Raw genomic sequence first — 144,179 nt, 5'->3', positions numbered from 1 at the left:
GACCTTTGGCTTGCTCAAATCCACTGTTTCATGTTCACTAAAGAAAGGAGTTTGTGTGCTGGAAAGTTTGGTCCATTAAGTCGCATTTATTGTTAATGTAACATCGTTCAGCATTCATGTTAGATTAAGCTTTGGATGGGTTACCAAAGATAAAAGGAGCCCACAACCTTGTGTTGCGTGTGCATGGCTTTGTAACAGTCTGTGGAAAGCAGGCCACAGCTCATAGAGAAAAAGAAAAAGGATTAGTCTGCAGCACTCTTCATTAGTATGCTGCTAAAAGCCCCTCTAGGTGGTTGTGTTTTTATGATTTAGATGGTAGAATTAAAACAGTTAAAAATTTATCAAGCCTCACTTAGGCGTTCACTTCAGAAATACAGTGGATTAAAAAGCTATTTTCCTAGGATTGTTTGCTACTGTCTCTTTGCCAGAACTTAAAACAAATGGATGGAAAGGATCCTTCCAATGTTCATCATTACCTTTAGGACAAACCCCCCCACATTAACCTAACCAAGTTGCTGACCTCTCTCTGAGAAGGAGGAAGAGCATGATTCATCCCACTGGGTTGGGCTTAGGAACCGAGCTCTCACTTTGGGCAATAACATCTTAAACCATTGCAGCAATTGCTTCAGTGACCATCAGTCTCTGGTTCCCATCCTGTTTTGATGGAAGTATATGAGGCAAGGCTGAAAGATGTTGTTTACAACCTGTTATTCTGATATTAATTTTGATATATTGGTAAATTATTTTCTAACAACCTTAATTTACTCTCTACATGCAGTAATAGCAAATGAACAAACAATAAAATTCGATTTATTTTGCTTGGAGTAGGAAGGTGTTAGCAGTTCTTAATAATTCCCATATTTTGACAATTTTCCCTCAGAAATTTTTGTAAGAACTTTCCCATTTGTGGGAAACATCAACATTTTGTGATCTGATTTGGGACAGATAGATTTAGAAATGTCAGTAAAGTAGGGTGATTTCCTGCTAGCTCTGCTGAATATGTAGGTTGTATGAAATATAACATGTATTAATTCATTCAAAACTAAAGTTTTGAACTGAAGTCTCAAAATGCTGTGATATAACATTTCTGACTTTTCTTAGTGGAAGTATGTTTAGGTTATTTTCATGAGTCTTATTCTAATAAACCAGAAAGATTTATCTCATGCTTTTAATGTAGCTATATATATAAGAATTAACACTTCCATTGTCCTGTTGGTAGAAAGAGGTATTTTGGGTTTGGTTTTTTTTGGTTATGCTATTCTTTCCCCTTATGTTTCTTGCTCCACTCCTTAAACTTGTTTGAATTAGGTGCAGTTGTTTGTCAGGCCAGATTTCAAACAAAGTATGTATGATATGTAACTAGATCCCTGTTCATAAGATTCAGATATTGATACTTGTGTTTGATGCAATAAGAGAACTTCCCTGTTTTAAGAACTATAAAAGGTAAAACCCCCAAATACAGACCCCCTAAGTAAATCCTTTTTCTATAGCCTCTGAGAATAAACCCTTCCCCTGGCTTTATTCTTTCTGCAATTTCTTCTCCTACCTGTGTCATTTATTCACTGCTGCTGCTCTCTTCATTTTGCATCATGCATGGACCCTGTTTCAAGTGGCTGTAATGCAAGATGCTTAGATTGCCTGGTGACTGTGACACCATATGATGTTCATGTTTTATATCAAATTGTAAAGTGATAGGGAAGTATCATCAGATTGTTTCCAACAATGAAGGTACATTGCTTGGTAGGCTTTTGAATAGGAGACTAATGAGACAGATCTGCTCAGATCTTCTTCTTATAGGGAACTCTCAATGGAAGACCAAATAACTTTTAAGATCAGAAAATCACATTTTTAATTGAAAAAGCTAGAATGTAACTCTTGAAACAAAGAAAAGACAAAACAACAAATTAAGGCAGAACAGAAGTAGAAAGGGTCTGCATAAGACTTACTGTTCACTGCTCTCTTGCCAGCCAAATGATGTTGTTGCTGTAACATCTGCCCCCTGAGATGGCACTTAACCTCGAAGCAGAAGGGCAAAGTCCTCTCCTTTGCTGTGCCTCTAGGGTACTCCGCCTGCCTTAGTCTTCTTGAAAGATAATATCGATCCAAGGCAAGAGCACAATAGATACTCTCTGTCACAAGCAAAATGATCACATGGTTTTCTTGTGTGTTCCCTCTAATTTTGGGGCAGAGAAGGCCTGTGGATGGAGGTGGTTTTTCCACAACAGTAGTAAAAGATCAAGTACTAAGCTCTCATGCAGCAAAGCTGCAAGTGATAATTGGTTTTATACAGATTTCCTTTCATAAGATATGAAGATATACTAGCATTTTAATTCCTACTTTGGTTGCTGACAGATGCATGCAAATAATTAATTAAAATACTCGACTGACTGAAATGATAACTTGGTAAAAAACAAAACAAAAAAAAAAGAAAGAAAGAAAAGAAAAGAAAGAGGCATTATGATCCAAGAACAACAGTGCCTCCTGCTCATAACAAAGAGGAAGTATTTTCAAGGCAGCTGAAATGTCACTCAGGAGTGTTGAAAATAAATGAAGAAAAGTTTTGGCAGAGAGATTTCAATTCTTGCTTTAAACTGCTCAAGAGAGACATTAGTGTACAGGCACCCCAACTGTGAACAAAATTAATGCTCTGCAGCTATGCAAATTTTAAACATCCATAGAAGGATAATCATATGATAACTTAGATACCATGCATTGAGATACTGACAGTGACTGTTGGATCAAAGAAAATGTAAAAATTTGGTTATGTGTATCACGTTATGATAATGAATCTATTAATTAGCACATACTTTTGTGTGCCAACATGTTCATAGATTATGCAGCTCACAGGAGCGACACAAGAGGTCTGGAACACTGATGTATGTTCAGAATTTGGTTTTGAATTACTGAATGAGTGGTTATCCAGAGTGTTAATCTCTATTAAGAAAATTCTATAACATCTGTCACCTAAACAATATCCTAGCAAACTGGATTTGCAGGTCAAGAATGTCTGGTGGACTGAAAGGAGCTTTAGTCTTTATTCCATGCTTGTACAGAAGAATCTACCTGAGGGAGATTGCGTAGCATATGGCTTTTTCTTTCCCCTTCCATGGTTATGGTCAGGAGAACTTCTACAGGGAACATTCTGCAATGTGGAAGAGTGAAGTTGCCACTTGCAAGAATTCAATCCATGAGGGCCTCAAAGAGAAGCGTTATTCTCTCAGCTTCTCACTTGCTTCTCTTGTGGCCTTTGCCTTGCTTCAGAGGAACACAGCAATTTTAGAGGACTCCTGGAGAGGGATGTACCTCTGGAGTAACCATGTCTTTGAAAATCTGCAGTGAAAACAAACTAGAGCCTCCCATAGACAAGCTGAGATAGACTTTGGCATGTCACATGATAACCAAACTATTTCTACATTTTTATTCATTCTTAGATGCATATGCTTTTCATATAAAATGTTTATCACAGTCCTGGATAGAGAAGATAGGTAGCAAGATCACTGCAGCCAGGTTCTCGTCTTTCAGGAGGGGCAGTTTCTAGTGAGCTGGAGATACAAAGGGGCAGTTGTGCCGTTAGTACCAACCCACCACCTTGATTTAGTGATCTGTTAAGTTTCACTCCACTTTGGTAAATCAAGAGGATTTGAGATGTGCATGTAAGATTGTATTCCAGTCAGGGTTTTTAGGTAATCTGTCTTCTGATATATATTACTCCAGGCTTGCCTGGTATCTGCAAGCTGAAGGCTGATTTCAGATGTCTGAATTTAGTTTTCATTACTTTTTGAATGCCTTGCTGAAGAAGTGAGGTTGAAGATTCAACAGTAACTGGAGAAATTTCTGTATCTAGTATTGCTGTGAAAATCAGAGGATGACAAGCCTGAGATTTGAAAGAAGTTTGCCAGCAGTGGACACTGTCATTCCCTAAGCCAAAGTATAGAACATTCTCGTAAATTAGGACCAGAACTTGTTCTCAGCAATATTATGCAATTTCCCATGGAGGGGGAAAAAGCCTGTGTTATTGCAGATAATTCTGCGATGACAGCAGGGAGAGGAGGAGGATTTAAGTGTTTTTTCATCAGACAGATTACCTACACCATATTTAAAGTATTTGCATCTTAAAGCTGTTTTTTTGCAGCAAAAACAGAGAAGAAAGGGTGAACACACAGCTTTGTTTTCTGTGGGTATCAGTCCAACTCTATTACCAGAACTATAGTTGAAATAAATAAAAATCATTTGTTACTCTAAATTAGAAACAAGGAAAAAAAAAAAAAGAAATCTATTGTTCTGATACATTGATGCATTTAGCTCAAGAGGTTACTGCCATCAGCAGACAAAAGCTGACACATGGCATTGTGCTGCACCGCGCATTGTGCTCCAACAGGCATGTGAACACAGTGTTGCTCACATTTGCATCGTACAGCATTGGCATAATAGCAGAGTGCTGAAACGTTCAGTAAGGAGAACTATCTGTATTTGTGTGCCAATAAATGGAACATGAAATTGTGTCACCACCACAGAGCCACTGATTAAAAAAAAACAACGAAAAAAACCCCCAAAAAACACAGCTGGAGCATTACTGGAAGTTTTTATTAAATAAATGTTGATCAAAAGCCAAACAGCTATGGGTTTGGAAAAAGAATCCGCTCTCCAGTAATGTGTGAGAGAGACAAACACAAGGTAGGTCAGGAAATAAGGCTTTAGATGGTGGTCCTGGAGAGCTGAGTGAGAGAGAGCAGTATTGACTGTGGTAAGAATGGTATGCATTGTGTAGATGAGCTCCTCAGCAGGAAATTCATGACCTAAGCTGGTGAGCCATTATATACGTTGGGCCAAGAATATGTCATGATGTTTTCTAAAACTAGCTGAGAACAGCAGCTGGATGCTAAGCTCTTATAGATAGAACAAAGAATATGGCTAGAAGGGACTTTTAAGATTATCTAGTTCATTCCCAGCCTCAGGAACTCTGCCTGAAAGTTTCGTAACAAAAGATTTTTTTCTAGAAGATGCTATAATGTTTCCTAAATAATCCATGCTTTTAACCACCCACACAACCAAAGACATCTAATCTATGCAGTCCAGGATTATTGCTTCTCCTCCTACATCCAGAAGACACAGGGAAATATTTATTAATTTTCTCACTGCAGTGCAGGCTGTAATCTAAATAATCTAAATAAACTAAATATCCTTGTCATTCTGACCCCGTCACCCATGCCACCCCTTATGTTTCCAGTTGTCAAGTCTCCATTAGAAGCTTTCCACTAATACAGTAGTTTCTAAACTGTGTTACTTAGAGCAGAGTATCCTTGTTAGTAAAGGTTTTACTCATGGGTGTTCCTTAGTCGGTCTTGACTACTGATAGTCTTATTAATACCTCAGGTGATGCCATATTGCAAAAGTGAGTTGGTAAAGCCTCTCTGGTCTGTGAGTCATCACATCCCCAGCTCCCTTCCTGCAAAGTTGCTGCATAGATGTTCTCCAAGTTGAACTTCCGTAGCTGATTTTTGCCACAGAAACACAATACTGTGCACAGATTATTTCGTTGACTTGTCAAGATAATTTTAAATGCTCTATCTGCCAAAGTGAGTGCAATCTTTTCCACTTCATACACACATGAACTTATTAAGTACACTGTCTACTCAAGGATTTGGATCATTAATGTGAAAAGCCATTTGATATATTTTTACAGTTTGATGGTGCAACATTAAGAATTACTCTGATTTTTCTAATCAATTCTATGTTTGTTTCACAGTAGCTCCCACCTGGACTGTATTTCTGCAGCACACTTACTCTGTGTGTGTGTGAAAGATCATGATAGACACTCAACACCTCCCTAAAGTAGAAGATACTGCATCTACTGTCTTTTGTCTGTCTACAAAGCTTGCTAAGATTTTTTAGCCTTTGAGGAGATTGCCTTGGAGGGCAATGTATTTTTCCTTACTTGTGGGTTTTAGGTTAGACAAACTGGTGTCAGGAATGCCAGAAAGGAATTGCCTAAGGGAACTGACTGGATGACATCTTGAGGTCTATTTCATTCCAGCTTTCTGTGATGGAAAGGCAGTCCTAGCTAGATGTTTCTTTGGCACTCTGCTAGCTTTATATAAGCCTGATGAATACAGCCTACAGAGAGTTATCACATAAAACTCAATTATATGTGCTCCAGGAAAGAGGTGGAGCAAAGAGATATTCTAGGTTATTAGGAAAAAAATATTTCGGAAGATGGAAAGAGGTTATTCAGTAATATATCTAATCCTTAAGTAAGGATTGATCCCATAGTTAAATATTAGTGGAGCCCCTGCTTTCATATCTTCTTGATAGTTGTATATTTTATGCTCTACCAATATGAATAACTTCCAGTTTGCACTGGACTCCCCTAGCTCCCGTCTGCTCTGCTGTCATTTTCTACTGGCAAAGCCACCAAGTTTCAAGGGCTTTGACAATGAAGTTTTGAAACCAATACACTTTAAAGCAGCCTCCATGGAGTTACAGGACTTACTCGCACATCTTTGGCTCAAACCCAAGTTTGTGTCCACCTCTCTTTTTGCAGAGCTGAGGTGTGATATAATTCTGTGTGTTGTTTCAGAAAGAACAATCAGCTGAAAAGGAAGACCCGTGAGCCATGTTTTGAAGACAAGTGCTTTGAGATGCATTGAAAAGAGATATAATGACTGTTTCTGTTCATCGCTGTCAGGGTAAAGAAATGCTGGGAAAGGAGTATAAAGGGTATAAACAGGTTTTGTTTTCCATTTTACCTGCTTATGATAACCTTCTGTTGATGTCAGAGTTGTCTCCAGCCCCAGCCATGATTTGTATTCATCTAGCCCTATTGTGATTACTATGCTGCCAGTACAACAGCTTAGTACTACTTAATACATGCAGTTTAGAAGCTGGAATTTTCAAAAATTCAGTTTTCCATCAAGCAAGACTTACATAACAATGCTTTTAGTGTTTCTGTTTGTTTGATTGTTTGTTTGTCTGGCCCTGCTATAGCACAGGTAGTGATGGCTAACATCTTATTTCCCTGTTTCCCATTCCACAAACACATTAAACATGCATATAAAACCTACACGACAGTTATCTTAATATTTCCATGAAGCTCAGGCAGTAAGACTGGGTTGCACAGAAGGTGGGCAGAGGCAGAACTGTTGTTCTGGGTGTGCCACTTCTGAAAGCTGAGTATTTTTTTAACCATGTACTTGTCAAACCTGGTTTCTTCTTTCAGTGAATTTGAATGAATACATGATTTGTATCTCTCTTGTAGAAGGAAAATGGCAATTCTTATGTTTTAGTAAATGTGAATTGTAGAATTTGTTACACTATTTTGTAATCAACAAACAAACCAGCCATTTTGTTTTGACTTGGTGAATTTTCTGGCATAATCTTAAGAAGATGGCTTTTTTGGTTGTTTCTAATGTTTCTTTGTTGCCCAAATGGTCTCTTAAGTTTTTCTAACTTCCTCAAGAACTTTTGTCTTAAGAGAAAGGTATTCTGGATTCTGTCTGGAATATTAAAAATAGGCTGAGATTTGATTTGTAAACACTTTGTAAACTCTCATCCATTATTCTGCAGATACAAACAAATGTACTGAAAACATTTGGGCTACAGATGTGAGTGTTCAAACACTTGTAATTAACAACACAAGTACGGGCAAATAAGTAAACTCATTGTGGATAATCTTACACTGATTTTTTATAAAAAGCTGCATTTCTGCCCTTTTCTCCTTTTCCTTCTTTTTTCACCCACTCCTTCCAAATACAAAAAATGTGCAAATCCTTGCTGCATCTAAATGAAAAAGTTTCTTTAATGAGGTAAGGAATAACATGATTTTATTAATAATTTTTAAATAAATACATTAGGGTTTTCACCACTCTCATGCAGACAGTCACTTACCCTGGAGCTATGCAGCTGGCTTGTTTGACTTCTAGGAAGAAATCAGGTCAAGTGACCTCAAAACTGAGTGATGCCTTTCTTGCTACTATTCCCAGGTCTAGGCTGCTGTGCTTCTAGTCTGACCTCTGGCCACAAGGAAGCCAATTTGCAAGAAGAGCCTGAGATACTGTACTAATAAAAATACTTAGGGTTAGACCTTGGCCTGAATTTTTTTTCCACCTATGGCCTTATTCAAATCACAGTATAATAAGAACGCTTAAATACAGCTGACTGAAACTCCTGCTCACTGAAGTATTTCTGCTGTGTTCCGTTTTTGAGCTAGAGACACAGCCTGTTTTCCAGTCTGTTGTTCAATTTAATTAATATGGTGCATCTCTTGGAAGAGTACTAGGGAATGCCACACACCTTTTGTTCACTGAGTTACAGGGTTCTCCGGCAGCAAAAGCCCTTTGTGAAGGCTAGACTCTTCTGTGAGTTCCCAGCTCTGAAAAGACTGCACTATCTGCATGAAACAACACCTTTAACAATAAACAGAACCTGTCCCAGGCCTTTACTTGTTTTCTAAAATATTTGGCAGCCACATTGCAACATTCTTAAAACTGAATGATCATCTTTAGGAATCTTACATGAAGTGAGAACATTTTTCTGTTCTTAACTTGTGTGAAATGAGGTAATGTTATAGAACATGCAGAAATGCTTCTGAGTCAAAGCAACATGGTAGTCTCTTTAGCTTAAAGTTTCATGAATGCAAAATTGCTCAAGGACTACATTAGATCAACTCTAGAAAAAAATGCAAATCTAACAGTGTCAGAGCCAGCTTCAGGTGTCAAATCCCTCTCAAGTCTAGTGCCAATTGGAGTATCTTGTTTAAAAGCGCTGGGGGAGAAAGGTAAAGTGTGTGCAGGTGGAGACATGAATATTCAGAATGTTCAGTCTGGCCCAACATTAAATGCAAATCCTAATCCACTTCCCATAGTCATGTGGTGTGAGATGTGACTATCCCCAGAACCTTACAAGGGCAAGTATGTATTGGGTTTTCCTGTTTGGATGAGGGCTTCCAGTATGATGTATTATGACAAGCTTGACTTTGATGTATAACAGCTGTGTTTTGGGGCTTTTTTAAAAAATAAAAAATATTTTTTTAAGAAAAAGAATCAAGCATAGTACCTATACGTTGTATCAGACACTGTTTTAGTGTTCACCGACTTAAGAAATTTCTCAGAATATCATTAAAGGGCAGTGCCTGTGTAATGATTTGAATCTTCCTGCTAGGATGGCTACCATGCTGTCAATTATGCTAATAGTTCCATTCTATGTTAATATTATGTCACTTATCTATCAACAGGTAATATGAAGATTTCCGTAGCTTCATGTGTGCTTGCATTTAATGCTTTGTATGGTTGAATATGAAGTGACAGGGTGACTAATGTTACAGTAATAAATAATGAAAGCTGAGACCCATACCATTTAAATGCACAGATATCTGAGAAAACAGAATGATGCCTCTTAAAAATGAAATCTTTAATTGTAAAAAATGCACCCAGAAGCTCAGGGAAGTTCTGGAAGCTTGGCAGGATGTGACCTGCCTGCAGAAGGGAGCTTGCTATGTTTTGAATTTCAGCTTTGCTATGTGTTGCAAGTTTTGACTTTTTGCTTCAGGCACAGCCTCGTTATATTGAATGGCAAAGGAATGACAGTTGTAGAGCCCTGTGTTTGTCTATTTGGAAATATTTATTCTTTTCACTGTTATAAGATTAAATTCCAAACCATTTCCTTTTCACCTCAGAAGGGTACCAAAAACTAACTGAGGGGTAAGAGTGTTTCATTTTTATTACTTCACAGTGGTTTAGGGGAATGGTTGACAACAATTACAATTCACATCTTAAATATTTATCTGTCTTGGGGTCTACAACTTGGATGATACTGAGTTTAATCTATTTACAATTTATTTTATTTTTAAAGGCAAATATTTAGGGTCAAACCCAGCCTTACTCATGGAAGTTACTGAACTCCATAGCTTAAATCAACGTGAACTATGAATACTGACTGTATCAAGATGTAATGAATTATTATTTCACGTGTTTAGTCCTTCTCAAGGTTTAGCTCATAATGTGATTAATGACATAGGTAGGACAGGCAGGATTTCAACCATAACATCCTCACTCATATCTAAGTATGTGCAAATAAGGATCTTTGCAGGCTGAAAAGTGGCTTCCTAACCTTCAGTAACTTCTATTCTAGTCAATTTACTGTAGATGGTAAAGAGGGAGTAGACCAGGGGTCCTCACACTGTTTAAGCAGGGGCCGGCGCGGATGCAGTGGCAGGCAGCCATCTGCGGCTGCTTGGTTTCCCCCCCCCAACCCCCGGCGGGGGGGGGGAGGGGGGTCTGTAAATACCGGGGGCCGGATTGAGGACCCTGGGGGGCCGTATCCAGCCCGCGGGCCGTAGTTTGAGGACCTCTGGAGTAGACTGTCTACATACTGGCGTAGCTGAACTCTGCTTTCTGATGTGCTAGGCCTGTATGTTGCTCTAGGAACAAGCCACCAAGTCTCGAGACATAAGCAATGTAATCGCACTGCTTTTGCAGCTTACAGATTGTAAACCATGATGTTACTTGGAGTGGGACGGGACTGGTTCACATATGGAAAGATGCCTGGCTGTGCTAATGTAGCTAAAGGAAAAATGGAAACTACAACGCTCTTAAGCACAATGTAAAAACATCCCCATTTTCACAAATCAAAGGGGAACATAGCTCAGAAGAAAGTATTCCTGTGTGAATAACAGGTGAAGGTCCACGGTTATGGCACATACAGCACACATCTTGTTCTGGCTGTTTATCCAAGAGTTTATCTAAGAGACTTGGTACAGAGAGGAGTGCTGAGAAATCACAGAATAAGGAAGCACAGGAAAGCATAGTTCTTAATAAATTCATTCTTCCCTTTGAGCTTGTCTAGGGCATGCCAGAAAATGCAGAAAATATAAACAGAAAGATAACAAAGTTACCCTTGAGCAGTCAAAGGTGTATACAGAAGAAGAGAAATTTCACCTCATCAGTGTCTGTCTTAATGTCTAGCAAAATTTCTCTTGCTAAATCACTCCACTGAGATGCACATCTCTGCTGTGGCAACTGCTACACTACCATCCTCCGCACATTGTAAATGCCTGCATTTCTAGCCTTTGTTTTGCAGCTCTGTTAACCTGTATCACCAGTGCTTCTTGCAAAGAACTGCACAGATAAAATATCCAGCTGATGCTCCAATTTTTTACATACTTCTGTCAGTTCCTAAAGCTTTATTAAGTAAACATTTTCTTTGGCTTCCTCGTTATTTCTAATGACACATATCTGCCTGTGGTAGTGGCACCCCTGTGACTACACAGCAGAAGTCACGAAAACTATACAGAATAGGAAACAGGAAACACTTTGTCAGGTTGGTGATGATGATAAGGTTCAACTCTTTTAACAACAGGAAGTAAGTGATATCTACAGCTGATAATATATACTGCATGTAGTCAATTTCAGTAACTGCTAATATGTGTATTTGAGCTGGTATTCTTCATCTACTGAAAATTTTAAATGCATTTGCTGTAATTGCTTATATAACAAAGCCCAAGGAAATCTTAACTCATTCTGGTCCAGTGAATTTTGCTTTTCTTACAAACTGTGGCCTAACTTCAGGAGGAAGGCCTGAGGGTGACACCTGTCCCAAAGACCAGCGTGGAGCGGGGTGACCTGGCTTCTCCCTGAGAATTACCTTAAGCAGAGGAGGCATTGAATTCAAGTTCTGGAAAAAAATGTTCCAAGCTGCATTTTCATATCTATTCTTATCAGCTCTATTTGGTTTTGGGTGGTTTGGTTGTTTTGTTTTGTTTTGGTTTTGTTTTTTTTTTCTCCAAAAGAAGACAGGCAACTCCAAACCATGAATCACAAATGACTGGAGGATGATGCTTGATTAAGATAGGAGCCTTGGTGAGCAGTGAGACTTCAGGCATTTTTACACTAATGGTAGGCTTGCTTCCTTCTACAGCTCACCTTGTGACCGTAAGTCCAAGGAACAAAGCTGTGGGACATACCTGATTTGGTGGGACAAGAAGTTTGTGCTTCCTAGCTCAAGGTAATGTGCTCTCAATAGTTTTGCTTATTCAATTTGTATCTATTGCATTAACAGATCTACAACTTTCATGAGGAACAAACAAACAAACAAACAAAAAAAGCAGTTAGAAGGATGGATATAGTCAAATACACATAAACACTTCAAGTTCAACCCTGAGGGTATTACACCAGCAAAGACAGAATCATAGAATCATTTAGGTCAGAACAGACCTTTAAGATCATCAAGCCCAATCGTAAACCTAACACTGCCAAATCCACCACCATTAAACCAAATCCCTAGGTGCCACATCCATGCCTCTTTTCAAAACCTCCAGGAATGGTGACTCAACACTTCCCTAGACAGCCTGTTCCAATGCTTGACAAAGTTTTTGGTGAAGAACTTTTTCCCAATATTTAATGAAAACCTCCCCTGGCACAACTTCCTTTTGTCCTATCACTTGTTACTCAGGACAAGAGACCAACTCCCACCTCTCTACAGCCTCCTCTCAGGTAGTTGTAGTGTGTGATAAGGTCTCCTTTTCTCCGGGCTGAACAGCCCCAGTTCCCTCAGCTGCTTCTCATAAGGCTTGTGCTCCAAACCCTTCACCAGCTTCATTGACCTTCTCTAGACATGTTCCAGCACCTCAATGTCTTTCTTGAAGTGAGAGGCCCAAACCCGAACACATTATTTGAGGTGCGGCCTCACCAGTACCGAGTACAGGGGGCTGAATGATCACTTCCCTTGCCTTGCTGGCTTAGCCATCTTGCTTGAGTTCAACAAAGTTATTTTCACAAAATCCTAAAGCTTTTGCAAATGAATCACAAATAACAGACCTCAAATGAACCACGGATATTTTGTCTTTTCTTTCTTATTAGGGACCAGTCACATGGGAAATATAAGTAGACTCTGAATCACTGGAGCATTGCAGGGCAGGCGTGCCGAGAAATGGTAACAAAAGAGAGCTCAAGACTGCAGCTGTGCTTTGATGCTGTGTTGATACATAGATACATAAGATGAGAGGCTTTTTTATACCCTCTCTTTGTCCACTTGAAAGCAACCAGCAAAATATGATAAGTATTCACAAAGACTACCTTTCATCTGGAAGGTCTCCAGGTGTCTGTTCAGTGGTAATCCACAGGACCTAATCCACAATCATTTTAGCTTCTTCTGCCTTTAAATATCTCCTATACCAAGAAGCATTGTCTTATCTTTGCTGAACACTTAACACATAATCTCACTTTGGCACAGAAATTAGATGTCACTACATCAGTCTTTCATACATCATCAGGCTTTCATACAGCACACATTGTGCAAAATCTAGAGGACTGTACTTTTCATGAAATACAACCACATGAAATATAACCACAGACGTTGCATTCTTTAAAACATAGCTAGAAAAGGAGGTGGAAGTCAAGCTTTGGACTGGTATAGGACAAGTATCAGCATCTTGAACATCAGGAATCCTGGTCTCACTGAATGATGGAGCCTGTAGGCTCCTTTTCTTTTTCTTCCTAAAATACTTTGTTCGATGCTTTGGCAGGAGAGAGATACAAACAGTAAAATATTAGTCTGGCAGAGTTTCCAGAAGGTAGGATATGAGTTTGCATTCCCGAAACTATGATGTAGGAGGGAAGATGCTGCTGGATTGCTTTTATACTGATGTGTGTTAGGAGATGTTTCAGGCTCTGAATTCAAAGGGGAGAAAGGTGCTCACGTCTAATGCTTACTGACCTGGGGAACAGGCCACATATAAAGTACATTTTTACACTTGTGTTTGCCTATTAGCTAGCTAGCTCTTGTGGATGCTGTTTGGAAACCCCTCTTCCCTCTGTGCAGGGAGTCTAGGTACTTGAGGCTGGCTCCACTACCTGGAAGTTAGGTTTTTGCAATGCTCAGCACTGACACCACAGCAGCTTCGCGATGTAGTGTGCTAAATGTGACAGATAAAGAGAGGGTAGAGTGGAGGATATTACTGTACATAGAGGTTTGATCCAGCATCTATTGAAATCAATATCTTTTCACTTACTCTCATAGGCATTTGATCCTACTTCCTACTAAATATTTGATTTTGAGGTGAGGAATTTGGCTTACATACTTGAGAAAACAGAGGACTAAAAAGTAGGCTCGAACACAATTCTCCTAGGGATTTATACAGGGATTGATACTTCTCCTTGCATCAGCTGCAGTCACATAGGGCAGGTAGTAAGACCAAGACTTTCACAAGCCTGCAATGACATTGGAACCACTGCTTTCAGTGCCCAGCCTCATATATTTACAAGGCCTGATACTTGAGACTGACTCAGTAACTTCTGAAGCTCAGGCCTTTTTAAAGTGGCAATTATATCTATAAAGAATTAAGACAGCCAAATTTTAAAGCCATTTTGGGGGGTGGGTGGGGGCTGGGTGGGAAAGAGGTTTAAAAGATACAAAAAGATTATGTTCTTTAGCAAAGCACTTATCAGGAACCAGACCAATGAATTAAGCGAATGAATGTAAGGTATGGTTAGACGTATTACGGGATAACAACCCATACTGTGTCATACAGATCTCAACTCAATTTATTAAGAGATCTAGAAGGATTATCCAGTTCTCTGATGCCTCAGTAATTTTCAATTTCTTTCCCCCAAATTAAAATCAAAGCTTTTGTAACTCATCTACAAAGTATAAATATTATGCAAAGCAGTTTTGAAGTAGAAAGCTGTGTTTCTTGCAATACTGAGTACTGCAAAACCTGTAACTAAAATAGATCCTTTTTTTGCACTTGGCTTAGCCATGTGAGGGAGTACAATAAAACAAAAGGGGTACAAAAAAATGTCCTATATATTTATAGATTGGATATAAATAGTCCAGCTACCAATGTTGAAGCTCAATTTTTTAATTTCTCCTTTATTTTTCTTACATTTACAAGGTTACAAGCATGATTATTTCTGCATAGAATTGCTAATGCTATTCCAACTAGATGAAAGACAGAGAATTCAAAGAAGAAATTAATATACAAAGAGGATTTGGCTCATCCTTCATTAACCAAGTATCTCTACTACAGCAGGACTTCTGTTTTAGTAAGATCAGGATTTCTCAACACTGTTACTCTTTTCCTTTTTCTCTTTCAATAATTCTATATCTTCCCTTTTCATGTAATTGAAATCAATATTGTCAACTAAAACTGCTTCCAAAACCCAGTTTACTGAAGGAGATAGATAGATAGATAGATAGATAGATAGATAGATAGATAGATAGATAGATAGATAGATAGATAGATAGAGTGCAATGGAAAAAGAATAAGATCCTAAAACTTGAAACTTCTTTTTTCTCCCCATGACAAACAAATGTTAGGCATAAGATTCCCTTTAAGAAGGTGAAGAAAAATGTTGTATGAAAAGTACTGAGCAGCTGTCAGTTTAAAAGTGACTTAAGGACCCTACTTCCCACCCCACCCACCTTGTTTGTTTTGTTTTAATTAAATCAGTCTGCAATTTTATATAGTTATGTAAAAAAGTCAATCTATGGCTAGTATAGGCACACAGGGTGGCAGTAAAAGGGAGAAAAAACCCACACAGTACAGAGGAGGAGGGGAAATCCTTCTGTACATCATCTTTGATGAAACTATCACTTTTGATAAAAGACAATTTATGTTTCACTTTAAAATCTAATTGTTCTGATCATCCAGCCAACTCAGTCATGTGAATAGTCTTCCTCTAAAATGAGAGCAAAAAAGCTTTTTCTGGATTTAGCTCCCTGAATGGCTTGCTGATGGAGTCTCTTTCTTTGCCCACTGACCAGTACCTAGCCAACTGAGCAGGGGTATTCCTGCCACATGGCTCACACCTTCACAAGAGGTAAAATAAAGGTATGCTGTATTTTAATGCAAAGTTTATTCATATTCAGCTGTTATTTTCCATTGTTTTATTTATTTTCAGTAGGGCCTTGGTGGAAGAGCAGTAAGATTGTCAGGGCTGCTATGCAATCCTCTTGGTACTTACAAATATAATCTTAAAGTGTGTATGCAGAAAGGAAAAAAACAACCCACTGTTAGAATTAATGGGTTTGAAATGTTTTGATGAAGTGCCTTGCTATTCTGCCTCAGTAAATGAAAAGACTTAGTAAATTTCAGTGGTGTGGCCTTGCCACATAACTGCCTATTTTAATATTTGACAAAGATTATACAAGGGGTGAGGGGTGGGGTGGGGTGGGAATCAATGATTATTTACTGCAAATACAACTTCATTTCAGGGTCCTACTAAACTGCCTTTTGAAAATCCAAGTGTATTAAATGGTTCTCCATTGTTAACACAACTATGTTGAGTTCTTCAAGGAAATACATCAAATTTTCAGATAGGGCCCTTCCTAAAGAGGAAGAAAAACAATCTGCTTCTTTCCCAAAATTGTATTGATTCATGTGTGTATTAGTTTTATCTTTTTTACAGTTCTTACTCAGTTTAGCACTCCTGACATCAGGTTTACTGGTTTGTAGTATCATGTATATTACCAGGAACCTTGGCACCATACTGGCCATTTGCCAGCTGTCTGCTCTTGATGTAGTCTTAAACAAGAGGTTATATATTCTGCAGTTAGTAATTGAGCTATTCCGTGTTGAATCACCAAATTCCAGTACTCCCTTCTTTATTTGTTTGTCCCATATCCTCTTTTACTGAAAAATCAACATAGAATAGGTATTCAAATAATTCATCTGGATCTCTTCTTTGTGGGGGACTTGTTGAAAGATTTAAGATCAGGACTTGAGACTTTGAAGCCTTCATCACATCTGCCACTTGATTATACAGATATTTTCCCTTCTATTAGTCAAATTCTCAAGTTACTTAGTTTTATGGATGCCCAGGACTAAAATCTTGCATGTAATGATCAGCTAATCCCCCAGCCCACGTCTATGTCTGCCCAGAATCTCAAGTATTTCTTCTATATCTCTCACCACTACAGCCAGCTCCAGAAGGCTTTTTTGCAACTGGCTATATAGTTCCTCTCCTTCTCTCACCACCCTTTCCAAAACAGAGGTGCAGCCACCTGTTCCCACAAATTCACTTATCAAATTAGGGACTGTCCCCTAGCATGTGAGAGACCATGCTGTATATCCTGTGTAATAAACTCTTAAATCCCCCTGAGCTGGATTCTCCAATTGCCAGAATATAGGGTAGGGTTTTCTCAATTACTCTCACTGTTGAACAGAATAATTAAATAGCCATTGCAAAGCTCTACAGATTAATGGCTGAGGAAGTCATCTGGGACTTGGAAACCTGGATTCCAGTCCCTGTGCTAATGAGTGTTTAAAGTGTATTCTATTGAGAGTCTCATTTCAGAAAACCTTCTAGGTTAGTGGCTAAAGCATTGAGCTAAGAGATGTACATTAAAGCTCATCAAACAGAGGAAGATATTGACCCTATTTGTTCTCCATCTTGGGCATCTGCTGAGCAAGTGAAACATGGCACAGGCACCACTGCATCCTCTTATTCCTTATTCCATCTCTCCATTTTGCAGGGAGCGGTGACAAATACTGTGCCCCAAGAAACAGTTTGGATCTGGGAGTCTTATGTTGTGTACTGTATGGTAGCATCTTACTTCCACGAAGTGCCATCCTCCCTCAGATGGCAGTTGTCTACTGGCTAGATCAGGTTCATATGTTGCTTCCTAATTCCATAATTAGACGACTAACTCTTCCCATGAACTGTGTAAGGTTTCAAGCTGTAATTGCCAAGTAAATGTTCTGGATTATATTAGTGGCTAGATACCCAAGAACTGTTGCAGTGCTGAGAAATACAGCACTTATTACTACTGCTGATGTGGTGCAGAGCTTTTGAACCTCTAGTTCTTGTCACAGAGGTTAAGTGATGCTCTGTGAAGCTGAGTTGGTATTCAGTAGTGAGGAGTTTCACTGTCTAAATGCTTTAATGTCATTTATGTTCTGGTGTAATAGAGTTCATCATTGTTGTAAAGATATGCTTGCCTGAGAGATAGTTAATATAAACAAACCATGATTAAGAAATCCATCTACTAGGAAATTTTCTGGAATGAAGAACTGAAAATATGCAAGCTACTGAGCAGCTCTTCAAAACAAGTGAATCTTGAAATGAGAGAGGTTGTTCTAGAATACATAATATTTATATACTTTAAATGAACACCTTTCCAAATTAATTTCTAAAATTAAGAAAATACAGTTTCAAAGATAAGGTTGTCAGCTACTGCCAGGATCTTAATCTGGATACTTTTCTAATAATTTCTTCTTTTGCCAATGGCCTTCTGTACTTCACTAACCCTGTATCATTTCCCAAGTACCAGGATTATGAAACATCTTCATCCCGGTTTGGTCATGTACTTAGTGCTCAACTGGATCACTGGAAAAAGCTGTGGCCAAACATTACCCGCTGAAAAGTTCACTCTTGAGATGCTCAGGGAATGCAGGTATTCAGAGAAAATTAAGACAATGCAAAAGGATTTTTTTAAGAGAAGTTACAAAAATGCTGATATTCCCCTTGCCAAAGGAGAAAAATTTTACTTAGTTTACTTAGGAAGAAGTGGATGTTTACATCCATGATGGACTAGAAATGGTGCAGAGTTGTGGTGAAAGAAATGCTAGTGAGCAATTCATGTTTATTCATTATTAGTAACTATTTGGAGTTAAATGCCTATTGTTGTTAAACATCTTAAAATGCATCAGCGACCTTATCCTTTCATTTTTCTTCAGTTAGCCAAAGTAAGAGGGATTCTCTTTAGTAAAATAGATGTAAAAGGATGACTGTTTGCATAGGAAACTTACAGAATTATACAAAATGCTTATCGAGTAATTCTATTTTTGGAGATTCTTAAGAGGCTGTATTATGCCAGGCAACTATATAAACGTAAATTAAGGCTTTGCTTTCTGGTAAAAAGTGGAGACAGTGATCTGCTTTGAATCTTCTTGCCTGTTTCATTCATTCATATATAGATGAATAACATATACAAGAATATGTTCATGAAATATTCATATAGTTCCCTCCTCCCTGAATTAGCATATTTCCAGTAATCTACTTTTACTATGATGTCTATATTTATTTAATACTCTATAGCTTCAAAAGAATGAATGCCTTGATGAAAAATAGCTGTCCTAAATCAAAACTACTGATTAGCCTAATATTTTCTTCTCAGATGGTTCACTAAGCTCATATTCAGTACCCATTTTCTCTATAACCTTATGAAAGACCCTGTATTGTTTATATTATTTTAGAAGAAGTCTTTACATCTAAGGAAATCACCTGTGTTTTCACTGTGCCACTGTTTTCTTTAGGCCTGGAATACTTGCACCCTTCTTGAACTGCCTAGTATTTAAAAGTAAACGCTTGTACTAGAATTAAGAATTAGTACTAAATCTGTTAGTATCATGGCAATTGGCTTAATTTTCAGAATTGGTAAGCACCTGATCTATTTGTCAGTTTTGCAAAATACATCAGCTAAGAAGTTCCAAAAGATCTGCTCAAGATTTTGATATAACTTGCTGGGTGCCTGAGCCACGCTTTTCACAGGTATAGCAGAGACAAATCTGTCCCCTTGACTGCACTGCTCTGTTACATGAACATTTAGAAAAACTTGAACATTTATAAGTTACTGAACAGTAACCTGGGTTAATCTTTGCACACGTCTTAACAGGATAAAGGATGTTAGGGTGGGCTGGTCATTACTACTCGTGCGTTCTTTGCTTGGACTGTGTAGATAAGCTTTCCTTCAACAAATGAGAGCTGGGAACCTTAGGAAACTACTGCTTTAATGTCGCAATAAATGAACAATTTTTAGCCTTCTTTTACAAAGTCACCTGAGGTAGGAATATTACTTGTCACTGCAGGTAGCTCACTGAAAAGCTTCAGTATGCAGTCACAGCCACAGATGCATACACAAGTAATAGGATGCAGAATAACAAGAATAGCTTAATAACTTTGAAGGCAATGTGGTAGCTGCCTTCTCTAAAGTGCTGTACTGGACATTCCCTTTCAAGAAGGGCACCTCTGTGCTAGAGAAGGCTGAGAAAGTGACCATTGCATTGGCAACGCATAGAAAACACCTGTTGAAAAAACGTACTACATGCACTCCTCACTTCCTAGCTTTTTTGAGTGGTCTTCTAAACACCTGTGCTCCAAAAAGTAATAAGAACAGTGTTTTAAATAAAAGGGCCTAAAAGTAATATTCATATTACAGAAAAACAGAACAGGACCTGTGTCTTCGCTCTCTTATCAGAAAAGTTAGCAGCAAGTAAATGAACTACTAGAAACCGGAATATTCAAAATTTATAATAGGATTCTTTTTTCATAAAGTGTGAACCTTTGCAAATTACTGTTCTTGGTAAGAGCTCAGAGAGATTAGAAGGCAGCTGGGGTATCAATTTAGATTTATGTCTAGAATTTCAAATAAGAGTCCTTGGAAGACAGACCCAACCTGCTATCCCATAGCTATCACTGCCAAAACTGCTACAGGGCAAAGCTGAGACCAGACAGGCATGACCACCCTGACAGCCCGCTGAATGATGGAGATGCCCTGGAAAAGGTCTCCTACCAACAGCAGAGCTATGCTTGTCCCTTCCTCCACATGGGCTGATCTTTCCACTCCAGTCACCAGGCTTCTGTCATCCACGTCATTTAAAGTCAACCTGAATGCGCCCCCGTTCTCCTGCCCTTGTAAACACTAGCAACAGGAATGGATTTTCACCATATCTACTTCAAAGTCCTCAGTTGTCTCTGCCTAACAAATCTCTGATGAGCTCCAATCAGGGACAGGATACTCACCTAAACTTGGAGCCTGGACACTGCCTTCTCCCCACAGATTAGAAAGAAGGGCAGTCCTGGTGCCTGTGGGCCTTATCTGCCCTCTACAGCTGAGCATGAAGGGAGGGACATGTCAGCCATCTCCTCCATCTGCTAAGGACCTAGATCAAGTTTGTAAAGATGACAAGAGCTTTTCACTGGTAGAAATGTTCTTAAAAGAGCACGTGTCTTACATCAGCAAGCCAACTTCCATTGTTCAGGACTTAGGTCAAAATGATATTTGTATTCTACACGCACAAAATGTGTTCCCAGAATTTATCACTGGCATTTAATTACTGACATTCTTGCATTTTAAGAAATTCAGTGCTGATGACACATCAAATTTAGACAATTTCTTTTATATGTATATTGTATTTCAGGCCAAAACATCACATCTCACTTTTGTAATTATACTTTCCAATCCCCATGTCTCAGATTATTTTTTTTAAACATCTGCTGTCACATCTATTTTGGAATTGCAGCTTTTTGTTACCCCTCATTATCCTTCTTTCCACCTCACATAGTTCATCTCTACAGTTCCAGTATTCCTTTATAGTGACTGCTGTCTTTTCATTTCTAGCTCTGCTGCCATGAGTTACTTTTATATGACAGATCAGAGACCAATAACCAATACTGATCCACTTGAATGGCTTTCATCCACTTACAAAGGAATTGCTTATGAGCATACCAGGGGGCATTTTCATGCAGGTTCATGCTTTGCCTCATAATAAGCAGAAGTACCACTCTTCCCTCCAGTGTGGGAACTGTGCATCCATTTCCAGTGCTTTAGCACCTAACTTCCCAGTCTGCTTGCAGCCCTGAAGTTGTACAGGTACATCTGTAGATGTAAATGTATTGACAGAGTTTGTGCCTACCATACAGTGGCGACATTTCTGCAGATGTAAGCCATTACATGTCATTAGAAAATGACACCTATAATTGTATGGCTTTTTATTAATGCTTCCTTTATCTCACTTACTGTAGATTTATCATCCTGACCTGGATTCCACAATTACATCTGCCACTATCTTCTAGGACAGTTTTCAAAAGCAAACATTCAGACTATGTCTACAAAATATACATTTACATCTGCAAAGGATACTTTTGTAGAAAGACATGAGCAAACATCCACTGGCACACACATTTGGTCTGTGTAAATACTTGCCTGTAGAAATGAAAGCACTACACTTGAAAAAGAGGTGAACAAAGTTATAAGGAGTAAAACTGGGAATAATTTATCGCTCAGCAGGGTTATTAGGAAGTTTAGATTCACATAAAATGAAATTTAGGGGTTCTTTTTCAACCCTGATGAAACCAGAAACTTTCAACATGTAGCATCATGTAATTAAAAAAAAAAAAGGGGTGGGTGGGGGTGGGTAGTTGTTGCAATAAAAAGAAAATACATGAACACATAATTTGTAATTTCACAGTAGGTGGCATTGGCATTATTTGGCATTATTGTTTCCCTTATTCAGTAGTCCTATTGTCAGACTAAGCCACCCAGGACACTGCAGACTCCCAATCCTCTTCAGTGGCTTTGCCTGGAGGATCCAGCCTCACAGGACAGCACAAGGTGTTCTAATCAGAGACGTTCTTTTGTCACCCTTTTGGTACTTTTCTGTATTGGATAGATAGCTATTCATTGGTGCAGGAGCAGAAATGCTGGTGTTCACCTTCAAGTCTTAGCTGCCAGACTTCAAAGGCATGACGTCATTCTGTGACTTTTTTTGTTTAACATTAAATGTAACACCCTCAGAAGGAGAAATACAAAAACTTCTGTTCTAATCTCCTCATGCACAGAAGGGAACATGAAAAGGGTGTGAACAGGGATCATTGAGTAATAGCTGATTATTTAAAAAAGCAGAGGTAGGCTTTACAGATGTATTTTTACCAACAAAATTTCAGATTAGTTACTTCTGTCACGTAACAGCTTGGGAACAGGCACCCTTTTTTTGTAGAAAATGTTCTATCTGTCGGGGGTGTGTGTGTGTGTGTGTGGAATTACAAATGATCATCCAGCTCTGGGGGAACTTAAGTTTCAACCAGATATGTGAAATGGTGATTTCATTCTAACTTGCATTGCATACGTGTTTAGCAGTATGTCATTTTTATTCTTCACCATAACTACTTCTAGACTTTACGGAATTGTCACAGCACATAGTTTTGCAATCTTGCGTACTTTTCTTGATACTGCTTTTGTTTGCATGGTAGCACTGACTAATTTAATAGGCAAATACAACCGTACTTTCTGCAAAGTCATGCCATTTAATAGTAAATTAGATATTCTGTCCGTGTTCATGGCAGTCAAAAAATAAAACAAAGTAGAACCAAACTCCTATATTCTGTAAAACTGGCCACTAGGTATGGAAGACAGGAGTACTTCAGAGGGACAGTTGTGGTGTTTCCTTTTAGCTACCACTGAATACTGATTTGGTAAGTTTTCTTCAGGAGTTTAAAAAGTAAATTTCTGGTAGATCAGAGTAAAAACAGTCTAGGCTATTTTTATGAATAAACGTAGCCAAACCTTTCATTAATGTTACATTTCACATATTATAAATAAAATTGTAGTTATTTTATGTAAAAGATGAAGTATTTTTTTCTATTTTTTGTTATGCAAAACACGATTATAAAGCATAAATCATAAAAAACTTTGGTGAAGTTGAAAATTAAATTGCCAAAGCTGAGGTGGCTCTCCAGAGCGAGTAAAGAGCACATGCAGACACTTAAAATCACTTTAAACTAGCAGTCATGTAGCAGCTTCACCTCTTGGAATGACAATCCTGTCAGTTACGTACCATATGCATGGGAAGGGCAGCAGGACAAAAATCTACCCAAACTGACAAGTGTATGTTAACTAAATGACATTACCTTGTCTTTTCCCTACATATTTAACAGGAGAGATGAAACACTGAATTTCACACTCAAGAACAGCAATGACTGCAGTTTGGGATATTGTAAAGTGTGATTCTTGAATGTCAGAATGAACACAGATTGTTAGAAATTCCTAGCACACGCCCCTAGAAGCCTCGAGACTTCAGGCTTATTCTGAAAGCAGCTTTAGGATCTGGGGTTCAAGGTGCTGCATGTTCCCCTGAGCATTCAACACTGTTACTGCACTGAAATGGATGTAGAAGCCTGATCATGAGAAAGTCTAGAGGTGGCCAGCCAGCTCCTGCGGCTTCTCCAAAGGGAACAGCGGTAGATGTTGTGGCAGCTTTGTGGGTGTTTGTGTGCTGCTCTTGGAGACGAGTCTGCAAAAGGATGTCTTTTCATGTCTTAAGAGTGGTATTCCTGTTACTACTCCAAAGACAGTGACTGTTTTTTTGCTAGATCCATGTGTCTTGGGTACTCCCATTCTGTCTGACCCCAACGAATCATCTCACATTTCATGAGTACACAACTGTAAGGGGAGGGACTGGTTGTTCCCTCCTTCAGCTATAATACAGCTTGATTCTCAGGACCTGCTCTCTGAGATGGAGTATGTGTGTGAGTCCATTCAGATTGGCAGAAAGGAAACCAATTTTTTCTTCCCCACTGTGTTTTTTGTGGAGAAGAAACACCCAGACCCATCTAGCTTACATTTAACCAACATAAGCCATTTTGTTCTCCTCTTAAAAGACAGTGCTTAGGCTCCTACCCCATCAGGAGAGCATTCTCCAGAACAGCAGAGTCATCGGTTAAGTGTTGGTCTTGAGGTTGAGTCCCTGTCCTCAGTTCATACTCCTGACTAGCTCAAGCTCTGCACACTGTGTTGCTAACCCCTCTAATCCATGTGCTTGAGCTCTGCAATGCAGATCAGGTGCCTAGAAATGAAGTGCATGGAGGTGCAGGTGGATGGTGCACCTACACTCTTCCGAGAACATGGCTGGCTGAATATTATAGTACTCTGGCCTAAAAAAGAAATTGCATTATCTCTCAGCACTGCCTGACATCTGCATTGGTGTCTTCTGAGGCGGTGTGGGAAGATCTCTTACCTAGGTGCCTTGTTAGTTCTGCTGTAATGACTGCAAAGGGGAAATGGATTCCTACCATGCCCTATGGGTGGCTTTTTTCTCTAGTTTTATTCAGACCAGCTTGAACACTGATACATTTTTAATATTGGGAAAATTACTCTGAGAAAGAACTTCTAGGACATACTTCATAATAGTTACAGCAGAGATTTCATAAAGCTGTAAGATCTTTTCCATTTCACACTTGGTTTTGATCTTCTCAAAAGGTCAAGAACCTAAAACGCTGGTCAGGAGTGAAGAAACCTTACAGTCCATATATTTCCCATTTCTGCATCAGACTAATGTGAAATATATTTTGAATGTATGAAGTTGTAGACAGAATAATAATTAAAAAATATACTTTTCCTCTGAGAAATAGCCTGGTTATCCTAACTTTTTAAAGCAGTCTACAGTGTTATATGTATTTTTAAATGTCACTTTGCTAATACAAGAGCTACTAACCTGATATATTGGGCTGCAGAGATGGCTTTTACCCAGCTGGAAGGAATTAATTTTAATTCTATAGAAATGTTTTCTGAAAGGAATACAATTTTATGGGCTATGCGAAAAGGCTTAAGCCCTTTCTCCTTAAACTTAGTTTCAACAATTAAAACAGCCTAGTCCTTCCCTCAAAAACACAGTCAATTTTTGGTTGAGTAGTATGAAAACAAGAGGGATAAAGGAGAGAGGTGAGAGGAATTGTACTTCAGAGAATGAAAATTTTATAAAATTTCCCAACACTTTCTGGAATATCATTTCAAATAGTTGCTCAGTTGCTGAGCTTATCAAGCCAGAGCCAGCTTGAAGCACAGATCACTTGAGAAACTCCCTGCTTTGACAAAAGCTGAGCCACAGAACTCTTCCCTGTCTTCCACCACCTGACCCAGAGGTGCTTTCAGGTACCAGAAGAGTAAGTGTCCTGTCTCCTCTGCAGTAGGGAAGGTTGAGAAGGAGGGGTAATGTGAACAGGAGGCGAGTGGAGAAAAGAAGGTGCTGCTCACAGATCTATCTAGGAAGGAAGAAGTGAGATGCTCTTCTCTCAGTGACTGCCCCATTCCTCTGTCCCAAACTCCTTTCTCAAGTTAGCCATCTCATAAAGTAGAAAAACAAATTCACAAATACAGTTAAGTGTTTATCAAGTAGAAAGTGGGACTGCAGGTAACATAAAACGACATTGGCTTTCATCTTTTCCCTGCTTCAATTTGTTCTGCAAATGTATAAATTTTCAAGATTTGTTACAGATGATTTCTGCAAACAGGTCCACAACATACACTGACATTTGTGTGTGTTATGAATGTACCCAAAAGGCTTTAGGTATGATCATGACAGCAAGAAACAAACAGAATTCCATGACATGGGATTCGAATGTGCTGTGGAAGTTGTAGAGTCTTTCAGGGTATCAGGACTGCAGAAACAAATCAAAAGCCCCAGTAAACTCAACCAACGAAGCAACCTCACAATTTATACATGTTTTGAGTTAGGCAGGCTACCGACTGGGAGAGCCTACAATGCATTTAACATTTGAAAGCCATCATACACACCTCGTATTTGTTACCTGATAAAAGCACAGCCCATCTTTCAAGTTTTACAGCCTAGTAAGGGACCATGTTATTAAGAAACTTAGAATGAATTGTTCAAATACAGAAATGCCAGTGAAAATCTATAGTAACTATGTTCGGATGGTAAAATGGAAGCGCTGATGGTAAAGTACCAGTGGAAAAAAGTACTTATTTTTCAAACACTGGCAAATGGAATTTTATTACTTAGAATCAATTGCTACGTGAATCAGAAATGCCATATTTTATGGAGAGGAAAAGTGCTGCTAACATTTGTTTGTGCACTGCCAACTTTGCAGGTATGATCTTACATTTAGATGTAAACACTATCTCACTGGACTCAGCAGATCAAAATTCTTCACATACTACATTCTACAAAGTTAAAAGTAAGCTGTCACACTTGATAACCCCACACACACTCAAAGTCACTCTGTGCTTTTGCCTAAGCTGAAATAGAAATAAGGCATGATGTTATTGTTTCAGTAGCTGTACTGAGTTACAGTTCTTAACTAAACTGCACCAGTTTGTGAGAACAATTAAAAGCTAGTCTGACTGAACATGATGTAACAGTCACCTGCTGAGCACCCACATTGGCTGGGCAAAATAGTATTAATTCTAAAGCAATTAGCTAGCCAAGAAATTCCTTGTAGGTGGCAGTATCCTTTGATAATGATAAAAAAGTAGTGGCAAGAAAGGAAGTCATTAAGTTTCTGTGATCCCTGATTCATATAAAGATATACATCAAAGATGGAAAAGTGAATTAAAGGAAAAAATTTATTTCCCAGCTGTTTTGTGGACCCCATTCAATATTTTCAACATGCTTCATAGTAATAAAAATGGTCATTAGCAAAAAAATTGAAAAAAACTCCACCCCTTGAGGAAGGCCCATTGACTGGAGGAAAAGCGTGCAGCAATTCTAGGTATTTCTTAAGATGCCACCCCATGTCTCATGACATTCCCAATTTTGAAATCTTTGGTTACTGTTTTAGAGCTGTCAGTCCAGTGTCCTTATCTTTTGTACCCTACATGTCCCAGATAATAGATGAAGTTTTTGAACCGGAGTGAATCTGCATTTTCATTGGTGATATGCTGGAGAAGTAGAAGAAAGTACAGATTAGTGGAACAGTATAAAATCAAACATAGAAACAGTTAAGTATGTCTCCTTTTAATATGTAGCTACACTATCTGCACAGAGTTGTTACCTGGTATTTATTCTTCTTCCCCCACTGCGGCGAATGAAGAGATGGGACGCAGCTTCATGCAAGCAAGTTGTCCCTTTATTAGTGATTTTCTTACAATTATACACGTTTCTATCTTCTACATATTACACACTGATTGGCTAAATCTTAAGCGTAAAAAACACTGATTGGTTGACATTTAAGGCACACCGTTAAAACAATAGGAACTGATTAGTTTACCTTGTCATAGCAACAATATCTATTCTAAGATTAGGGGGTTTCTTCCTACTTGACTTTCTTAATAAATAAAGTTCCTTATCGGCACTATCCGTTCCCTTATCTGGCTACTTGTTCCTCTTTGTCCGTCTGGTTGCCGTCTCAACTGCAACGGCTCAAGAGTCTGCAGTTAGCTTGCTCCTTTGTTCCCAGGGCTTGTGCCCTACAAGTTCTAACATGTCTCTATTCATCAGGCTAACAGTACTTGGACTCTTGTCCTTGAGGCCTTGTCCTGCATCTCCCCCTTCCTGTTGCACAAAAAGAACCCTTGAAATGGAACGAGTTGTTAATTTTCGTAAGCATTGTAAAAGACAAGGTATAAGTAATAGAACAAACAAAAAAGCAACTAAAGCATATATAATCATCTTCACTAAACTTCTTAACCATCCTGAAATAACCCAACCACTAAACAGTTTATCTAACCAATCCCAAGTATCACTTTGTTGAAGATGAGAAACTCCATCCTTCAATCTTTGGATGCTAGCATGAATTGATTCCAAATGATCTGAAAGGTTCAGGCAACACATCCCTTCAAACTCTTCACAACCATGACCTTGTGCCAGAAGCAAAAAATCTATTGCAGCTCTATTTTGTAATGTCGCGTGGTGAACACTATCAACATCTAATAAAAGACCAGACAGGGCACTGCTTGTGGCATTAGTTTGTTTGGCAAGCCAACAGCCAAGCTTATCTAATGTTGCCAGAGCATTTCCTGCAGCAGCTCCAGGCAACAAAAGAGATGCAGTAAAGCGTTGGCCAAAGGACCAAAATTGCATGTTATCATCACAATCGGAGGCAAATGCATGAGTGCCACGCTTTGTCCTTCGAGAGTAGCAATGTTGTAAAATCATAGATGTGTTAGGAATCAGGATGGAAAGTCGCCCTAAACTACATGGACCTCCTTTTATATGAGAAGGAATGACAGGCCATGCTCGATCCCCACAAATAAAAAATACTCCACCAGGTAGTGAGAGCAGAGCATTGCTAGATTTAGACAAGTTGTTAGCAGTGTAATTACACCAGATACTTGCATTTCTAAAAACAGGATGAATAGGGGAAACATCCCATGCCCTAGATTGATTCTTTCCCGTGTAGTTAAATTTTACACAAAAATCCATTTTTACAGAACCAAGGAGTTCAATTTCCTGTGGTTCCAAAGTGGCCAGTGGGAGATGGGGTGTCCATACATCCCAATTGTCTGTCACATTTTTTGATACGTTTTTGGGTGGAAAAAGACTTTGAAGGTCCCTAGGTATAGGCCATTCATCTAATGGTAAGCCCACAAGACATGTGGAAAAAGGCTGATCCGGAGCAGCCGTAGCAAGACACAGAGTATCCTGTCCAGTCAAGCTCGCCAACGTAACCCAAACATTTACCTTTGGTAGAAAAGGGGGATAAGAGCTACCTCCAATAGGCCAAGGTCCAGATGTGAACATCATTATCCATATTAATGACAATGCTTGTTTCTCCTTTTCTTTTTCCATCGTCATTTTACAACCAGCCATTCTTCTGGTCATACTGTCCGTGACCGAGGCACTGCAATTGATTGTCCACACTCTAATCCTATAATAATGTTCTTGTTAATAATATAAATTCTGCTTGCTAATATAATATATTGAAACAATAACCATGCAATAGCCCGTACTTCTAGGCTTTCAATCAATGATAAAAAATTTACAAAAACTAAGTTTGGCAAAATCTCAGAACCTAACCCTATAACTCCCTCTATTTCCAAAAGAGGTTTTCCCATAAAACATTCAGCCCACTGTATCTGATTAAACCTTAATATTTGATTGTTACACCCAGAACACATCCAATGACCCCATCTGTCCCTTAGTCTTACAACTCGCCAGCGATCCTGATCACAGAGTTCACAATGAATCTTGATCCACAGTCGACAGAATGGTCCATGTTCATAGCAACATAACTGTAGAACTGAGACGCTGTCCAACCTGGTTTGTGACAGTATCGTTGAAAGTCGATGTAAGGGAAGATAATATCTGCTAGCGGTGCCGTCAGTGCGCTGGGGATCTGGTCTGGTCCAAACGTATTACCTTTGTTAAGTGGTTTGATCCAGGGTGATAGTGTTCGTTCTAGGCGCTGTAAAAAGCGAAATCTATATTCTATGTCCTGATTTTGGGTATCTGACATTAATGCAAAACAGAAATCCTCACGCAGTTTTTATTTCATTCTGTAGGGTCGGTGTCGGTATCAGTTGTCTGCGGTAAAGGTTCACGGAAAGGTCTTACATTCTTCGCTGGGATCCATCTGGGTCCTTTTTCTGTGGAGACACAAGCATAACCTTTTCCCCATGTAACAAGAGCATATGGTCCCATAAATTTACCTGTTTCTGGATCTCGGACCAATACTGGGGCTTTAACCCGTGCCTCAAAGGAGGTATTTGCAGTAAAATGTCGAACTATCAGTGGGTTGTTATCTATTAAAGAACAATTTAAAAAATTAAAAACATACAATGCTTTCTGTAATCGTTCCTCCGGAATAGCCATTCCCATTCCCCCTTTTTGTTGTTGTAATAGACGTTTTAGAGACTGATGAGACCGTTCAATGAGAGATTGACCGGTGGGGGAATGAGGAATGCCAGCAATATGAGTTATACCCCATAGGGCAAAAAAGGTTTTTATAGTTGTTGAAACATAAGCTGGACCATTATCTGTCTTCATCTTTGAGGGAATACCCAAAGTAGCAAAAGCACACATTAAATGTCTACGAACATCTCGTGCCTTTTCTCCTGTGTGACAAGAGGCAAACAAGGCACCTGAAAAGGTATCAATAGAAGAGTGGATATATTTAAGGTTACCAAATTCAGAATAATGTGTAACATCTGTTTGCCATAATTGTAGGCTTTGTAATCCTCTAGGGTTAACTCCTGCAGCAATTGATGGGAAAGAATGTTTTTGACAATCAGGACAGACAGCAATAATATTTGACGCTTGTTGAGAAGTAAGGTCAAACTGTCGCTTAAGAGCTCCAGCATTTTGATGGAAAAAAGAGTGACTTAGTTTAGCTTGTGCGATACGGTCTGGCAGTACTTGAACTGGTAACGTCAATAGATCAGCTCATCAATTGCCTTCTGCAAGAAAACCAGGTAGTGAGGTGTGAGACCTAATATGCATAACAAAATAAGGCGCAGATCGAGAGTCCAAAAGGAAAATAAGTTCCTGTAACAGGGTAAAAAGTTGTGAATGTGAAACATTCCGCAGCACAGAAGCTTCGGCTCGTGTAACAATACCTGCAACATAAGCGGAATCAGTAACAAGGTTGAGTGGTACATTCCATTTTCGGAAAACGCAAACAACTGCATTCAGTTCTACTATTTGAGGTGAACCAAAGACTGTCTCTATGCCTGAGTCCCATCGTCTCCGTTGATCATCCCACCATAGAAGAACAGATTTATGTGATTTGCCTGATCCATCTGTAAACACAGTAAGTGCCTGTAAGGGTTGTTTGCTTCTTTTGGGTTTTAACATCAGACGAAAGTCAATGTTAAACAGTTTGTGTGAAGGTGGATGGGAAGTTATTTGACCTGTGTAGTTGGCAAGTGCCATAACAAAGGTGTCTGATTGCTGATAAAGCCATTGTACGTATACTGTTGTTATTGGTAGACAAATACAGACAAAATCCTTCCCTGATAAGGTTAACAGGCGTGATCTAGCTTTAACAATCAGAGAGGCAAACATTTCATGTTGTGTCAAAATAGTTTTTGTAGACTGGTCAGGTAAAAAGATCCATTCAATAATTAACAAGGGGTCTGAGTTCTGAAGGTCCCATTGAAATATCAGGCCATGAGGCTGTCGTGCAGGGTTTAAAATAATCAAGTAAAAAGGTAGTTCAGGGGCCCACCGGTGGGCCTGTCGAGAAGCAATAGCTGAGGCAACCTTTTGTAAAGATGTATCTGCTTCAGAGTTAAGATTACGTGGGGAACAAAGATTAGTCTCCCGTTTTAGTAGTTCAAACAGAGGACCCAAGTCTGTATTAGAAATTCCCAATAGTGGTCAAACCCCATTTACTGTTCCCAGTAATTTTTGTGCATCATGCAGGTTTCTTACATTGGTATTGATCTGCAATGGTTGAGGAACAATAGTTTGTGCTTTTATTCGCCAGCCCAGATATTTCCAAGGGGGAAACTTTTGGACCTTTTCTGGTGCTATACAGAGACCTGCCGAATTCACGGCATCTGTGACAAGGGCTACAGCTTTCTCCATGACTTCGTGATGTTGTGCTGCCACTAAAAGGTCATCCATATAATGATACAATAACACAGTAGGCATAGCATTTCGGACAGGACTGAGTATTTTCACAACATACCATTGACACATTGTAGGGCTATTTTTCATACCTTGTGGCAGTACAACCCACTGATATCTCTGCAACGGAGCTTGCATGTTGATGCTTGGAATTGAAAAAGCAAATTTTTGGGCATCATCTGGATGCAACGGGATACTGAAAAAACAATCTTTAAGATCTATGACAGTTAGATGCCAGTGTCGAGGGATCATAGTTGGGGATGGGAGCCCGGGTTGGAGGGCTCCCATATCTTCCACAGCATCATTAATTTTTCTGAGATCATGGTGCAAGCACCACTTGCCAGTTTGTTTTTAATAACAAAACCAGGTGAATTCCATGGGCTAGTAGAAGGTACAATGTGTCCTTTGGACAGTTGTTCTGAGACTAAGTTTTGAAGTGCGTGAAGTTTTTCCAAAGGAAGGGGCCATTGATCCACCCAAATAGGAACACCAGTTTTCCAGGTTATTTTTAGGGTGTCGTGCACTTCAATGGCCCCATCTAAAAATGTGTACGGATAGACATTCCCCATTGTGACAATACATCACGTAACCACAAGACCATAGGGACAGGTAGCACAAAAGGTTTAACAGAAGCCACATGTCCCTCTGGTCCTTGAATTCGAATTAGTTCCAAGCTCTGACGACTGTTACCGGTCCCCCCTATCCCAGCCACTGTCTGAGAGACATTAGTCAGTGGCCATTGCGGAGGCCATTTAGCTTGAGAAATTACTGTGACATCAGCTCCAGTGTCAATGACTCCATTTAGTGCTATTTGTTGGTCATTGTAAATAAGGGTACACTGATACATAGGTCGCTGTGGAGAAATGGATTGTACCCACAAAATATGAGGTAACCCTGTGGATCCAAAACCTCCTCTCCTCTGCGGAGGGTGATCGGTGGTAAGAGAGCTTACCCTTGCCGGAATCAGAATCAATTGCGCTATTCGACTACCCTGAGGTATCGTACAAGGTGGAAATGGAGTCCATGCCATAATTTTGATTTCGTCCACACTGTCAGAGTCAATAACACCTGGTAAAACAAATAGATCAGACAATGTTGTGGAAGATCTACCAACTAATAGAGCTTGTGTATCAGGGGGTAATGGTCCTTTGACATTTGTTGATAATAAATGAACCGAGGAATTGAGCAACGTTACTGTGTGTGAGGTTGCCAGGTCCAATCCGGCGCTGCCTGAGGTTGCTGGACAGGGACTTGAGGTGTCGGTACTTCTCTCCAAGCTTTTTGAAAAATGTCAGTTGTGGCACTTGTGTCTGCGCGCGTCACTGCCCCGCGCTCCGTGGTCGGTTTCCCTGTATCGGTTGTCCCTGGAAGTCATACTTAGATTGACATTGATTAGCATAATGGCGTTCTTTCCGACTTTTCGGACAAACTCCAGGCCCAGGAGGTTGTTGTATATTCCCCGCAGCCCGCGCAAGACAATTTCTCTTTAGATGACCAGGCTTACCACAACCATAGCAATTTCCCACACCACGCATCAATGCAAAAGCAGCGGCCATAGCTTCAAACTTGTGGTCAACCATACCAATTCGGTTACAAGCTTCCACCATTTCCACCAGAGTTGGGTTTGGGTTGGGAAGAGACTTCAATAGCCTTTTACAATCAGCATTAGCATTTTCAACAGCTAGTTTTGTTAGCAATATATCCCAAGCTTCCGCATTATCTACTTGACGTTCCAAAGCCTGTTTTAGTCTATCAATAAACTGCATATAAGGTTCTCGAGACTCCTGAGTGATGTTAGTAAAAGCCTTTTGTGGCTTTTGTAAGTCAGGGACCTGGAAAAAAGCCTTTTTCGCCTCTTCTCTAATTGCCTCGAGAGCCGCACAGGGGCAGTTTTGAGCCTGCACTACAGGATCAGCGTGTGCACCGATGCCCGTAAGACGTTCTATTGTTAGTGCAGCTAATGCAGCATCATTATGATTAACATACATGAGTAGGAGTGCTTGCAGTCCTCCTCTCCAATGTGATTCCCATAACGTGTACTGAGTCGGGGTTAGTAACAATCGTGCTAAAGATTTCAAATCATGAGGAGTCATGATATAAGGATCAAACACAGAAGATAACAGGGTTATAAAATAGGGAGAAGAAATACCATGTTCTGTAACTGTGCGGTGCGGTTCTTTAACAACCGAAAAAGAAAGAGCCTCCCATCGTGCTCCCCCTGCCTGACCCTGAGTATACAAGACCGGAGCAACTATAGTTTTAGCCATTTCCAAATCCCCCTCCTTTAAGGCTTGTTTCTTTATTTTTGTCCAACATCACGTAGATCAGGAGGGTATACAGGAGGGTATAAATCAGGTACTTTTTCAGGGTCTATCAGTCCTGGGTCAAAGGGATCTTCTTCTGGCGGATGCTCCACTGCATTGACACTCAGGGGTCTATAGCACTGTGACTTAGAGGCTGGTAAGGAGAGAGCTATAGGAGCTTGCGATTCCTCCTCCTCTCCTTCCTCTGGCTTTTCTTCCTGTGCTTTCTTAGTCTCAAAAATAACTCTCCATGAAGAGAGCAGACGGTGGGACTCAGTATTGCCTTTTGTCGCAAAATCCCACAATTTCACCCCTGTGTCATCCCAAAGTTCCCGCGTAAAAACTGTAGATGCAGTCACTGCGGGCATATTTACTTGCACACATTTGAGCATTGCTTTAAGGTCTTGCCCAGAAATACTTTTCTTATGTTTATTAAGAAGACCTTTCATAAGCTCATAGATGTCTCTTTCTGGGGACAAAGTCCGATTCCCCATGACGGATTTCCCACAGCTCACCTCTCAGCTCTGGAGGGATTTCAGGCCGGCCGGCTCCCGCTCCCTTTCAGCGCTCCATTCAAAGTTCTGTGGGATTCGCTGCAAGTCGCTCAGATAGGCGATTCGAGATCCCCTCCACGTCAACTCCTTCACCGGATCACGTCGGGGTCACCAATTTGCGGCGAATGAAAAGATGGGATGCAGCTTCATGCAAGCAAGTTGTCCCTTTATTAGTGATTTTCTTACAATTATATACGTTTCTATCTTCTACATATTACACACTGATTGGCTAAATCTTAAGCATAAAAAACACTGATTGGTTGACATTTAAGGCACACCGTTAAAACAATAGGAACTGATTAGTTTACCTTGTCATAGCAACAATTTCTATTCTAAGATTAGGGGGTTTCTTCCTACTTGACTTTCTTAATAAATAAAGTTCCTTATCGGCACTATCCGTTCCCTTATCTGGCTACTTGTTCCTCTTTGTCCGTCTGGTTGCCGTCTCAACTGCAACGGCTCAAGAGTCTGCAGTTAGCTTGCTCCTTTGTTCCCAGGGCTTGTGCCCTACAAGTTCTAACATGTCTCTATTCATCAGGCTAACAGTACTTGGACTCTTGTCCTTGAGGCCTTGTCCTGCACCCCACTACTGTGGAACATTATCAAAAGGTCTTTGAAAAAAGCACAGGTCCAGCAGAGGTGGGATTCCAGTTAGGGCATACAAATACTCGGCAACAGAAGCTGCTGGGGTGAACATCAGACATCTGGTGTGTAAAAGCCCTGCCAGATGGTATGTAAAAGGTGATTTGCACATGTGGCTCATATGGTTAGTTTCCATGCCATCGTCTTGGCAGCTGTACTGCCGTCATTTGGTGTTGTCTCACAAAGTTTTATTGCTGCAAGGATATCCCTGAATGATCTCGTGACACCCTATTGCTGCTGGTGTTACCTCTGTTCTTATTAATGTGACTCTGCTTTCCCTGAATGGCATCCTTCTGTGTATACACTGAGCTGTGTACCTGGTTGCATTTTTTTATTTTTTTTTTAACTGAACAAGGCTGTTTCCTTTAGTGCTTTCTAGAAACTCCTAGGTCTTGTGCAGATTATGCTTTGACTTCAAACTACTGTTACAGAATGGAATTTCCTAGGCTTCCCCCCCATTCCTTTTGTTTCCTTTTTGTTACTATCCTTCTGTATTTTTAGACATTTTTATGAATGCAGGGTTTCCAGCGATTTTAACAGGAGTCTGGCATGAGTAGAGGCAATAGGGTAACAGCCAACAGAGCTTTCTAGTAACTTTTATTGTAACCTGTAGGTTGCATCTCCATTGGAGGTTGTTATGTGATTTTTCCAAATGGCTAGCTATTAGCTGTCACTTCAAATATTTCTTAATGTTTTTTTCCTCTCAGAAATCTAATTTTTCCTGTGTCTGTTGAGCTTCCTGTCCTGCTGTTGGTACAGTTTTGCTCAACAGTATTTATCTTGTTCTTGCAATTCGTGGGTTTAGCAAAAGAAAAATCTGTTTTCCAAACATCTCCAGTAATCATAATTGTCAAATGAGACCTGCAGTAACCAACCGTCTCTCTCTGACTTTCTGCAAAGGTGTGCATGCAAAAGTGTGTACACACACACATGCACACACGTGTATGTGTGTGTCAAAACAGCCTCTTTGGCAAAGCAGCAGCAGGACTTCTGACAATTAGTAAGAGCAGTTCCATCCAGTATATAATGAAAGGGTAGGGGAAAAAAAAAGCTCCTGATCCTAAACAGATGTTTGTTTCATAGGGTTCACTGTTACCAGTTTAGTATGATTTAGCAGTTCTGAGCTGCCGTTGCTAATTATTTGTGATATAAAAGAACATAACAATTCAATTCATGTAAAGAATATATTTTATTTCTGAAAACAAATACACTCATTTTTAAAAGTAAACTTCAAAATTATTATAAAAGGGAAGTCATTAGAATAAATAGCATCTTTTTATTTCAGCTTATTAATCAGTGTCATAGTGAGGAAGGTTGATCTCTTTAGCTGTGTAAACGCAAACTCTCAACATTCTTATTTTAGACCTTGAAACTGTGATGAGATATTCCAGGCTGCACAATGGAACTGAAATAAAACCCTAGCTGATTAGTTTTACAACTTGCTGTGTGATTAGTGTGACCTCTTGTGTTAAACACGGGAATATTCATTTGTTTATTTGCATAATGAAACAATCCAGCAAGTAAATGAAACATCCAAAACAGTAACAGCACTGTCCTTGCCATTTCTACAAATAAACAGGATAGCAGCAGTAAAGGTATTAAAATTGGGACATGTTAATTTTTATATATGAAACAGAAAAATTAACACAATCATTTTCCCATATAGAATACAGCTATGATACATTTTAGTCTACCAAGACTCTAAAAAGATGAATTTTTTCTTCACAATTCTAACAGAACCTTGCCTGACCGAAGTAGATGAAATTACAGGACAGAGCCTTGGTGACTTCTAAATAAAACATGAAGATTTACAAATTTCTTAAAAAGCCTTTCATGGTAAAGTAGGAAATTTATCTTCTGTTAAGGAGAACACTTAAAAAGAAAGTATCTTTAAGCAAACATTAAGGATACAGCATGAGCCGAAAAAGAAAGATGAAACCTAGGCCTATCTAAATCTTTAACTAGTTCACAAAACATTCATTTGGACCGCATGCTTGTGCAGGACATTTATTTACATAGGGATAAAAGCCTGGGTTCCCTCAGGTTTTCATTTTCTAAGATCCATATGATTCACATCTGTTTGAAAACACAGGTAGAATAGGACCAGTGACAAAGAATTATGGTACTGTGCTTTTCAAACAAACAATGGAAGATCTGAAACTGTGTTAAACAGCCTGTTCATTCTTAAAAATAAAAGCAGCTTTTTTTTCTTGGTCTTTGGTGCTTAGGGGAATTGAGTTCAATGGGAAGCATCCAAATACACTTTAGCATAATTTAAAAACACAGAGTGATCTATTTGGAAAGTGCTTTATCTTGCTTCATGCAAGAATGTGTGTATGGATTTTTATTCAAAACTTGGTTGTTAAATTGCGAATTATCACAAGGCATGATGATATGTATCACATATACTCCTATTTACGGGTGCTTTTTCCAAAATAACCTATGCTGTGTAGACATACTCAGGAATTTTTAATTTTTGGTCACTGTCTAAATCTCTCTCTATTGGACAACTATGATGTTTACTGCATTAGTGAGGGTTGTTTGATTGTGCATACACAATCCCAGTTTGCTTTAAAAGGTACACCTCGGTTAGAAATGAAGGCATTGAAATTTCATAGCAGAGGATATTTAAAAACTTCGCTGATGACAGTGCCTCACTCATATATCTAAAATGCAAGCCACGCAAGGGTGTAGACTTTCAAAGGAAACTGAATGTCGTGAGACACAGAAATTATAAGGAGGTGGCTTTTGTCCTAGAAAGGCTTGGTGAATTTTCTCTTTTAACATTAGTGAGAAGCTGAAGATGTAAGGAAACCTCTCAAACACTCTGATTCAGCAGTTGATTTTTCAAGCGGCAAAGACGGTGCTGCCTGACTTGGGGTTGGGGGGGGCATAAAAAAAAAATAAACCTCTCTTATAATCTCACCTAGGTGACAAGAACGGCACAGCTGTAACAAGGTAAAACACTTACCATTTTCACGATTATTCGCTATAAAGAATTTCCCCTTAAATATGCGGCAGAAAAGAGACTTTACCTGGAGCAGGCGTTACTCTGCCAAAGGCAGCGGTGGGAATGAATTATTCAGCGAGAGTTTGGGAGGGAAAGGAAGGGGAAGAGGCCAAATGGTAGCAGGCGACCAGCTGAAGGACTGGGCTGGCGCTGTGTGCCAGGGAGCCGGCGCCGGAGGGGCGCGCAGCTGCTCGGCGACACGGATCCCCTCGCACGGTAACGCTCCCGCCGACCCCCCGGCGAGGGCCTCCAGCCCCGGAACCGCCGCCGCGGGGCGGCCTCCCACCGCGGCGGCCGGCTGACCGCGCTCCCGCCGAGGGAAGCAGCGGCCGACAGAAGCCGTCGTGTGTCCCCCCACCCCCGTTCGCGACAGGCCCGGGATGGGCCGGGGAGGGCCCCCCGCCAACCGGCCGCGGCCTCCGCCGCTCGCCCCCGGCGGCCCGCGGCGGGCAGGGCCCCAGGCGGCGGCGCGGGCCCGCCGGGGCGGCGGAGGGGAGCGGGCGCGACGCTGTGTTTTGCAGGGCGGCGACGGCGGGCGGGAGGCGCTGCTGGACAGCTCCGGAGCGCGGCGCGGCGCCCATGTTCCGGAGACGGCGCAGATGTGAGCGGCGGCGGGGAGCCGGGGGGCGGGGGAGCCGGGGATTCCCGCCGCGGAGGCCCCTTCCCGGCGGGGGCGATCCCGGCAGCGGGGGCGATCCCGGCAGCGGGCGCGCTCCCCGCCCCCGGGAAGCCCCGGGTTTCCGCGGCGCGGGGCTCCCCGCGGCGGGCGGGGCGGGCGCGGGGGCGCAGGGCGAGGGCAGCCCTTACCTGCGGGCGCGGCGCGGCACGGGCGGGAGGCGGGATCCCCGGGCGGGGCCGGGGCGGGGCGGGGCGGCGGGGGGACCCTGCGCCTCACGCCGCGGCCGGTCCGCCCCCCTCAGGTGACGTGATGCCCGTTGTTTTGGTCCGCCCGACCAATCGGACGCGGCGGCTGGATTCTACGGGAGCCGGGATGGGCCCTTCGTGGCGGCAGCAGGACTCTCCCCTGCCGACCATAACGCATTGCGCAGGGTGCACCACCGCCCGGTCCTCCTGCGGCTTTAACGGCCCCGGCATGGACGCGCCGCGGCAGTTCCCGGCGGGCTTCGGCCCCGAGCAGCAGCAACAGCAGCAGCGGCCGCCGCCGCACTGCCAGCAGCAGCAGCACGGCCAAGACAAGCAGAGCCTCCAGCAGCAGCAGCAGAGCCCATGCCTCCAGTGCAACAACTGCGCCTACTACGGGGCTGCTGCGGCAGCCGCGGGGGATAACCTGCCCCTGCTGCTCCGCGCCTCCTCGCCCCTCTCGGGCGCCTTCCGGACTCACTCCTCCCCACTTTCCTCCGCCGCCTCCTCCCGGCAGGGCAGCCAGCTGAACGTCAGCGAGCTCACCCCCTCCAGCCATGCCGGCGCGTCCAGGCAGCCTCACCAGTACCCTCAGTACCACCAGTGCCACAGCCTGCAGCAGCAGCAGGCAGCGAGCCCCAGCAGCAGTGTCAGCAGCGGCAGCACCCACCACCACCACCACCACCATCACCACCACCACCATCACCAGCAGCAGCAGCAGCGCCGGGAGAGCAACCCCTTCACCGAAATAGCCATGAGCAGCTGCAGGTACAACGGCGGCGTCATGCGGCCGCTCAGCAACCTGAGCTCGTCCCGCAGGAACCTGCACGAGCTGGAGCCCGAGTCGCAGCCGCTCCAGCCGCCGCTCGCCAGCCCCGCCGCCGCCGGCACCCCCGCCGCCCCGGAGATCGTGGTCTCCAAGCCCGAGCACAACAACTCCAACAACCTGGCGCTCTATGGCCCCGCCGGCACCGGCACCGGCCCCGGCCCGGGCAGCGCCAACAACGGCGGGGGCAAGTCCACCAAGAAGAAGAACCAGAACATCGGCTACAAGCTGGGGCACCGCCGGGCGCTCTTCGAGAAGCGCAAGCGCCTCAGCGACTACGCGCTCATCTTCGGCATGTTCGGCATCGTCGTCATGGTCATCGAGACCGAGCTCTCCTGGGGCGCCTACACCAAGGTACCCGCCGCCTCTCGCCTGGCCCGGCCCGGCAGCCGGTCTGATCGTCCCGCGGCCCCGCGGAGCGGCGGTCCCGGCCCCTCGGAGAGCCCAGCGCGGCGGGGCTGCTTGTCCGTCCCGTCGCGTCCCGTCGCGCCCGCGTCCCGAGGAGCGCGTTCCCGCCACGACCTGCGGCGGGGTGCCGCCGGCCCCGAGATGCCGCCGGCCCGTGCCCGGACGGGGCCCTGCCCGGGGCCGGGGCGGTGGGGCGGGAGCGGCCCCTGCGCGCCGGTCCCTGAGCGGCGCCGGTGTCTTTCTCTTGCAGGAGTCGCTGTATTCCCTCGCTCTGAAATGCCTTATTAGCCTCTCCACTATCATCCTGCTCGGGCTCATCATCGTGTACCATGCAAGGGAGATCCAGGTAACGCTTCCTGCTGCGGGTCGGTGAGGGTTGCAGGCACAGCTGGGGGGCGAGGTGCGGGGCGGTCTGCCCCGGGGCGCGGCGCCGGTGAGTGCTTGGCGCTTCCCCTGGTCGGGAAGCAGAAGCGCTGCCTGCATGCCTGCTGAAGTTGGTGAACGGACCGCAGCCCCGGAGAGAAACACGGTGCGCATCGACGTGCCGGGAAGCGCTGCCTGCTAGGGAGTGTTGCCTGCGGTTATTACGCTATAGGATGGCTTAGCCCTGAGGTTGGAACGTGCGTTCCTGGTGACATGCCTGCTGTCTTCTGTAGCAGATGTCCTGCAACTGTCTTTTATTTCCCAATGACTAAATTTCATGCTGTGCACTTTTTCTTAATGGCAAGGTTAATTGTCTTCACTGTGCCAGTGTCTCAGATATGAGTGTACTCTGGGAGAATGCTTAAGAGGAGGGGTAAGACTCATCTTCTGCTGACTTGTTTTATTTAATGCTGCACAGCCATTGGTAATATAACAGAGGAAAACTGTCAAGAAAGGTAGGGCTAAAGGTAGGAGGACTGTAGTGATCAAAGCTGTAGAGTAAGTCTCACAAATACTGTCACAGGTTCTGTTCGAGGGACTTAGTTCTAATTTCAGTTGTATTTTTTTTGACCAAGAAATTAAAATTTCAGCTCAGCTGAAATCTACAAAAGGTAGAATTCAAAGTTTTGAAAAGAAAAATACGTTACTCTTAGGTACATTGGTGCTTTTGCTTTTTCAAATTAATTAGAGATACCTTGAGCTAAAAGCTGAAAAGTCTGCTTTCAAGGGCAAAGAAGGCTTTTCCAGTCTTCCAGAAGAGTAGTACCAACCATCAGAAAAAATAAATGTAAGAATCGTGTAGTACCCTGCTTCTGTGCCAATGAGTGCTGTAGTTCCAATGTGAAATGGTACCATAGTCTCCTACTTAGAGTAATGTTAGAGAAGTATTATGTTACTGAAGACTCTTTGCCAAATTGGATCCTGTTGTGCAAGTCCCTGCACATGCAAAACTCCTATTCCTGGCTCAGAACCCAGTTTCTCTGCATTAATATCAAAGATATTGAAAGCTATTTAGTGATATTGTACTCAATAAACAAGTGTTCTGGTGAAAGAGCATCTCTGTAAGCTACTGGAGTACTGATGAAGAGGTTTCTTGATCTGTACAAAAATAGATAAGTGGCACTGCAGCAATGTGGGAGCCTTCTTCGCTGGTGTATCTTCCCACAAGTTGTGCTTTGGGCATGAAGAGGAAAGCTGGAAAAAAAATCTCTGTAGAAATTGGAAATTACTCTGTGCATTTTCTAGAAACTTTAAATGGAAAATTTTATTCAAGGTAACCAAATAATTGTATGTCCCTGTATGCATCAGCTTATACTTAGTAGTTACTCCAAGATTCGGCTGGGTTTTTTTCATGCAAAGAGTTACAAATTTTCATTCCTATAGAAGTGTGTTATAAGAAAAAACAATCTTAAAAACCTACAGGTTTAAGTCATTTTGGTTGGGTTTTTATTGATTGTTTTAAACAACTTCCTCATGCATGCAACTACATATGCATACTAATAGGAAGGGTTATGCAATCATGTGACTTAATCAAGGTTAATGTAGTTTTCAGTGCTGCTTGACAGTACAGACAGACACAGGTATACCTGCCTGTAAAACAGCAATACCCTATGCTATAGTCTGGGAGACGCTGAAAACTGCAGTAGTCATGGCAGGGCCTGGAGTGAGCTGCAGCTTCAAGGGGCTCTGTCATTCATCTTGCAAATTAAAAGGAAGTTCTCTTTTTCAAGGAGCTTGTTAGAAGGAAAGGGGCATAGTACCACCCTTAGCTATTAGATATCTGATAGCTTTTTAATTTAGGCATAGTCTGTTTCTGTACAGACACTTGACTTTTAAAAAAATAAGAACACGCAGAGCAAAAATGGTGTCCATCTATGATCATAAATTTATGTTAGATGGCATCTGACAACAAGAAGTACCTTTAAAATACTTTGGTTTAGGAATGTACGGGATCTTCTCCCAGCAAAAGAAAATACTGCATAACCCTGTTAATGTAATGATTTTCCTATAGTCTTTAAAGCTGAGTGTTTTCTGGAGGCACATGCGCCTTTAATTCAAGCAAATAATCTGCTATGTGCAGTAGAATGAATCACATTCTGTAAAATCGTGCCCACAGATGGGTGGTTGTGTGCTGGAGGACTGTTTGCACCAGCTATTTGTCAGTCCTCTTCAAGTTTGAACGTTCCTTTCTGATTCTTATCTGAAGCATACTTAGATTTGAACAGTGGGTATAGTGTAGCAGGTTTCATTGAGAGAAGAAACGCTTTTCTATAGAACAGAACAAGGTTAATGTATTCTGCTTGTTGTGTGGTATCTTTCTTATTCTGGTGGAAGCAAAACAGCCTAAACCTCAACAGATTCTTCTACAAAGCATGAGAGAAAACATGTTGGGAAATACAAAAGCTGACAGTTTAGTAATTGTTGCTGATGGCAGACTTAATAGTTAGAAACTCCTGGTGACTTAGAATACTGGCAAATGGTAATCAGCTTCTTGGTTCTTTTCGGTAGCTGTGACCTTGGTTTATTGGTAGGAATTCCAAACAGCTGTGCTGCTAGCAAGTCTATGGGGCAGTGCCTAGCAGCATAGCAGGTGACTCTGGTCTTTCCATTAAAATGACCTTGCCCGTATGTTTTGCTTTGAGAACAGTCAGGCGGTCAGTAAAACCAAACTCTGTAGAGTTTCCCAACCCCAGACCTGCTGAACTTTGTCAGGGAGTTGGAAGGGAAGTTTTTAAAGACTTGTAGGGATTCTTCCCAAGAGCAGGGAGTCAATATGTCGACGTGAGACAAAGGAGTTTTCTTCTTTTGCCTTTTGGCCCGGGTCAGGCCGTGGCCGATGCGGGCTGGAGGAGGTGGCGCACGCTCGGGGCCGGGGGGGGCGGTGGCGCCTCCGCCGCGCCTGTTCAGCACCGCAGACAGCTCCGCACGTTGCGCCCTGCGGGGCGGCCCGGCGGCACGCGCACCCCGCTGGGCACGTGCTCAGCCGCGCGTTCAAAACCTGGTAGCAACTGTGAATTTGTGTGTGAATTCCCTGGAACTTGCCCAGAGCTCCCTGCATCTGACGGGCCAAAGTCTCCGGATGGGTGTAGCAGCAGTGTGTAGACAAGAATAACAGAATGGATCTGCGTAGTCTTGTGAAATGCTGGAAATGTTAAAATATTTTCATCCAATAGGTTTTCGGTGATTGCACTGTCTTAATTATTCTGTATAACTCTTAAGCGTGAGCTGTTACTAAACTTAATAAATGTGAGTTAGTGTTAAGACTATAATAAAAGTCACGTGAAACCAGCTGGGTTTAGATGATAATTCATAGCTTACCATATCATTTCAAGAAAAAGAGGATAAAAATTACACCTAAGTTTCTTTCACATCCCTCCTCCTTCTAGGAAAAAAAAATATGTTAATGAACAATGGTAACAATGTTGGAGTTGAGGATAGTGACAACCCCAAACCTGTGTGTTCTCTTTCTGTCCATTGTTGTGATGCCTATAATGCTGTTAAAATCATCACACTTGGGAGATAATGAAATATGTGTTGCTCTCATCCTGAGGCTGTGTGGTTGTTGATTCAGTTATTCAGAGCAATTGCCGTGTGTTTGGAAGATCGATGGGGAAAATATAATTCATTGTTACCCCAGCCCAGAACAGGTACTTCTCTGACTGTTACTTAGCTAAGCATTTGAAGAGGTGGCAGAGGGAAGAGCTAAGAACATAGCATGATCCAATTATGATAATTATTTTTGATATATAAATTATCCACTTAATGCATGAAGAGTTTGTTACTGTTTGTTACACAGTCAAAATTGCAGTTCCTAGATAACTTACTGTTCCATTCCACATTTCTCTAGTGGAATTTGCTGTTAGTTCAATAAATAAAGTGGAATTTAAGAAAGTTTGGTGGCAGTTCACATGATAAAGCTGCAGTTTTTCTGCTTCTATTGAAAAATAGACCTCTCTATCTCTCTTTAGTACTGCTGGAGATAGAAATGCTTTTTAAGTATGCACTCCTGAAGTTCTACTGGAACTTCCTTCTATTACTGAGAGCAAAGGATTAAAATAAAAATTCTCTGAGGTTGCCAGTAGGAGGTCTTCAATGTTTCTTTTTGGGTGTTCCACCATAGCCTGGTATTTCTTGAGAGATGGTGGTCATTGGAGGAATATATCGACTAGGACACTCCTCCTTTGATGTTGGACTGCTTAGTGTATTCATTCTGTAAATAAACATGGTCCTTATATTGCTTGTCCCGAGTAATAGTAACCTGAGTAATACTAACCTGTGCTCTTGTGGACAGAATCTGAACCTCTTTTCCTTCTCCCCAATACAGATGATCTCACTCCTGCAGAAACATGAAAGGTATTTGATAGAAGTGAATAGAAGTCTTTTTTTTTCTTGTTTGTGTTTTTTGCTGTGTTTTTTTTTTCAATGTGAGTTGAGATTTCTAACCACTTCCAAACTGTATTGCTAGTTCATACTTAGGTTAAACACCTGTGGAAAGTCTTGCAAACTCCAAGGTTAAGGTTAAGCCATTACTTTCACAGCAAAGCCTCCCAGGGCTCCAGGGAGAAAGCACCTTCAATCCCTGGTGTTTCTGAAGTGGTGGGAAAACAATATGCTACTGATGGATTTGGAGTTAAACTCATTCCGTTTTCATTAACTTCATTGGAAGTTATCACAGTTGGGAGCCCCCATACCTTGCTGAAGATTCAAGAAACTTTTATTTTCCCTGTTCCTGAAAACTTGAAGAAATGGAACAGGCAGTTTCAGGAAACTGCTAAGAATGGCAATAAATACATATCTTGACCTGTTTATTGTGTAAAGAAATTCCATAATGCATGCTAGTAATAAACAGTATTCACAGAAGTTTCATTATCTTATTGGCATCAGTTGAAAGTTCCGCAGTAAAAATGTTGCACTAATAACAAATAGGAAGTTGAACTCCCTTACAGTTTTCTGTCCTAAGAAACAGGTAAAATAGGTATTCTGCAGGCCAAATTATTTATTTGTTTTTATCTATGTTACTGTTTTGCCTTCACTGGGGTGGTAGGTGTACATCTTACTGGGTGTCTTGGCAATCTGTGACTGTGTTGAGTCTAACTCGCCCTTGCTTAGGTATATTGAAATACCAGTGATTGCCCACACAGACTTAAAACTCCTGCAGAAAAAAAAAACCCTAGTTAGATTAAGAGCACAGAGAGCAAATCTGTTGAATAACAAGTGAAAATCTAGAAATAAATGTTGAGTGATAATTTTATTCTGATCTAAAGCCTGTTGAGAATTCATCATTTTTTTTCCTATTTATTTCAACAGGCCTTGGATCAGCCAACAGCAAACTCATTGTATAGCAGTTTTCATCAGGATAAAGTAACTCTCGTTTTTTTATCCTGATTATAAATTAATAATTTACTCCCTTCTACCAGTCAAGTTTAATACACATTCCATGTGTATTGAACAACAGAAAATCATGTAAGGATCCAAGGACACCATATCTATCAAATGAACACCCTATCTGTTGAAGTAACTCTTTAGAGTATTGTGAAATTATTTAGGTTTAATCCATTCAGTACATTTTTTAATAGATTATATCAGTAGAACCTGTTGCCCTGGGAAAAGTTACAGGTGCCCAGAGTCTCTGAAATACAGTGCTGTTATACATAGGGCATGGAAGGCAGGTTAGAAAATCCTTTAATATTGTATAGCATCCAAAAGGATCTGAGGCCTTTTACATTGAAGTTACACATAGAAGATGCCTTTTTTCCAACAGGCTCCATTAGAACATAGGAGGAGGTTGTACCTGATGGTCAGGGCACTGATGGCTGGCGTGGCCATACCTAGGATTATCTATTCATATGCACCATTGTTCTGAAGCATTTTTTAATGAGGCTATTAGAAGTTTATCAAGACAGAGTAGTGAATAATGAAGTGTGAGAAGGTATGGTTTTGTCCCTGTTGGAGGAGAACATTTGTAACCAGGGTTAGATTCTGGGTTTCTGTACGTTGTGTAGTTCAGCTGAAATCAACAGAGGTGCTGTTGTCTATGATCTTAGAGGCATTCTGTAGGCACGTCTTAATGTGAAATTATTTTACATGTCAGATCCTTCAGCTGTGGGGCCTTCAGAAAATTCTGTCGGGTACTTGACTACAGCTCTGGTTTGCCTGAGGTTAAGTGAAAGACTGACAAGTGTAGATTAACACTCTTGTGACTCTGGTTCTGGTTTGTATGTGATCTACTAAATGTAGTATTCTGCACTTAGAATTTGATTTGAGACATATTTGTGGTCCATTTTGAGTAAAGATCAGAACAGGAACAGCTGCTGCTTACAACTTGGGAGAACTTTAATTTATAATTAAATAAAAGCTTCATGGAAGCTTCTGTGCAACTTCAATCAGCTGTCTTCACCCTTGATTTTTATGATGGAAGATGTTGTCACACTCCCTTACTAGAGGTAGTATTACTGCTCTGAGCTGTGGAACTCCTTTTAAGACATAAATTACCGCTAAGAGAAGAGGCTGTAATTGATTTTGTAATTAGCTTTCCGGTAAGCTGGATATGTTGGTCATTGTACAGCTTCTTTTTTTTAACTGAAAATAAACTGTAAAGTATGCAGAAAACCAAGTAATTTCATGAGGAAGTTTCCGCAGCTCTATCCTCTGGAAGAGAGAAAAGTCACACATGATGACAACACACAAAAAAAATAGAATTTAAAATAATTTTTCATTCTTTTTATTCATTTTAATAATGTAAACTATATTACACTGGAAAATGTGAGTAGAAAAGCTTCCATTCAAGAATGTGATACGTGAAATACCTGTGTATCAGTGTATTTTTAATGAAGTTTTATAAATTGCTTTGTTCCATTATTATAATAAAAGATAAAATAATTAAATTCTTCTTATAGCTGTCAGAAGATCAGAAGAGATTGTCATCAGAACATGTTTTACAGCTTAGAAAAAGTTCTTAAGTAAAGGGAGTGGTAAAATATGAACATTTTTTGCTGTAAGCTAGTGTTTATGAACCCAGGCCTTTGCAACCAAAAATGTTTAGTTAATATCATACGTAAGTATTTTATATAATACTTTTTTAATGTAGTTGCTGGGTATCACACATTTGTGACTTACTGATTCATTCATCTTTTCCCTCTTGAACAGTCCTTGCAATTGCACTTCTTCATCTATGTGAAAACAGTTCTTAATAAACATAGTCTTACACTGACATTTTAAACGCAAAAGGATATGTGTTAGATATTCCATGAAGGAGTGGAGAAGGATGAATTCTGAAGAGGGGTATGTCTATCTTCTAAGGTACTTCCTTAGTTCATTCATTTTGGTGGAGACCAACAGACCTTTCTGAATTAAATTCCTTTTAAGGAAATACTAAAACTTTTCATTACAGGTAGAATACCCCTGTGAATTCCATATAAAGTAAAACCAAAGGGTTGACCTTAAATATCTTTGTGTTTTAGAATTGCTACTCTTAGTCTTTTTAAGAGTAATTTGCTCTGGGTTGGTTTTTTTCTGTAAAGAGACATACTTATTAAAAGAAAAACTGCTCTGTCAAAGTGACACTTTCTGAACTTTTATGCATACGAATACTGTAGAGCTAGCCTGATGAATAGGGAAGAGCTGCGTTCTGTGTTTGGTGATTGACCAACAGAATCGTTTCTTGAATTCTAATTGAACACATATCACGGAATTACTGAAGACGGCAGGAGCCATGAGGGTCAAAAATAGAGCGTTAAAAGGCTGTACTGGTGTTAACTCTGAAGTATAGTTTGTCTTGCAAAACCACCACTGCTGGTAAGGATACATCTGTGCTAAGGGACCTAGCTTGATACTGGGTGTGGGTATTCAGAAGAAGATAGAGGAGGCAAAGGAAAAGTTTTTGCTTGTACAAAATATATTTTTGGAATATATTTTATTTGAAATAAAAAATAATTGAGAAATAAATATATGTGGGCTCATATCCACAGACTTTGTCACCTGGGTGAAGAGCTTTCTGGGCTTTCTTACCTGTAGTCTGCAGTAAATACTGCTGCGTCTAGTATTTTAGAGTGTAGCTGTGTCTTCCATAAACAGTTATACATCAGTTCTGTAGTTTGATGAATACGTGTAAGATAAGAAGGAAATGCATGTAAAATAAGCATTTATATGGTAGTTTTCGTTGTCAAAGGGAATCACCTGAATGAATCCTCAGTTTTTTCTGTCATTTAGATGACTTTTTTACAGAAGGGAACACTGACATCAGGAATTCAAGTGCTGTGGAAGTAATCTGAGGAAGGCTTCATAACTACATTTAAAGCTCAAGCTTGTCTACCTTGTAGTCTTATGCTCAGATCTGTCATTTGTCATGTAAACAAGACGTTGTTGCCATTCAGCTATGCCTATAATTTTCAAGAATTATTTGCATGCTTTAGCGGATATCCCAAACACGGCAATGTAAAATGAATGCAGTACTCCACGGTATGTTCTAATGGGAATCTGTTGGGAATCTTTATGAAGCATTTTATTCCTATTACAATTTACAGTTTATTCCAGCTTCCATAGCACTGCAGCTTCTGTAGCATTACTACAGGTGTATGCAGACATACATAGCTGGCCTACCCCTGACCTCTGACAGTGGTGTCTTCCACTAATATAATGCATTATGAAGCATTCTTAATTAAATAAAGACTCATCCCAGCTGGTGAGTGGTGTTTCTTGTTTTGTGTTAAGAATAAGATCTGTTGTAGCCAGTGAATAAGCCATGTCTGTAATTAAAAATAAAAATTGCATAGTAGCTTTGATTCAGTCTGTACCATTGCATCCATAAAATTCACATACATAGAACTCTTTCAGTCCGGGAAACTAGAGAAAAACTAAATGTTCAGGTGTGGCTACACAGCACAAAATAAATCATTTCCTACCTGAAACAAATAATAAATACAACTAGCAAAAACGATCACTGAGCACTCACTGATAGCACCTAGGTTTAATGGAGTTTTCTTCAACAGTATTCTTGCTGCATTTCTGATAAAACATTAGTTACCATTTTTACACCAGTCATACACATTAGAGGTGTATTTTAACTCCAGAGGGGAATCAGTATTTCTGAGTATCTAAATTATGGGATCTTTAGAGCCTTTCAAGTTAGAGCATCCTCATTATATGCTAAGGATTTTATCCTTAACACCTTTGTCATTATTAAAATATCTTTTCAAGAAAACTTGAAAACTCTAGAACAGATTTTGATTCATGAATGAACTAAAGATGCTTTTTACCCACTTTTCCTTTGCCCACAGAGCTGCTGTCTACAACAGTTGTAAAATTCAGTTTTAGACATGCAGCTACTATACCCATATTGTAGTGTTTTCCTTTGGTTATAGATTCCTTTGCAGGGTACTGCCCAAGAGTTGTTCATGGGCTCTGCATAAGTAATGGTCTATGCAACAGAAATTCTTGCCCATCCAGATTCTAGTATAGCTGAAAAGGCACCCCGTGACCACTGGTACTGAGCACAGCCATCATCTGAGTGGTGTCATGAGTAAAGTGACTTCACACTAAGCCCACCTTCTCCTTTTGGTCTCGTTTAGGTTTGGGCTTGTCTCATGGTGAAAGCCAATAATTTGCATTCTGTTGTGATTTCTGCAGTCTGAGAGTTTAAAATAACTAAATCTTTATGTGGTAGGATAGACCAGTGCTGGGCCTGATGTATTGCCAGATTAGCTTCCACATGGTTTTAAGGTAGTTTAATGGCAAAATATGTTTAAGGAAAAAAAAATAATAAAGACTACCCATGGCCGGTCTGCTTTCCAAATTTGGTTGTCAGATAGGAAAATGTTTGGTTTTCCATCTTTATGTGCAGCCATGCATGAGCAGACGTTTGCCTACCTTCCAGCAACAGAACGGGATGCAGCAGAGCCAGATGAGAAGTTTACCAGTGTGGCTGTACACTAGCAGATGATTCTTTTCCCCTGCCATTTGGCACTGGAAGGGAAAATAAAAAAAGGTGAACAGGTTTTTTATATATCCAGGCTGTGATCAGAGATGCCAGCTCATCCAAAATTAATAATTCTTGCATTTCACCTGTGACTTTTTATGTATGTTGGGGATGGTATCATCCTGTGTTAACTACTACACATCAGAATTTTTTCTGCCAGGGACTGTCCCACTGAACATAATGGTTTTGAAAATAAAGCTTTCTAAAACATTTTGAATAGCAGTTTTAAGTTTAAACTGTGGAAGATAAGGGGATTGGCAGCACTCAGTGCAAACTTGTTTCTTGTATTTGGTGTGCTTCTTAAAAAAACCACAAAAAACAACTTTGAGGACAGATCATCTTTTAATTGAGAGAGCTGCTATGAACTAGACAGATTTCATGAAGATATAGCATTCAAGTAATTAGTGGGGCAGCCACAAGAACTGTGCTAAGAGGTGTTTGACAGAATGTGCTGGGATTTGGTTTTGGGGGAGGTTTTGTATTAGTTTTTTGGGTTTTTTTTTCTGATGAAGCAGCTGAAGTCATAATCGGTAGTGATAAAGTAAAACAGTATTTTACCTATAAAGAAATACAGTTAAATACCTGTAAAGAAACTGGTGTGTATGTTTAACCTGATGTTGAAAGTTGACCTTCTTAAAAATATTTTAGCTTAATCTTTGAGGCAATTTGAAGACTTTAAATGCCATGTGGTTTAGACAGAAGCCCAGTTTAGGCCTTCAGGAGTAACAGGTGCTAACTAAATAGCTGCTTGATTGCTGCTGCCTCCTAGATTTACTTGCCAGGGTGATTTACAGAGGCGGTTCTTGCAGGAATGCCTCTGTACACTTAGGATTAGTGCATGACTGTTTATTAGAATTCGTAAGTACACAAGTACGTCTAACTCCACTCTGCTTCTTCTGCGGTCCAATTCTTAGTTTCCCCTACTGAAGTGGTCTTGCTTCAGGACAATGCTTCAGTACTTAGATTTTGCATTTCTGTATTTGGAGTTATATTAAACATATCCTTAAATGAAGTTCCCAGTTCAACTGTGTTTCTGAGACAGTAAAAACACTACAGGGACTTCTTATAATTCCTGTGGTGCTGATGTGTATTCACACATTGTCAGTTAAATAAAAATTCAGCCAGTTTAAAAACAAACATGCAAACTTTCTCGTACTTGAAGAATTTGTGTCATAAGTAAACACTAAAGGAGGAACTTGGAAGATCGATTCTTGTGCATATGATGTGTTGGTACCAAATATCCCTTAAAAGTTCCTAAGTTTAGAGTCACTGGTGTACTCCTTTGGCAGAATGAATGAATGAGCTCATTTTATCTAGCTTCGGGTTTGGTATTTCTTCCCTTAACTTCTGTTTCTCCTATTCACTTGCAAAAATATTGGCAATTTCTAAAGAAAATTCAGTTTTCCTAGGAGTAATGAAGCTGATCATCTCTGAAGAGAGTGAGGCTTCTCTCACATGGGGAGCAGAGGCAGACGGCAGCCATTGTGGGAGATGGCATTTCTTTGTGCAGTGATCTGTAGAACAAATTATTTTTAGTACTGAAATTTTGAAGAAAAGCAAATCCTAAATGAAGAATTGTAAAATAATAGTTTAGAATTAAAAACGTAAAAAATATTGAAATGTAGGTAGGTCTCCCCAGTGAGTTTTGCTTCTGCAAGAAGAGTGTAAAATCATAGTTACTTTATTTCTGAAGTACTTTAATTGTGGGAAAATATAACCCAGACCACTAGGTTTCTTAAAAAATGCATTCTAAAAATTAGTTCCTTAAAACATCAGTTAGTTTGTGGGAAGATGTGCTGCGTTCTTCTTAGATGAAGTTTTGGAACTGCTGCTTCAGTACAAAACTAAATTCATCCCTGACTTTGAAATGAGTGTTTCCATCCCTGTGCTGACAAGATCAGTGTAGTAGTTGTAGCAGACCTAAAAGACCAGAGGTTTTTAAATATTATTGTTATTGTTGTTTTGGGATTATTTAATTTGCATAGTGATTTATTCAGTGTGGTTGTTTGTTTATATTTGTGAAAGTGCAAAAGGAACCTGAGCAATTAATTCAGTATTTCTTTGCAGCTTTCCCTTTTAGATGTAATAAAGCTGGCATAGCTTGTGTCCTGCTGTACTCTCTTAGCAAGCAGAGTGAGCCAGAACAGGCCAGCAGAAGCAAGGGGTGGTGTGGAGTGGTGGCTCATGGAAGCTGAGTTCTGAGTAAGTTGTGATGTGGTTAGGTTAGGTTAGGTTAAGTGCTGAAATGTTTCCCAAGGGCTGGCTACGTCCAGATAACCTTGCTCAGTCCTTGGCTTCTTGGAGAGAAAAGCTCTGGTTGAAACCTATGTGTTTTTTCCATTCCATCTCTGTCAACTGCATGAAGCCACTCTTCTGGATTGCCCTGGGTCACCCAGTATATTGTCTAGTAAATTCATGTTAGGCAGTAATATGCTTATTCTTTTTATTTTCTTTGTTATTTCTTTCCTGCTTTTTAAATAACAAAATTAAAAATTGTATAAAAGAAGACTAATGCTGTTTCAGTGAACTGGTCCCATTTTCCAATTTTGCACGCAGGAGACCTATCTCAACTGTTCCTTCTCTGTTACTCTTCTTTCCCTTAAGCAATATTCAGAGCTTTATTAAGTCACGCTCCTTCTGTATCTGCCTGGAGAACATTTTTGACTGTGAACCCCAGTCACAGGAGCTTTTGGGAGCTGCTGGTGCTGGATTAAGCTGCTTACATGTGGTAACTTAAGGAACTTACTGTGTTTTAAGCAGCTGGAGAGGGGGAAAAATGTAAACTGAAACTCTGGTATAATGAAATAGCTGCTAAAATATGAAGACTGTTAAAATGAAGAAATACCTGTCAACACACATCGACTTCATAAAAACTCCTGATTCAGTCAGTTTAATTTAGTGACTTACTGGTGGATCTACTGAGTATCTCAAATGAATGTAGTAACCCTGAGTGATGGACTTTTATTTCTGGACCTCTGATTTGGTTCAAAGGCTCATAAAAAATTATATAACTAAATATCTCCTGGTTGATAACAGATCTGAGGAAGCTCAGCTATGATTGTTCCCGCAAGAGTCCAAACTAGATTTAATAGGACATTGTCTTGTGATACATCTTTTTAGTAATGAAAGTGAAAAATCTTTTGTCCTGATATTAATATTTTAATCAGCTCTTTCTACTAATAATAATAAGTTAATTGCCTAATTCTTTGGGGTTTGTTTTAGTTTTACAAGCTTGTGATGATTTCTTAGTTTGACGCTTTCCTGAGGTGGTCCTTCTCCATAGCATTGAGAAAGAAAACCTGATTATCTTGGAATGTACTTTTTTTTTTTTTTTTCTTTGTTGTCCTTGAATTTCAGTTCTTAGCAATCGTACCTGCATAGAAAGCTACTGGGTAAAAAGAATGCCATTTTGGGGAGCATCTCACCTTCTTTGTGCCCCTGGAGCACATACATTTATATGGATAACCCTATATGAAAAGAAATTACGTATATCCTAGCAATTGCTGAGTACTATAATGGATTTTTGTTGTTTTAGGCTGTCAGGGGGTTAAGCTATTTCACAGTTGTTTGAGATGAATGATGAAGCTGAAAGTTTGACCAGTAGCATTACAAAATTTTGAATGAGACCTTTGAATATCTTTGCAGAAAGCTAAAAAGAATACTGTCAGTATGTGATTTAAAACAGAAGGGAAATATGGATGGGCAGAATTTAACTGTGTGCTTAGGCAGAATTTAACTCTGTTAGTTTCTGTGATCATAAATGTCCTTTCTGTGTAAAAAATCTCATCGAGTATTTGGGGTAGGTTTTTTGTAATGATCTGAGAGACAGAAGTCACAAAAATACATAGACAAATCTGATAAAAGCATTGTTTAACACATCTGTTTTTTTGAAATGGTTGTGGTTATGTGTGGCCTGTCAGAGTAACTAAGATGTATTTTAATGTGAACTTACTGATGCTGCACTTCTGAAAATATGGTTCACAAAGACTGTAAATGGTCTGAGCCTCTTCTGCACATCCCTTCCTAAGATGCTAAGATATAAATGCAGTCTTTGAGAGAAGAGTTTTGAGCTTGCTTAGCCACCAGCATACACTAAGCTTTATTTACATGTATTGACATGCACAATGTTTATAGCAAAACATCAATAACTATGAAAAACTCATTTTGCATGGAGATGCAAAATTTAAATATAATATACTATGCAAATAATCAATTTTGTGCTGAAGCTGAGTACCAGACTTTTGAAGTCATCTGTTTAAATTACCATTTTTGTAACTGAGTGTGTGTGTATGCATGTATACATGTACGAGTGATAGAGCAGTCTAGCTTCCCCATTTGGATGAGCTAAGCATGTTTCATTCAGTAGATAGCTATATCCACAACACCTTGTGGATAAATTTCTAAGGACTTACTAGGAACTCTGGATGTGGGAAACATTCTGGATAATGTAAGATAGTCAATCCTTCATGTAGTTTTGTGAAAAACATATTCTTTGCCTTCTGTGCTTTGCATGCAGAAGGTATTTGATGCCTCATGACTTTACTTACAACTTAAACTCACTAAAGTCTCTGCTTTGTGGCGTTGTATTTAGGATGAGGAGTACAGCAGCCCACAGGAACTCCTGCAGGCTCTCCAAGGTCAAGGACAGGGCCTTACATAACTCACAGACCATTTTATTACATGCCTTCTGATGATGGAAAAAAGTCTTTTTCATTCCCCAGTTAGGGGAAACTATGTTAAAAGCTTGAGATATCTATCTCTTACCACCGCGTGGTTTAAAATCATTTGTACTTAATGGGGTGCTGTGGGACAACAACTTGGCTGTCTGGAGTACTGTGACAAAAACAGTATAGTCTTCCTCTCTGAGTACCATAATGGTCTTTTTGGTTGTATAAATTATATTCTGGGGACTACAAACTACAGAAAATTGTCTGATGAAAAATTTTAGTAAATCAGCAGCCCCAAAGGTTATATTTTGCTGCTCTGAATCATAGTACCATCCGTTCAGTGTAAGGTTTAAGTGACTCCAGTATTTAACAATTTTAAACTTGGATTTTTAAATTAAGCAATTGCACAATATGTTTGTGAGTACAGCTGATTCCCCCTCTGCAAGGAATGCTTCCAGGAGTACAGCTGATGCTACTTTATCACTGTTTATTTTTTCCTTTTTACTCCTGTATTAATGTATCCCCACAGTATCACAGCAAGGTAGTGTGATACAGTTTTCAGATTTATTCTTTTATCTGGATTGTATTTTTAGAAAATAGCTAGTTTTCTTGTTCTTTGTGTTCACCAACATCCACTGACAGCCTGATATGAACCTGTTTTGATATACTGATGATATACAAAATTAACTTCTCTACTTTTGTTTTAAGTAGTTTCAGGGAGACTCTGATCTGATTTGTCATTGTGTGCAATCTTCTACTTTGAATCTGTTTCTCTTTTTCTCATCTGGTGTTATATAAATTTAACAAAGCATTATGTAAATATACACATACCTATAAATATCTATGGTATATTTATTTTTATGTCTTCAACTGTGTAGCATTACAAATATTATTTGAAGTTAAAGATTTATTTATGTCTTACATTTACATACAATATGCTGGAAATATATTACATAATTGCAGGTGAAAATAACTTCCAAATTTTTCTGAGAGTGCAGACTTAGTAAAGGTATATGAGAGGACTGTATTTGAAGAATGTTGCAGAACACTGATAAAGTACTTGCATTAGATTTCAACGCTGAATAATTATAAGAAATTTGAAAGCTAAGAACAGGCATAACATCTTTGACCTTGGCTGGAATTTGGCTTTCTTTGCAGGACTCAATTCTACATGAAGAGTTTGAACACTGTTTTGTTATGTTCCCTTTTTGTTAGCATCATTCTCCTTTCAAACAGGGAGTAGTATCTTGAAATCAATGCATCAATATTATAATGGGATTGACTGAAAGCAGCAAAGAGGATTATGTGTACCCTTTAAATTATGCTGTTCAGCTGTTCTTTCTGTTCTTCATTCATTTACCTTCCTCACTTTCCAAATAGGAAATGTATCTAGCCAAGCATGCAGGCACACACAAATACCTGTGTATTTTCCAAATTAAAATAGAAAATTGCATTTAGTAGGTTGCATAATTGCAGGTATATAAAATGTACATGAAATCCTGTACTACTTTCTGTGTCATTTCAGTATGTGCCAATTTAATTGGTATTCACAGCCTGTTTTAGAGGCCCATATTTGTTCCAGAGTGTTTGATACCCATCGGTTTGAATTTAGAGACTCAGATTGTAAGGAAGTCTTCCTCATAAATATGATTTTGAAATGTTAATGTTTTTATGAAATAGAAATTTTGTACTGGATCTGTGGTCATTTGTGGCTTCTGGTGTTTTCTACCTTCTGTGTTTTCACCTCCTAAATCTTATTATATGACAGTTGAAGATCTTATTACTTTAAAATATTATTTTCCTTAAAAGAAACTGGCACAGCTGAGGTCAAGGAGAGTTGGTAGGGATCTGTGTCTGCAAACGTAACTATTCCACTGAGCACTACTGAGAAACTTCTTTCTTTTGTAGCATATTAGGATTCCTTCTGCTGACAAATATGTTATCAAGTATGTATTCCATAATGACATCTTAAAGTTTTTTAAAAACTCAGTTATTAAAAAAAAAGCCTTCTATGAAAATCAAAAGATCAAATTTTAATGACTAAGTTTAACATTATTCTATTCTCATCTTTTAAATTTAATCAGTACTTAAGGTATCATTTTTCTTGAATTGCCTTTCTGCATGTAGAATTTTAGAAATCTGTGAAGATGGTAGGTAAAAAGGTAGGACAAAAGACCAGTGTTTTTTTCAGCAGAGTTTGAAACTTTAAAAGGCATTTTAAACTGCTGCCAGTTTGACACCTATTTGCTACTTATCTGAGAACTGAAATATTTAATTATGTTGTTAATTAATTCTTTTCTTCGGAAACCCACACAGCATTTGAGAGATTTGATATTATCTATCTCTTTTTCAGTTAAGCTGGTTACTATCCATCTGTATTCTGAGTGTTCTGAATACCTCTTCATAACTGTTGTAGCACTTCTGTGATCTGACCAACAGCATTTACAGGCTAGTCACAAGAAGCGAATGCCCTTGAGCCTTACTCTACTTTGAAAGTTTGGCCCTTCATACTGAATAGCATTTGCTAAGTGGAAACCAGCACTTTTTGGTAATACATACATGGGTACATTCATACATAAATTGGCCTTCTAGTATCAATTCACATATTTAACATAAAAAGTTTGCAGAGTGACCACAGGTAAGAGAAAGTTTATGTGCTTATGTTGCATTCACATTGAATTTACTGAGTGTTTTTAGCTTAATTCAGCACTGGGTTTCTTTGGCTTTAATGGTGTTGCAGCAGAGGTAAAAGCTACATGCAAGTGTAGTGGTGGCTTGACCTTGACCAGCAGCCAGACCCCCCACCCAGCTGCTCTCTCACTCTCCCTCCTCAACAGGACAAGGAAAGAAAATAAGATAAAAAAGTTCATGAGTTTGAGATAAAGATGGGCAGATCCCTTACAATTACAAATGGCAAAACAGGCCTAGCTTGGGGAAAATTAATTTAAATCTATTGCCAGCTAAAACTAGAGTAAGATGGTGAGAAACAAAGACAAAAACTAGAACCCCTTGCCCTACTGACCTCTTCCCAGGTTCAACATCTCTCCTTCATTCCTAGCTGCTCTGTCTTCTCCCCTGCGAGTGGCGCGGGGGGTATGGTGGAGGGGAACCTGTCCACAGCGGCTCCTCTCTGCTGCTCCTTCCCCTGCCCGCCTTTCCCCTGTGCCAGTGTGGGCCCTCTCCATGGTCTGCAGCCCTTAGGCTAAAACTGCTCCGGCATGAATTCTCCGTGGGCATTAGTTCTTGTAAGGAGAATCTGCTCGAGTGTGGGCTGTCTGTAGGTGGCAGTTTCTTCAGGAAATATCCACCTTGCTCTGCTGTGAGGTCCTCCCTGGGCTGTAGTGTAGATATCTGCTCCAGTGTGGTCCTCTCCACGGGCTTAAGGGAAATGCCTCCTTCACCATGGTCCTCTCCATGGGCTGCAGCAAAACCTCTGTTCCAATGCCTGGAGCACCTCCTCCCTGTTCTCTGACCTTAGCATTTCCTGGGTTGTTTCTCACACTTTTTTTCTCTCACTCTTCACTGCTTGGGCAGCATTTTGCCCTTTCTTAAATATGCTTTCACAGAAGCACCGCCATCTTCACTGAAGACCTCAGGTATGCCTTGCAGCGGGTCGATTGCAGAGCAGCCCATGACCTCTTGCAGACACCACCTGTACAGCCCCTCCAGTACCAAAACCTTGTCACAGTCACCCAATACACTAAGATGGAGGGAAGCAACATAAAGGGTTGGAAAACAGTTCTACAAATACAGAAAATTGTCTTGTTTTGTTGTGTTTCTTACTATGGTTAATTTCTCTATTTCTTTTAGCATCAGTTCAGCTACAATAAAGTTTATTTGTGGTTATCACTTTTCTAAACAAAAGACTGGAGCAATGTTCTGAAGAGACAAACAGTGTATTGGGAGGAGGTCTTCAATCTCTAAGAAACATATGCGGAGAAATCGGGCTTCTATTTCTAAATTCTTGAAAGACAGAGAGAGGCAAAGAGCAGTGCACATCAGTAATTGGGTTTTTTGGCTGTGTATATGGTGTGTAGTGTATATGGTGTGTAGTGTGCTGAAAATACTTTTTTTACATGAAAGAGTGCATTCTCTGTGCACATTTCCTTTTCAGCCTTTTTTTTGAATAATCTAATTTTAAAAATCCTGCAAAAGTATTTTTATTTCCTCTTTACATATATACTGAACAGCCTTGTTTAGCTTTGGACTATAGTTGAGTTGATGAGGAGGTCTTCTGTCCGATGTTGTATCTTCATTGTCATTACAGGTTATGTTCCTTTTAGAAGAGTTGCCTGTTTGCAACTACTGTCTACTAGTGACAAATACTGGTTAATTAAGGTTTTATTTAGTAAAACACCAGGATCAACATTTACTATGAAATGTTTCAGTTCTTTGGTGGCAAACTGAAGGCCTTGCTTGTAAAAGAACCAACGCCTGCATTTAATTTTCAGCTACTAGTAGACATCACCTGTCTGTCTGGGCTACTCTGATATTTGCCAGCCTTTGCTTTTCAGTGTTTCACCATGAGAGATCTTGCTGAGTCTTTGTGCAATTTCTCATGTAGTTTTTCATCCTATATTGATCTGTATTGGTGCCTGAAGCTTGAAGAAAGCTTAGATAGTTCTACAGAAGCTGTAATAGCACCCTGGGTGAAGCATCGATATGCTCTAGGGCAGGCTTACATTGCATCTTAGTATTTATAAGTTGTAATTTAGATATCCATTCTGACCACACTTTCTTAGATTTTTCTCAATTTTGTTAACTTAGTGTAAGCAATTGATTTTGAAGGGACAAGGCTTAATTGGTCTGGCATTTTGTTTTATCAGTAATGACAATTAAAGGATATATGAGAAATTCTTAGTAAATAATACACAAAAATTCAGTTCAATGTAAAGTTTTAAAAATAGTGCATGAAAAAATTCTTTTTTTTTGCCTTAACCAGAGATATGTTTCACTTCATAGTGATGTAGTAATGTCATTTTCTGAAATGGCATATTTATTTTCTTTTTGGTGGTCAATGGCAGCTCTGAAAAATATAGCATTTTTAAATGAACTTATAACAAAGTTTGCTAATGACATACTAAAGTTAACCTTATATTTTATTATTTCAGTTGTTCATGGTGGACAATGGAGCAGATGACTGGAGAATAGCCATGACTTATGAGCGTATTTTCTTTATCTGCTTGGAAATACTGGTGTGTGCTATCCATCCCATACCTGGGAACTATACGTTCACATGGACAGCCCGGCTCGCCTTTTCTTATGCTCCATCCACAACAACAGCTGATGTGGATATTATTTTATCTATACCAATGTTCTTAAGACTATATCTTATTGCCAGAGTTATGCTTTTGCATAGCAAACTTTTCACTGATGCCTCATCTAGAAGCATTGGAGCATTAAATAAGATAAACTTCAATACTCGTTTTGTTATGAAGACTCTAATGACAATATGTCCAGGAACTGTACTGTTGGTTTTTAGTATCTCATTATGGATAATTGCTGCATGGACTGTCCGAGCTTGTGAAAGGTAAGGTTGTTTGCTTGTTTAGTTCTTTCTGTCTTTCTATTTTTCTCTCTTGTTTTGCCTCTTAAATTTTGGATTTAGGGGACCTAAATATTTAATGGAATGGGGTTTCCAGTTCCTTGATATTTTGAGTGTTGGTTGGATTGTATTCTGTGCTACAGATTGTCAGAAATGCTTTGCCTTTTATTCTGAAGGAGTTCTGCAGAGGTTTATGCCATGCTGTTTACTGTGGCATTGTGATTTGATTTCAGTGTCTCGATATAAATTTAGGTATTTTTGCTAAAACACAGTGGACAGATACCATAAAATATCTTTAAGAGTAGTTGTTGATATTCTGCATTGATATCGGCTCTCATTGTTGTAAATTAAATTTATTGAGGATAAGATAGATAAAATAGCCATGTAAAATTCCATTGGAAAATGTTTGGAGTTTTCTTAATTTGAGTTTTATTATGCTGTAAAAGAAAAGGGAGTACAAAGTATTGTTAGGGAGTTGACAAAATCAAAAAGGAGGAACAAGCAGAAAAATTACAGTAATGTAACTTTTCTTTCTTCCCCTAAAAATCAGAAAAAGTACATTTTAGAGGCAGACTTTCATTCATTTCAGCTCGCTTTCCAACCTCCCCCTCCCACAGACTTCAGTGTAGGTGCAGAATAAATGGCTATCAGTGCTGACAGCTTGAAATTCTCTCAAACACAGCTTTAACAGAAAATAACTTAGCTTCTTATTGGATAGGATTGCTTAGGAATATGAGATAGGTTAACTCCTGAGGAGACAATGAGGATGATTCTCTATGAAAGCTTTAATGCCTAGGACAGCTCTTTGATCCTGGAAGGAATTTCTCCTTACTTAAACTGGAAGACCTTCAACACAATTAAGGCACTTCTGCTGCAGGTTATTGACCCTTTTATTTTTCCTCTTCCTTTCCATGTCTGCCCATTTTAGAAGGAGTTTAGTGGAGTTATTTGTGACAGCTAGCCGATTTAAATCAGCAGTTAAATTGCACATCAACTGTTATGGTTATGTTACTTTTGGAAGTTAACTCCCTGCATCACTTCTCAATTTGTTACAAAATAAAATAGCTGATCTTATAAAATGAGTGTAGAGATCATGTTGATGTTGTAGGTTTTATTGATAAAATTGCCAGAATCTTAGAATGTAGTTTGTTACAGTAGATGCTTTGTGTCAGTTGTTTCCTCGTGTTACGGCAAAACTAATCATTAAGTGTTCTGAAAATGCCATGTTAACAGTGACATATTATAGTTTCAATATATTCCCCATAGGTGAAGCAGACAGAGCATCCTAGATTCTGACTCGATCTATAATAGTTGTATTTTAATAAGCATGTTCTTGTTTCAGATTTAACTGACTTGTGCAAAGCCTCTGTGTGTCACATTCTTCACCTGTGTTCCCACCAGGTTTTTTTTCCAACAGAATTACTGCTCAGGAATTCCTGAGTGTCTGCATCAGGCATTTCCCAAATTGTCACCTGTGAAGTGGCTCCAAATAACGTCATCATCCATTGTTGTCACTCCATTACATATCACTAGTTAATAATGATATTTTTATGATGTTGTTGTTGTTGTTGTTATTATTATAAAGTAGAATTAGTCATTGTTTTATTAACTTTTTAATAGATGCACATTCAAAATAAGCTTATAAAACTTGTGCCTCAGTAAAAATTACTGAAAAATATTAACTACTGTCTGATACACATGTTTGTAAAACATGTATTTGGGTTTTTTATTATTTATAAAAGTTTATTTGTTAGTGTAAAGAAGGCAGGACAAGAGGCTGTAGTGTAGAAGTAATACTAAAGTAAAAGAAACAGACTTCACCTTTTTTCCAATCAGGGAGAGTGAAGACAACACTATCATAAGATTTTTATTTTGTGAGTTTGTTTATTTCTACTTAGAAATGGAGGCACTTCTGCTGTGATCCTGGGGGGAAGCTTTTTTGTTTGGTCAGGTACACTGAACTCAGGATTGCAAAAAAGCACTGAATTTTCTTCAGCTTGCTGCTAAACTAGTCATGGATTTTCCACATTTTAATTTGCAGTTGCTGTCCTTGAAGTGATTGTAATGGTTTGGACAGTAACATGGATAGCCGCTAGGGCCTTCTAAAACCGAAACCAAACACAACTAAAAGCAAGTTAAATATAAGAGTGAACGTTAGATTAATATGTCTCTAGCATAATGACCTTCTGTCAGTGGAGTCCAGTCCAAGATTATGTTCCTTCACATTTAACAAAATTGTTAATTTTATAGGTGTTCAAAACAGGGACATATGAAAGAGATATATGGGTGGCAGAGCGCTGGCACAGGCTGCCCGGAGAGGTTGTGGCATCTCCTTCTCTGGAGATGTTAAAAACCCACCTGGACATGACTCTGTGCAACCTGCTGTAGGTGAACCTGCTTTAGCAGTGGGTTGGATTAGGTGATCTCCAGAGGTCATTTCCAACCACGACCGTTCTGTGATTCTGTGATTTTGGCTTTGGGAATTAGATATTTATGTCATCCATGCTAGTTGCACAGCCAGTTTTGTGTGTTTTGCCTCAGATTTTCCCTTGAGGGAATATGTAAGTATTTTGCCAAAGGAATGATACTTTAGCTTTGGATTCCAGTTACTAATTAGTCCACCAAAAACCTATAGATCCATAGCCCATAGAGTACAATTTTTTTAAAAAGCTCCTAAAAGAAAATGCCAAACCCCCACACATCAGAATGCTCTGAACACTGCTATCTGAAGCTAGGTATCCCTTTTTGTATAGCTGGAGGCAGATGCAATAACCACTGGTCATGGGAAGGGACAGGTGTGGTGGCTGAATCCATTCTGTGCTGTGTAGTAGTCATAGTCCTCAAAAGATGTCTCCTGAGGTGTTAATGGCTTTGATTTGCTCAGTAGTTAAAAGTTTAGTTAACGCAAATAAAATACATTTCGTTCATCTGCTCTTAAGTTGATTTTTTCCCCCCTCAGTTTTAACTAGAGGGAAACTATTTGTTGGAATAGAGTATTTTATGTACACAAAACAATCCTGAAAATGTGTTTTATCTTTAGAAGCATTTTATTCCACCTGATGCTATACATGAAACCCTAATTTAGCAGGAATCAGGATTTAAGGCAGCAGTCAAGTGGGTTTGTTTTGATGAGGGGGGGGTTACATGAATAACATTTGAGGTGTTAAATGGTTCGCAGCATCACTCCAACACCAAGCTCTTTAATTTTTGTTATGTTGTAGTTTTACATAAAACTTCGTACTAGCGGTTTTAGAATTTCTTCAGTGTCTTATTAACTCAGCTGGCCATCCAAATTAGAACAAGATGATGGTGATAAGATTTAATAGATTAAAACATTAAAATTTTGGAATGGAGATGAAACATTCTTATGCTATTCCATGTCCTCAGTGAGGGGGAAAGACACAGGAGACAGCATCCTTACTGTGAAGCTGTGTGTGCTCACCAAAAGCTGTTGCTGGTGAATCACAGCCTGATTTGGAGACTGTTGTTCTGTGTGAAGTCAGATTTTTCTCATTGAAGGCTGGCCTGGGGATGGGAAGAGAGATTTGGAAGCACTGCATTTCATAGCAAGGAAGGTAACATGAAAGAGCATCGTTATCCACATAAGGAAAACCCTATAGAGATAAGTTATGGATTGAAGCAGGTGAGTTGACTGTCTGAATAAAGACTTCACTGCTTTAATGGTCATCTGACTGATCACTTGATATAAACTGAACTAAGGCAGGACATGTGGCTTTCTCAGTGCCTTAATGGCTGTATTGTTAGCTCTTAGAATGCTAATTATAGCAAGTGACACTTCGCATTGGTGAGCAAGGTATTTTCCAGGATTGCAGTTTAAGGTCGTCCATAAGGGCAGAATGTGGTACAGATAATGATGGTGGGCAGCCAGCTGAGTATAAATGGGTTTCTAGGGCTGCAGAGTAATCTGACTGGGGGAGTTTGAGAGCAAAAGATGGGGAAAGTACGAAGTGTTGCTACATACACGATGCCGGAAATTCTTGCTTTTTTATTGCTCAGGTTTTTACATCTGTTTTGAGAGGGAAATTACATTACATAGGTTTTAATATCTGCCTTTTCATTGCCAGCATCAGTGTATTGCTATCTGTCATATGTGGGCTTCATAATGAAAATCTAAATTTTTTATTATGTCTAAGTCAATAGATGTTTGTGTTTATAACGTCTCTGAGGCACACATCTGGAACACTTATGAATACATTATTTTGTATATGAATTATGAGCCCTGTGAGCAGATTACTTTTCTCAGTCTCCCATATTGATCTTGTTACTGAAATAGCTCTCTGCGTGGTCGTCAGTTGCTTATAGCAGTTAAAATAGAAATATTTGGTTTCTCAAAACAAAGTTGGTATGTGTAGTGCTGTGTCATTGAAAAGTCTGACAAACTTGCTTTGCTCTTCTGGAGAAGACCTGCCTCTGCAGTGAGAAGTGTGCTGCTTTTCTGGGTTATGTAGAAGGTAATTACTCCTGGTGATCTTCAGTTTTTTCTGTGCAAAGGGAGAACCTTGTCTTCTGAATGCACACATGGCTATAACGTGCCTGTGTATCAGGGCAACATGAGCCACATGTGCCCATGTTACACTGTTGTACGTCCAGAACAGCTCATATCACATGCCTGGAGTTACTGTGGATTTACAACAGCGGAACTAAGAACAGAAGTGGATTTTCTGATTCCCCAGAGAACACATTTTTGGCACCATTTTTGGTTCTGTTTGTACCTCTCTAGCTTCTGGCAATGAAGACAGTTCAGACTGAGTGTTTAGTCATCGTTTCTTCCTCCCATCAGCTTCTGCTCTATATACTTTCCTTGCTTTAACAAAAAAACCCCAAACAAACAAAAAACACCAAAAAACCCCACCTCATATGTGAAGGTGAAACCCTTTTCAGCTCTCTGTTCATTCTTGTTTTCTACAGATGAATACCTATCTGTCTTCTTGGAAATACCATGCCATCACAAGGCTTCCAGTAAGCAGCTCATACATGACACTGCTAGACAAATGTGAAGGGGTCATATGATACAAGCAGGTGGATGCACAGAGACTTTCAGTTGTAATTCATGCAGGAAAAAGATGTTTCTTAGCTATCTAATTTCCTCGCAGTATGTGACTTCTTTGATTGGCTTGAGGACCTTATCTGAGGTTGTACAGTGCATGGGTAATCCCAAGGCCATACTCCACTGGAAACTGCCTTTAGCAGTGTCCACAGTGCCAGTGTAAAGATTCTTGCTAGTAGTTTAACAGTGATCAAAGATGACATGTCATCATCTTGACTTGAGTCTGTGCTATGAATGAATGATTCTCTTGCCTTCTAGTCTTCATTTCTGGTTTTGCCAACTGAATGCAGATGAACTGCAAACGTTAGGTTACTCTTTTGTAATATTTACATCTCAAAGCAACTAACTCATAACTAAAACCATACGTAACTGGCTGCATTTTTGTTGCAAATGTTTCCAACAGACACCAGGTCTATTGTTTTATCAAACAGTGAAGGCAACAAGGGAGTCCATCACAGAAGTACACCCGTGAATGTCTGATATACATAATTGAGATCCAAAAAAGAGCACGTTATGCAAATAAAAAAATTGGTTTGCTAGGTGTATCCAGAAGGATTAACGGCTAAATGACGTATTCTTTAGCTTCTTGAAAACAAAACTGTTTATGTACATTTAATGGAGGATGCAGAGGCATATTTCTAATGCCTACAGAGTTTGATCACTGTTCTTTTAAATCCATATTTTCCTTCCCTCTGGAACAATGCTGTTTGTGTATTCTCAGCAAAAGAATTTTGAGACTACAAGTAAGAACATATTTATCAGTTTGTTTGGATTTACAGAATTAGCCTTATAGCTATGGAAAGTAACAATAATTGGTGCAGTAACTGAGTGTGTATATTCATTCTTTCACAAAAATGTAGCAAGCCAAGATAGATCAGTGTTTCTCTAGGCCAAAAATAGCAGACCCAACTTGGGGGAATGGAGTGCAAAAGACGAAAAGTTAAATAACAAGCACCAAAAAAATCTCCTTGCTAACTTAAAAAAGGTCTTACATCTCTTTTTTAAGGTCATCTAACTAGAGCAGGAAAACTTTTTTTTTTTAGGTTAAATTCCCTTTTATTGACAAAGGATTTATATGTACAACATGGTATGAGAACAGAATGAAGTGGAAAAGCTCATGTATAGTTCCAAGGTCTCATAAGAATGGTGAGCCAAGAAAACTGTTTCTATAAATGCAAAAGTCTGAAGAGAATGAGAATACTTACAAAGGAGTACTTACCTGCTTCCAAGGACAAATTGTCTTTTCTTTTTTTCCCCCACATTAATCTTGAATGTGTAAAACTAATTCAGGGAATGATCTTTCTCCTGTTCAGCAAGGATGGTTATACGCACTCCAAATTCTTTCAGATAAGAGGGCACTTTATGGGATTATTTTTTTTTCATTATTTCATCACTGGATCCAAAGATGCATCCTGTGGTTCTTGCATTTTTAAATGTGGTCATTCATTTTTTTCCTTCCCATTTTAACTAACACCTTAAACTATTCAGAATATTTTACTTCAAAGGGAGTCAAGCCTATTTGTCATAATACCTTAAAAGCAGTCCTTAGAAATTACAATCATAACTGAAGCAGAAATCAATTTCTTATAATTTCAGAATATAATGTTTTGCTCCAATAGCTTAATGTATTTGAAAAATACACCCTGAAATTGGGATTTAGCCTTTACTACTGTTTTATTTTGCTCCTTGAGCTGGATATCAGGCCACAGTGCGGAGTTTGCATCATGATTGTCACTTCAGTGCTAATAAATGCATGATAGGCTGACTATACTCTGACATTAGACATTAAAGAGTTCCTTTTATTTATTTTTTACAATTGAGTCCTAAAATTATAAGTCTAGAAGGTCAATTACAGGAAACAGTTATTGTGTGGGGAATTGCACAGTTTAAAGAAATTAGTGGTTATATGGATGGAAACATCAGAAGGTGCTTTTAAAACATTGTGTGTTCCTTGTTTTCTTTTTCTGTGCTCCTCCCTCTTTTAAATTGTTTTCTCAATACATTTTTTTGCTTGGGTAGTTTTTTGTCTTGAAAAGTTCAAAATCAACTATAGTTTTTGCTACAGCTGTTCTGTAGCTGAGATGGTAAGTGATTTGCAGCAAATCACTCATACATATTGCACAGATATCATGCTAGTGTCCAGCCTATGCTTAGAACTTCTGCTGTGCTGTATCCCCATATAGTTAACATATATATGGGGAGTACAGCTCCCCAGGCAAATCTTTACTGCTGGTAGGTCTCATAGCTTTGCATAATTTACAGGTAATTCGGTACTGTTTTGTTTTCAGAGGAGCTGAAAAAGCCTTACATTAAAATGACTTATTCAAAGGATCCCCAACAGTGTACAGCTCTGTGATGTACACAAGCCCCTAATTCCTATGGAAACATTGGATATTTAAACCCTCAACAAAGTTGAACAGCACTTAAAGAGAACCCTAATACTGTGTCATGCTGCAAACCAGTGCCCAGTGAGTGGAAAGGTCCCATCAGCAGCCCTTCTGGAATATTATTGAAATACTACATCAGTCTTAAGTTCAGAAACAGCAGCTTCCTTCTCTTAGCAGGAGTCTGACTTGATCTGTATTGCTGACTGCAGGAAATAAGTGCTGCAGGAAACACACCAAACTGGAGTGATGCTTACAGCGGGGACTAGGGAGATACACCTTGATACGACACCCCTTGGCTCAATCTGTGAGATGGGTGCACTTGTCACACGCAGTTCTCCCCAAAGAGTCAGACCGAAGGCTGCATGTGTTCACCTGCCTTCTGTTCTGAGCAACTCGCCCTTAGTATTACTTCTTGAAATGATTTTATGTATTAAAAAAAAAAAAAAGTTAGTCGAAGAAAAAGTAACAGAGTTCTAAAGGGAATGAAATTTTGCCTTCTAAATTCATTGCAAGTGACAAGGCTTTTCCCCATTGTGGCCCCAAACACAGGAATTCTCAAATCCTGATGCTAGTTTTCTGTAAAGCTTCCATGGTATTTCTGGACTGAAATACAGACACCTTTTTCACTTTTATTTATATTGATTTATTTAATATATTTTCCTAAAAATACCCTACATTCTAACATTTGTAGTATGTTGTAGACATTTGTATTTGGGTGACTGAATCAGAGGGAATACATCATGATTTTTTTAAAAAAGAAGCTTGTTCTCCTTTTTCCTCCATCGTTGCTGGGGTGTGTTCCTGGGATCTCGGTCTTCTCAGATGTGCAGTGCTCACGAACAATGCATTTGGAGTCAGGGCCATGATACATGACTGACTTTGTTAATTTTTTAACTGTGCAAGTGTTGGTGTATGTTATCATCTACACTCATGCTTCCAAAAACGGTGATGTTATACTTGTTCAGAGCTTGTAGGCTGATCAATCAAGAACATTCCTGAATTAGAAAATAGAACATGAATCTACTTGCAGTTATTTTTCTCTAAACCAGAGTGATATGCAATATTTTTTTTTAAGCCTTGTTCCGTGTTAAGTGAAATCCATTGGCAAAATTCCTATGGGTTTTCAGAAGACTGGTTCACTGAATTTAAATATGTTAATGGCAAAGTGAAGCTATTAATGCAATGTGAATTGGACAAGTATCTCAGATTATTTAAGCTGCAAGCTTCTGGATCGGGGTTGACTTTGTTCTGTGTTTGTACACTGCTTAGCACAGCCATGTCTGAGAATAACACTTACATACATGATGTTGCAGTACTAATAAAAGCAATTATTTCCAGGTAGAAGAAAAGGGAGCTAAACACTTCTGAAAACCGGTGATGTTCAGATGAAGGTGAATGCTTTCACGTGTTGATACAGCAGTTTAAGACAAACTGTTCAGTTGTGATTGATGCCACCTGTGCTGACAGCTTGCGTGGGGAACGCTGCCTAGGCAGGAGTAACACCCTGCTAGCTGGCTTGTTTTCCCTGCAGAGACTGGCTTCCCAAAGAGGAGAAGGCTGAGGAGAGAGTCTCTGTAGCCTCACTTGAAGAGGGCAAGCTATGTTCATGCCAGTCCTGCAGTGGGACCTTAAAAGCTAGTCAGGTTGGTCAACTGTACTCCTATTACGTGGGTGCAAGCACTGTGTGTAGCAGTGTGCTGCAAACATACGTCAGGTTGTTTTGTAATGGCCCGGCACTAAACCGGGCTATACTTTCATTTATGGCATCTGTGGCACAGTGCTTAACTGTATCTTCTGGTGCCAAGCTTAACAGCAAAAGACACCAGTCCCTGATTGCTGAGAAGGTGCAATGAAGGTAGAAAATACTCCACATGTCCTAGAGTAGCAGCTACCTGAATAGGATAAGAGCAGAAACAGTATCATCACCTCGGAATATCTGTCTCAGTGCATGTTTGTGTGAGACAGAAATGGAAAGGGAGAAGGACATCTAGCAATAACTATGAATAAAACAGTTGTTTGGGTTTTTTTGTTGTTGTTGTTTCTAAAAGATTTATTTATTCCATTCATTTATTAAATACTTACAAATAACACTGACTTGCAGAAGAGTCAAAAACATATATGTCAAAAATAGCAGTAAAAACCTGTGTATGCTGTCTTTGAAAGAATAAAAACATTGTAATAAAATGTATTATAATACATATACAAGATATATACATATACATTATAATACAAGAAATGACAGAATGAGTAAAGATGTGGCTGCAGGGCAGAAGATTTTTATTAATATTAATGTTAATGTAGTTTTCTGTGGTAATCTTGATCACCTAGAAGTGTAAACAAATGATTCACTTAATATAAACTAATAAAATTCACATTGTGGGTATGCCAGGACTGCAAGGTCCTGTTCCAGTTTTGAGTGCAATGGTGTATTGTTCACCAGTTTTATTTTGTTATGATGGCATAAAAAAGCAGAATGGGATAATGTTAAAGAGTATTGTCAATATTTGTACACTGGCGTAGATACCAGTGTGGTTACATAGCAGTTGTTAGGTCTCGTTGGACAGACTGTGTTAAAAACACTTCGAGTTGTAGGCAACTTTGGAGTACAAAGCAGAAAGGTTTTAAAAACCTAGGAGTTGAGAGTTGTGTGGGCTGAACAAATGAACATATTCTGTCAAAGATCAGGATTTTGTATAAGATTAGTATACTAAAAACTAGCTTTTCTGGAGCCATCTCTGCAGTCCAGGTGTTTTCGCTTACTACAGCTGTGCTTTCATTTCCTTGCCTATAATGCTGTGACCCTTCTTTTGGGACATATTTGGGCATCTTCAGCAGGTGCAGAGAGCCTCTGCTAGCAGGGTATGCACAGCTGGAAAGTGCAAGGCAATTATTACTTCCTAAGGCACCCAAAAGCTAGCTGGAATTTCATGAGCTACTAGACTAAACATTAGGACACTCACCAGCACAGTAAGACACCAAAAGACCCTTTCCTGGCCTGGCAGTTGTGAGAGAGGTGGTGAAGGTCTGGCCTCCACAGCTCCCAGAGACAGTCATTTGTGCTGCTGCATTACCACCTCTTGCCAAGCTGCTCGCATTGATGGATGGATGATCCTCCCTGGCTCCAACCAGACCAACCAGTCTGACTTGCCTTCTGTTTTTTTGTTTTAGGACTTTATACCTTTCCATGTTGGGGTTTTGCCTCTTAATCCTTGAGCTACCAACTGTCCTTGTCAAGCAGAGGAGGTGTTGTTTTTTCAAATTAGAGGAAAAATCAGTGATTATGTCCTAAGGCTTATGTATATCCACTTTGGAACACATTCTTCATTTGTAGAAAAACATTTGCATCCTGCTGCTGGAGCAGAGTAGCTGAACTTCAATTTTATTTCTTGTATCTTTGGTTGGGTGTTTCTTTCTTAGGATCAATAGCAGACCCAACAAAGTTATAAAGGACACAGTTTCAAAATAATGTTCTTCTGGTCATTGCACAGTAGAGCAAACAGTTAAGTAGAGATGTGACTAAAAATCTTTAAAAGTTTCGGACTGAGCTGTCAAAGCCTATGCAGATTCAATCTGTAATCTGGTGATCTCATGCTCTCATAAACTAAGTCAGCTTAAGCCATGAAAATCTGTGTTCAGGAACAGGTACTGATTAAATAACTCGTTCTAAGTTATCTAGGAGTTAACAGTTCTGTAATATGGAAGTGTCATTTTTTTTATAAGACTTAAAGCAGTCCCTAATTATTATCTTTAAAGTCCATGATCTTTTTCACAAACATGAGAGACAGTAATATAAAAAAACCTAGTAGAAGCACCTTGTCTTTTTTTGCAAAAACAACTACAAGCCAGTAATGCTTTTCTGCTGTTAGTTTACTGCCTATTAGCTGTCTCATGTTGTCTGGATGTTTCTGAAATGAAACAAAGAAAGAAGGAGTCAAAAGACACTGTTGCCCTAGCTGTTGTTTAAATTTTAAATGGAAGAATTTAATGTAAAAGGAAGAAAAAATATTTTAGTCTCATTACAGCTTGATGCTGTTTGAAGGGAGAGGAGAATTTTGGCTGTGTATTTTTGTTTTTGCCTTGTTTTCTACTGCTGCCACCTCTGGTAGGTATGGGATATATACAGGACATGAGATCTAAAGGGGAAAAGCTGCTCCCTTGATCCAGCTCTAGAGGAGAATATGGAAGACCATGGAAGGTATTTTGGTTAATAATCAGTCATGTCAGAAGGGTCAATGGCTTTGTTTTGGATTAAGTATTTGGCTATGGTACATCTGAGAGGGAAAATTAAACACAGGTTTATAAAACATTGCACACCAGCTGCTGGGTTTGCAGTGGCGTGGTGGTAGGAGGATGCTGAGGTTACTCTGAGGCGGGTGCTATTTGGCAAGTGCACCATCAATTCATTGCTTCAGGCTTGCTTTTGGTAGTTGCAGAGGGATGCAGTTAATCTTTGTCACATCTCCTTCAGCCACCGAGTTCATTGTTGTTACTGAATAGCCTAGATTTATCAGTTGTGTAGACACTTAATTTAATTGGTTTGACCTGAGAATTGTCCAGAATGTTTTCCTTTATGACCTTAGTGTCAATCCAGCGAATGGACTGCACATTTCCAGGCATGCAATAGCGTATGTGGAAAACAACTTTGCAAATGGTAATAGTCTTCTAATAAAAATTATTTATCTCTTCATTGAGTTTCAGACAGAATATACTTGATGTTCTAATTCCTTGAGTTAAAGGTGGTCTATTATTTTATACTTTAAAGAATGCGATAGATGCAACCTGAAAACCTTCCCACAATCTGAAATCACAGAGATGCAACATTGCCTGAAATGGAACAGTGAGATTTCAGAACCAGTATTCATGCCCAAATGTCTTTTCCTTTGACTTTGTTTTTAATCATTCATCTTTTCAGAGGATCGTCATACACCTTCAGAGTAATGAGCTTCTAAAATTGAAACCGCAACTGTTTAAACTTTGGTGTTAAATTGCAGTCTTTCACAGTATTTCCAAGGTATTCAAAAGCAAATTATATGTTAATTTAATTATGTTATTTAGTTAATGTAACACCAAAGATGTTTGTCAGCTCTCAGTGATACTTGCAGCACTAATTTTCTTTCTTTTCCAAGCCTACCAGCATTTAATAGAAGTTGTGTGTGATAGTTCTTACTAATACGGCTTTTAGAGTGGCATTTGCTCAAACAGTTGAATCTCCTTGCAAGCAGATCACATCAGTTGCCTTCCTTGCTCTTTGTGTGCTGGGAGGCAGAAAACCAGCTGACGCAATCAGTGTGCCACAGCAGGACACTGTTGTGCTTCAGTGGTTATATTTCTGATGGCAAGCAGTATGATTTCTCTTGATTTTTGGAAAATGAGATCTTAGATCTAGCACAGATAATCAGCCAAGAAGCAGATGCTATGGCCTGATGTTCTGCTGGAAGTGCAACAATATGCACCAGGAGCTACACATTCTATCAGTTAATTTTCTCTTTCTTTCAAAGGAAAATAAAAATTTAGACTAAAATAATGTTAGCATGGTTTTAATAGGATCAGCCCTAAGGCTTTGCTGTTATTCAGGTAACCGGCAGTAGTGTTGTTGGTAGTATAGAACCTTGAAGGAAGGGTTTCAGTATACCAACAAAAATACGCTAAATGTATACAAATAATCTATAAATTCACAAAAGTCTTTAAAAGTGGACAATTTTAGTAAAAAATGCTATTGTTTAATGATACAGAAGATGTTCTGTTTGTTAAAGCACGAAATAGAGAATCCATCCTGCAGCTCTGGTGTGACCTTGAACAAAGTCAGTTAAGCTCATTGTGTCTATTCCATGCAGAGAATTATGTTTACTGTTATTGTTTGGTGTGGTGTCCTTATACTGAATAACAAAATGGTTTGAACTTACTCAGCAAGAAGTCCTATTAAACTGTGATTGCAGTGCTAATGCTTTTACATTTTTTAAAATTACTGTACAGGTAGAGATGCAGTCTAGCTATACCCATTCTGAGGAGCAAGGAGGGGGTGTGTGTGTGTGTGTGTGAAAGCAGAGGAAATGCTGTTAATTCTGTATGCTTACATTTTGCTTTCTCATGCTTTGAGGAAAGAGATGGAGAAAACATATGCTACCCCCAGCAGAATGCTCTGTGTCTGTACTGCAGCTCCACACCTACTTCTATTCAGTCACAACTCCTGAACCTAAAGGAGAGATTGACTGAAGCTAAGTGGCACAGAGAAGCAGGACTGTAGATCTCATGTATTTTCTAGGGATTTTTAATCCATATAGTTGGACATCTTTGTCCTCTGCCTCTTGGAAGGATTCATGACTAAATTTCTTGAACTCAAAAGTTGCAATCCAGAGAAACCCAAGATTTTTTTTATCTTCTAAAGATTGAAGTTTTACATTTGGTCACATCTTTTCTTGAGTTCTATAAAAGGTAACGCTCAAATGTAGTTAACTCTTATAGGAAAAGTTTTCAGTCTATGTTAAATATGCGTTGTTTATAAATTTTTACAATTAATGTTTTTTAACTGCAGAAATATAGCTTAGATATAAAGTGGTCCCAGCTCTAGCAGAATGACACATGCTTCTTCAGTTCAGCGTATAGTCCTCTTCTTCTTCTACCAAACCAAACATCTTCTGTTGAGTATCTGTGACTTGTTTATTCCTTAATGTCATGGACTTTTGCTAATAGAATATGGTGTCTTTGACCTGTAAGCTGATGGTCATTACTCAATCAAAATGAGGGGCAACACACACCCTCCCCAAAAGAAAAAAAAAAAAAGTCTTTTTTGATTGTCCTTTATGGTGCTTTCAAATTAAAATCTCAGATACTTTTCATGAAGCAGGACAGCTGAAACAGTTAAGATACCAGAAAAATTGTAGCTCTGCAGTCAAGTTTGGAGCTCTACAATACCTGCAACTTTTTAATTTTTTTCAATTGGATTCAGTTTCTGTTGTATATGTAAAATCTTGCAAAGGGTCAGTTCTGCCAAGCAAGTGAAAAGAGAAGGATTAATATCTCCCTAGGGGCAGTATTCTTCTTGCAAGAACTAGAGCTGCTCATGCGTATACACTTCCCTGTGTTTGTCCCATTTATAGGATCAAGAAAGCACGGCAAATTAGATTTCAAGTCTGTTTAACATTTCATCTTCCTGCTTGTACCCTTTGTTGCAATTTAATATGTATTATCTTGACAGCCTTTATGAACCATTCCAGAGTCTGAAAAAGGGAAAATTAAATCTAGTTTTTGTATCAAGCCAGTAGTGACTTGATACTGACAGCATGGCCAAATTCACATGTTCCCATCCTGTATGTACATCCTTAGGTAAGCATTTTGTGCTTGCCTGCCTAAATCCTGACCAAAGAGTTTAGTATGAAAGTCACATAGATACTCCACACAGCTACTGTATGATTTGCACAGAAGTTACCAACAGAGCAATCAATAGGCGTTAGATATTTTCTGTTTTATTAAAGGATTTTTCCATGTTCAACATCAAAACTGCAAGGCAAATGCTTTATGCATATATAGTGCAAAAAGTAAGCTCATTTGCTACTCCATCCAGACTTCTCCCCTCCAGCACAACACAGAATGACAATATGTGACTGCTCTTTCTTGCTGAAAAAGTCACGGGCTGAAGTTCCTCCAGAGCATAGAATTTCATTCCTTTCTTCAGTTCTTCACTGAAATCAACACAAATGAAAAGTCTTGAATGAAGGTCAAGACATCAGGCAACAACATGGTCTTGTTAAAAAGAATTTGGCAGCATAAAAAACTGTCATGTGCATGGTTTTTACAGAAAGTACTGCAAGGTCTTTTTTTTTCTTCTTCTTTTCTTTTTTTGGTAAATGTTTGTCATTAAAATGAGGATGGATCCCTTCAGAAGTTGATTCTGTCCTGAAAGCAAACAACACATGAACTTGAAAGTGCAAAATTAGCTGAACAAAAAAGCCTTTTTTTTTTTTTTTTTTTTTTTTAATAACAAAGTAGGGAAGACGGTAGAAGGATCAGACTTCTTATAATCTCACACCTCCAGTATAACAGAATTTAGCAGCAACATGCCAAGGCGTAAAACAGAGCGAAGACAACCATAACTGCATCTGGCATTTTTAACATACTATGGTGAAGGTCTGTTAGGCATTTTTTTGTTGGGTGCAATTGCTGAGCAATACTTCTGTCTTCAAATCTGGCACTGCAGAGGTCTGTATAAGCAAATGAGGATGGTGTTCCTTTATTATCATCACCAGAATTAAACACTGTGTACAGCTGTATTACATATCTGATAGCCTGACTGAAACAATGGTATTCTCTCAACGTGCATTTGCCTTGAGAGGCTTGTGGCAGAAATCCATCCCAAAGCTGATCCACACATGCACTCACTCCACTCACTCCATATGGCACCAGACAGACACAAAAATTTGTCTTCTGTGTAGATACCCTTTCTTGATTCCTAGTAAATGAACGTCTCTAATGACAAAAATTTGCCCTGAAGTATTTTCATAGCTTCTGATCAGTTTGCTGAAAAGAACAGAATTAAAAAAGGCAGACCACTTTTTTTAAAAATATTGATGACCTCATGCTGAAGTTTCATACTTAAAAATATAAGTGGGAAATATTTAGGTTACAAGTGCTTTCCTTGTTTTGTTTGCATATAGCAATATATAGTTATGTTTTTATACTCCTTTATGTTTCATAACATTAAAAGTACTAAATGTCCCCAGTACATCACTAACGAACTGCTAGTGAAGTCTGGCACAGCTTTCAGATGACTCTCAAAAGTACACAGACTTTGGGTTTGGAATTGTCTTTATAAATACTCGGTAAAATCTGTGCAGTTTCAAGCAGTGTGACTTACAGGAGCTAAACTCAATATAGCCTTCCCTTTTCATAAAGAAAATTAAAATATATTCAAGGAGTAAGTCAATTTTTGCTTGATTTACGTTAAGCGTATGGGTCCACTAGTGTTCGTGATACAGGGTGTGAACCTAGTCCCAAATCTGAGACAGTCAATGAAATTTTTTGCACTGACCACAGGCTTCCACACTGATCCAAAGTTAGTTGAAAAAAACTTCTGCCTTGATTTTGTAACATGGTTACTTGTCAGGTGCTGTGCTATTTAAAACAGTTTTATTCTCCAGTTTATCTGGAACATATATTTTGATGAATCTGTAAGTTATTTTGTTTCTTACTTCTAAGGAAAATGAAATTGGCTTCCCCGCCCCCCCCCCCCTTTTTTTTTTTTTAACTTTCCAGTGTTCATTACATTAGAGAAAAAGCAGGTTTTGGTAAAATTGTTGATATTCTCATGAAGTTTGGACCAAAACAAAACAGACCTTATGACTGTGAACTTGTACTTCCTTTTTATGGAAGGCAATGCATTCAGCTTCTGCTGTAGAAAACCAAGCCTTTAAAAACCAGTCATTTCCATGATGATAAATTTATTCCATGAGAGAAAAATACCTTCAGAGTGTTTAGTTTATCAGAAGGTCTTCCCTGACAATTCAGCATCGTCTTTGCTGTGTAATTTCCCCTCCTCCTCTTTTCTCCCTCCTGTTCCCACATGCAGCAGCAAAGAATGGCTAACTTTTATCTAGTTCTGCTGGTTTATGTCAGGAAAAAATGGTGGGCTTAACCTTAAGAGCATAATGATTAATTCCATTTCTAATTTCTAAAACCTCTGTTTCTGAAGTTTTTCTTCAGCAAATTACTTCAGATTCTTTAGACATCAGTTGACTCTGATGAACTCAAAATAAGAATAAAATACCAACCTTTCCTCCTTCTGAGGGGGGCTTGTGCGCAAAATGGTAGCAGCGTGTCTCCAGAGAAAATGCAAAACACAAGATAAAGGAAAATTTTAGAAGGAAATTGGTTGCTAGTGCATATAATGAGTTATTCACAGTAGAGCTCATTAAGAAACTCTTGATTTTGAATGATTCGTATTTCTAACACAGCTTTAACCAATGCTGTTTTACAGACTTTGAAGATTCAGTCTTACTATATTGTAAATTTCAAACATTATGCTGTGTAAAAAAAATGGCCGTGGACAGTAAATACACATGCGCATATATATTTTAAAACAAGGTATAATAATAAAATATTTTTCCCCTCAAACTTGCTTATGTCACTTCAGTGTGTTTCTATTGTATTAACATGTTATAATATTTTTAAACTGTGCATTTATAGTAGCTTCTTTTACTAATCTTCATTTGGTAAAGGTGATCCACAGAACTGCAGAAAGAGCAGCTCTTGGGATGTTTTGGGGTTTATTTTTATTAGTCAATGTGTTTGTGGTCTCAGTACTTTCCAGATTACTTGTTGAATTTTGCTTTGAAAGCAGAGCTATTTTTTACTCAAAAGAGTGATTTCTTGGGGATTGGAATGGACATGTTCCCTTCTCCAGCTCCTGTCCTAAACCTTGTAGGCAATACTTGTCTCCACTAGATTAAAGAACCATGCTTTCTCCATCCTGAATTCAATTTAAAGTTGAAATAGCTTCAAAAAGATATTCTGAGATACTTTCACAGTCTCTGTCCTAACAGATAGGGCAGTGAGGTGCAGATGTTGATGTGAATCAGGCCTGTGCTTGAGAAGAGACTTAATGCAAGTTTGCTCCCCATCATGAATGGTCTCATCATTAAGCTGCTAAAGTAAAAAAAGGGTATCAACATCTCTTTTTTCATGTGCCTTGTGGTAAGCTGATCAGTTACTTGTTCCCTAAGAATTTTTTAATCTCTGTTGCTTCATGTATGAATACTGAAGCATTGATTTAAAAGGCTATTTTCCTTCTTTGGGACGTGCCACTCATTTTTGGTAGTGAAGACTTCTAGTCTTATGCAACTTTTGGGTGGCTAATTTAAGAGGTTTATTTTTATATATATGTGCCATTATAGAGGACTTAGAGTTCATTGGGTTTTAGTCAGAGCTTTGACTGTCTGGGCTAATCAAACTGTGAAGTATGGAGCTGAAAGCTCAGGAGGTGAAGACCACCAAAATGATGGTAATATGTAACAAAGATGGCTAACTTCCTGCAGGGAGCCTGTCAGAGAGCTATGAAAAATGAAAACTTGATTTTTTGTTCCCCAAAAATGAGGCAGAAAATTGTATGATAATGAAGTATTTTGTGGTATGGTTGTCCATCCCTGGAGCAGAGCTGTGCTTTGCATTGAAAACTGTACTAGTGTGTTTTTGTGAAAACTAAAAAGTAGCGTATGATTATGAAATTAGGGAGCACATTGTAATACATGCATCAGGGTTCATGAATAAAGATTGTTCCAGACATTACTCTTTCAGTGCCAATTGTTACTCTGGATCCAGCGGCTAACAGCTGTTAGAGCCTGAGTTTGCCTCAGTGCCTGAGTGATATGAGGCATGCTTAGTTTCTCTGCATGGTCTGGGCATGTATATAGGAGTCGGAAAAGGCTAGAGAGCTGAATTTTTAAAATCTGAAGGCAGCCTTGTGAAACTTGAAATCTGTTTTTTGTTGGAGACAGATTAACATCAAATGTAAACAAATTTGAATAGAGCTGGGAAAAGCTGAATCCCTGAGCCTGCTCTACAGCATGAAGAAGCTGAATCTATCCAAAAGATTTTCTAATATAGTAAAATGTATTAGTCCAAATAGTTAACATTGAGCAAAATTTTGCACAAAGGCTAATTAATAAAAATTTTCTGAAACAGGAAGAATCAGGTAACCTTCATGACAGCAGCTGCTGTTAGTCCCAGCTTTCACCTCTGAGAGACAGAAGGGTATTCCTACTGGCCTTAACTTGCTTTTCTATTTCTGTTGTGCATCTTTTTTATTAAAATAAGCCATGTTTAGCCACAATGAGCCTGAATGTTTTTCAAAGCAGTCAGGATATATGTTTAAAAACCCCAGCTGCAGGCAGAGCTCATTCAGGTCTCTATGACTTTGGGTGCAGCTTTCCAAGGTTTTCAGTGTTATTTGTTATTCTACTGAGTCACGGCAACCATGTTGGAAGTAAACATATGCTATGGGTAAATTTAAATCCCCTAAAAAGCATGTAATTTCATTATTATGCTTCTAAATTTTGATGAGGTGAAACATAAATTTTTACATTTTTTTAGTTTAATTAACTTAGCAGTTTTATTAGGCTGTTTCTTGATATAAATAATGATACTCATAGCAACAAAGCTTTATTGGCATCTGAAGTGTGAGTTGAAGACAAAGGCAAAGTAAGAGTTCTGAAATGGAGAAGCATGGAAACACTAAAAGAAGTAATTTTAATGAATGATCAGTGGAAACTAGCAAAAAAAAAAAAAAGAAATACTGGTCCCACTGAAGTCAATGGGATCTTTGCCACTGACCTCGGTGAAGATAAGGTTTTACTTCATTTATGCCACTGCAGGAACAAAATAGCTTGAAACTGCTGAAAAGAACAGTGGGAGTAAGAATATGATTATATTGGGGGATAAACCCCTATAGTGGGGTTTGGGAGTGGGTGGGTGTGTTTCTTAATGGAGGCAAGAAAAATTTTACCTTGAACGAATGCTCTAAAAACTTTTATAAGACACATTAGTGTTTTTATATAGTCTAAGACCTTCTAAAGCCGTAGTTACCACTTTATTCACAGCATTACTTTTTTGTACACTGATACTGAGCACTCCTATCTTTGCCGCTGTTCCTCTTAGTGGATTGCAGTCTGTCACAAATGTAAAGGTTTCCTAATTCCACAGTATTTGCAGAATCAATTCAACAGATTCTCCTTAACACTCCTACAAAATTACTGAATGCAGGTTAAAAAAACAAAACAAAACAACAACCAACCCCCCCCAAAAAGCCTCAAACAACAACAACAACAACAACAACAAAAAACCACAACCAAGGCAGGTAATACTTTCAAGCAGCTTCAGCAACTTTGATACCTTCAGATTATGCTTGTAGCTGAATGTCTTCTCTTGGAAAGTTGGAAAATCCATCTACCATGGCTGCAGACAGGTGTACCGATTTAGCAGATCAGCTCTTCACAGCACAAGGAAAAAAAGACAAGACCTTCACTGGTGGAGGTCAAATAAAAGTTTGGTACCCTTTGAAAAAATGGCAATTCGTTCTTATTTCTCTACTAGCAGGTTACCCGTTGTCCAGGCATTCAAAGGTAGATACCTGACAGCAGCTAGGTGTTGAAATAATTTTATGTCTTCATACTGTTTAACTATGTTATGTTTAAACTGCAATTTATATTCAATGATAATGACAAAATTTCTTAAAACATGTCACCTCACCCTTCTGTTTTTGTGTTGATTTCCCTATCTCCTCTGTCCTCTTGTTTTCTGTTAGGTTATTTTTTCTATCCATCTTAGGTAACATATGCTACTTATGTAATGGTATTTAGCATTTCTCTGTTGAATTTATTAGTTTCCCATAAATAGTCCACACATATTCTTAATAGAAAAATCATGAATGTTTTGATCCCCGTAGAAGCAATCCAGTCTCTACCCCATAGACAGCTTACTGGCATCTATTACTTTTGGTTGAGTTCTGAACTGCTGCTGGTGTGAGACTGTCTATATGAAATCCAGGTGTTTGCTGTGGTGTTTTGCACTTTCATGAAGCAGTTTTTGTGACAGCATTTTTGCTGCTGTTCATAAATACTTGGGGGATGTGAACAGACATGTTAGAAAACAGACAAGGAGTGACATGCACTTTTCGAGGTGCCTTTCTAATCCTGAACCCATCAAAGCAGGCAAAATTTCTTCTGTTGACTTCACAAGACTAGGAACCAGCCCCACCATTCCTTCCAAGTGCTGTTGTGGTTTTCCTTTTTTTCTTCTTTTAAACAGGAGGAAGTGAGAAGGACTAAAAAGACCTGTCTGTTACAGTCACTGTATTAACACATTTAAAGCTGCCAGTAGCTACCATCTAACTAGAGCAAAAAGGCACTTGGCAGCAGAATGGTCTGATACTGTGGGAGAGCTTTAATAGCTGATTAGATCAATCAGTGTCTCAAGCAGAATCTTGATGAGTTTCTGATTTAATAGGCTGAGGCATTTTCCAGCTGTTATTAGTCTAAAAGTTTTTAAGATTTGACAAGACTAAACTCAGCCTGGATTACCATTGTACTGCAGGCCAGGAATTTCTCGGTGGTTATAGTAAAAGCAGTCCATTTTCTTCCCTACAAAAGGGTCATGTTTGCAACCGTTTTTTAGTTATTTCATTGACTTGCTCAAGAAAGTAAAACCAAAGATGGCAAAGTTATCAGAGGCTGTCCATGGACGCAAGGTAAACTGAAATGAAGCTGCTAAGTGTAAGTTAATCTGCCAGTGGTCAGACTTAATGTTATACTTTATTTCTTCTTATTCATGACTTTTTAAGATGAATGTGCTTTAGGTGTTAAGATGTCAATGTGTGATAACCTTGTGCAGCTAAAAAGCAGATGTTTTGCCAATTAAATGAAATGTCATCAAATATGAACATAGTTCTGAAGGAAAGAAGTACTGAAAATCACAATATCAGTGCTGAAACCAGAAGAAAAGGAGTGCTGTTTGATAAAGAATCCAGAATATTACTTTGACAATGCAAGCCACTGTATTATTATCAGCTGAGGAATATATTTATGTCTTCCCGAGATGAATGATAAAACTTTCACTCAGTTTGGCTTGGGAAGGAATTGAGCCATGCTATTTTTGCACAAATCTAATTGTTCAGCTTTTTTTGTTTTAAATTATATTCTCAGGATGTATATGTGCTGGTTGGTGAGAACTGGAGAGTGGTATTTCGTGGCATGAGGATTGCCTTGTGGGTAGCATGTTCCAGCTGCAGCACTGCCTGCCTGCTAGCACGTTCCTTATTAGAGGAGAGGAAAAGTGATAAATAATACTTATGCCTGTGTGACTTCAGCCAAGGACTTTCCTACCTCATTGGAATACACAGCTATTCTAAATGACCCTTTATTCTGCTGCCGTGTGGGTCTGGATGTGATTCAGAAAATCAGCCTGTTTATAGCTGCAGTTTTAATACAATTAGATACTAGCTCTTCAAGTGGCTCACTGTGGTTTTAGGGCAAGTTTTTATTGACTAACAATAGTGGGCTTTAAACATTCAAATAAATATTTGTGTAGGGATTAAAATTTTAAAAATAAAAATATTTATAAAAATAAAAAGCTTTATCAAGCTAAAGATTAATGAAAAAGAGCTTGTGTTTTTTAATTTGGTTTGTAATGACTGGATTTTGCTTTGTGTGGAACTTACTGCTGAAAGGAGATCTATGTTTCTTTTTCTTCCTGAGCTTTTGGGTTTCTGAGCTGTTCATGGTACAATATTATACCATGTATAGATATGGTACATATGTGAAATTCAGATTTCAGACCTCTCAGATACAGAATGAAAGGACAGTTTAGGAAAACTGCAGTTGAATTCTGGAGTGTGTTACATCCAAGCCGTCTCTCACAGTCCAGCGGGAATGAGGAGATGTTTGTAGTGGCTGGTGATGACTGACAATGTGGGAGACAGCTTTGCTCCAGCTGTTGGTGTGGATGACTTCTCCTCACTATAATGTCCGTTTCAATTGAGTCTGCTGGAGATAATCTCAATAGCGATGTGAAAAATGATGGAAATGGCTTTTCTCATGTTTTCTAGTGACTTCAGTGCAACACGTTAGAGGTGTGCTGATGGAAAAACATGGAAAGTTTAACTTCTGCTGTGTTCGTTTTACTGTTCCCTGCATAAATGGTGAAGTTCAGTCTTTAGGGCTGTGGTAACTCTGAAAGCAAATCAAAAAGGCAATGAGTAGATTTCTTTCCCCCTCCTCAAAACAAAGCAATTTAAATGCCTCCAGTGCTCGTTTGCAGCATTCCCATGGCTGTACAAATAAGATGTTGCAATTCCTACTTTTTTAAGAAATTGCTTTTCCTGTTTTGATAGAGATGTAGTAATTTGCTACCTGCTTGTGGGCACAGGGTAGCCAGAGACTCCTCTGGCTTTGCTTGTGCAGGCATGAATTCCAAATCATGGTGGTGCTTAATGGCATAGCAGAGCACTTGGAAGCGTATGCTGGCGCAACTCTAATCTCATGAAAATCAGAACGGTGTAGGCATGTACTGGACTTACTAACCACAGAGATTCAAAAATCATGAGTGATGTTGCAAAAAAACAAGACAAAACCAATCTACCTTCCTATAAACCTGGCACAGAAATGATGGGATTACCAAGACAGTGACCCCTGCTTTGAGATTGTCTGTGTTTTACTTAACAGATTCTTAATTTGAGAAGTCAATCCTGCAACTTTCCTTGTACAGTTGCGAGAGAAAGAATTTTTTGGTTTTGTCGAAAGATGAAATTAGCTTGTAATTTGTGTGCTTTGCCATGCTTGAGCAGCTGAGCCCATAGAGAGGGTACAAAGTGTCCTTTGTTTCTCACAGTAAAGTCGTAAGTATTGATGATGATTTTTAAATTAAGTGTGCACCATTTGGTTGCTGAACTATAACCTTAAAATCACAACCAAGTGAAATATTAAGAGCAGGAAGTCCAAGAGGGCTGAGCTAACAAGTTAAAAACACTTGAACAGGTCCTTGAAGTGTGCTACTAAATATGGATGCAAATGGCTTTAATGAATATTTCATCTAGGGGACCTTACTAATTAAAATCCACGTCTCCAATGAAAGCTGAAAACCTACTGTTGTGGGTTTTAAAGTTTAACTCTATGTCACCTTTATTAAATGATCAATGGGTGGATTGTTTTTTGTGTTTCCTGGAATGGGTGAAGGAGGATAAATGGATAAAGGCAGCATTAACATTTCCCTGTATCACTCAAGGTTTAAGAGAGAGGTTTTGACATTCTTTATGTGAAACTGGTGTTTCAGGGACTTACTGGGTTGTATTTGAATGTTCTGTTTTCAGTCATATCAAGATTTCTATAATTATCACCATGTAGGGCTGAAATTTTGTAAGGATGTAACCATTTGGATAAAATGTAGAAAAAACCCAAAAACATTGCATTGCATTTTCGTCTTCATTGGAAAACTTTTTTCTGTGTGAAGTAGAGAAATGGCCAGGTTCAAAACCCAAAGAGAGGCATTAAAGAAATGTATTATAAAGATGTATGTGAACATTTACTGGTATTTAACTAAGTTGCTGGCCTTAGAATATGTGTTGGGGCTTTAGCACACTTCTGTGAACCTCATTCAAAGGTTATGAGTCATATCACTTACATATACTGTGTAGGGACTTGCGTGATCACGTAGGCTTTCTTCTTACCTCCTGAATGGGATGAATATGTCTCTCCCTGCATCCATATATTTCACAGCTGTTACTTGCAAAGTTTGGTAAGTGGAGACTAAAATCCATCATATTTACGGCAGACTGGCAAAAAAGCAATGTCAGATCTCTTTTTTTGTTGTGCAGAGCTCTGTGGTCTTGAGTTAAATCAAGTTTGCTGTTTACTTTTTTTACTGCTGTTGTTGCTGTTCTGGTTATTTTTTGTGTCACTGTCATCCTTAGGACCTCCAAATGTGGGCTTTTACTGCATTGTGCTAGGTGCAGAACAAAAAACCTTCAAAAGCTTGTATGAAGTATGTGAGAAAGACAATGCTGACAACAGGAGAGAGTACAGGTGGAATGTGGAACAGACATGTTTGGAGTGGTTGCTGTAGTCTCTGGCTGTCAGAGAGTTTTTAGGTTGTTGTAACCATCAGGGCATAGGTGGGACTTTGAAGAAGACATTTTGCAATTATTTATAGTGGATATCTTGCAAGTGAGAAAATAGGGAATTTTCCAAGAGTGCCTTTGTGCTCACTCTGCATTCCTGCTTTGTCATGGAGACTGCGGTCCACAATGGAAGAAACTAAAGCAATTAATTTCAGTTGTGGAAAGCAGGCAGCTTACAGATTTGTAAACTAATTTCCTAATGGCCCTCTGTGACCCACTGTGAGACATGGATTTAGGCACTGTCTAAAATAATACCCTTGAGGATCCAGCAGCATAGATAGCTCACCTGAGGCTTCACAGCAGCTGCAGGGGTTATTGCAACCTTGAGGCTGCAGTGGCTGCTACAGAGAGTAGAGTGTTGCAGAATTACGCTGTTTGAGGAGCAGAATTCCAACTATGTTAGACTATTAGGAATTTTGCCCCTCCAAAGTGAGTTGTGACAACAGGTCGTAGTCCTAAAAGGTGTTTTTATGGCTTCCCAGTTGATTAGGTATGTATGTCATGTGAAAATGGGATTATTCACCTCAACTTGTTTGATTTGAAGGAGAAAATGAACATATTCTACTAGAATATTAAAACTAAGACAACAAATTTAAGGTAAAGATGTTTTGATAGAAAGAAATACAATGTAATACTTTTCTATTTATCTTGAATATGTAGAAGGAGAGATGTTAGGTTGTCCAGGTCAGCATTTACATGGTAGTTCACGCTTAATTTTCTGATCACGGACTTGCCTGTAGGCCAAGGAGATGGAGATGTGCTCTGCTGTCTGCTTGCCCTTTCCTGACTTTTGTATTTGCCTCAGACAACAGCAACTGTAGTGAACTAGTGCCTTATTCCACTGCAGAGGATTGGCAGGACTTGTACTCCTGATGACGAGAATCTATTAAAAAACAAAAGGTTTCTGCTATTTTAATAGTAATAACAGAATACTGAGTTATAAACCATCCTGAGTATCTCTACTACTGGTGCTATTGTTGTATCTTCTGTTTCTTTACTGCTGATGTATTTGAGTTTTATTTAATTCCTTATAGCTACTTTTAAAAAGGAAGTAACTGTAGAGTACAAGAATGGTTGTATGACTAGTGAATGTGATTTCTTTCTGACAGCACAAAAGTCTAACAAAAGTTTTAATGATAAAGAAATTGTTTTCTTTTTCTTTTCAGGTACCATGATCAACAGGATGTTACTAGCAACTTCCTCGGAGCAATGTGGTTGATTTCAATAACCTTTCTATCCATTGGGTATGGTGACATGGTACCTAATACATACTGTGGGAAAGGAGTCTGTTTACTCACTGGAATCATGGTGAGTGTTTCTGAATTTATTCATTGGGTAGGAGATTCCGTTTGCTGCAGTTAATCCCAAAACCTGTGGCAGTCATAAAGAGATATTTATTTGCTGGCTTGCATAGTGTATATATATTTACTTGCGCCATCCCTATGGCCTTTCAGTCCTGGTGATGGAATGGAGGGTTTTCTTCTTCTTTAGGTAAAATCAACAGCAGTGTGATGAAATACAGAGAAGCAAATCCCAATCTGACATAATCTCAATACAGTCTTTCATTACATGTTAAGGTATCATATAATCTTTATTATCTTCAGACATATGTAATTGGAGCAGTACTAATAACGAATCTTGAGTTCTGACTTTGTTTCTTATATTTAAGTTACTCACAATGAAATGTGATGGTGGCTAACCTTCTAAAACATTTTGCTTGAACATAGTTTTCTACTCTTATTTTTTTATAAGTCTACCCATAGCATTCCATGGCTTTAATTGAATTTAGGTAGTGCAGTTTTCACTGTTAACAGTTTTTGTTACTGTTGATACAATGCAGCAATTGTTAGTCCATGCATATTCAGTATATATTTATTAACTGTACTTATGTCTGGTTTTCATTTTTCTGTGTTGCACCATTTGGTCAAAGTTAGGCAGGGAGTAAGGCAATGTATGGGAAATTTACACGTATCTACAGTAAATTAGAAGTAAAAGCTTTCCAGACTCTGCCACCTTTACTTGTATCAACTCCTATGTAGAAGTCTCTGTGAATGAGAAAGGTAGAATGAGCATTATATATATATAGTATATAACAGTAAGATACATACTTGCTTCTGAATTTTTGCCATTGATTATAAGTAATGCAGCTCCAATATCTTCCTCTGTTAAAACAGGTATATTGGAATTATGGCTGAAACCAAATGGTATCAAATGGTTGCCCCTTTTGAACAGGTGTTTTGGTAAAATTTTCCATTATAAGGGTGCATTTTATGTTCAAAGAGTAAAATAGATCAGTCCATTTTTGTAATGTTTAAGAATTTTTGCAAAATGCTTAAAACAAAACAAAAAAACCCCAAAACAAAACAAAACAACAAAAAAAAAAGGAAACCATCTGAATGGGTTGAGGTCGTTGATCTCCAGATTAACTGGAAGAAAGACTTCCAGCACATTTTGCTGGTGATGGCAAATGCATGTCTCCTTAAAAGCAGAGTTTGCGATGTAGTTGGAAGGTACAGGCTGAAAGCAGAGGAATGCCTCAGAAGGCTTTTTTAAAGGCTGTTGGCTAAGCTCAAATCTGCCATCTTCTGGGGTATTTGCCTTTGCGCCTCTTTCTGAGCTGGATTTTGATGCCAGAGAGAATAAAATGTGGTCATAAATTCATTAGGGGAAAAGGAGGGCAAGCAGTAGATATTGCCATGTGGATATGCAGAATAGGGACAGAACCCTGTTATAACACTTTTATTCTTCCCAGGCACTGTTTATAAATAAGAAGCAAATACTTGAAGATGCAGGTATCAGATCATTTTGTTCACTCAAATTCTTCAACACTTTTCAGCATTTCATTACAAAAAAACTTATTCTAACAGAAATCTAAGAACTTAAAAGCCCTGCAGAAGTGCAGTGAGAATACTAGTATCAATACTAATAATCTACGGACTTCACACTGATGTTGCATTTATGCTAGTGCAAAGGATAGTAGCATCTATCCTTGGTGGCTACTCTCCTAAAGCATTTTGCTTGAGCAGGATTTTCTACTCTATTTTTTATAAGTCTAATAGCATAGCTGTATAAAGGAAACAATTTCTTCATCATGAAAACTTTTGTTAGATTTTTGTGCTGTCAGAAAGAAATCACATTCACTAATAACATGGACTTATTTTGAATAGCTGTGGGTAGGCTTATGATTTTGTTATGATTAAAAAAAGGTAAAAATAATATCAGAAAAACGGAGTCCAGATTATTGCAAATGTTATTCTATACAGCTGTGAATGAACCACACAGAAGCTGAAATTATGAGACATTTGTCATTTTGCTTATGAAAGCACTGTTTGGATTAAGATGTAAAATTATTTATTGCAATTTTTTCCATTGCTTTGGTGAAAAACTAAAGTACTTTATGATATAAATATATAAATTATATAAAATATATATCATTTGCACACATAGCATTTTTTTTTTCACAACTAGGACAAGATTACATTGAAAATTAGACTTATGAAATGTATGGATGATACTCACCTTCATGTCTTTGATTGTTTTTTTATGATTAAAAATTCTGCAGCTGCTTTGGAAGCACAAAGGCTTCAATCAGAATCTCATGGTAATAAGTTTGGCATAAATACCTCCAGAGACAGAAAGCATTCTTAACCAAAAAACAAGCCAGGTGGCTAGTGTGTGGTGACAGGTAAAACAATACTTAAAGTCTGACTTCCAGTTACATTTTTAAGGACATCATCAATATGACTTTGACAAATGTTAACTTTTAGAAAAAAATTAGATAGCAATGGGAGAAAGTCAAATGTTGAAATTACTCTTTTATTTCTTTTCTTTTTTTTTTTTTTAATGAAGGGCCTGAAAGATACAAAGTATGAAATACTGAACATAATAATGACCTATCTTCCAGCCTGACCTGCAATACCAAAAAACTATAGGTCTTGAATAAAAATCTTTAAAACCAGCTACTCTTCTGAAACTTTTACAGTAACTAATTAGTGTTTGTTGTGCTAAAGATAAGATTGAGATCCTAAAAGAACAGACTTACTGATTTTTATTTCAATAGAGGTGATGGTCTAATTAGAAGATACACCAGGATAATTTTTGATTGAGTGTAACAAATGAAATGAAACCATGTATGTGACTTTAAAAGGGAAAATGTAATTACTTAGCATCTGAAGTAGCAAATACATTGTTGGATTAGTGTGACCAATACCAAATACCACTGAGGTTTTGCTTTTGAATAAGGTCCCTGTTAAAAGGAGTGGAAGGGAGAATAAACAGAAATACTTGTGAATACAAGAGTAGTTACACAGACCACGGAAGAGTTGGTATTGGCTTTGCATAACTGGCAGCCTGTGGAGGGCTCCTTTGGTGTCTTGACCCCAATGAAGGGAGAGCACAGGTGCCCTGGCTGTCCTCCCACTTCTTCTTCAGGAATTGGTTTTTGTGCGGTGGAAATTGGACAGCTCAGGCTGAAGCCTGTGCTGTGCTCCAGCCTGGGAAGTAAACTTCGTGCAGTCTACTGGTGGCACCGAGTTATGCTGGCTGTTGAAACTGCACATTTGAGGTACTGGCTCAAGCAACGTCTTTTAAATTGTGCATATTCACACTGCTGGAAAATAGGAATATTTTTACATTTATTCACGTTATACCAAAAAGGAAAAATGCCTTGAGAATCGTTAAGAGTAAGCCAGCAAGGAAATCTGATTCATGTATTAAAAAATAAAGTAAGAAACAAAGTGAACAAAGAAGGAAAATAGTGAAAAAATGTGTACTGTCATATTGAAAAATTTACTTTTTGATCCTGGAAAGCACTTAAATATGTGCAACTTTAATGAAAATACTGACACAGCATGGTATAGTTCATGCCAAGTAAGTGAATCTGAACCTGGTATCTCAATTACCTATCAATCTTTTTCCGATGAGAGTTCACTGGGCAGCAGCAGCAGACTATGGGCCAGGTGGATATGTATGTGTGTGTGTGTGTGTGTATCGGTGTGTGTATATATATATATATATGAATTTGATAGCAAGTGTGTCCTCTGCCCTCGGTATACATCAGGTAGGTCTGCAAGAGCACGATGGGTGGATAGAAATATGAGTGCTGTCACTGTTATCAGAAGAGGATATAGAGGAGATGGGGAGGCCTGTGGTATCTTCACCATGCCACGCGGTTTGTCTGCCCACTGAAGGTGCCATCCATGGTTTTCAGTGCACACCCCCGCAGATCTCTCAGATCCTGGTCAGCAGGCTGAGCCCAGCTGCAGGTGGAGCACTTTTGTTTCTGTGGTGCTAACTGGAACTGCATACACAGGCAGCAATTTCACCTCCTTAATGGCTTTTTGGAGTTAGGGCCTTGGAGTCATTTGCCAAATTTTCCTTGCTTTATGAGGAGTATAATAAAGTTAGCAATAATTTAAAGAAGAGAAGTAGAAATTAGTGGAAGTAGAAGGAGGGGACAGGTGTGAGGAAGATACGGAAGATGCATAATTACTGACTGTGGGGTAGATAACTTTTACAGATCTTTATAAGCTTGTGTACCTATGCAAGACAAAATAATGGCAATCCATTCTTCCAATTCCAAATGCAAGGTTCTGTTGCAAGGTTTGAGGAGTCTTTTCCTTTTACATCCAGCATTATGTGATGAACTAGTGCATTTATTATATGATGCAAAGCTGAGGATGCAGAATCTTCTGCAGAACCAACTGCCAACAGTTAGAAGCAGACATGCAGAACTAGCAGGTCAAACCTATGTTGCTACAATAAAATGGATGATTGTAGTTGTCCTGTCATGTGATGCACAGGATGGTTGCCTATAGCTTGTATGAAAATTGCTTTAAATTAAATAGCTGTTATTTCAGTGTCTGCCTCTAATGCTGAAAGTGCTGCTTAAATGCTTCTGTTATTGAAATGAACTCCAAAGAGATCATTAAGCCGATGGAAGAACCAAATAAATTAGGGAAGTTTTCTTAAATTTACATCATAAAGGTGGACAAGATTAGATGTTGCTCTTGGAAATGTTTTAAGTAGCACCTTTTAACTACAGGATTTGAACACCACTCATGTAGCTGAATTTTTGGCGTGGTCACGATGCAGTCAATGGGTACAATATGGCCTTAGGGATAGTAGTTTTCTTAGTTCTAAATCATGAATCAAAAATGAATCAGATCTGATTTTAAAGCTTGTCATGCTGCCGCTTTTAATGTCCTTGTGGAAGTCTGCACATAGTTACTACATTGTAAGAAAAAGTAAAGAGTTGCAGAAACATGTAATTGTTTATGAAACACAGAAATGTATTTTGAATTACACTCAAAGAGCTGAAAAGGTGTGTTTAATAGGCTGCTTTGTGGGCAGATAGGTATGGTTGACTGGCAGAAGCAACTCATTTTTTTGTAATAACAGTAAAAGAATAATAGATTGTATTCCTGTTTAAAGGTTTACCTAGAACATTTTGCATATTGATCAAGAATCTATAATATTTCTATCATTTCTAATATCTGGCGGTAAAAGGTCAGAGCAATGTGGTAAATAGTTTTCTGAATAAGAAGCTTACCAGAGGAATTTCACAAATCTAGAACACAGCGCAATTTTTACTTCCCTGAGGGTACAGGAAAATCTGAAAAGCTTTTCATGCAAATTGGCAGCATTTGGGTCCATGTCTCAGATATATGGTAGAATTTAATTCAGCTGGTTCTGAGAATTCAATAATAAGTGGCATCAGGATTCATAACAGATTGTGTTTATTCCTTCTACCACAATACAATGTAACTGGACAGTGTATCAAGCAGAGATGTAGTATGAAGAAGGCAGTTAATGATGCTTGAATTATTAAGAGTTGAAACTGTTAGAAGCTGGGCTTCTCAGAAATTCTTCAGCTCCTCTACTATTGTTGTTCCAGCACACCAGATTGCCAAAATGGAAACTTTCAGAAGGAGCACATTTTGGGATTATTTTATGGCGGTCGCTTGTTGGGGTGAAATTTCTAATGTAAAGACAAATAAATTATCAAAATCAAGTTGGGAAGCTCCAGAGAATGGTCCATGAAGTAGTGGTGCTTAGGGCAGCGATCTGAAATGTGAGAGAATGGCAGAGGCTCTACCTCAATTTGAGTAACTGGAATCTCCTGGCAGGTGTAACCCTCTTTTTAGCATTAGAAAAATTAAGAAAAAAGCCTCCCTTGGGAAGGTCTTCAGTTCATACCAGTAGAGCAGGGAAGTTTTTGAAGCATCAGAGGACAGGGGAACTGTTTCCCACTTAGGTCTAGCTGGGAGTTACAGATGCATTTCAGCAAGTTGAAGGGCAGTTACTGGCTGGAATGAACAGCAATAGTCGTGTGATAACTTTTTTGACAGAGATATGACCATTACTGACAACTGTTACAGCAAAACTTCTGCTTTTTTAAAAAAACCAAAAAAACCCAAAAAACCCACATGTAATAACTTTAGATTGAATACAGCAATTTTAATACACTTTTACACATATTCTCATGGAACTTTTGTATTTACAACACAAGTGTTGGACAAGAACATCATCGGTAGCTCTCATCTTGAATTACTAAAGTAACATTTCCCCTCAGCCTTGTAGGCTTGGACCTCCTTGGTTAGTGAAATCAGATCTCACCTCCTCGCACAGCAAAAGGTTTTTTGCACATTGGCAGAAACTGTTGATCTCCAGGGGGGTTCTAGCTGTTACAACCACTGATAGTTTTCCAGAAGCCCAGCCACCAAGGTGCATTAAATTCTTGGGCTTCTCTGAGTTAACACTACTATCATTTATAGGTTCCCCTGTAGAAGAGAGATTGTCTTCATTTGTAAATCATTTTCTGTGCTCTCCCAGAAGCCTTCCCTAGTACCCAGCTTGCATTACTCAAGAATTAAGTTTACTTCACCTCCACTACAACTACCTATTACTGTGCCTGAGAGTATATAACCAATTTCATATTTGTATATTACATTCAGTGCTCTTAGTAATTTTCATTTGTGCAACATTGCTAAAAACCTTATGGACTTATTAGAAGTAAAGGAATCTTCTCATCTGCTGTTGTATAGATTAGAAGCAATATAGATAGATAGATAGATAGATAGATTAGAAGCAATATATATACATATATATATATATATGCAATAAAATTCTAACTGTGGTACAGACACAGTACTCCACTGAAGACTCCACTGAACTCCACTGAAGACAACCGTAGCCAAGCATATATTGAATATATGAAAGTATAAATAATGCAAAACTATTTTAGGGTAGCTTTTTGCCTGAGATGGCATAGTTGTTGTCCTGTTACTCACCCTGTTTTGTTTCAGTGTTGCGAGGTTACACATCTCTCCCAGTAAGCAATGACAAATGCAAAGCCACATTGACACACCACCATTTCCCCAGCCTCTGTTTGTCTCGTGGATGGATTCCTCCCTCAACTTTTGCATTGCTTGTTTTGGTGAGGGTTTTTTTTACTTCAAGCAAGATTTTTTTTTTTTCCTCCCCCTCCCCTGGTGGTCCTGTAAGTCCACCTTCTAGAGAGCCTAATGAACAAAATACCTGTTTAAATTCTTACAGGATTTTCATTTTATGCAGAGCAGCAGGAGGAATGCTGTGCCCTTCTGGTGCAGAGCTAAATTTCCCACCAGAACCATATGTCTGCAAAGCGGACCTTCTCTCTCCCTCAGTGGATCCCAAGGGAAGTGAGCAAGAAATGTGGCAACAGCCTTCTTTCAGCTACAGGCAAGTATAGCAGGACATTTTTGTGACAACTACAGCACTAAAGACTGCATTTCACTTCCAGTCCAGTAAACCAAAGCTGCCAGGCGACTTTCAGCTGAGACACTGATACACAGTGTTGCTTCCTTTGTCACCAGTAGTACCCCCCCAGGTACATGTATGACCTCCAGGCAGGTGCAGAAATAGCTTAATTCATTGTTGACCTTTAAAGGTGTTTTGGAACCTTGCCAAAGAAAGAACAAAGTGGAAATGCCAGAGCTGTTTACTTAGAGGAGTACAGGACTTCTCTGCGGACCTAGTGCTGATTACAGTGCAGCGTATCAGCCAGGGCTAACCATTCTTTGCCTTAGATAACTTTAGTTAAAGAGTTGCAAGCACCTCTATTTGATTATCATTGAAACTGGACCTTTACCAGAATGATGGAGCTAAATGCCAGGCTTCACTGAAGCCTGACCCTGCAGTTTTGCAGTCAGTGTGTGTTGCACCAGTGGGAACCCTCAGCCTTAGCATTTAGTAGGAAAGGCATGGTCTTGATTCAAACTTCATAGCCTCACCCTCATCAGATACGCTGGGCAACACCAGCTTTCTTATCTAGCTACCATGGCTATATCTGCTGTGGTTTACCATTATGTAAAATTCTCTGTGGTAGCTTTATGTTAGTCGGATTTCTTCTGGTGATTCTGGTGATAACAGCAGAAGGCTCAGGGTGGGCTGCATTGGTGAAGAGGACAGAGGGCTGGGATTAGACTGTTAAAGGCATCTCAGCGGGTATTAGTATGTAGTAAGTATATTGATGCGTAGCCACAGGAAGGGTTGAAGGAGAAAAAAGGCAGAGTCGGGTCTAGTACTGTGATCTGCACAGTATCATTGGTTAGTACAGACCTACCATCTATATTTATTGTTACTTATATTCCTGTAGCACTTCAGGACTCTTAACACCTGATCCTATTGATACTAGTGCTGTATAAAGAGAGTAGAAATATATAGTGTGACATTCCTGAAGAGTTGGCCATCTACATATAGCTCAGAGAGTGGGGAACAAGGAGGCATTAGGTAGGATCAAAACAAGTGATCTTGGCACACCAGAATCTTAAGTACCTTCACTGGTTTTGCTATGCTTTGTAGTAAGTAATATCCTAAAGGGGAGGAATTTGAAAGAAAACTATAAATTAGTTTAGTACATGTTTCCAGAGAGCTTTTCCTCAGTCAAGAGAAGATGCAAAGGAATCACCATCCCTGGAGGTGTTTAAAAAACATGTAGATGTGGCACTTAGGGACATGGTTTAGTGATGGACTTGTCAGTCCAGGCTTAATGGTTGGACTTGATCTTAAAGGTCTTATCCAACCTAAATGCTTCTGTGATTCTGTAGTTCTATGATACTTTTTTGGCATAGAAGAGCTTGAACCCATGAGATGGAAGAGCCTGAAGTCGTAAAATACTGCAACTGAGAGAAAATATTCTATATGTAATGCCACAAAGAAGGGAATAGATGGATGCAAAGCAGAGTGACATAGTAAAAATGACAGGCAAAGAAAATCACCTTTGCACCAATCTCTGATACCGCTAAAAGCTTTCATTGCTTTGTTAAAGTCGATGAAAGGAAGCTTGCAACAGTGCAGAACTAAGTGCCAAGAAGAGACACTGTGCAGACAGGTAGGGAAAGTTGCAGTTTATGGTGCCTAAGGGTAAAGGGAAAGATAACACCAAGTAATAGTTATTTTGTTCTGGAGTGTATGTTTAAACATTTTGTTTGGTTGCTAACTTTAAAGTATAACTTAAAATACAATGAATTTAACCTTTCTTCTCTGGCTGTTTTTAAATAGTGTGGCTTTGATGTCAAAAAGCCATTTTATCTTTTCACTCAACTTAGTCCATTCTTCCATTCATTTTTCTAATATCGGTCATTGTTTAGGCTTGTATAACAGAGAAAATAATTAGCCTACTAGTGTTTAACAAGTACCCACATACATGTGTGATTCAAATACCCACATACACTTATATCTACCAGGGAAACTCAGAGACTACATCAAAGAGGGTACCGAAGGAAGGCTTCCATGGACTATTGCTTACATGCGTGAGCATTTGCACTTAAGGTGTGATTCTTTGTCCTGAACAGGAGCAGCATGTTTAGAATTAAAGATATGAGGAATGTCCTAAAGTTGTTTGCAGATCCATCAGAGTGTTTTCATACAGGACAGCAGCTAAACAGTTAAGGGAAGTTCTGTCCAGTGTAAATGGCTGTAAACCTTACACTTCAAGACTGTACTGCTCACAAATGCAAGTTTTACCTCACCATCAGAGATCTGATGCCACTGTACAGTCCAGTGTTTGTTGCTTTGCCCATTTAAAAGACTGAGGATGTGTCATATGTTTGTTTGCAGACTTTTTACTTTTACTGCAGACTAATACACACATCATATCAAGCAAGAAATACTGTGCATTCAGGATAAGATTTATGTGCTTCATCTTCACGTCTTTGCAAATAGGAAATAGGCATTGCTGAGCTACTCAGCAGAGTCCTTGTCTTGTTTTAGAGAAGCCTATTTTTAAATCTCTGATCTTTAAGGGCTTCTCCCGGTTTAGTAGGTAAGTTTGTTCAGCCTGTACATGCTTTCTGGAAAACAGAAAAATTGAAGCAGGTCAGCTTTTTTGCGTCTGAACTGTCCGCAGACCTTATAACTGTTTAATGCTTCATTTCATGTGAACACACCAAACTTTTCTGGATAGAAAAAGAATTATGTAACCTTGAGAAACTGTGAAAGCAGAATTGTCTGTTTTCCCAGTTTACCTGAAATCAACTGAAAATCTGAATAGTCAGCATAAATTAATTAAATTCATTAGCCACTTTTCCCCTTTCTTGTGAAACCTTTAGGTTCTGATGTACATAGTTATGAACATTTGCTAACTAGCACAAACTGGTAATTTTTTAATTCATTGAAATATGACATTTGCTTTTCCATCTTTGACTGTATCCACACCTTGAATGGACTATTCAATAGGGTGGAGGTTGGTGGCTTTCATACCTGTCTTTCTCTCTCTCTAGCTAAAGCTGCAGTGGACTGATGAGGGAACGTTGTGAATACTCTTTCATTCTCTTTTTTTCCTCAAATTTTGACATACTGGAAGTCACAAGTGCCTTTAAAATCAGGCTGCTTTCCAAGCCAAAATACACTACAATAACTCTGTAATGCAAGAGGTGGACAGGGGGCTGACCGAGGAGTGCAAATTCCAAATAGAATTGATTACTGCCTTGATACTTGAAAACATATACATTCCTGCCTTTTTCATTTTCTTTGCATTATATTGTCGTGTTTTAACCCCAGCTGGCAACTAAGTACCACACAACTACTTGCTCATTTCCCGCTCCACCCTCCAGTGGCATGGGGAGGAGAACTGGAAGAAGTTAAAAGCTGTGGGTTGAGATAAGAACAGTTTAATAATTGAAATAACAATAATAATTGTAATGAAGAGTGGAGGGAGAGAGAGAGATAAAACCCAAGGTAAAAAGAAAAAAAATGTGGTGCACAATACAATTGCTCACCACGCACTGACAGATGCCCAGCCTGCCCCTGAGCAGTGATTAGCAGCTTCTGGCCAACTCCCCCCAGTTTATATACTGAACATGACATTCTATGGTATGGAATATCCCCTTGGCTAGTTCAGGCAGCTGTCCTGGCTCTGCTCCCTCCTGGCTTCTTGTGCACCTGCTCACTGGCAGAGCACGGGAAACTGAAAAGTCCTTGATTTAGAGTAAGCACAACTTAGCAACAACTCAAACATCAGTGTGTTACCAACATTATTCTCATACCAAGTCCAAAACACAGCACTGTACCAGCTACTAAAAAGAAAATTAACTCTATCCCAGCCAAAACCAGGATGTAGATATCATTACCCTGGCAGTTAAGCAAGAACTTGAAGTAGTGATTTAGTTTATTATTTACTTCAAAATAGGATAAAAAGAATAATGCTGGAAATTATAAAATGCAGTAATGAAATACAAGAGGGTTTAGAATTTCATTCTCAAAAGGGCCCATCATGCAGTTGAAATAATTATGGTGCTTTTGCTTAGTGTAAGTCTTTTTAATAAAGAAGTGGCTGCTGCATTATGCAGTATTGATATAAGAAAAAAACCTGAGCTACTGATTTTCATGTGAATCAGGATATGCATGGCATAATATGATGCTTACAATGCTACCATTTTAAAGTAACTGTATTGCCTCTATTTCATTTCTGCAGTTTGCATAATTCTCACTTCGTTAGTATTCTTATGGATGCTGAGATCTTTAGGGGAGCCATATAATAGTGCAGAGCACTGTAACATAAAATATTAATTATCATCATGTACTTCAAGTGGAATTTCAGTCTCATTTCTGTAAGCTGTTAGTTGTTTAAGGAATGAGCATAATTTGTTTTCCTTCAAGGTACTGTGAAATGTAAACATGCAGATAGTATAATACTTCCTTCTTTTGCAGAAACGCTAAAAGACCTCATTTTTTGTATCTGGAGATCCCATCAGATCCCACAACTGGAGATCCCATCAGATCCCACAAAGCCAACAGGGATAACCTGAATCTAGAACACATTGCTGTTGCAGTAAGCTGGCCTGGAGATAAGGAAGACAGGAGTGCATATACACCATAGAGGTGGTTGTCATAGCTTGCCAGTGACAGTCCTCTGCTGCTGCAGGCAGCGTCTGTTGTGTGAGATAAAAGCTACTGGTTTTGACAGCGTTTGGCCCTCATAACTGCTGTGCCACTCTGAAAAAAAGCATGGAAGTTAATTGCAAAGACTGGAATAATTTCAGCTCAAACCAACTCCTTTTGTCTGTCAGCATTTATTTAGCCTTTTCTGTGAGGGCGTGGAAGGGGATCTATATTTCTCCCCCCTGGTAACTTGGCTTATGTATCAGTTTTGCGCCACTGTGCCAGTGGTGTCTGTATTAATAATCTCATTACGTTTTAGCGTTCTTGCTGTAAGCGGGCAGAACTCAAGGTATGTCATTAAATCAATGTCTGACCCCAGCTATGCTGACATACTGAGCCAAAAGCTGTCTGCTTTTCTCTTCGTGTTCTTGTTATTGTATGGGGTCATCATTTCTTTGTTTATTTGCCCGCAGAGAAGTCTTCTGCCTATTAGCACTTCCCTCCTTCGCAGGAAGGAGACCAAAGGAAAGCTGTCTGTTTTCAGGGGAGGTAGGGCATATGGTAGAGCATCTCCTTCGTAGCAGTCCTCAGAAGGCTTGGAGGATATCTGAAGTGCTTAGCCTTAGGCTGCATTGGCTGTCTTCTTCCCTTTTAACTCTCAGCAGGATCTGGAGAAGCAAAGGAACTTGTAGCCCCATTTTGATTCATGTTATGGAGAGTGCAAGGCTTTAAGTAAATTTCCACAAACTTCTATCAACACAGGGCTGGAGAGCAGAGGGAGAAAGAACAGCAAAACTGGAAAGCTTTAGTATTGAGGACAGGAGAGAAGAGGGAAGTGCAGCAAAATTACAGTGGACTCATGCAAAGGAATGTTGAGGGCTGTTGGGGATAGGACCTTTGATAGGTGAGAACTAACTGTAGAGAATTAGATGTTTTGTGAGGGACCAGGTGTATTTTTTTGAACAATATCCCAGGGAAATGGAGAATTAATTTATGTGAGACACTTCCAAAATTCATTGGGTCTCTCAGTAGGTAAGCAGAGAGAGCAGATTCATCTTTTTGAGAACACTATGTGAATAAGAGTTTTCAATGAGTTAATTTATTTTGCAGTCTTTATGTGTTTATTGATGGAATTTGTATTTTGGAAGCTAGATTCAGAGATTTGTTCTGGATTTTTCTGAAGAGAGTAAGGCAATTGAAGGTGGGGGGTGGAGAGAGAATTAATTAATGGGAGAAATACAGAAAGAGTGGAAGAAAGCCTTGCAAATGTAAATTAAATGTAAGCTTCAGTGTGCAACAGGAGATTGCTTTATACTGGAGGGTAACTGACAGGTGCAATTTGGGTGAAATTGCAAGAAACACAGCCTCATATAATGTTTTTAATGTTACTTTTTATTTAATGGGGTTTTTTTAGATTTTATGTTATTTTTATTATTTAATGGTTTTTTTTAGAAAGGACTTGTAAAGATTTGGGCTTTTTTTTGAAAAAGACTAAGGTAACATAATTTATAAATAGTGTAAACTAAGCTATACCTCTAGATGTGCATAATAGACACTCCTGCTCATTACGTGGTTTTCTTTCCTCCCCGCCACTAAGAGTCTCAATTTGTGATGCTGATAAAGGCAGTGTTGTTTCAGAGGGACAGGCACATACTGGCTTTGGCCTGATGTGAACACACGTGTCTGTATATGTACATGCATATGCATACATACACACAGCACAGATGAGAAAATTGGTATTTTCTCCATCCACGTTTTGAAGAAATGTTCTTGTGTATGTGTGCTGTTTTAAAAGGTAGTAAGACAAGAAGAAATACTATAGGAAAAGATCATTGAAGGACTTGGAGAACAACAGGGAAGTATACTAAAGTGATTAAATACTAAACTTATTATTATTTTTAGGCCCTACAGAAAATCCTAAGATTTTTTTTCTTTTTTTTCTGTATGCTAAATACTAATCTAATCTTATTTCCTCTTTAGCACTTGCTGTAACCTTGAGACACTAGTTAAGAACAGGTACTCTGCATTTATTTGCTAATATTCTGGAGTTTAAAAGTTGTTTTGATCACCCCCTTTGTTTATGCACTAGAAATGGGATGTGTTCAAATTTTCAGCCCCTGCAGAAAAAAAGCAGAACTTTTAAATGTTGCTGCTCACTAATTATTTTGACGCCCTGACAGTTTACCAGCCTGTAATTACTAACTTTTCCTATTACTCTGAACTGAAATAGCTGTAACGTGTTCACTCTATTTACCAGGGATGAATCACCTGATGCCTGTCAGACTTCTACAGCAAAGGAGAAACTTCCACTAAAAACTCTGCAAAGTGCAGCAGTAACATCTTGAGGGTTTATTTTATTGTTTTCAGGGTGCTGGGTGCACTGCACTGGTGGTAGCTGTGGTGGCAAGGAAGTTAGAACTTACCAAAGCTGAAAAACATGTGCATAATTTCATGATGGACACCCAGCTAACTAAAAGAGTAAGTCACACTTTATATTTGCAACTGAAAAGGAAATGTGTGTTAATTTATTTCTGTATTTGTTTTAAATAGTCTCTTGCTCTGATCTACTGAACATTTTCCACGGGTGTGATTTTGCAAGGAGAAGGAGTCGAATGCCTTGAGCTTTTCTCTGAATTGAGGCAACCATGAATTCTCAACAGATTTGGAGGATTGGAATATTCTTCTATGAGGGGCCCTTACAGCTGGAAGATAATTGATATAACCAACAGCTAAATGCTGTGAAACTAAAGACTATTATATTAAACTACAAAAACTTTCATGCAGCACGTGAGAAGAACATATGACATTTTTGTACCTAAATTGTTGAAATGCCTGTTATACACAAGAATTTAAAGCTATGAAGGACATTCTTAAGAAAAAGACTTTCATAGTTTCTGAGTGAGACAGGTTTTTTAATTGCTTTGTGTACTCAACACGAGGATCACTTAGTGGCACACAGTACTGAAGTGCCTTGGAAGATCTATGTAGATAATATTTTTAGAAGAGATTATTTCAAAACCTTTTTATAAATCATTGGAATTCATAAAATGTATTTTTTAAAAGTCCATATGAAATATAATTTAAATTGTAATAACATTTTGGAAAATGAAATAATGCAGCAAACAAGGCAATAAAAATCCTTTATTGAAATAAACAGGTCAGTGTTGAGGGAACAAGCAAATGAGTAGGAGCTACGCAATCCTCTCAACTTCTTCACTCTTCGATATTGAGAAGAGCCAGTATGGGGGGGAAGGTCCTTACACAGGACCTCAGCAGAGCCTGTCCTTGCTGACACGAGGAGAGGGATGTTGATGCCTGAGCTGGAAGCCATGGTTCTGCTCCAGAAGGAAGGAGGTTGGCTGCCTCGGTACAGCTCTGCGCAGTGGTGTGCTGCCACAGGTCCTCTGCTGTGGAAAGCCATGTCACGTCTCTATGCGCTGGTGTCCAGGACACATCAGTACACCGCTATGGTTGTGCTGGCTCCCTCGTCTCTGTGCTGGTCACCACTAACAGGTTGTACCTCCCCTAAGCAGTCAGAGTGGGGAAAGACTAAGGATGAGTGGGAAGGCAGTTCTTATAAAGCTATAAAAGGTGACTTGAGATGTCTATCTAAGCTTGTATATCTACACTCCTATTATAGTCAGTTAAGGTCTTGTTGACAGTAGACCGTAGACAACAATTTGTTCCTTCCTAACACAGGCACTTTTCTAGTTTAATCTGACAGCTGAGCTCAGAATGTCTTTCAGGATGGAAAAAAGTTTTGTAAACATTGGCCAGGTTTTGAGTCTAGTGTACATTTGTGTCTTTTAAAGGTTACTTTATTTAGTTATCCTTCATCTAAATCTAAATATCAGTCTAATACTGTATCCAAGTGCTGCTTTGGTAGGTTCAAAGCCATGAAACTCAAATCACATGAAGAGCAAACAAGCAAACAAATCTGAGATGCATGTTAGGTCACAAATTAGTTACACAGATACTAGAGAGGTTTCCCACAGCTTGATGATAGCCATACCTTGCGGAAATGCAAGCACTGGGTAGAGATTGTGTGGAGGTCTCTAAAATGCGATTGTGCTTCCACTGAAGTCAGAACCAACGTTCTCCAACAATTCTACAGGTACAAGGTGGGGACCGCTTTCTGGGAAGAGCTACTGCATGACATTCCTGCGATGCCTTTACCTAGACATTGACTTAGCTCCGACACTACAGTGACTGGCATGATATAAAGTCAAAGAGAGAGAAAATAAAGACGAATAATAAGGACAGTTTTCCTTTGCAAGTAACCTAGTTGTTCTGTCATTAATCAACCTTGCATTGAAATTCTTTGTCAGTTGTTTTCAAGCATTCTTGAAAATTTTAGAGGGCCTAAGAAGGAACTGTAGGTACTCTAACCTTTAACAATGTAGGGAAAACCTCATTTCAAAAAAAAAATTCAAAGCAGTTACGAAATAGAACACAGGCCACATTAATTGACAATTTTTTTTTTATCTTCTCAGAGAACGGTAAAAAATAAACAAGAATAAAAATTCAAAGAAAAATGAAAGTATGTTCGAACAGCTCTGGAAATTTAAAGTCTGTTAAATGGCTAAGAGAAGAGGTACCAATCATCAAACAAGAATGAAAGAAATGTTATGATCCTATTAAATACATATAATTAATTATCATACAGATAATGCACTGGTGTTTCCTAACTGTAATTTATATTGCCATAAACACCAAATGGTGCTAACTGTTTAAAGAGGGACAAATTATTCCCCAATGCAAAGAGAGCTGGTCCCAGTGTCACATTTATAAGTAACACAGAAATTGCTCAGCAGTCCCCTTGGTCCATTTATTGCTTTCTGCCCTCAGTGCCGCAGGTTCCTGATGTACCCAATTCCCACAGTTACGCAAGGCTGTTAAGTGCTTCAGCAAGAGTTTATACCAGAAAAGAGAAAACATGGCACAATGGTACTTTTGTCAGCCTGGTGTTTTTCTTTCATTAAACAGGTGAAAAATGCAGCGGCCAATGTACTCAGGGAAACATGGTTAATTTATAAAAACACAAAGCTGGTTAAAAAGATAGACCATGCGAAAGTAAGGAAACATCAACGCAAATTCTTGCAAGCTATTCATCAGTAAGTACTATTTTGCTGTGGTTTTCCTCTCCAGGTGTTTTCTCTCTCTTAGTTTCCCTCTCCCGCATAGTTACTCTTAGTCCTTGTGTTGCATCCTGCCCTCTCCCTTGTCCCCCCACCTCCCCTGCTTCATAGAACATTGCTCTGGAGGTTGATTTTTCTCTAAGGCAAAGCTGTAGTTTTACTCTGTTACCTGTTTGTGGAAAAATTAAGAAGTGTACTGGCTGTGTATGTCCAGTATGGGGTAGATAAAACTTTTTTTGTCTTTTTTTTTAGAAGTTTCCCACACTTCTTGAATTATGTAAGACTATTCTTGTCTTTTGCCACTGAGACTGTCCTTTGTTGTTACAGGTAGTAAGATACAAGCTACAACAGACAGAAGAAAATGAAAAAGTTTCATTTGTAGTAGTTGTTTTAATAAATTAATTTATACATTTTTATATAATTTGTATAAGCATTAATAGATTTATTTTAATAATTTAAATTAATTAAATAAAATAATTATGTGATATAAGAGAGCCTATGAGTATGTATGTAGTGTTTAATGAAAAGAATATGCATCAAGTGTGATTGTACAGGCCAACAGCCATTGGTTGCCTCTCTCTACCACATATTCTCAGTGCATAAAATTGAATGTTGGTATGTCAGTTATGACCCCTGGCATCCATCCTAGAAAATGAGAGTATATGCCAACAGTCTGTGTGTGACCTTTGAGCACCTCTAGCGTGATTGAGATGGGTTCTTCCCATCTACTGAAACCTTAAGGAATTGAAAACAAGCCAGATAACTGTAACCAGTGTTAGGATTAAGTTGAATTACAGTACTGCCAGACAATAAGTATTTATCTAAAATTCATAATACATATTTGCCATAAAGTACATCAAAACCAGCAGAGTTGCACAATGATTCAGTTACCCTTCTTTAGACTACATGGAGAAAAAAAGAGACTTCTGTTCCCAGGAACCACACATTCTTCTTGAAGAATAGTCAGGACCCATGCCACTATTTGTCTGCTATATTCGATGTCCCCATCCAGCCTGAGGCAGCTGTTTGTGCAGTCTATGAAATTAGTTCCCACGAGATACTGGGGAGATGTAGATAAACTGAGTAAGTTTAATTTCAAACTGATGTCTTGATAGCTTTTGAGTGTGGGTCTGTGTCTGATCCAACCTGTGGGAGATGCAAGGGAAGCATCCATCATGAAAAAAGAAACCTATGTGTCATCTTGAAGGAAAAATGGGAAGGAAAGGTCAGGTTATCATGTTTCCTATTAATAAATCTAGGCTAACAGTCATTGTTTCTCTGTTTCATAGCAATGTTTTAAAGCAATGGGCAGCTAAGCTTAAGATATGAAGTAGTCTATAAACCTTTATCACTATATTGTATTTAGCAAAATTGCAGGATTAAATGTTACTGTGATATTGCAGAAATACTTGAAGGAATATAAAGATGACAAAAGTTAAGGCATTTTTATGTGATTATATGAAGTATGTTTTCCCAGTTTGGTCATCCTGCTTAGATTAAAACATTGGGAGGCAGAGAGGAGTGGCAGGGGTTCTGGGATAGAGGATGGCACGTCCTGTGCATCCTTTGCTGGACTTGAATCCTTGATTGCAAAGGTTATTCCTTAATATTTTAACTTTGCTATTTATTTTGTGTGTCTGTGTGTGTTTGTGTGCGTGCACATGTTCAGAGAAGAATCTAAAAAGCACAGCAGGCTCGATCTGCAGCTTTATATATCAGTCAAGACCAGAAGAGCTTCACGGGATAGGAAGTGTTACTCTGCACCTGCCTTAAAAATTCACTAATGAGCAGGGGTGAAGAAGGTGGCAGCAGTAATTTTTTCCTAGCTGTGCCAGCCAAAATTTGAACAGCTATGTTAATAATGCATTTCCCTCTGTTCTTTAGCACTTTGCATCCCATTCCCAAAACTTTTGTGTGTAATAAAAAGAAGAAAAGAAAAAAAAAAGGATAATTTTCTCAATATGCTGAAGAATGTGCCATGGATGAAAACATTGCTCTAGCAGTTTGCTTTCTCTTGGCTGTAGTGGAGTAGATGAGTGCAAATGATTTTTTTCTCCCTTTACATCTTCGAACTTTACTCAAGTGACTCATGGTAGTATACGGCTCATTTCTATCCTTCTGGATTCTTAGATTTTTATTGTTTCCCCTCCTTTCGCCTTTCCAACTATTTCACTAAAGACCGAAATAAAAAGAGTGAAGTTTCAGGGACAGTTTCATACAAGAAGCCAGAGCAGATCATGGTAGCAGTCTCAAACTCACGGTCACAGCTCTAAACTGCCTTCAGCTGGTCTGGGTCTTTTTTGTTTCTCATGCACACCAAGTAAGATGAAGGTGAAATCATCACTCTGAATGATACTATTAAAAGGCCTTTTGTGTATTGTATGAATAAGAAAATCTACAGATAATAGTTAATGGAAAGGTTTGCAGCTATTACAGGTTTCTTCATCATGAATGCGAGTTAGACTCCACCTCAAAGAAGTAGCAATTCCCTAGGACTTTCCACTTGCTGAATCGAGCCCACTGTGCTCATTTGGTTGTTTTAGTATATTTTACAGTTTCTTTTCTTTTGTTTTGTCTTTTTATTTCAACAAAATGAAAATAGAGCTCGGAAGTAAGTTGTATAAGCTGTTCCTTTCTAAATTTGCAGAATTTACCACTGTCTGCATGCAATAAATAGTCTATATTTGTGAACTTCAGTGGTCTGATTGCTGCCATGGAAACACAATCCAGAATCATGATCTTTTGCTGTGATAAGTGAAGTTCATAAAATCAAGATGTTTCATATTTTCTCTTAATGAATTTAGGAATGAAAGTCTGACAGCTTTTGTTAAATCTGGCTGCTGCAGCTAAAGACTTGCCATTACCTAGAGATACATTTTTACAGTCTGTGATAGGTATTGGGTTGATTAACATGGGGCATTATCATGTTGATGTCACTGGTACTTGTGTTGCTACAATAACAATGGATTTCTTGAAATTTTAAAATTCAAAAACTAACTGGCAAACAGATGAGTCAGTGAATCTTCAGAAAAGCAGAAAACACATATTCTGCAAATTACTTGAGAGTTGCGCACCAAAACACTAGAGTTATCATTCCTCAGTCAAATTATTTCATGCTTACCTTTGAGTAATTATTCTGTTCTGAGACTGTAATGATATAGCTCCATACCTGGGAGACACCTGCCCCTGAAAGCACCATTCTTACAGTCCGCATTTATGTTGTGGTTTGAAGGAAGTCTCTAGGGGAAGAAGAGCATATGACGCTCCAGTAACAAGCCACCAGCATGTCATTTTTATGTGAACAATTGATTTCTACCTTAACAGAGTTAATTCCATGTGTGTTAAAAGCTATTTCACTCTTCACAATTTACTTTCTCATGGTGGTTAGACTAGATACAAAAGGAAATGCTTGGTATCTAAAGACAGGAACAAAAACTTCCTGATTTTGGAATATCTTCAAGAAGACTTTCTTTAAACTAGTTTTCTAAGTAACACCTTCCCTGAAAAACAGGCAGTGTATGCATTCGCAATCCACCTGCCACAAAATGCTGCCAAACATATTTTCATTTGACAGCTAACCAAATGGTTGGTTTGGTTGGCCCTACATGCTAGTAGGCTGCATGGCATCTCATCACACATAGCTTAAAACTGATATGTTGGTTTTGAAAAATGCTATTTCCTGCTTAGAACAGCCACAGGAAAAGTCATTGGAATTCCAAGTATTCCTCTGTTGGGAAATGTTGAACAAATAACTTGCACTTAAGGGAGAAATCGCTTGTTTGTGAACATTGCATCTACAAACCACCCCTTTAGTAGTTAACCTGAAAAACATGGGCTTTGTTTCAGGGAACATGTAAGAAGGGTCATGTATATATCTTTCAAAGAATGCACATAACTAATAATGATGCAGACAGATAGGCTTGAAAGAGAAAAACATACCCTTGTTGCTGCTTCATAGTTTTTCAATGTTATAATTTAAATCATGCATTGAAAAGGAATGTCTAATGTAAGTTTAAAATGTAATCATATTTAGATTCACGATTATGTAAGAAAATCAAATGTATTGGCAAGTAAGTTGGTTATTTAGCTGCTGGTCAGATGGAAGTTCTATTTAAAGTAATGAGAAACTCACTTATCACTGTATTTCCATCAGGTTCAAACACCTGCTAACCCAGTCCATTTCCGACAGAACAGGGCTAATACCTGTATCTAGTCATGTAGGCATGGGAAGATTCTTGATTGATACAACATTAATGACAAAAATCAGTTGTTCTATGTTTCTTCCTATATCTACTTGTCACGATACTGAGGCTTTGAGGAATGTTTTGGCTTTCTTTCATATAGCCTGGATAAATTGTTACCTCCCTTTTTGAATTCAACTTTGACCACGGCAAGTGGTATTCTCAAGGACATCACATTTCCTTGCTCTTTCTTTATTGCGGTGTTGAAGAAGCATGCTTCTCATTGTAGCAGGCACATAACCAATTCTGACTTTACACAAAGTACTCAAGGCATTGTCCATGCAGTATTTGCTCTTATAAGTTTTGTGCATGCTTTTTAGAAATGCTAAGATGACACATACACCAAAAAAATCTGACTTAAAATTGCACTTTTTAGATTAAGAAGTGTAAAAATGGAACAAAGGAAACTGAACGATCAAGCCAACACTTTGGTGGACCTGGCAAAGGTTAGTAGAAAATTACTGTTACTTTTAACATGCATCCTTTCAAAATGAAGAGTTTGTAAGTGAAGTTGTTATGCATTATACATGCAAATATTGTTAACGAGTTTTTTATTTGTAGAAAATGAAAAGATGTGTGTGTTTTGTGGTAAAACCTACTAAATAAACCATCTTGTTTATGGCTCTGGCCAGAATTTGAATGCACTGTATTTTGGGGGTTTGTTTGGTGGGGTTTTTTTGTACAACTGAAGAATTCAGAGGCTGATTCTGAGAGCTCCTGAAGTGACTGCAGTGGTGTTGGTAAATGCTGAACTGCGAGTGGGCTGTAGTAGTGTAGTGCTGCATAGTGAAGAGATTTCCCGTCCGGCGTCAGTGACTGTGCCATGAGGGACCATAGTACACAGGCTCTCATGCAGACTGGAATTAGAGGTTCTGGTTTTCTATTCCTGTTGTCTTATGTAGCAGTGACTTTGAACAAGTAGGTTTAGGTCTGCATTTGTTTAAATTTTTTAAATGAACAATAGCTGCCTACTTTGCCAGTACATAATAAGACTTTATGGATCTTTTTTAAGACAATTGAGATGAGGTAAGAGGCTGTTCAGTTGCAAACGGCTTGTCTGTTGTTGCTGGGATTTTTTATTAATATAAAAGAGTAACTAGAGAGTTAGAGGGCTGAGCTGATAGCATTCCAGGTTTCACATTAGACCTCAGTATATGACAGTTACTTTGATTAGCATTCTTACTACATTAGAGGCATTAATGGACTTTTCCTAAGGGTTTCTTGTACACCTCTTCATGTACCTAAAACCCCTCCTCAATTAAAAGTGTATCAAGGCAAAGATTAAATTATTCAGTGTTCATTCCCCTTTTGCTTTAAAGAACCACCTGACAACCACAGTTGCTGAAAATACATTTCAGTCTAATGCTCCTGGCAACTGGTAAGGACTTTTCAGATACTATTAAATGTAGACTGCTTTGCTATCAAGGGCTATGCTAGCATCTTGAAACAGTGGGCAGAGAAATGGGTTATCGACACTCATCTGATGCTGAAGTGCTTGACACTGCAGGCAGTCAGTCATTCAATTAATTTTCATTGCCTTTGGATAGTTTATAAACTTCAACCAGTTATTCTACTGATTTACATCCAGTTTTAATTTGTTTGTCTAATCTGAAGTCTCAGTCTATCAGAGGAAGAAATTGAGTCATTATTTGTAACCAGTTTCAAGTCGCAACGGAATAACACGTTTCGGATTACATTTTTACTGACCACTATGGCATTTTAAAGTACACCCTATATACTTGCTGTAGCCAAATACTGTTTTATGGAGGGCAGACAGATTGGGGAATGCAGAAGCAGAGAAGCACACAACTGAGCTTTTACTCTTTGCACTACATTTCAAAAACAATCCACCCAACTACTCTTAATACAGCCAGTTTAAGAAAACCTAGTCAGTTTAAGGAGAAAGCAAATGAACATTTGTGTTCTGCTTAGAAGAATGAAGGTATTTAAAACCAGAGGAAATACAGGGGAGTCAAGGCTGTCATGGCTTTGGAGGCTTTGGTCTGCTGGTGGCTTACACAACTGACTGTTCACAAAGTGCATTTCTAAGCACCTTGACTTCTAGAAGAGGTCTTGTCTTTTGTCTAATCCATTTAGACCTTGACAGCTAAGGTGCTACTCAAAATATATTACATTTCTGCTCAACAAATTTAGTAGAAAGTTTATTCTGAGTCTACAATGAAAACTAGTTCACAAGACTAGATATTGTTATAATATTCATATTCTTGGGGATTTTTGCGAAGCACAAAACCATTTACAAACCTTTGTAGAGTTATGCTGCTTGTTACAGTATTTGTAAGATCTCTCTAAACCTTTGTTTACATCCTTCTACTTTCAGACTCAAAACATCATGTATGACATGATTTCTGACTTAAATGAAAGAAGCGAAGATTTTGAGAAGAGAATTGTCACTCTAGAAACTAAACTGGAAACGTTAATCGGTAGCATTCAAGCTCTCCCTGGACTGATTAGCCAGACAATCAGCCAGCAACAGAGGGATTTCCTTGAGGCTCAGATACAAAATTATGATAAGCATGTTGCCTACAGTGCTGAACGATCACGATCTTTGTCAAGAAGAAGGAGATCATCCTCCACAGCACCACCAACTTCATCAGAGAGTAGCTAGAAGAGAATAAGTTAACCACAAAATAAAAACTTTTTGCCATCATATGGTCAATATTTTAGCTTTTATTGTAAAGCCCTATCGTTCTAACCAGTGTTATCTGGGTTCTGATGTCAGAATCCTGGAAACCTGATCACATTTTAGGCCAAAATGGTGAAAAAGTTCTTTTTTTCCCCCTCCTCCTCTCAGATGCACAGTGAATGCACCTATTATTGCTACATTAGATTGTTCCTCCTGTAATTTCACTAACTTTTTATTCATGCACTTCAAACTAACTTTACTACTGCAGTATATAATATAATAAAAAGGTTAATTTCTGCACATAGTTGCTCGGTTACTTGGACTTAACTAAAAAAAAAAGCTCACAATCAAAAGGCCTAATTATAAACTTTTAGGAAACAAAATTGAAGCTTAATTATTTCTCACTATGAAAACTAATTCTCTAAACTTTGCTTGCAGTGGAGGGGGAAAAAAATCAATGTTCATCTAACAGTGTGCTGTATATGTATAGTCATTTTAAAAGGTCACTGACAGCTTCAATTTCTAAAGTGAATAATTAAAAATATAGTTTATCCTAGAAAACAAGTTATAAAGTATGATACGGGTTTTTTAAATCTTCTTGGGGCTTTTGTTTAACATGTGTTTGTATACACATACATAGATAACATATATACATATATACCTATGTATATAAAATTATTTATGCAGTGCCCATGGCAAAGATCTTTTAAACTGACTATTTGTAAAGCTACTGGCATGCCCAAAGCACAGGTAAAGTCCCGTTCATTTATTCAGAGTCTCAAAGTTACGCCAGGTAAGGATGTCCAGATGGAAGCATCACTTTCAAGCTGGAAGTCTCCCATTAATGATGATTGGGTTTTGAAAGTCTTGGGTTGCTACTCTTTCTCCAGTCCCTTTTTGGTGTTTCGTGTTTCTGGAGTGAATGACTGGCACACAGGGTTGTGGTGTACACAATTGTGTGATGGCAGCAGTGTTCTGTATATACTACGTTTGGGTATTCCCCATGATTTCTGCTATGCAGTCAAGCGTAGCAAGACACTTTTAGCAATATTTCCCAAAACTGTTGTAAAAAAACCTGCTGTAGATTACAATTATGGCAGTGGGGTATCTGTGGTACTTTCATGCACAAATAATGTCTCCTGCTTTCTTAAAAAAAAAAAAAAAACCCACAAAGCATAGTGTACACATTTGTGAAAAAGTTCTGGCTGACTTTTCTCCTGGTTTATATTCCAGAGTAGCAAAACTAAGTAAGCTTCAATGCTCAGCACACACAACTTGCATTCACAATTCCTAATTATAAACAGGAAATTATTTGACTTTATGAAATATCTTACAGTACTTGCTATTTATGAAACATACCAGTCACCCCCTCCAATTTCCAGACAAGGGTGAAACTTTAGCTAAGTTTAACAAGCTGACTGTTTTGGAGGAATACTAATATGTACTAAATACATATTGAAAGAAATGTCAATTGCTCCATGAGACACTGTGAGTTCTGATCAGTAGTGGCAGGCAGGGAAGATACTAGTCCTAGTATCTAATACTATGTAATACTAAAGTCAGGGATGAGCCACGCTGGACAAAACAGAAGAGCTGTTCTCCCCAGCACCCAAAATTCCCCAAACCAAAAACCAAATACATAATCTGAAAAACAGCAGACACTTCAGGTCTACTTAAAATAAAGCATCTGCCTTTTTTGGGGATACAAAATGTGTAACTGATTAATATCAGTTACATTTAGAGGCATTGCTTGTTTATGAAAAGGTCAGGAGTGTCTCTTAACACTTTTCACCTCCTTGAGACAGGTGGTGAGTTTGCAGTATTTTTCCCCCTAGGTGAGCAGGAGAGTTGCATGCCTTTGGAGTGCCTTGTTTACAGACTGTGGTATTTTGTGACTGGAAATAATGAGCACTATGTATATGCGGTTCTGCTTTTGTTTTTGTGAATTTCATTTTGTAAGGAAAGCATGGATATTGTACAATGCTAATACTGTGCTGGTCCAGTCCTAAGCTAGACGAGATTTTGAGTGGTCATGAGGACACGCACTTTACATTATTTGCAGGATTAGAAGTAGTGATTAATAATATTGGAATTTAATAGTCAACTTTCAGAATTCTTTTTTTGAAGCTTTTTTTTTGTTCATTCTCCCATTTTTTGTGTTGAATTTAGAATATTTTTCTTATCATTGTGTGTGAAATACACTTGCTGTAGCATGAATACATTCCTTTTTGTCCCGTCAGCTTGAACAAGCACTTTCACGCTTTACAATACCTTTTTTTTTATTTGTAAGAGCCTTTTTTTAGCTCCACATTGAAAATCCTTGCCAGTCTGTCTGTTTGGATTAAGATCTGTCTGGTTTGAATTCTGATGTGAAAGAGCAACTGTCATCCTTAACCTCTCAATTTCTTGTATACAGTAGGACTCAGGAGCCTGAAACTGCTGAATTCTTGCAGCAGCTTTGTGCAAGCAGGGTTGTGAGCACTATCCCTGTCAGTAGGGTTCTGTCACAAGCTGGTAAATTCTTCTGAATTCCTTTCTTTGATTTTAAAGCAAACAACCAATAATGACACCATGGAATACTCCAGTTCAATTTCTTAATTCACTTTAAAGCTCACTACAAATATTTATCTGCATTTTTTGTAGTAATGATCCTTTTCTTCTAATACCTGGTTTTGAAAAGCAGTTAAGCACAACACATGAATCCAGTCGAAGACAAATACAAACTTATATTCAGGAGAGCACAAAGCAACATGGCTTTGATTTTCTTACTCCTGATGCAAAATTCCTTTTAATCTTTCCTTGTTTGAGTTTTGTAGTACCACAAATTCCATTACTGATTTTTTATTTCCAAAACTTAAACTTCTTCACTGTTCTCAGCATATGTGCTCACCAAAAGGAAAAAGTAGCATTATAGCAAATCTCTGAAACTGCTTGTGTAGTTGAACGTAGATTTTTCTTTGAAAGATTGTTTACAAATGAAAAGGAATCTTTCTGATAGCATACAGTATAGTTCCCATGTTACAGTTTAAAAGCTTCATGTGCTTCTTGCTTTAGTCTCACTGATAGGAAAATTCAGCTTTCAGTTGCTATTGAATTTCTCCTTTTCACTGCATTCCAGACGCCGATTCTGTTTATCAGTTACTTTGGAGTCTTGTTGCTAATCCCTGCATTTTTAATGACATTTAGCAAAGATCCCCTGCCTGAAATGTAAGATCACAAATAGGCCTATTCACTATGCTTAAAACTAAGTACATTGATTTAAATAGTAATTTTTAGTTGCATTTAAGTTTTTGCAGGATCAGAATAATACATTCACAGATATTGTACTTGCAAACGCTCTAGCTCCGCAAATCATTATCTGCTGTAAGCCTGCAGATCTACCCAGACAGACTTCTGCAACTCAGCCTTTCTTTACCTCCTGCTGCTGCATAAGGATGGATCTGATATGGAAAGAGCTTCACTATCTGAAAGTTAAGCATCCGGCTTAGGAGCTCTAAATGCCTTTTGGAAATCCATACCTTTCCTTCTGAGCTATTTAAAAAACATGGCTCCCCAGACTGAGTCTGAATCACTGTCGTCATTACAAGTCAAAGATAAGTAATAGGCATACAGTTTTCCTGCCACTTAGTTTGTAAGACTCCTTCCATGTCAGATCATATGTGGACAGTCAAATTGATAGACTGCACACTTAAAAGCGTATCTAAGCATAAAAGAATAAATGGTTTAAATATGAATGTCTAATATTCAGAATAAAACCTATTACCCATATCAGTACTACAAATGGATATTGTCTGAAAGCTCTTTTCCCCTAACCGAAAGTAATGAAAAATTCTTAGTTTTATCTGTGGAAGAAAAATTTTCTGATTAGTAAGTCTGTTCTCTTGTGAGCTCTATCTACGGAAGGAAGATTTTCTGATTAGTACGTCTCTTCTCTTCATCTGCCAAATTTTTTTGTGGCTCATACTGTTTCTTTAAAAGGAAGTCCTTAAAGTCCTTTTGCCTTTTTGGTCCACGCCTCTCAAAATTATTAATTGGTGAGAAGCAGTCAAATAAAGAGGGGAAGGGAGGAAAGAGCTAACAGCGCTGTCTCACTTTCAGCAGCTTACCCCTGCATCAGCATGTTTTATGTGCTCTGATAGGAACTGTCACAAATTTCCTCCAACATCACTCCTGGCTACCTAGGTACAAGCCAGCTGTAGCCCAGGAAGAGCACTGCCCTATCAGTACAGTCCCGAGGTGGATCTTACCCACACTCAGAGCCAACCATTTATGATGTGGAACTTTATGTATGCATAATAAAACTAACCTACCTCTGTCAATCAGGGTTTATGTTTCTGATCCTATACCTGTTAGCACAGGTGCAGAGAAGACTGAGCTGTAACATCTGTTTGCCTTTCTTCTCCAAACCGTGTATCTATAAGGATCTTTGCCCCCTCCATGACTGAGAGAATAAAGAAAAAGAGATGCTTAGGAGACACTGTGGTCCGGTGTGCACACGTGTAGCTCTGACCCACCTGAGTGCCTCACCATCTGCATGTCAACCCTGGCCCAGAAACCACAAGTGTCACTCACTATAGAGTGAGTTTGCACAGCACTGAGCAAATAAGCCATGTCTCTCAGGAACATCCTGATGCACAGGATGATTGCAATAAACAGGAGAGTTCTGTTAATTTATGCAACTGCTCAAGACTTGTGGCTTAGTGTAGCACTGAGCCTAATGCAGACACTTGACTCCCCGCCAAGAATGGCTTGCAGCTGGGCAGTGCAACACAGAGATGGAGCAGGTGCAGCATAGTCTGGGCTAGGGTGTGTAGACATGCCTTGAGAAAGCTAAAATGGAGGCAGTTGCCAGAATTAGCATGACCATATTGCTGTATGTTAGACTTTATTATAGTGTTACAGTTGAAGGTCCATAAGGTCAATAATTTTCAGGGTTTTATTTGAAGCAGATTCTGCTGCAGAGGACTGCAAAGCCTTTCTGCATAATGGAGGATATGGAACACACCTGCAGTGCAAGAAAATCTCTGATCCACAAACACGAACATGTTGCAATCTAGTGTGGCAAGTGACCAAATCTGATGGAGAAGTGAAGCACAACATATTTTATGCTGACTTTCCTTGTACTCAGATTCACTTAAACCCATTAATATCTTCAAATATTTAGGACCGTCTAGACGATTTTCAGTTATACATGAAACAAGCAACAAGCTTTTAGTTAGAATAAAACATTCTAGTTTAATGTGATGCCTATTCTAACCTCTTGTTGCCTTCCAAACCTGCATTTCCAAGTATCTTGAGTCTAAAGAGGAGCCACATGTTCTGCAGTGTGGTGACAATAAAGCAGGTCTGTGAGTGGAAAAGCATCTGCAGTCCAGATAAATGGTCAAGCATCATGTGACACCAGGAATAATAATGAAGCTAAAACTTTCAAGTAGGTGAACTGACCAGCTACTGGCCTCAGAGCTTAGAAAAATTTTAAGTGAAGCCTCACTCCATGTGTGAAAGTCATGGGTACCAGTGAACTGTAAGAGACAGTGCAATTACATTTCCTGACAATGAACAGTAGGGACACACTATTACAGAGTACGAGGGTGGCTTATCACACAGAAATAAAAGAAGATATCTTTTATTAAAGAACTCCAAACTCTGTAACAGAAAGGAGAAAACCTGAAAGAGCTTGTGCTAGATTATTGTCTCAAAAGACAGGCATCTAGCCTCCAGAAAATTTGCGAGAGATGAGGTTTCAACCTCAGAAGCAGTTTTGCACACTCAGAATTGCCCTTAAAAAAAATTAAAAACAATTACAATGTGCTGAGTAGCCCAAATCTGTGCAAAATGAGGTGTGGGAGTGCTCTGCCTCTCCAAAGTGACTGAGTCTAGATTCCTGTTGGAGAGGTTAGAAATGTCCAGTGTTCAGCACATGAACCTGACATGCGTGTAGGAGAACAAGAAATCTATCTTAAGACTCACTTCTAAACTTAACCTCCAGGTTCAAATAGTTGTGGCAAATTCATTAACATTGCAGTAATGATCAGAGCTCCAATATTTTATTTTTGCAAACATCACTTACAGCGCACATGCACATGCGCGCTTTGGTTAAAAGGTGTCTCAACAGTCTGTGCCACCCGCACTCTGTCCATCACTCCTGCCCACCTCAGCCCTTTGCTCTATGTGTTTTCCTCCAGCATCTGCTGAGCACTGGGGGCCATAGCTGCTGCTGTCAGCACCCCTGGAATGGAGCCACCAGTACTGATCTGGAAGGCAAGGTGGCCCCGAGGCACTTCAGAGGCCACTGGCCCAGGGCAGGTCACTGGAGAGAGCAGACAGCAAGACCAGCCTAAAGGCAGTCACAGCCCCTCATCAGGGCATGCAGCTGCTGTTCTCCCTACCACATCACTGCATTCTTCTATTTCTTAAATGGTCTTATGGACCGAAAAATGTTTTTCCTGTCACATCTCAGGTGTGATAAGATCTCGCTCATTTTGACAGGCTGTACTGCTGCTGTGAGGAAGGCACAAGGTCACTGCTCCACTGTGAGCAGCTCTCCATGGTGGAGATGGAAACAGGCAGCACTCCACCAGCACCAGCTACCAAGAGCCAAGGGGAACAAACCTCAGGAAGATGTTCTGTCTGGGCATTGAGATTCAGGAGCTTAGCTTCTAAGTGGTTAAAGTCTACTTCCAAAAAAAATGAGGGGGGGGGGGGGGGGGGGGGGTGAATGGTGCAAGGAGAGATGTCAGTTAGCCTTTCTTGATGTCTGCGTTGGCTGGAATTCAGTCTCACTTGTGCTGTGTGACAGTGTGACAAAAGACCTGCAGATTCACTCCTGAGCGTGCTAGTTCAGAAAACAGTCCCAAGGCTGAAATGTGGTAGCAAGACACCTAGCTTCGTTAACTCCCTTTGAAACAGAGCCTTCAGTCCATTTGGCTGGTAACAGTTGATCAGACACATTGCATTATCTGTGGTTTCAACACGCTTCGAAAGTGCCTCCTGCTGCTAGTCCTCAGGACCCTCTGAGGAGTGTATTGACTTCAAGCAGCGCAGCTGGAACCACTGCTGGGCCATTTCCACAGGCATGCTGGGAAGTGTCTATGCCCACTGAATTCACCTGGTCAGCAGGTGCTGTAGCACCTTTTACTGGCTGCTCAGCACATCACCCGTGATTAGGTCTGGAGAGAAGAAGCTTTCCCATAATTTCCCAAGGTACTTCGGAAGATAATGCAGGAATAGCTGGAAGGGTTTCTGTTTTTTGAGGCTTTTTAGTTACAATCTACATACAGAGGAAGCTAATCAGGGACCAAAAGTGCAGCGGTAGGAAATTAGGCCATACTTATTTCAGTTATCAAGTGCATGAAAAGAAACATAAAAATGGTACATAAGAAATAGACTGCTTTTCCAGAACTCCCATATTCAGGGTTGCATTTCCAGCCTTGCTACCCTGTTTTCTTCAGCCTGTAAAATGTATTTAGTGGTCCAGCTATATTTATTTGCAATTTGAAGCAACTGCTGTAATACCGCAGTTGACATATGTGCATTTCCGGAATTACAGACACTCTTTTCAGCAGAAGGGAAACAGAATAGAGATGGGTAAGTAGCAGGTAAGGTTTCCAAATAAGTGTTGCAAAAAATTTCAGAGAGGTAGAAATGGGACAGAGAAAGGGTTTGATCTCCAGCTGGCACAGCCTGCAGCCTCTGTTGGTGGTCAATGAATAGTTCTGAATTGTGCTTTGGAGGCTGTGTCCACATCTGCCATGGAGAAGATAATGGGTGATCTCTACAGACAACGTAGACATGGTCTAGTGCCTGGTGGCAGCACAAAAGCATCTGTAGCCCATATGAACGTCTACTTCCCCTGCCAGCTTTCTGCTCAAAGATGTCCAAAGGCAGCATACAATATTCAAACAGGACTAGCCACAAAACAAAACAAAACAAAAAACCCCCAGGCAGCTAGACTGCTACCACAGAAAATACTTGCTTTTAACTGTTTAACATTTGCTTTCTTTTTCTTCTGCATTAAAAAGATTAAAAAGGAAGAAATGTGAAGAACAGTATTGGTTTTATTCGGTCGAAACAGCTTGTTTCCATGACATTTATACATTAAGCTTTTTCTAAATGACAAGCAGATTGGCAAAGTCTCCCTCCTTTTTATTTTAAAAGTTGTCTTCCCCCTCCCCCCCTTTCATCTTTGGTTAATGGATATTAAAAAGACATTGTCAGGTGCCGAGGCCTTTTGTAATCTTCTAAATTGGGGGAAAAAATGTCTCTTACGTGTGTATGAAATAGCCAGACATTAGCTGGTGGCACTTGTTTGCACGATTCAGGGTATGAAGTTCCACCTGCGCTGACTGACACTGCTCTGCAAGGGGCTGCAGCATAGCACACCTCACACCACTTCACAAGATGTTTCACAATTGTTTGAACAGTTCTGGCTCAGTTCAGCTGAGTGCATGATAAATTGGCTGTGCACCAAGGCTAGGTGCAAGGCAAGTGCGCAAAGGAGCCCAGCAGAGGATATGGCAATTTCTGTTTTGTGAATGAAGAAGCACTGTCCTACTGCTCTGCTTAGTTCACTTAAATAGACCCACAAGCTTCCCTGAAGCTGCATGTGTATTATTGCTCCAAGCAATCTGCAAGATGACTGTGAGAAAATCTTGATGGCAAATAAATTAATTTCTGTTGCAAGACCTGACATTTCCACTGGATAACTTTCCCATGGAAGGGAAGTCACTGAGAAAAACAAAGTTATCTATCCAAAGTGATGTATAGGAAATAGCACTCCTTTCCCTGAGACTTGATTTCTAACCGCTCAGGGATGGATGTACATCACCCAGACCTGTAAATATTCTTGGAGTTCAGTGCTTCTGAAAAAAAAAAAAAAAAAAAAAAGATTTCCTTTGCTTTTATTTCTTTTTTTTTTAATTTTTTTTAGGAAAATCATTTAAGTTAATCCAAAGGCAGAGTAGAAATGACACTCATAGGCAAAAAAATATTTTTCATTTCTGCAAAGTGCATTTTCTGAACCACAGGTTTCAGCTGTCTAATTTTCTGTACATGCTCAGATGACTTAAATGTAACGATACTTATTAGAGCAAGAATTGGCACTCAGATTTCTTCTTCTGCTCCTTCCCAGGTGCATGCTGTGATGACTATCCATCAGCTTCATTCTCCCTGTGACAGGATATTCTCCCCTAGAAAGCTGGAAGGATGGGCTCAGATTACCATAGCAAGTACAAAGTACTTATTTTCTTTTTCTTGTCGTGTTGGCTGGGAGGAAGCCCTGGCTTTGCTCCTTCCTCTTTGGAATCAGAGGCAATCTGAAGTTTTACATCAGGCAACACTGTGCAAGTGTAATATGAAAAATAATGAAGCTGTTTCTGGTATGATTTGGAAGCAAAACAGACAGGTAGCAGCTCAATGATGCAAATGCCAGAAACACTCTGAGAACTAATGCTGTGGTTAAATGCCTTTTGTGAAGTTAGCCCTAGGCTTTTTCTATTCCCAACTCGGTTTTGTGAGGAAGATTTTAAAAAAACGGACCAAAAAAAACCCACCAACCTACAGCATTTTTAAAAACCAAAGCAGAAAGATAATTCCTTTAAAAGTTCTTCTAAAACAGAATGAATGAACACTTTTTTTTTTTTTAATTTTTATTTTTTTCCCAGAAATAAATGATTCTGCACTTTGGAGACTAATCCCATAGGGAGCCAGCAGTGACGACAGGCAGATTCACAGGTTGCCCTATCAAATTCAGTGCTTTTGCTTTCTAATAGCTGCATTACCCTGTTAGCATTCAGAAACACTTATAGCACCTCCAGCGCAGTAGGTTATCAATACTTTTGGCTTTATGAGGAAAATAGGAGCCAACACCCAGTTAGATTGCTGTTTACCTGTCCAAGCACTATATTTGAGCACAGCAATATCGCGCAAATGAACGCTAACAAATGTAACTCACCAGCCAGGCGATCATCGGAGCAGAAACTTCTGCCTGGCTGGCGTTTGTATGACGCTTGGACACACAATGCTGCTCCCTAACTGTAGCTGGCAGTACCTGGCCAGCCTGCTGCCCTGCCTGCTTGCGCTTCCTATAGCATTCTTGCAGCCCTGAGAGGCACCAGGCATGTCCTATCTTAGAATCAGGCTCATCAGCCATTTTTCTATTACAGTCTTAGATAATGAGTGAAGATTGTGTTAACACAAGCAGACGCCTAAACTCCAGATTTCTGTACTGTAATCATAAACTTTTTTTATGAAACACTCCCACAGTAAAGAAATACAGGTATTTATATGAATCAGCAAGGAGAATGTGCCATGCGGTACATTTTGCTGCTTTAGGAAAACAGATTATATTAAAAGGTCCCAGAGCTGCTTAAAATTCTACTAAAGAGTGTTGACTTTAATAATAAAGGATATGTTTATATTATTATTGAATGTTGTTCCATATATGGCAATAAGTGAACGGGAAGACAATGTTAAAAGTTTTTTACTATTCTATTGATGCCACGTGGGCCAAACCTAGCAAGCTGGTTAAAGTAAGACCATATGCTATTTGAGTCATGGTTATAGAAAAGCTTAGTCTGATCAAGGTTAAAATTGCTTAGACATGAAAATGTACAGAGCAGTACAACAACTGAGTTATTAAACTCAGAGATTAAGGGCATTAATTACCATTTTAGTGCTGATTTCTTATAGAAGGATTTGAGTACCTGTTGTCCTATAAGTGTTTTCTCTTCAGCTATGATTTAAGAGAGCAGCTGAATGTAACAAGAGAAAGCTTAACTCCAAGAGTTGAGTGATACACCCAATTAAGGAGAAGTACTTCCTGGAAAATGTCTACATTCTTTCCCCTCACCCCAATTCCCCTCACTCCAATTCACCTGCTCATCTTAGTGTATCACGACATTTTAATTCTAACCATCTTTCCTAGGTAACCCCCAGAACAAGCTGACCCACTACATCTTTTTACGATGACTTAGTTCTCCCTGTTATATTCCAAGATGCTTTGGATGCCAAATCCAGGTCTGAGTATTCCACTAGACAGCTTGACTGTCTTGGGAGGAGGTATGTGAAATACAAGTTGAGCAGCACCCAAACTCTTTTGAAAGCCCTGGTTATAAAATATTATTTAAAATATTTTTTAAATCTTATTTCCCCTTAGTTAAATGGGATCTCTCTAAATTCCTAGAGTATAACATAGAGGCATAATATAGGAATTTCTGTAGTAGACACACAAACAATAGTGCTAGAATACTTGGTTATGCATTAAATGAAAGGGGAAAGCTAAACCAGCAGTGTTATTGCTGATATTTCTCACTTAAAACATTGCAAGAATTTAATGCTTTGTAAAATGCTCTAAGTGATTTCTTTTACAAGAGGTTCAATGGTTTCAGAGGTAATTTGTAACATGCAACAATTTGGATGTTAACAAGTCACTGAAAAACAATCACATCAGGTTTTGCTGATGAAATATTTATGCAGCATCCCTGTTTTCAACTATGCTAGACTATAAAAGAAGTACATGGGATAAATTGACATGTTCAAGGGCTTTTCCCTTCTTTCAGTTTTGCATTATTTCAGTATTCCTTGAATTACTGACAAGAGATGAGTGCTGTGGTTTGAAGAAAAAAGCCCATGCTGCGTTTTAAGGTTTCTTTTAAAACATGGGTGCTCTTTTCAAACCTTATGCAAAAAATGGCTGTTGCTTCATTGTTGATGACCTGCTTTCCTTTGGACTTCCACACACTTTTCGTTTGTCTTTTCTTTAATGACAAACACACAGAAGTCTAGCATGGGTACCTGTGGCACACCAACTGACCTGGAGTCATGTTTTTGTTACTCAACACCTCACTCCTCCTCCCAGGCAACAAAGTTCAAAATTCATTGGACTACAGAAAATTTACATTCATCTAACTTCAGCCAGTTCCTATCAGTTCTATAACAAAGACAACCAGAGGAAAAATATCCATTATGCTAATAACAGGGAATGGATAGGGCAAAAAAAAAAAAAAACCATAGAAGTATTTTGGAAACACAGTCAGTCTAGATTAATGATGGCCTTTTAAACAGGTTTCAACAGGCTTTAGACAAAGCCTTTAGTGGTTTAATAGGATCAGAAAGAATAAATACTACATCTCACCTCTTGGTCAGATGCTGAGACCCAGTGCTGTTCTACCCGTAGCAGCTTCAGCCTTTCAACTCTGAATATATTTTCTAGGTTCTGTGAAATAGTCTGTTCAATTCTTAATGAACAACAGCATCTGCTCTCAGTTCTGCTGGGAGTTCTGTTCACACAACTATTGTCAGCGCTCTACAACTGAAGTCCTCCTTCGCTCCTCTTTCGAAGGGACTCTCTTGTTTCCACAAGTTGTAAAGGGTTAACTTTAGCAGCAGCTGCCACTTGCTAGTTAGAAATCCTCCCGATGGATTCTCAACTGGTTGTAACTAACTTCTGAGGAAGCGAGGTAATGCCAGGAGAAAACTAGAACATCAAATAACTGGCACCCTATATAACTGTGGTTAATTGTGAGCTTTATCATATTACAGGCAAAGAGAATGTAACCATTCCCTGACACTAGTGGAGAGAAAACAAGTTAAAATTAATGGAGTATGGCGCACCCAAACCTCAATTTTTATATAATTTTATATACACACACACACACACACACACACACACTGTCATATATAAATCAGTCAAGAATTAATATGTCAAGGAATAAATAATTCTAATTTAAGATTTAACTTTCTCAGGCACCTGTAATTGACGTAAGATTAATACACCTCCATTACTACATAAATTCATCTTCTTGGCTAGCATTAACAATTTCTTCCTGTAAAAATTTTACGTATTTGCACAGTAGAGCTTCATGACCTGTTAAATCTTCCAAAAGAAAGAAGGTATTTTGCTGCAGTTTGTTTCCCATGAGTACAGAAGGAAGTCCACTACTATGGCAGCTTCTAGCAAGCAACAGCCATCAAGGAAAAGCAATTCAAAGCAGTGGCTGTTGTGTGGTTCCCCAGCAGCAGGGGATGGCTCAGAGCCCCTTCCACCTTGCTGCTGCAGTCCCTGGGAGCTGTGAAGCCATCTAACTGCAGAGGTCTTGAGGACAGTGAAAAATAGTTCAGCACCACGTCAGCTTTTAACACTTGGGTTTGTTCTGTATGGGAACCAAGACAAAACAAAAAATGAATGAAGCCTTTCAAAAGTATTCATGGTAAATAAAATGGTTCTACAGTACACTGGATACACAGGATTGGGGTATTCCTGGAGATGATGGCTGAGTCCCTGCTTTGCAGCACTCATAAGACTAACATTTTCCTGCACATCAAATAATGGTAGTTTATACTTTCATTGGACATGTCAGCCACATACTCATTTGCAGTTCAGCAAAAGGCTCCCTCAATTTATTTAAGTCATGAATGAGAACAACACTTCTGCATTAAATAATTCACCCTCAATGAAAAAACTAATTTCTCTGAAAACACATTTGACCAGCTTCCCCCTAGAGAGCATGTGCCTCTTCCCACACCAGTTTGGTCAACAGAATCTGTGTGGAGCAATATTTACTTCTAGGTAGGCTAAATTAGAAAGGTAGGACACTATAGACTCCTAGCATTTGTAGATAAAGTCAGACCCATCATACAAACTTCCAAGTATGATTAATTTGCTCCTAGCTATAGATTAGTTGTGACACTCATTAAACTCGGTTTTTTGTTTTTTGGGTTTTTTTGAGAAAAGGAAGTAAATGGCAGTACTAATCATACCAGCAGGTTTTGTTAGTGAGGAGATGGGAATATAGTTCATAGGGCAAAAAGGTGCTCAGCATTTTTTTCCTCACCCCCCTAGAAAAGTTACCACCTTACTCTGTCAGTTATGTTGTTTAAAAGCCCAGAGCCTTTCAATCTAATAATGCATCTTTTTACAGTTAAGTACAGCTTAGAGTATTTTTTCCCTTAAGGTATAATTCTTTTTTCACTTAATGGAGGTGCCTATACATTATTCATTTGTTTTCCTTCACTTCAGCAACAGGAGAGTACTTCCTTGGCTTTTATTCGAGGTCCACATAATTGTATTTGTTTATACAAATCTGTTCATCTTCACAGTTAACTTACTTTTCTCCAGGCTGTTGGACATCTACCAGAGCACTAAACAGAAAGCAGCGTAGTAAAGCAACAGGTTCCTGAAATGGATAGGTGTAATCATCAGATACAATCCAACCTCACGTCCTTGAAAGTATGTGCTACCTTCTGTTTCATTTTTTTTAAATACTAGGATTTTGGATTATTTATATTGACAATAGGGCAGGGTAAGTTTGTTCTGGTTAGCAGCAAGTGGATTTGTTTTGTGTTTTCGGTGTCACTTTAGGCAGTGAGGTTACCCCTACCCTCTCCCAAAGGCATCTAAATCTATTCAGGTTTAAAAGCATGAGGGAAACTCATCCACCAAGTTTGCCCTGTGAAACCATGACAGAATTTGGAGGTTTCAATCAAGACTGGACCCCTAAGCTCATAAGGCCATCTGCTGCTCTACCAGCGTTTCCACCAGCAAGCTGTTGGCAGCTCTCTGGAATTTGCATATCATGTTTCAAAAGACATAACCTTTCAGATACACAGCCTGCAAATCCTTGACACCTAACTTTGGCAGTCAGGGTCACACAGGATAAACAAGGAAACGCACAGCTCTCACAAGACAGAGGCTTTCATTATGCCAGATCCTGATATTTTTTTAAAGGGCTGATATTGTCAGTGTATCCATTTGCTTAGTACCACTTTTACCCTATATTGAGGTGGCCCAAGGTATCTTTTGTCCGAAGTAACCTTTTAGACCCTAGCTAGTGATAGTGCAGAAAATCTAAACCCTTTTGGTAAGGTTTTGGATTTTTGTGCTGCTGTTTATGTAGTTTCCCTTTCAGTTTTCATTTTACGTTGGTTTCAGGGTTTGAAGTCTGCCTACAAATGCACTGCAACTTCCTTGGTTATGGCAACTAACTTGGAAGGTTACCAAATGCCATAAGCATTTGGAGACTGCTGTCTATCCAAAATTAAGAAAGCTAAATAAAAAGGTAAGATTTTAGACAACCCAGCTGCAAGAATTAAGATGAAAAAAACATGTTTCTAAAATGAATGTACTAGCATATTTCATCTTTGGTATTTTCTTTCTGTTCCTTATTTCCTGTCAATTTCTGCAGTTTCTCTCTTTGATTTGAAACTCTTGCCCATGAACTTCAGCCCTTACAGCCTTGCACAGCTGTTTCCCCCTGAGGGAAGGTAGCCAGAGACCAAACAAGCTGCAGGCCTCCCTGGGGAATTCAACAAAGCCCAAACCAAAAATGCTTGTAGCAACAGATGAAGCTGTGAAAGGAAAGACGGAGGTCCACGCTAATTAAAAGAGTGTTGCCAGTTAGACAAGAATAACACTGGGAAACCCTTTCACAATCTCTGGGCTTTCCTTACAAAAACTTGCAAGTTTTAATACAGCTGTAAGAGCAGAAAGAGGGTCCCTGACCATAGCTGAGTCTTTCGGATGAACAGGCACAATCATATGACAGGAGACAGCAGACAGCTGAATGTCAACTTAATCAAACTGGAGCTGTCATGGATGATTGTAAACCTCGATACCTTTTCTGCTCATGTGTGGTGGATCTACACAGCTATTAACTTTGCTATCAAACCCCAGAGAGGTGGTTTTAGCATGGTTGTCACAAACTGGTCTAGAAGAGATGACTGAAATGTGTCTGCTGTTGCAAAAAAGACAGTGTAGGATTCCAGACCAGTCAGGTTGATATCATCACTTCCTTAGGAAAAAAAAAGCGAACTACCAACAACAAAAAGAACCCTCCTTCCTTCTCCAAACCCATCACTCAATACCCTCAATACCCTCTATGTAATTCACAAAGACTCACAGATAAGCAGTTCCATGAGTGGAGGTACCATGGCTAAGGGTCCAGCTCTTGTATGGATACTGCCATGCCACAGCCCTTCCACCAGCAGTACAGTAATAGATCTTCTCCTCCCCAAGATGCTAAGGTCCTAGAAGTTTTGTAAAAAATGTTTAGGCTTACTCTTCTACTCCACTGTTATTTTTTACTGAAATTAGCCAACTGTTTCAAGAGGAATGAAGGGACTAATTGGTTGCACAATCCTGCATGCCTTGCTACTTTAGGAAGCCAGGTCAAAGTACTTTATATACTCCCACAGAAGTACTAAGCTCTACCAAAACTAGATAGATAGATAGCTATTGCACAGTCATTGGTAACTCAGAACTAACTTGGAATCACTGCCTGAGTCACAAAATCTCATTCCTCTACAGCTGCAGAGAATCCTGAAATGGATGTCTAGCTCAGACATCTCCACAAGACTCCTTTCATACACAGGTATTTGTTAATTAAATCTCCTGGCTGAGCCGTGGCAATGACATGCATGTCACCTTTCAGAGACAGCTAGGGGGTGGAGGTGTAGGAGGTGCAGAAGAAAAGAAATTTTTGCTTATAGGCTCCTAACATACACTTCATACACTAACTACAGGACTACTCAGAAAGCATTGGCAATTTCTAGGAGCTGAAGTTCATATTTGAATACCTCAAGCCCTCAGTACCTTACAACACAGCTTTTTAGGCCAGAACAATCTAGCCGTGTATATATTAAAGCACACCAATGTTTGCTCATATACACGTAAAGAAATCTACCTTCTGGTCTGAGCCCATATTTACCACTGACGTTTTCTATTTCTCCTCAACATAACATTATATTAGCTATCAGTTCTATTTTTCAGTGTTCTTATGTTCACTGTTATGGCAGGACACCTCATCCCACCTGAGCTAAAGATCTTAAGATGTGAAGGCTAGGTAGTGAAAGGGAAATAAGTTGTGCAGTTGTCTTTAGCCCGTCAACAAAGCTGAAGATTTTCATTCCCTCCTTCCTCATCTCCCCTCTACCAGATACCCCAGACTTGTGCTTTCATGGGAGAAGAAAGCCCACCACCACAGCGGTGCCTTCCTAAACACACATACAATAAACTCCTCTTCATCTTTGGGATGTGTTCCACTACACATGCAAAACTAGCAAAAATTTACAGGTATTCCTACCAATTCTGAACTTTTTGTGCACATCTTGGCAGTCATGTCCAAGACTGACACCTTTTCAGTGTAAGCCTATAGTTCTGAAGATACTAATCATGTGTAACTCCAGTGCACAGGATGTACATTGCATTCATACATGCAAGAACTAAACTAGACCAAAATTATTCTCCCAAGAAACAATTAACATTAACTCATCACTGGGAATAAACGTCTTTCAAATACCACTTTGGCACATCAATTACCAAGTTTCCTTTTTAGGACACTTTTTCCTCATGAGTTTTAACTAAGTGCCCAGTTTATTAAATCTGAACATCTGTCTAGCTTCTATTTGCTCCATACATGACAGCACAACGCTATGTGAAAAATAACTGTAGAGAAAAAAGATGTCAAGAAATAAACCAAATGCTTGGTGTACTACAAGGTAAAGCTTGATTTTCCTAAACAAAGTAAATAAACTTCAAAGTTTTAATGCTGTTAGCAGGACTTAATATGAGCCTTTACACAGTTACATGGTCACGCATTTCTGGGTGAACAAGTTTGTGGAGAAATACTGATTTCTTCATGTTGGCCTTAAAATGGTCTACATATAGCCCCTAAATATATGTGGCAGTACATAAATAACCAGCTTAATTTTAGAGCTTGGAGAATGGATTAGCTTCTATCAAATTTCCTGATGCCTCACATATTGTAATACTTGGATAGTAGTTTGCATCCCTAAACAACAGCATACGCTCCTAAATTTTGAAAATCTTGTCCTTTTAAAGTAGTCTTTTTATGTATTCTGTGAATAAATGAAACTGCTGCCTGCAATGTAAACAAAAACACATTGTCTAATTTGATCCGCCAAGTACATCTTTGACTGCACCCTTCAAACTACTGAATTTTAACTGTATTTGAATCATCTGCTGCTGTTGCTGCAGATACTGTCCCCATTCTCTCATTTAAGTTGATTTTTAGTTGAGACCCTCTATCCATCTCAAGGAGTTTTTCTGAATCTTTCAAATTTCAGTAGAGATTTAGTGAAGAAAACAGAAAAGGCTAGGGAGGATATTGCATTTTTTTCTTTTCCAAAGCAAATCTAGCAATGTAGGACAAAGGGTTTCTTAGCACAAGAGCACATAAAGAAAATGTGTCCTCCTGCACAACCTCTTGAAATGGAAGGTTTCTGTTGTCTACTAACCAAATTGGTTGCAGAAAGAACAAAGATTGGCTGTCCTTCCAGTCACTTCAATGAATCATGGAGGTAAATGGCTGACAGGACAGTAACAGAAAATGGAAAGAAAAACCAAGACCTTAGCAATAAAATGAAAAGAAATAGTTCTGCCTTAATTACTGTATTCTCTGACAGAGAAATGGAGTTTCTCTCAAACATGTGTTTGAAAGCCAAAATGATATAATCAAATCTACTGCAGCTGCTGCACAACTGTTTTCTTGAAGCTAATACTAAAAGGAAAAATTGAATTTAATATTAAGTACATATTAAGTAAGAATGTTAAGTATCATGTTGCAAAATAAGTTTAAGTATCATATTGCAAAATAAATCTTAACTGCAGTCTCGTCTGTAGACAGCAGCCCTCTACTTCTTCTCATATGAAGCATTTCCTTGGCAGCTGGAGAGTAAGATACAATGCTGACTACAAGCAAGAATTAAAGTGAGGATGCGGTGGGGCAAACGTAACAGGGAACAACTGCACTTATTTCTCCTGTGGCCTCTCGTTCCCTAATACATAATTGGCAAAGGCAGCCTTAGCAAGCACTGCGTATATCCAAAGATACTCCACCTAAGCTCCGTAGCGTCTGATACCAACAGGGAATGCGGTATCACAGACAGATTTCTTTGAAAATTTTATGAACTCACACAAAAACTTCACTTACATTTAGGGAAATCCCATTTAGGGTGAAAAGCAGTGTTGAGTTCCTAAACAGTCTGCTTCAGAAGAGACGTGGACCAAGAGCTTTACACAGGTCTTCCTTTTCTTTTGTGCTTCCTATGTAAGACAAAGAAGGAAAAGGTAGCCGAGTGCTTTCAGGTGTGTGACCTTTGTGAGAGGGAGGGAGGGAACAGGAAGAGGGCAGAACTAGAGCAGGTTCATCTTAGCACTGCACTTCCAGAATTGCACCTCGAGAACTGTAGGTCAGAGAAACTACATTTCTTGAGAAGGTTCTAAAATCACAGTTTTAAAAGATATCATCATTACTGAATGATGTTGTATCTTCCTGAGCAAATAACTACCCAAGTCTAAACTTGTCTAGGCAATGGTATTTCTGACCATGATTACACTAGAATAATAATTGATTCCTTGCTACACTGGAAGTAAATTCCTTTGTGGATTTTCTTCTAGCATAAAATAGACTTCGTATTTTTCCAGGACCACTCAATAGTGGAGGGTGTCTGTGCAGAAGTGAGCCTTACACACTCACACTGGCTCTGTCCATCCTTAGCACAGAGCAGTAAAAAAGAAAGAGGCTTTCAGCCCTATGCAATGTTGTCTTGCTGCTTTGCAGTCCCGGCCAGAGGCTGATGCAACTAATACCTTTGGCTTAGGCTTACTGCAGTCACTAAAAAAGACAAGGTTCAGGACTCTGCAAGAGTACTGCATGTGAATGCATACATGCATACGGACATGTCTGTCCAACAGCAACTGGAAATATGGCAGGGACAAGTTAAGTATATAACTGGGTTTTGTTACCCTGTTTCTGGCCTGGACTGCATCTTCACAGGAAGACGTGGAAGCTCTCTACAGATGTGAGACTTTGGTGGTTACCTGTGCCAAGCACTGCATCTGCTGGCGCTGGAGATGCCTAACAAATACAGCTTCCACACAGGTAAGCCACCTCATGGTATGAATCCTAGCCAAAACCCAGAAGTTTTGTTTCAGCTGCAGCACTCAGCATTATTTCTCCCATAAGCCACAGAATCAGAACTAAGGACCACTTGACTGGATAATTAAAGGAAAATTTCTAAAGAGGATCAAGAGTTTGGCGACTACCGTTGAATCATTGACAATGGCCACTTCACTCTCCTTTAAGAATGTAAAAGCACTCGAGAAAATGGAATAAAAGAGCATGGCTGCTGTTTTAGGACAGATAACACTGAACAGCTGTAAAGAATTTTTTTTATTATTTAATAAAAACCTGTCTCTTTTCACCCAAAATACTGAACAATCTGGAATTTTTTTGTTTTCCCACCTCAAAAGTTCTTTTATAACTTTGTGAAGAGTCTGTGAAAATTTCCTGCTTTATGACTAAGATCATCCAGCATCAACAGGACTTATTTTTCTGAAACTACGCTTGCAGCTAGAAGGTAACCAGTCGTTGAAAAGGCATGGTGTGGCATGAGCTAATGAAGAGACTCATTAACAAGATGCAGATGATGACACTGTGACCAGCTTCTGAACTGTCTTCAATCATTGACAGGGAATCCTGTTGACCAAGTATCACTTCAGCTTTTCTTTTACCTACTGGCAAGTGTTGGCTACAATCAAAAAGATGAGAGCACAAGCATGATATCTCAAATCAGCATGTATATCAAAGAAAAATAATTTTTAAAGAGGTTACGGGAGAAGGTAGGTGGAGATGGGTAGTGAGGGGATGCTTATAATCATGAGGTGCAAAAACTTGCCCTGCTGCTCACAGCTCCCAAGAGAAGAAACCTGTCATTTAAATATTATAACAACTAAAAATTGCTTTTGAACTTCACAAATCCATAGACCTATAGCACATATTAATTTCTGCCAACAGACTGAAGATCAGAGCAGTTAAACATAAGCAAATTGATTAGTAAAGGAGAAAAGCAAACACTACTGCCAGTTCACCAACTGAACTGTGGGCAGCACAAGGCTGTCTTCCAGCAGCTGGCTAAATACCACCTGCAATAGCCTTCTAGACCAGAAAACTGAGCCTGCTGGGAGATCCAAGTACTTCTTTAAACTTAATATTAACAACATATCCATTTGGGGAAGTGAAAACTTAAATTAGGTTGCTATAAATACTGTCAATCCCAGTGTCATAAGAGGGAAGCTCAATTAGCTCAGACTGGTCCCAAAAATCATATTCTGAAAATGAGATCATGATGAAACACCATGTGTGTGGGTTTTTGGTTGGTTGGTTTTTTTTTTAAATTAGCTGTTCTGTCAGTAGCTCAGAGGGAAAGATAGGCCATGTCAGAAACCAGGAGTCTTTTCCATTAAAATGCAGCAGCTGTTTGTAAGGGCTTGTTGAAAATCACCATGAAACTCGAACTGTACTGGAGGCAAGACTGAAACAAAATACCCTGTGAAGAGCAGCTGTGTCTGAGGAGTTCAGCTTCAGTGCTTTTAAACTGTGAGCTCCTTACAGAAAGCTTTTTCCAGCCTTAGGAAAAAAATTCTTTTGATACCAGGGTCAGAGGAACTTAAAACCTCCCTGGGTCAGAAAGCACATTTATCTGTTTTGATTTCTTGCTAATACCAACACACCAGACTTACAAGAACACATACTTATCCTTTCACTGGTAAATGACTGAAGCAGCCAACTCACTACCAGGGAGACAACACTTGACCTTGTGTATTTAAAAAACAAAAATAAAAAATCTATTATTATTTAGTGTGCAAATGAAACCACCTTATATTCCCTCTCCTCTGCTACAGAAAACAGAGTGTGGTAAGCTCCTAAATGTTGCTTTTCCCCTAATGAGGTAAAAAATAGATGACTATAAGCATTGTAAAGGGATTTCCAAATCCAAAACCTCTGAGCCATTTTTCTGAGCATCTATATATTTAAAAAGAATCGCAGCACACATTACAGAAGTTTCCAGATACACAATTAATATGAACAGGAGGCTTTGTTATACACAGACCATAGCATCAGCTTTGTAATACTAGCAGGCAAAATTCACTTCTATAAAACCTTGTGCAAAACCTAAACCAGAGGGAATGAGGAAAGGAGGTGAGAACTCCTTGATGAGATATCTTCAGAGACACAACACACCCAGATTCCAGGAAGAGACACTGGAGAGCAGCAGTTGCACTCTGCACAGTATCTAGCCCATCTGCCACAGCTTCCCTCTGCAACTGCTGGCATGCATAGGGCAGGAGTAGATGCATACCCAGTTAAAAAAACACCTGGAGAGTATAAAGCCATTCAGAGTACAAACAACAGTTCTTTGCACAGATACCAGAAACCACATGGGTGTATAAAGGCTGCACAAATTTTGCAATATTTGCAATAAGCGAGGTTTGTTTTGAATGGATAAGGCAAACTGCCAGTCTGGGGCCCAACCCTGATTCAGGGTGTTCGAGAAGCATAGCACTTGCCTCCAGGGCTCTAGCATTAGCCTTCTCTCTACCTTTATCCAGCTCTGAGCTCAAAACAACAGCTTGCGGATGGAATAAGGGAGCAAAGAAACACTGTGAGGGTGCTTAGCTATCTCTCTTCATTAGACCCCAAGCTTCCCAGCCCTCTCATCCCATTGTCCAGAAAAGGGGCACTCAACTGGATTAGCAGTGCTCATCAAAGAAGAGGTTGGCTTGCCATCTGCAGCCCTGTTTGCAGTCTCATGCCTGTCATTTGCCACAAAACGAGACAGGACAAGGGCTGGCTCCCTAACACGAGGGTTGCATCTGCTCCTGGGTGGATTTATAGGAAGAAAGCATTTAGACAGGTCTTTCAGAAACCAGCCTTAGTTTGTAACAGCACCCAAAGCTGAAAATAGTCAACATAAAATAATAATAGGTGGCATGTTTACACAGTAAAAGAAGAGGAACATTTTTTTCCTGACCAATTCAAATCAAACCTGATTTCACTCTCACAAATACAGAGCTGTCAGTGTAGTATGCCCCCAGAATCTGACCTTACTAGGTTCTTGGTGATTTTGGTACTACTACAGGTCAAAAGGGGAGAAGAGGAGAGAGGAAACTGAAGGATAAGAATTTGTTCTAGGAACTGTCAAGCTCATGTGAGTATAAGCAGTCCTTGCCCCCGTAACTTAAGTGATATTTTCCCCATTTATAACATGCTCCCTCTGAACACTTCACAGCATTTCACACTCGGTTCTCACAACATTGCACATATCTGCCAATGTGGGCATCTCAGACTCACATAGTAACAGAGGTAGCACAACAGCACAGTATTAGGGTCAAGGCTGAGCAAAGGCTTGCCTCTTTCACACGCCCACACAAAGCCTCCATACTCATTACTGCAGCTGCTCTGTCACATCCTTTTCTGCCACTTGGTTTGCTAGAAGAAGTAATGCTAGAAGAAAGTTTGGAATGAAGGGTTCAGAGGAGGCTGTGTGGCTGCCACTTTCATTTGTGGAACTGGAGAGCAGACTCAGCAGGAATGGGAGCAGGGAATCACAGATCTCTGTTGGCATGTTCTGCAAGCAAGGCAGTCAGCTAAGACAAGGCTAAGAGTTTTCCATTTCTAATACTAGCTGCAGTTGCAACCTCCTGTGGAGGGGAGCAAGGCAGAAGAATATAATTTCATAATACATGTTAATTCTGCTTACTGGCAAATGGCATTTGAAGGAAACCAAGTTTATTAGCATGCCTGATACGTTGCTATTTGCAGTATGTTTTCCAGGTCCATAATCTGCAGTGCAATGGCTTGAAAGATGAGTATTAACAGAGAATCCATGAAATATCATACTACCATGAGGATGGAGCTGTTCAAATTTAAAAATTAAGTGAAGTGAGAGGAAGGTCTTAAAAATGCTGCAGCATAGCAGGACCCTAAGTGAGAAGGGGAGACTCTGCAGTCATGCTGTCCTGCTCCTCAGGGTTTAGCTGCCTGTGTTGAGGGTTGACTTTGCCACAATGCATCCATGCAACCTTGGATGAAATTAATTGCCATCATGGAAACACAGTGGGATAAGTTTCATGACTGGGGTGTTGCAATGGGTGGTTACAAACTCGTTGGAAGGGATAGGCAAGGAAGGAGAGATGGTGGGGTAGCTCTTGTATGTCAGGTGTTTTTCTGACTGCCAGGAGCCGAATGATGGTGACAACAGGGTTGCATGTTTATGGGTAAGAATCAGAGGGAGGACCAGCAGCGCAGATATCCTGGTGGGAGTCTGTTACAGACCACCCAACCAGGATAAAGGCAGATGAAACATTCTGCAAGCAGCTGGGGAAGTCTCAAGGTCGCTAGCCTTGTTCTCAGGAGAAACTTCAGCCTACTGGATGTCTGCTGGAAATGCAACACAGTGGAGAGAAAACAGTCCAGGAGGTCTCTGGAGTGTGTGGAAGACAGCTTCCCGACACAGCTGGTCAGTGCCCAGCCAGGGGAGATGCCCCACTGGGCCTGGTGTTTACAAACAGGGAAGGACTGGTGGGTGATATGGTGGTTGGAGATCTTGGGCACAGCGATCACGAGGTGACAGAGTTTTTATTCCCAGAGAAGTAAAGGGAGGGGTCAGCAGTACCATTACCTTGGACTTCTGGAGGGCTGACTTTGGCCTGTTTAGGAGCCTGGTTGACAGAGCCCCTTGGCAGACAGTCCTGAAGGGCCAACTGTCCAGGAAGGCTGGACACTGCTCAAGAAGGCAGTCTTAAGGTGCAGGAGCAGGCTGTCCCCATGTGCCAAAAGATGAGCCAGTGGGGGAGAAGACTGGCCTGGCTGAACAGAGAGCTTTGGCTGGACCTCAGGGGGAAAAGGAGAGTTTCCCACCTTTGGAAGAAGGGGCAGGCAGCTCTGGGGGACTAAGGAAGTTGTCAGGTTATGCAGGGTAAAGATTAGAGAGGTGAAAGTCCAGTTATAGCTCAGACTGGCCATTGCCATGTTTTTACAAATATATTAGAAGCAAAAGGAGGTCCGAGGAGAATCTCCATCCTTTACTGGATGCAGCAGGGAACATTGTCACAAAGGATGAGGAAAAGGCTGAGGTACTTAATGTTTTCTTTGCCTCAGTCTTTAATAGTAAGACCATTTGTTCTCTGGATACTCAGCCCCCTGAGCTGGAAGGCGAGTATGAGGAGGAGCAGAAAGAACTCACCACAGTCCAGGAGGAAACAGTTAGTCACCTGCTGCTCTAATTAGATGTCCACAGGTCTATGGAGCAGGATGGGATCCACCCAAGTGTGCTGAGGGAGCTGGTGGAGGAACTCGCCATACCACTCTCCATCATTTATCAAGAGTCTTGGCACACTGGGGAGATCCCAGTTAACTGGAGGTTATCCAGTGTGATGCCCATCTACAAGAAGGGCAGGAAGGAGGATGTGGGGAACTACAGGCCTGTCAGCCTGACCTCAGTGCCAAGGAAAATTATGGAGCAGATCATCCTGAGTGCCATCATGCAGCATGTGCAGGACAACCAGGGGATCAGGTCCAGCCAGCAGGGGGTTATGACAGGCAGGTCCTGCTTGACAGACCTGATCTCCTTCTATGACAAGATGACCTGCCTAGTGGATGAGGGAAAGGCTGTGGGTGTTGTCTACCTGGACCTTAGTAAAGTCTTTGACACCATCTCCCACAGCATTCTCCTGGAGAAACTGGCTGCTCATGGCTTGGATGGGTGTACTATACACTGAGTAAAAAGCTGGCTGGACAGCTGAGCCCAAAGGGTGGCAGTAAATGGAGTTACATCCAGCTGGTGGCCTGTAACAAGTGGTGTCCCCCAGGGCTCAGTATTGGGGCCAGTCCTGTTTAATATCTTTGATGATCTGGATGAGGGCATCCAGTGCACCCTCAGTAGGTTTACATATGACACTGAGTTGGGTGGGAGTGTTGATCTGCCTGAGGGCAGGAGGCTCTGCAGAGGGACCTGGGCAGGCTGGAGTGATGGGCCCAGGCCAGTTGTATGAGGTTCAGCAGGGCTCAGTGCCGGGTCCTGCCCTTGGGTCACACCAGCCCCAGCAGCGCTACAGGCTGGGGCAGAGCGGCTGGAAAGGGCCTGGTGGGAAAGGGCCTGGGGGTGCTGGGTGACGGCCGGCTGGGCAGGAGCCAGCAGTGTGCCCAGGGGGCCCAGGCGGCCAGCAGCACCCTGGCCTGTGTCCCCAGCAGTATGGCCAGCAGGACCAGGGCAGTGACCGTCCCCCTGCACTGGGCACTGGTGAGGCCGCCCCTCGAACCCTGTGTTCAGGTCTGGGCCCCTCACTGCAAGGGGGACATTGAGGGGCTGGAGCGTGTCCAGAGACGGGCAGCGGGGCTGGGGAAGGGGCTGGGGCACAAGTTGTATGAGCAGTGGCTGAGGGAACTGGGGTTCTTCAGTCTTGAGAAGAGGAGGAGCCTCAGAGGGAACTTATTGCTTTCTACAGCTCCCTGACAGGAGGCTGTAGGTAGGTGGGGGTTGGTCTCTTCTCCCAGGTAGCAAGTGGTAGGACAAGAGGAAACAGCCTCAAGTTACACCAGGGGAGGTTTAGATTGGGTATTGGGAAAAAAATTCTTCACTGAAAGGGCAATCAAGCATTGGAACAGGCTGCCCAGGGAGGTAGTGGAATCACCATCCATGGAGCTGTTTAAAAACTAGGGACAGGGTTTAGTGATGGACTTAGCAGTCCTAGGTTAATGGTTGGACTTGATCTTTCAGATCTTTTCCCGCCTAAATGATTCTATAATTCTATGAAACCGCTTTGAAAACCTCTATGTTGTGAGAAAGAGCTGTGAGATGTGTCATGGAGCACCTCTTCTTCCTTGCCTCAGGAGCTGCATTTAAGCTCAGGCTTTTGCTTCTTGGTCCTTGCCTGAACCATCTTGCAGATATGCACTTCCTGGTCTTGCACCTTGCTGACCCTGGTCTTCTGACTCAGGTCCCTGGCTTGAACTCCTACTAGCTTCGTTGGTGGGGCTAGTGCAGTGGCCATAGGTTTTGGCTGCCTATCCTCACTGTCTCAGCCTTTTGCAGGTCTCCTTGTTGGGGTGCTGTCGTCTGGTATTCTTGTCAGTGAGGGCATGGGTCTGCCTGCCTCTCTGTCACCTTTGGCTCCCAGCACTTGTTGAGCAGCAGGTTCCTGGCAAAGGGTGTCTTAAAAATAAAAGAACTTTGAACCAAAGAGAGACATCATGTATCGGCATCACAAACTTACCTGGAGGATGTATCAGGCTATCACTTCCTCGGATGCCCTCCCTGGAGTGTTCTGAGCAGCTGCTATCCTGCCCTCCCCTGCCTACTTTCTTTCACCAGGCTAACAAGCAGCCACCCTGCCAGGGGCAGAAAGCAGGACAGACTGGTGGATTCCTTCAGAATTTTTTTATGTGTAAGTGTGGGTGGCAGGTGGTGAAATCCATGAAGAGCAGATCTTCCTTCTCACCCTCCCTGTAAAACTGTATGCCAATCAGCCTGCAGAGCCTGCGTGGGATCCCAGGGGTTCTCCAAAACAGAAATCAGGATGAATTCTCAAATTATTTCTGCTTCAGGGAAAGGCTATTCCCTCTCACATATTTGTTCAGCTCTGCTGCACTGCAGCCCCTAGGCATCAAATCAACTAACAATTTCGGTTCTGTTTTCAGAACGTGTCAGAAATCTCTGAAGACACTCACTGAGAACCGGTTGCAATAATTCCAGTGAATTAACTGCCCATTAGGGGACTTCCATTTCTTTAACTTGTGAGGTTTGTGCAGGAGAGTTAGTCTAATCTAAAGCACTTATGAAGTTGATTTTGATCAACTCCAGTACATCAGGCACTTGCTACTTGGCTATTCACTTTCATACAGCAAAACAGAAAAACCTAAGTGCTGTCCAGGTCACCAAATCTTTGCATTTTTTGTGATCCTGAGAAATAATTTTTTACTGAAGAGGAAGAACAGAAAATGGTCTCATTCCTTTTTTCTCACTCAAAAACTGTACTTAGGTGCTGGGAATTGTATCTTTAAACAATTTCCACAAAATCTTTACAAATATATAAGATTGCATTGCCAAGCCATGTGTGGCAGGTCCTTGAGCAAGTTGCCACTTACCTGTTTAGCATGTGAACTATGTAGTTAAAAGGTTGTTATGGTAAACATGTAGGTTTTTTGCTTTTCAAAAAATGCAGGATCATATTCCATAATCACAGAAACTTCTGCGAAATGCTGGCATGATAGCAAATCTGAGCTATCTCATCTTTCAAATTCAACTTCTTTTCCTTGTTTTATTCTGATTTTCTTCAGGAACAGAAATTTTTACCATGCAACACTAAATTTTCAAACAATACAGCTGTTAATGCATCAGCATCGAGTTGCCGAGACACCACTCACACTTGCTTCCCAAAAGAAAACTGTTTAATATGTTTCAGCCATGCAATTGGTAGGATTATACTTGTTTAATAGTACATGTTACAGTCTTGTTTTGTTGTATGTATCAACTTTTTCCCATGTTTGGGGCAAGAGTCTGTCTTCAGCAACTGCAAAATATTGACAGGAGTGCAGCTGGCAGCAGCGCTGGACCCTATGGCCTGTTAGTACTGCCTCTCATCTCAAGTCACTCACCGTTATTAAAAGCAGTTCTTAGTTTGACAGTCTCTCTATTCTTCCCCACCCCATCACATCCATTTTCATTTAACAAAATTGTCTCATCTAGTCTAGCGCTGTACTCCGTCCCAGCTGACCTTCATTGTCAGCAAATTATTTTAGAAAGCAACTACCACTATGCAGAGGGAGAGGAATACATTTCCAGAGCTTTTGAACATGTCCCAAATACTCTTCTATGTCTGAGAACTGCTGTGCTTCCATAGAAGCCTCTGGCAAAATGTAGTTATTCCATTGCATTCTCAGCTTCCTTTGCATACTTACATCATGAACTAGACTGCAAAGAAGCCATTGCTCTGTACTTATTGACATCTCTGTACACATACCAAAGACAGTGGCCTGTAGCTGATGGAGCAATACACTCTGTGTTTGGAAAGGAACACAGTAAACCATGGAAGCACAGAAGCATATCTTTTTTCATTATTTTTTTTCTGTCTTGTGAAAGACTTCACAACTTTTCTTTGTTTTCTTCTGGTAGAACATAAGTTTTCCATTATCAGAATTTGGTTATGCTCATTTGGTGAAAGTCCATTACATAGTGCAACACAAGTTCTAGACTTTACTGTTGACATTACGTCAAGGACTTGAGAAGGTAGTACAAACTCATATGAAGGACACTGAGGTGCTTGTGCTTTGTATGTCTTGACATACCTGACCAGACATTGCTGCTTTTGGAAGAGCAGACAGAGTACAACCCTTCTCCAGTTCATTTACATATTTCATATTTATTCCTTAGCTGGTTCTATTTTGTGTGATCTTTCTGACACAGAGAGTTCCTGTTAATGTTTCAGGTTTGCTGATCTGGAGAACTCAAACCTATCTTTCTCCTGGAACAGAGATGCAACCTATGAATATATATAAACAATTACAGCTTTGAGCATGCCTGAGATTAATTAATCCTGGAAAAGCTTCAAAAAATACCCAAAACTGCCTTTCCTCACCTCTGCTATCAAGTCTTTCATATGCTGTATTGACCACAGACTAGATACCAGATATAATTTTTATTTTCAGATAACCTAGCAGGATAAGCAAGAGTTTTTCTCTGGATGTTTTGAAATCAAGACAGTGATCATATAGCAAGAGAATTTGGCACTGGTCCTGTCCCAGACCTTTGCAGATAAAAAATTTTTATGTTCCTGAATGAGACCTCAAGTCACCATGAGGATTTTGCAACACTGCACATTTCAGCCTCATGCAGATTCAGAGAGGAAAGATCACATGTACTAAAAATATCCGCCAAAATGATTAAGACAGCAATGCCGGCAAATTCTCCTATTTGTTAATATTGCTGAGCACAGCTATTACATAGTCTTCTGAAAATCTTTGTTACAATCTAAGGTCAACCAAGTGACTGCAGAACTAAACCAGATATCCCTCTATTACACTGAAGTGTTGCCTTTTTTCACTATAAGTAGCCCAAAAGCTTTCATAGTGAGACAAGATAAATAATATAAGTAGAACTAAACTGCTGACAAAGTTTATTCAACAAGCAAATAAAGCAGAGTTGAATACAGCATGAAAGGCTTGAGGAAACAAGCATTTAAGAAAGGCTTTTCTCTCCCATTCCTCACCCTACATTTAAAAAAAAACCCCAAAACCAAAAACAAACCAAAAAACAGAACAAACAAACAAACAAAAAAGAAGGAGACAGATCAAAGCCAAGGATATTTTTTGCTAAACTGCTGCACACAGAATATGGTTGCAGAGAGCAATCTACTTCTTGGAGCAACAGTGGGGCAGTTTTTTCCAAAGTTTCTCCAGTTTTCCTGAATTATTTCAGACCCTCAGAACTACTGTGAGTGCTTTCCTGGTCAGACTCCCTGTGGGATACATGCCAAAAGAAGTGAGGCACCTGGAAGCTTAAGACTTGGGAATGATTTTCTACCAGCAAATTAGGAGGACATCTATTCTTTAGCAAACTATTTCTTGAAGATACATCATTTAACTTTGAGATCTGCCACCATCAGGCTTCTTCCCTAGGAGAAAACCGAACAGAACAAAAAACTCAGAAGCATTTTCCTCCACAGCTATATAGTTTCTACTAATTCTTTTAAATACTTGCTACTCTTCTTCTCTGTAATCATACTGTACTTTCATAAATTTCCATCAGAAGTTACTGTTGCCTTTGGAGAACAGAATTCCCAAGGAGACAGGGAACGAGAAAAGGGAAGAGCAATTATCTGACATGGTCACACACTTTAGTATCAAGAACAGAAGGCTGGTTTTATGTTTCAGAAGGTGAAAATATGTGCAACAGTGACTTACTCAGGCACTACTTGTCTCCACTCTCTCTCTAATTCCAGCAGATACCGAATACAATCTTCCTGCCCTTAACATTTATTGTTGAAAAAGGGAACATCTGATTATAAAAGCTGTGGGTTGAGATGAGTAAAGATAACATAATTCTGAAGGTGCCAGAAGCCTGAGGTACATCAGTAGGACTCCACATTCATCTTCTGATTCTGTTAAGCTAGTAGGGTGTTTCATCTCCTTTCAGCATTACCGAAATTAAAAGAGAGACAGATAAAGGAAGACTGGGAGAGGCTCAGCCAACAAGGGAGGCAAAATAATGATCAGCTGAGGATTTTCACTTCATGTTTTTGTGATCCATATGCCTGTGGTCCTCCACTAAAGTTACAAACAAAGCACCTATGGAGTGGGAAGGCACAGGTAACCCCTTTATGACATTATATAAAGAAAGCATGCAATGTTTTGATATTGTTTGAGCAACTTCCTTAATCTACCTATAAGAAATTTCAACCAAAGCAATTTCCTTCATAAGTTTGATAGCAAGGACCTACTTACTTGCTTGCTACTTACTAGTATATAAGGCTGGTTTAATTTCTGTGTGTGTTTACCTTCAATTACCTTGCTGTGCAACAACAAGTCTGCCTCTGTACTTCAGCACCTGACACCAGTAAGACAGAAGTAACATGTGTACACAGAATTTGATACACAAGCAAATCAGCAATGTTAAGCCAGCTTTGAAGCACAAAACCCTAAGACTATGCATGCACATGGAGTTCCTTTCAGTTTTCTGCTTTTGCGGAGATATGCAGGCTTATGCCTCAAGGAGGCAATTCTTCCTTAAGGCTTGGTAATAGTAACAACCCCCACGCTGAGTTTCATCAGCTCAGCAAGAAACAACCCCAGGTCTTGGGTCCTTGTCATACACTCCTATACAAACAGTTTCTCAGTGTGCACTGTCTGGTACAAATTCACCCTTTGCAGAGATTAACACTGATATTTTCCCAGTTCAGTTTCTAGTCTGCACTGAAAAACTGTTTAGAATTGTTTATAGCCCCCTAGATGTTAAAACGGAGGTACTTTCATCTTGAAACCTTTATCTTTTCATACAGTTTGAAATATAAATGCCAATACAGAAGAACTCAGCATTTCAGGATGTTTCCTGCTTCACACCTTCAGAGGTATGAACATTAACAGGTCTTTTTGCAGCCTGGGCTTCTGCTGTGCTTGAAGGCTACTTAGTTTATAAGTACAGATTTCCACCCCTCTGAACAGCGTCTTTAGTTTTGCATATTACATTGGTTGCAACCTACATAAAATGTGAGAATAGCTCAAATAGAAGGTATTTCTTATGCTGGGATACAGTCATCATTGTGGAGACCACACAGGTTGTTAGGTTCATGGTTTCATGAAAGGATCCTACAGCATCCTTTCAAATTAATGGTTCATAAAAGGTTTGAAATCTCACTAAATTCAGACAAGATAAAAATTAAAAAAAAAAAAAGACATGATTGAAAGGAACATATTCTTTAAAAAACAAATTCATACTAATATACTAGAAGCAGCTCAGTTTCTAACCCCATGAAAGAGCAATATTTCACCTCTGCTCTAAATTTCTAATACATTTCACATTTGCACAAGAGTAACTGCATTATCTCTTTCAAAGCAGGGTGAAGTACATGTGTAAACATCAGGCTTGACTGAGAAGATATAG

The 144,179-nt window shown here is 39.5% G+C and overlaps 1 protein-coding gene across 1 annotated transcript; it reads left to right on the top strand.

Moving 5' to 3' along the window:
* Positions 1–34,024: 34,024 nt before the first annotated feature.
* KCNN2 (potassium calcium-activated channel subfamily N member 2) lies at positions 34,025–112,841 on the top strand. Its single transcript, XM_055791484.1, has 9 exons — positions 34,025–39,127; positions 39,447–40,567; positions 40,872–40,967; positions 60,796–61,214; positions 87,507–87,648; positions 102,070–102,180; positions 104,689–104,816; positions 109,458–109,527; positions 111,420–112,841. The coding sequence occupies exons 1-9, from the start codon at positions 39,106–39,108 to the stop codon at positions 111,705–111,707; spliced, it is 2,397 nt and encodes a 798-aa protein (XP_055647459.1). The 5' UTR covers positions 34,025–39,105; the 3' UTR covers positions 111,708–112,841.
* The last annotated feature ends 31,338 nt before the right edge of the window (positions 112,842–144,179 follow it).

This window comes from Falco peregrinus, chromosome Z (assembly GCF_023634155.1).
Source record: "Falco peregrinus isolate bFalPer1 chromosome Z, bFalPer1.pri, whole genome shotgun sequence".
Classification (NCBI taxonomy): domain Eukaryota; kingdom Metazoa; phylum Chordata; class Aves; order Falconiformes; family Falconidae; genus Falco; species Falco peregrinus.
The sequence above is the reverse complement of the archived record's forward strand: the minus strand, read 5'-3'. Positions and strand labels throughout refer to the sequence as shown.

Excerpts from the sequence above, each read along its gene's own strand:
- KCNN2 (XM_055791484.1), top strand. The coding sequence starts at position 39,106 with ATGTTCCGGAGACGGCGCAGAT. Across the intron at positions 39,128-39,446 it reads GTTCCGGAGACGGCGCAGAT|GTGACGTGATGCCCGTTGTT; the intron begins GTGAGCGGCGGC and ends CGCCCCCCTCAG. Across the intron at positions 104,817-109,457 it reads TTCTTGCAAGCTATTCATCA|ATTAAGAAGTGTAAAAATGG; the intron begins GTAAGTACTATT and ends TGCACTTTTTAG.